This window comes from Neoarius graeffei, chromosome 6 (genome assembly GCF_027579695.1).
Source record: "Neoarius graeffei isolate fNeoGra1 chromosome 6, fNeoGra1.pri, whole genome shotgun sequence".
In the NCBI taxonomy this organism is placed as follows: domain Eukaryota; kingdom Metazoa; phylum Chordata; class Actinopteri; order Siluriformes; family Ariidae; genus Neoarius; species Neoarius graeffei.
Genome location: NC_083574.1, coordinates 78,984,934 through 79,129,112, shown reverse-complemented (window position 1 = coordinate 79,129,112; position 144,179 = coordinate 78,984,934). Strand labels below are relative to the sequence as shown.

Genomic DNA, 144,179 nt, shown 5'->3' with positions numbered 1-144,179 from the left:
ACACTCCTTTGATGTCAGTATTGCTACGCAGTGCAATTGCCAGTGGCTCAATAGTTAAAGCAAATAGTAGGGGCGACAAGGGGCAGCCTTGTCTAGTGCCACGTTGTAAATTGAAGAAAGGTGAGAGGTTATTATTGGTTCGAACAGCTGCCATAGGTAGGAAATACAATACCTTAATCCACTGTATAAATTGTGGTCCAAACCCGAAACGTTCTAAAATAAAGAAAAGATAGTCCATCTCTACTCGATCAAAGGCCTTTTCGGCGTCTAGTGATATCAAAACTTCTTTGCTTTTGGATGGTGAGGAGTTGTAAAGAATATTAAGCAATCTACGTACATTAGATGATAATTGTCTATTTTTAATGAATCCTGTCTGATCCTCTGATATCAGTGATGGAAGTATTCTTTCCAATCGCAAGGCTAACATTTTGGCAAGTATTTTATTGTCAACATTTAAAAGAGAAATTGGGCGGTAAGAGCCACATATTAAGGGATCTTTGTCCTTCTTAGGAATAAGTGATATAACAGCTTGACGCATTGTTGGGGGCAGTGACCCAGCTGTGAATGACTCTTCAAACACAGAGAGTAGAAGAGGTGCTAGCTCTTTAGAAAACTTTTTTAAAAATTCACTAGGAAATCCATCTGGCCCCGGGCATTTGCCATTTTGCATAGTTTTCACAGCAAAGCAAAATTCTTCTTCAGTGAATGGCTCATCAAGTTCAGAGGCAACTTGCTTCTGTACTGAAGGAATATCTAAATTGTGAAAAAAGGATTGAAACAGATTTTTATCCTGATGTGATTCAGAACTGTACAGCCTAGAATAGAACCTATGGAAAGTCTGGTTAATTTCAAGGTGGTTGATATGCTTATTGCCTGTCTCATCACTTATTTCAGTTATACTTTGGGCTGCAGACCTTTGGCGCAGCTGGTGTGCAAGAATTGTACCTATTTTTTCACCGTGTTCATAAATTTTATGATGTGATTTATTGAGAAGGTTGGTAATATATTTAGATGATAAAAGATTGAATTCTGTCTGTAACATGAGCCTGTGTTTATACAAGTCTGGGGATGGCGCCTGAGCAAGTAACCTATCGACATGCAAAATATCCTCAGTTAATTTCTTAAGATATGCTGTTTCACCCTTTTTCTTTTGGGCACAATAAGATATAATTTGTCCCCTTAGATATGCCTTCATAGACTCCCATATTGTTGATGATGACATACCTGGTGTTTTATTATTTTCCATAAATGATGATATTTCAGATGAGATAAAATCAACAAAGCATTGATCACTGAGCCATAAATTATTTAATCGCCATGGTCTATAAACATCTTGTGAGGTTGGTATATCCAATGTCATCAATAATGGGGCATGATCAGATATAATAATTGCTTGATATTCACACTTACTCACTATGGGGAGAAGGCGGTTGTCCATTAGGAAATAATCTATGCGGGAAAAGGTTTTATGAACATGGGAGAAAAAAGAGTAACATCTAGAGTTAGGATTCTGAAAGCGCCATACATCTGTAATCCCATAAGTCTGAAGAAATAAATCAATGGTTTGGCTTGCTCTAGTTTGAGGGACCATTCTAGTTGAGCTACGGTCTAAATGGGAGAAGGCACAGTTCAGATCACCTGCCAAAATAAGGTAGTGAGAGTTTATATCTGGCAAGCGAGAAAAAAAGGATGAAAAAAATGACTCGTCATCCCAGTTGGGGGCGTATATGTTAGCTAGGACAACTGGGGTTTCATATAATCTTCCTGTAACTATAACATACCTTCCATAGTTATCTGCCTCCACTTTTGACATTACAAATGGAACATTCTTATTTATCAAAATAGCTGTGCCTCTTGACTTGCTGTTGAAATTGGAATGATAGAGTTGACCTATCCAGGTGCCTCTTAGTTTACTATGATCACATTGACGTAAATGTGTTTCTTGGAGAAAGGCCAGTCCAGCATTAAGCTGGCTGAGATGCGACAGAACTTTCTTGCGTTTAACAGGGTGATTTAAAGATTTCACATTCCAGGAAACAAAGTTAACTGGGCATCCTGTATTACCTCTCAACAGTGTGTTAGCCATTTATCATTATATAAAAGCATATTAATGTATCCAGATATTGGTGCAAAAAAAAAAAAAAAAAAAGGTCCTCCTCCAAAAAAAAAAAAAAAGTGAGAAAAATAAGCATTAAAACCATACAAAAAAGATTATCAGGTGCGATTAAGTCCCTCCCCTTGTCACCTAGAATGAGGTGAACACTAAACCCTTTACAATGGAATCCACACATAGACTATGTGCTTGTGATGGGGGGACTCAAACTCGAGCAGGGGGCTCTGCCAATTAAGCAGTAATGAAAAGCGCTTCCAATACGTTAAGTCGACTGTCCATTGTATCAAGCCAGTCCAAACATCAGTGGTTCTATTGATTACAGTAATTCTCTCTCACTCGCGATCACTTTCAATTTCTAAATAGATTTTAGCCTACCTTTCGGACATGTCATCATGATTACAACGTTTACTCTGACGATACAGGCCTGTCTTCCACAAGTATTGTCGATTTCACATACGACATCGCTTTTCTCGGGTCCAAAAATTCTTTCTTGGTGCCTTTGAAAGTGATGCATAACTTGGCAGGGAACTTCACTCCGTAGCGGGCATCCTCGCGGCCTCTCAGCAGCTGTTTTACCTCGTTGAACGCAGATCTTGCTCGCGCGACGGCTGGAGGATAATCCGGAAAGATGGAAATAGACACTCCTCCATAGCGCAAGCCATCACCTGTTTCCTTTGCTCTGCGAAGTATGTCCACACAATCCTGATAATAATGGAGCTTTGCGATTATGGCCCGGGGCTTCTCCTGGCTTGCAGTAGGGCTATTCTCTCGCGTAGGTTTAGATTTCTTTGATGACGAAGCCCTTCCGAGTCGATGCGATCTGTCAACCAACACGTCTTTATCCAAATCGAATGCCTCCTTCAGTAGCTGTGTGACGAATGACGGGTCGCCCGTTCCAGCCTCCTCTGGGACGTTTAGTATTCGGATGTTTGATCTCCTCATTCTGCCTTCCATGTCCATGCATTTTTGTTGCAAGTCCAACACATTTGCCTGAAGTTGTTCGACTGTAGCTTGTAGAGTTGTAACATCGTCTGAGCACGTTGTCAGACTGTGCTCCATGTCAGCCATTTTGGTAGTCACCGTTTCTAGGTCGGTGCGCAGTCGAGAAACACTGTTCACGACCTCAGTCTTAACAGCCTGAATTTCACTTTTTACCGCGCTGAATTCGCCAGTAAGAATGTCCTTTAGTTCTGACCTGATTAGTGTTGAGATGTCATCTTTAAGAGAGGCAAGAACTTCGGTCTTGAGATCTTCCATGCTAGCTTGTTTGCTATTAGCCGTTTTCCGCCCAGGAGTGTAAGAATATTGTCGTAGGTTCCTCGCCATTGACATAAAATACAGATCAGCTCACTGGCCACATGTACGTGACTTCAGTCGACCAATATGAGAAGTATAAAGCGCTTCAAATACAATTTTAAACTTAGATTTTGGCAGAGCTTCCCAAAGCGTGTCTTACTCCATATCCTGCTCAACAGCGCCCCCCACGATGTTCGTCATTTTTAGAGGAGGCTGAGCCTCCCTCGTTGTCTTAGAGCAATCGCCTGTGGAGGCATTGTACCCATTTTCACCATCTTTATTTTAATGGCAATTTTGAACAACAGTTCACCTTTCAGTTTACTAAATTCAATCTTACACAAATATTGGGAAATTGCTCAAACCTTATTTTAGATTTGTAGACAAACTTTCTCATAGATGTTTCTTTTGTAATACATTTAGTGCATTTGAAAGAGTTGTATTTAGAGTATTGTCGTAACAACCGCGGAGAGTTCAAAATAGCCAAAGCTGATACAATATCAACATTGCCACATCCGTCTATCTTATAAATACGAAGACTTGGGTGGCTTAATGCAATAGCAATCAGCTGTTCTGAATCAAACATTCTGAGCATCCGTAGTTATTTGCAAGATCTGGAAACATTTAGTTTACGAATGTGCAGACAGGTTGATTCAGAACAGCTGATTTGCTATTGCATTAAGCCACCCAAGTCTTCGTATTTATAAGATAGACGGATGTGGCAATGTTGATATTGTATCAGCTTTGGCTATTTTGAACTCTCCGTGGTTGTCACTGTTTGAGATTTTCATGATGCCAAATTTAGATCGCCATTCTTTACAAGAAGGGACTTCCTTAGAAAACATGTTTGAGGAACTAAGACTGTGCTAACCAAGTGGAGTGGGCAGTAGTGTTGTCTAAACTTAACATGCATGTCAAACATTTGCTTTTGATACGAGCCATGGTTATATGGAACAACAAGAATAGAGAGATCTGCATTGGTTGACTAGGATAAGATGTTGAGCCACTATCCATACACTGCTGGATAAAGCTGATTTGGCCTAATCATTGTCCAACATCTCAACAGCTCACAACATGAGATGAAAGAATGATGCAAAGACTGCATTATTTTCTCAAATGTATTCAGTGTATTTTTTTCATTTACAAACCTGCAGGTATGTACTCAGGCTGCCAGTCAGTGTGTGGACCCCCCCCTCCCTTGAAAAATCCTAGCTGTGCCCCTGAATAGTGTACTCGAAACATCACAAGGGACAGAGCCCAATCTATTGAGATTTTAGAGGGCGAGTTATTAGAGATCCAGAATGTGGCTTATTCTACTGGGAATGATAAGCATTTTAAAAAACTGAATAAGAAGAACACTTCAGCGGAGTTGTTAGGAATCAAAGCACAGGGTGCATTGGTCCGTTCAGGGTTCCAGGGTGTGGACCAGATGGATGCACCTTCAAAGTTCTTTTTTAGCTTGAAGAAGGAAAATGGCCAGAAGAAATTAATTCAATATGTTCTGAGCCTGGAGTTCTACTGTCTGGAGATCACGAAATTCACAATAGAGCTGTTCAGTTTTATCAAGATCTATACAGGAGCAAATTAGGTGATGAACAAGCAGACACTGTGTTTTTGGATGGTTTACCTCAGGTTTCAGTAGAGTCCTTAGCTGAGTTTGACACCACTCTGACTTTGGAAGAATTGGAGTGGGCCCTTCAAGGGATAGAGTGTGGCAAGGCTCCTGGCCTGGATGGTTTTCCCGTGGACTTTTTATAAGTCTTTCTGGTCGGAGGTAGGGAAGGACCTGCTTGCGATACTCAATGCCAGTTGAACCAGAGGGTGCCTGCCAATGAGTTGTTGCAGGGCAGTCCTCACACTCCTCCCTAAAAAAGGTGATCTCACTGACATTAAGAGACCCATGTCGCTCCTGTGTAGTGATTATAAATTATCCAAGACACTGGCCAACAAGCTAAGCAAAGTAATGAATCAGGTCATTCATTCAGACCAAACCTATTGTTTTCTCAGTAGATCAATTTTTAACAATGTTTCTTTGATTTGTGATGTTTCAGATGTTTCTAGACTTCTTGGACTTGATGTGGGGTTGGTGTATCTGGATCAGGAGAGAGCTTTTGATCGGGCGGAGCATAGGTACCTCTGGGATGTTTTATACGCCTTTGGTTTCAGTGAAGGCTTCACTCAGAAGATCAGGGTTCTGTACAGTGATGTGGAGAGTATACTGAAAATTAATGGTGGTTTATGTGCTCCCTTCAAGGTTGGTAGAGGTGTGAGGCAGGGTTGGTCTTTATCTGGGATGTTATATGCGATAGCAATAGAGCCTCTCTTACATAGATTAAGAATGTCCTTGAGTGGGGTACATGTGCCAGGCTGTACATTGCCTCTGCAGTTGTCAGCTTATGCTGATGATACAGTTTTATTAATAGTAGGGAAAGAGATATAGAGGTAATTTTAAGCACACTTGGGGAATTTGGGGCTATATCTACGGCCAAAGTAAATTGGTCCAAAAATGAGGCTCTACTGCTTGGTTAGTGGTGGGAGGGAGTGCCAAGTCTTTGAGATGGACTGCTGTGGAAAAGAGATGGGTTCAAGTATTTGGGTGTTTTTCTGGGGAACAACACTGTTATGATGAAAAATTGGGAGGGGGCTGTTGAAAAGGTCAAAGAGCAACTTGAAAGATGGAAATGGCTGTTGCCAAAAATGTCATATGGGGGCATATATTAATCATTAACAACTTGGTGGCATCCTCTTTTTGGCATCGCCTAGCCTGTGTGGACCCTCCACCGGACCTTTTGAATAAAATGCGGGGAATTTTTTTGGGATAACTTATATTGGGAGGGGAGGAGGTAATCCAGCACAAGCAAGCAGCTGTCCGCTCCTGCAGCCATGAAGGCGCTGGTCACACACCTGTTTGTCACACTGGGGGTAAAAATGGCGACTGCGGAAAGTTAGAGAAGGAATGCGAGGAATGTGAGAGTGTCTCCCGGCAGTGACCTTCAGGGGGAAATGTTGCCTCAGCAACGGCCTGAATCGAGGCCGGTGCTGTCTCAGGGAGCCGAATGTCGATAAGATATAAATTGTTGTTTGGTCTTTCCAGACGCAGTCTTTGCACGTCCACACCACTCATCCATATCTGTCCATTCCGTCCATTCTATTCAAATTCAAATTGATCTCCGAAAAATGTATTCCTTGCAAAGCTGAAAGCTGCTCTGAGATAACAACCATTTTGTGGTTACAGTTCTGAATGTCCACAGTCCGAGTGCCAACAGCTTTGCCCACCACTCCAATCATATCGGGCAGCTTTGTGGGGCTTTGAACAGCTGTCACCGTTGTCTGATTTCCTTGATATACCAGGGCAATGCCTAATCCAATCAGCAAAAGTCCTGTAATCATGGTTCCGAATAGGTAGATATCTTCAATGTCCTCCACAGAAAGAATCGCCAGGCACACAACCCGCCACCGCTCCCACATGTCCATCGTGTAACCAGCCGCAAACGTTCCGGCAGGACAGACGGGTTCCCCCGAACCCAGGCTTCTCGTCGAGAAAACTGTCAATTTTGTTAGGAGACCAGTTTATCAATTCCATGCTTTTTTTTAGTTTAGAAAGTAATCAAATCAAATCAAATCAAATCAAGTTTATTTGTATAGCGCTTTTAACAATAAACATTGTCGCAAAGCAGCTTTACAGAATTTGAACGACTTAAAACATGAGCTAATTTTATCCCTAATCTATCCCCAATGAGCAAGCCTCTGGCGACGGTGGCAAGGAAAAACTCCCTCAGACGACATGAGGAAGAAACCTTGAGAGGAACCAGACTCAAAAGGGAACCCATCCTCATTTGGGCAACAACAGACAGCCTGACTATAATATTAACAGTAATGCAGGGAGAGTCTCTTCAAAAAGTACAGCAGACGAGACAAGACAGAAGCACAAGCAGGGAAAAAAAGGAGGGAGAGGGAGAGCAGAAAATGCGACCGCCTTCCGTGGAAGCACGGAGAGGAAAAAAAAAGGACATTTCTGCAGACAGTCTTCCTACATGTCAGAAAATAGATTCAAGAAGTTTGTCATATGCATAGTAAAAACACAGAGATTCAGACAATGCAATGAAATTCTTACTTTGCTGCTCTCCTTACACACAACAACAACACATATACTCAACAAACACATGACAAAAAGATGTCCAGAAAGGGAATAAAAGTAAAAAAAAGACAGTGATTTTAAAAAATGTAATTGATGTGGCAGCTACAGATAATGGATGGATGGATGATGTGGCTGGACCAAATTTTGAAAATGTGAAGGAGGTTGCTGACTCCTTGGGGTTAAGGGCTGGGTAGAAAAGACATTTACAGTAGGTAATAAAAAGTTATCTTCATTTGTGGGGATACTAATATTGATCTGTTGAACCCTAATAAGCACAGTATGACTGAGGAATTTATTAATAGCATGTACAGTATGTCTTCACCCAAAAATTACCGAACCCACCAGAATTACTGACCATAGTGCTACCTTAATAGATAATATATTTACCAGTGATATAGATCATAACATTATAAGTGGAATATTAATCAATGATATTCGTGATCATCTACCAGTTTTTACAATTTATGACTGTAATTGTAAGAGAAATGTGACAGACCATAAACTTAAGTATAGAAGAGTTAGGACAGAGGAAGCCATGTTTGCATTAAATAATGATTTATTAATGTAAGACTGGGAATCAGTTTATATAGAGAATAGCATTGATGGAGCATATGATAACTTTTTAAGTATATTCAAATTATTATATGATAAAAATTGCCCACTGAAGCAATATAGTACAAAACAAAACTATAATGACCAACCTTGGATTACTAAGGGATTACAAAATGCCTGTAAGAAGAAAAACACTCTATATAGAGAATTTATTAAATTAAGAACCAAAATGGTAGAAAATAAATATAAAAAATATAAAAAGTTAACAAGTATCATAAGGAGATGTAGGAAGGATTATTATGGTAAATGAATATACAGGTGCTGGTCATATAATTAGAATATCATGAAAAAGTTGATTTATTTCAGTAATTCCATTCAAAAAGTGAAACTTGTATATTATATTCATTCATTACACACAGACTGATATATTTCAAGTGTTTATTTCTTTTAATTTTGATGATTATAACTGACAACTAATGAAAACCCCAAATTCAGTATCTCAGAAAATTAGAATATTACTAAAGACCAATACAAAAAAAGGATTTTTAGAAATGTTGGCCAACTGAAAAGTATGAACATGAAAAGTATGAGCATGTACAGCACTCAATACTTAGCTGGGGCTCCTTTTGCCTGAATTACTGCAGCAATGCGGCGTGGCATGGAGTCAATCAGTCTGTGGCACTGCTCAGGTGTTATGAGAGCCCAGGTTGCTCTGATAGTGGCCTTCAGCTCTTCTGCATTGTTGGGTCTGGCGTATCGCATCTTCCTCTTCACAATACTCCATAGATTTTCTATGGGGTTAAGGTCAGGCAAGTTTGCTGGCCAATTAAGAACAGGGATACCATGGTCCTTAAACCAGGTACTGGTAGCTTTGGCACTGTGTGCAGGTGCCAAGTCCTGTTGGAAAATGAAATCTGCATCTTCATAAAGTTGGTCAGCAGCAGGAAGCATGAAGTGCTCTAAAATGTCCTGGTAGACGGCTGCGTTGACCTTGGACCTCAGAAAACACAGTGGACCAACACCAGCAGATGACATGGCACCCCAAACCATCACTGACTGTGGAAACTTTACACTGGACCTCAAGCAACGTGGATTCTGTGCCTCTCCTCTCTTCCTCCAGACTCTGGGACCTTGATTTCCAAAGGAAATGCAAAATTTACTTTCATCAGAGAACATAACTTTGGACCACTCAGCAGCAGTCCAGTCCTTTTTGTCTTTAGCCCAGGCGAGACGCTTCTGATGCTGTCTCTTGTTCAAGAGTGGCTTGACACAAGGAATGCGACAGCTGAAACCCATGTCTTGCATGCGTCTGTGCGTGGTGGTTCTTGAAGCACTGACTCCAGCTGCAGTCCACTCTGTGAATCTCCCGCACATTTTTGAATGGGTTTTGTTTCACAATCCTCTCCAGGGTGCGGTTATCCCTATTGCTTGTACACTTTTTTTCTACCACATCTTTTCCTTCCCTTCGCCTCTCTATTAATGTGCTTGGACACAGAGCTCTGTGAACAGCCAGCCTCTTTAGCAATGACCTTTTGTGTCTTGCCCTCCTTGTGCAAGGTGTCAATGGTCGTCTTTTGGACAACTGTCAAGTCAGCAGTCTTCCCCATGATTGTGTTGCCTACACAACTAGACTGAGAGACCATTTAAAGGCCTTTGCAGATGTTTTGAGTTAATTAGCTGATTAGAGTGTGGCACCAGGTGTCTTCAATATTGAACCTTTTCTCAATATTCTAATTTTCTGAGATACTGAATTTGGGGTTTTCATTAGTTGTCAGTTATAATCATTCATCTCATCTCATTATCTCTAGCCGCTTTGTCCTTCTACAGGGTCGCAGGCAAGCTGGAGCCTATCCCAGCTGACTACGGGCGAAAGGCGGCGTTCACCCTGGACAAGTTGCCAGGTCATCACAGGGCTGACACATAGACACAGACAACCATTCACACTCACATTCACACCTACGGTCAATTTAGAGTCACCAGTTAACCTAACCTGCATGTCTTTGGACTGTGGGGGAAACCGGAGCACCCAGAGGAAACCCACGCGGACACGGGGAGAACATGCAAACTCCACACAGAAAGGCCCTCGCCGGCCACAGGGCTCGAACCCAGAACCTTCTTGCTGTGAGGCGACAGCGCTAACCACTACACCACCGTGCCGCCCCCAGTTATAATCATCAAAATTAAAAGAAATAAACACTTGAAATATATCAGTCTGTGTGTAATGAATGAATATAATATACAAGTTTCACTTTTTGAATGGAATTACTGAAATAAATCAACTTTTTCATGATATTCTAATGATATGACCAGCACCTGTATAATAGCAAAAATAATATGAAAGGAATAGGGAGTATATTAAATAGTATTATTAAAGATGGCTCTGGACAAATACATTACCCTAAATACTTTAATGACAAAGGTATCAAAAAATATAACATGGATGTAGTTGCTAATAGTTTTAATAATTTTTTTGTTAATGTTGGACCAAGATTAGCTCAAAATATCTCTGATCTGGTAACAAATGATGATTGTATTGATAATATTATAAAGAGGAATTCTTGTTCTATGTTTCTTACACCAGTAGATGAGAGGGAAATTATTGATATAGTTAATAAATGTAGTAATAAAATATCCACAGATTGTAATGATATTGATATGAAACTAGTGAAAACTATTATTGGGGGGATTTCTAAACCATTAACATACATCTGTAACTTGTCATTTCAAACCGGTACATTTCCAGGCACCATGAAAATAGCAAAAGTAATTCCATTGTATAAATCTGGGGACAAACACAACTTCACAAATTACAGACCTGTTTCTTTACTTCCTCAATTCTCCAAAATTCTTGAAAAACTATTCAATAACAGATTAGATAAATTCATTGAAAAATACAAACTACTCAGTGATAGTCAATATGGATTTAGAGCAAATAGATCAACAGAGATGGCATTAATAGAATCGATTGAAGAAATCAGTAACTCTATAGATGATAAAAAATATGTCGCTGGGATATTTATTGATCTTCAAAAAGCTTTTGATACCATTACTCATGATATATTAATTAATAAGATGGAACAATATGGGATAAGGGGAGTTGTATTAAATTGGATAAGAAGTTATTTGAGCAACAGGACACAATTTGTGAAGTTGGGTGACTCTGTCTCAACTTGTTTGAATATTGATTGTGGTGTCCCCCAGGGGTCAGTATTGGGTCCTAAACTGTTCATTCTTTTTATAAATATGTGCACTGTATCAAAGATATTTAAGATGGTATTATTTGCAGATGATACAAATATGTTTTGTTCTGGAACAAATTTACACGAGTTAGAAAACATAATCTCTTCAGAATTGTGCAGGTTAAAAAGTTGGTTTGATCTAAATAAATTATTACTAAATCTGTCTAAAACAAAAATCACGTTATTTAATAATTATAAAATAAATAAGGCAATAAATGTTCAGGTAGATGGTGTTGATATTGAAAGAGTTTCTAATAATAAATTTCTTGGGGTAATAATAGATGATAGAATTACTTGGAAATCACATATAAAATACATACTAATGAAACTATCAAGAAGCATATCTGTGTTGAGTAAAGCTAAGCACGTCCTGGACTATAATTCACTCCGCATTCTTTACTGTTCCCTGGTTTTACCGTACTTAAATTACTACTCAGAGGTGTGGGGAAATACGTATTCATGTTCACTTCATGAAATAACTATACTTCAAAAAAGAGCTATAAGAATAATTCATAGTGCTGGTTACCAAGATCATACAAATTCACTATTCTTAAATTCAAAATGTTTAAAATTCAGGGATATTATAGAATATAAAACTGCCTTAATAACGTACAAAGTAAGGAATTATAAAGTACCAAGGAATATCCAAACAATGTTCTCAGATAGAGAGGGGGGCTATAATTTTAGGGGGAAATTGAAATTTAAAATTCGCAGTGCTAGGACAACGTTAAAAATGTTCAGTATTTCTATTTGTGGAGTAAAGCTATGGAACAGTTTGAATGTGGAGCTCATGAAATGTACAACTATAAACCAGTTCAAAAAAAGGTATAAGGAACAGATCTTTATGAGGTATAGGGAGGAGGAATTACAATAACATTCTATTGATAATATAAGTGTATATATGTGGATATGGGTACGTATGGATATATATATATATATATATATATGTATATGTATATGTGTGTGTGTGTGTGTGTGTGTGTGTATATATATATATATATATATATATATATATATATACACACACACACACACACACACACAATACTCATTATGAGATAAATATGTATATCCATACGTACCCATATCCACATATATACACTTATATTATCAATAGAATGTTATTGTAATTCCTCCTCCCTATACCTCATAAAGATCTGTTCCTTATACCTTTTTTTGAACTGGTTTATAGTTGTACATTTCATGAGCTCCACATTCAAACTGTTCCATAGCTTTACTCCACAAATAGAAATACTGAACATTTTATATATATATATATATATATATATATATATATATATATATATATATATATATATATATATATATATATATATATGCATAATTATGATATTATGGGTGTCTGTGTACATATGGATATGTGCATAGTTATAGGTATGTGTATACACTGTGTGCACAATTATTAGGCAAGTTGTATTCCTGATGATTAATTTTATCGTTGAACAAATACAGTGCTCTCAGTCAATCCAAATTGTTAATAAACCTAAAACCAGAATGATTAACAAAGGAAAGGGGAGTTTAGGCATTCTCAGGGGAATATACAAGTGTGCAGAATTATTAGGCAACATTTAGTGTGCAGAATTATTATGCAACTAAATGAAAAGCTTAAAGTTTCCCATCTCACTTGTTTATTTTAATTTTCAGTGTAACAAATAAACAACTCAGAATTAACAAATAAACACTTCTAGCATTTCAAAAATATTCAGTGACCAATATAGCCACCCTTCTTTTCAATAAGTGCCATGAGCCTTCCATCCAGTCTGTTAGTTTTTTTATTTGTTGACGATCAACTTTTTGTGCAGGAGCAACCATGGCCTCCCAAATGCTATTCAGAGTGCTGTATGTCTTCCCTCACTGTAAATCTCATGCTTAAGAAGGGGCCACAAGTACTCAATAGGGTTTAAGTCAGGTGAGGAAGGGGGCCATGTCATTACTTTGTCATCTTTAAGGCCTTTGTGGGCTCGCCAAGCAGTGGAGTACTTGGGTGCATGTGATGGTGCATTGTTCTGCATAACAATCATGGCCTTCTTGAATGATGCAGACTTCTTCCCATACCACTGCTTGAAGAATGTATCTTTTAGAAACTGGCAGTAGGTTTGGGAGTTGATGTTAAGTCCATCTTCAACCTGAAATGGTCAAACTAGCTCATCCTTAATAATAGCAGCCCATGCCATTACCCCTCCACCACCTTGCTGGTGTCTGAGTCAAAGTGCCCTGTGTCCATTAGTTATCCAGCTATGGGCCCATCCATCTGGTCTATCCAGAGTCACTCTCATTTCATCCATCCATAAAACCTTTGGAAAATCTGTCTTCAGATATTTCTTGGCCCAATCTTGACATTTCAACTTGTGAGTCTTGTTTAGTGGTGGTCGTGTTTCAGCCTTCCTTACCTTGGCCATGTCTCTGAGCACCGAACACCTTGTCCTTCTGGACACTCCAGGTCGGTTGCAGTTCTAGAATATTGTGGCACTGGAGGATAATGGGTTCCTGGTAGCTTCATGTTTAATCCTTCTCAAGTCTTTTGCGGTTAATTTGTGTCTTTTCTTCTCCACACATTTTTTGCGACCCTGTTGACTATTTGCAACAAAACGTTTGATTGTTTTGTGCTCACATTTCTATAGCTTAGCTATTTCAAGAGTGCTGCATCCCTCTGATAGGCATTTTACAATTTTTGTCTTTTCAGTGTCTGTTAAATCTCTTTTTTGGCCCATTTTGCCTGAGATAAAGAAGCTGCCTAATAATTATGCACACCTTAATATAGGGTATTAATGACTTTAGGTCACACCCTCCCTCATTACACAAATAAATACCACCTGAGAATGCTTAAATCCAATTAGCATTCAAGTGTATCTAGCTTGCGGTTGGAAAACATGCATAGAAATAATGGTAGGGTCAGAGTACTCACTTGCCTAATAATTGTGCACACAGTGTATGTATGTACTGTATATATGTATTGTATGTGTGTATATATGCATAACATAAGTATCTGTATATATGATTTGATTTGGTAGATATTATACCATGTTGGTATGTCATGGTATGTTTTCTTTTGTATATATAGTTTATTATGGCGGAAAGTGATGTTTGATTAGCGGTGGTATAGAGGGTTAGGATTTCATAAGTTATTTACTTCTTCCTAATCCTTTCCGAACATTATTATGTTACTGCCTTGTGGCTATGCTATTCTGTTTGTTTATGATGATGTTTTGATTATTGCATTTTTTATTTATTTTTATTTTTTTATATCTTCTTTACTGTTCGGAATCAATCAATCAATCAATCAATCAATCAATCAATCAATCAATCACCTCACACTCTCTGATAAAGAGAATGCACATTCACCTGTCCATATGGCATGTTCAAGAATAAACTAATGTTAATGGTGCTAAAACAGCCACCGTCTTGGTGCGGTTGGAGTGTTGGACTCGACTCGGATCAATAGTCAACTCAGATTCGACTCCAATTTTTTTTAATGAATTGGACTTGACTCGGCCTTGAACACTGGGGACTCGAGACTGGACTCGGACATGAGGTTTAGTGACTCAGCTACAACACTGGTTTATCCTAATGACTACAGTTTTTTCAACAAATAAGCAACTCCAAGATAGTCCTAATGTTTTGGTTCTTTTACATAATATTTATGTATTTATTAGGAATGTATGCTAGTTGTTTTCTTTTTTAATTGTTATTGACTTTCACACTGTGTATAGTGTTTATACCTGAAAATCATGGCCATCACATTGTTCTGTTTGTTTGAGCTGGCCTCTGTATATCAACGAAAACCTAAATCCAGACTTGGAGATAAATTTAAAAGGATAAATGAAGGAATCTCCCAGCATGGGACATCAGTACTTCTGAACGAGATCTACACAGAGCTCTATATCAGAGGGTTAGAGTGGAGATGTCAGTAATGAACATGAGGTGAGACAGATTGAGACAGCATCTAGGAGACCAGCAACAGAGGAGAAACCCATCAAATGTAATGATCTCTTTAAAGACATGTCCATCAGAAATGTGCTGACTAAAAGAGTTGCTGGAATTGGAAAAACTGTCTCTGTGCAGAAGTTCATTCTGGACTGGACTGGACTGGAGGGAAAGTGAATCAGGACGTCACCTTTATGTTTCCACTTCCCTTTAGAGAGCTGAATTTGATGAAGCAGCAAAACCTCAGTCTGATGAATCTTCATCAGTTTTCCCCCAATATTAAGGACGTAGAAGTAATAGACAGTGATGCCTACAAAATCCTGTTGATCTTTGATGGCCTGGATGAGTGTTGACTTCCTCTAAATTTCCAGAACAATGAGAGATTGTGTGATGTGACAGAGTCAGCCTCAGTGGATGTGCTGCTGACAAACCTCATCAAGGGGAATCTGCTTCCCTCTGCTCCCCTCTGGATAACCACTTGACCAGCAACAGCCAATCAGATCCCTCTTGAGATTGTAGACCAGGCAACAGAGGTACGAGGGTTTAATGATCCTCAGAAAGAGGAGTACTTCAGGAAGAGGATCAGTGATCAGAGCCTGCCAATAAAATCATCACACACATGAAGTCTTCAAGAAGCCTCTACATCGTATGCCACATCCCAGTCTTCTGCTAGATCTTGAACACTGTTCTTGAGAGAATGTTGGGTGAAGAAGAGAGTGGAGAGATCCCCAAGACTCTGACTCAAATGTTCACGTACTTCCTGATCATTCAGATCAAACACAAGGAACAAAAGTACCATGGAACATATGACCCTGATTCTCAGCAGACCAGAGAGAGTATCCCTCGGGACAAATGATTTGAGGGACAAATTACTGAACTCTAGTTATGTATACAACTGTGGTTCTGTGAACACTGCATTCAAGTGGAGGTTGTAATTTTGAACCCCTGACCAGGAAAAAAAAAAGCAGAAAATTTCTCCCTCATCTTGAAAGTCCTCTTCAGGAACTCTAAGTTCCTGCAAATTCAGCAAGTGACATCAACTCAACATGGCTGCACAGCATCAACAGTAATCAAAGTAGCACTTCTTACCTTTAAATGAGTTATGCTGTACATACACGTATTTACTTTAATCAACATGCAAACTTTTTAGCTTGTTAATTCTATAACACTGACTATACAGATCACTGTTTGATGGAGGAAAATATGCATCACAGTTAGCTGGCTAGTTTGTTGCTAATGAAAGATAAACATGGAGGAGTCCATCTGGTAAATGATTTACTTTCATACCTTTCTTAGTATGTTAATCATTTACCCATTAGTTAGTTCTTTCATATTAGTTCATCCTTCATTAAACATGAAGTCAATTATCTACCTGCAACCAATCACAAAACACTTGCCCCATGTGGTGAACTATTTAATTGCACACATCACTTTGGTCTTTGGAGTTCCTCTCCCTGGCAGTGAGGAGAATAAACCTATTACTCTGGACTCAGCTGTGTCTCTGTGAGTGCAACTTTATATTTGTCTTTGTAAGGTAATATTTCCAACACATCCATGTCTTTACCTACATTGTAGCTTGAATGCACAGAGGTCAGAAATGATGTAATTCTGAGTTCTTACTTCCCACTTCCGGGGTAAGTTGTATGCAGCATAAGTCATCCCTCCTAATCGTGTGATTATCACCTGGATAACGTACACCACAATGTTATGAAGAGCCAACACACTTTAGGATTGGCTGGAAAGGTGGTTGGAGATGACTGCCATACTCACAAATCTAGAACAGGTGATGTTAACACTGTACAACCTGGGGAAGGTGCACAGTAACAGCCAGGTAGCAGCGCAGGCTTCCTGGAGTGACATGGCCATTAGGTGGAGACGTGCCTTGGCATCTAGACTGGCCTGTCACAGTAGAGGTTATGCATCTGGTCTGCCTGTCGTCATGGCAATGATGTCCATCAACCAGCTCCACATCTTTCCTTGGTGACAGATGGACAATTGAACTGATGATGGAAAAGCCACCATCCAGTCCATGTAGTACTGTAAGGTATACAGGAAGTCTCTGCAGGTTCACCTTCATGGAATACTGTCAGGTCAATTAATTGTCAACAGCAGGCATGTGGCCCAGGTCATTCTGTTAATCATTTTAACTAAGATGCATACGGTTTCATCTGAGCCATGTCTGACAGCAGGTTGCCTAAACCCCTAGATAAAGACTTTTTCAGTTTCTTACTATGTTTATCAGTCATAATCAGTCTATTTAGATTGTGGTGCATGGGTCAAATTCAGTCACAAGCTGTTATGTGGATAGCTTAGCCCACACTGTGAGGACATGGAGGGGCTGACACACTGTCTGACGGATTACCTTAACTTCTATGCAGACGTGGTCTCCCCCGCTAAGACTGTACGGTGTTACCCTAATAACAAGCCATGGGTAACACAAGAAGTCAGAGCTGTCCTCAACAGGAAGAAGGCCGCCTCCAGGAGCAGGGACAGGGAGGCGATGAAAGCAGCACAGCAGGAGGTAAAATGCTGCGTGAGGGAAGCTAAGGACAGCTACAGGAGAAAGGTGGAGCAGAAGCTGAAGGAGAACAGCATGAGGGAGGTCTGGGAAGGTGTGAAAACCATCACAGGCCACAATACAAAGACCAGAGTCATTGAGGGGACAGTGGAGAGGGCAAATGAGTTGAATGACTTTTTCAATCAGTTCAACCAGCCCACGTCCCCCCCACCCTCTCCCTCACTGCAGCCATCTCTCCTTCTTCCCTCAACACACCTCCCCCCAGTCATCACAGCAGCCCCCTCCTCCCCCTCCTCCACCACCTCAACACAGACTCCTCTATGCATTACTGCAGACCAGGTCAGAGGTCAACTGAGGAAGCTTCACCCCAGGAAAGCAGCAGGCCCGGATAAGCTGTGTCCCCGACTACTGAAGACCTGTGCTGCTGAACTGGCGGAACCACTCCAACGCATCTTCAACCTCAACCTGCAGTTGGGAAGAGTGCCAACCCTCTGGAAGACATCATGTATCGTTCCAGTTCCCAAAAAGAATCGACCCAGTGAGCTGAACGACTTCCGACCGGTGGCACTCACTTCACATCTGATGATGATGTTGGAGCGGCTCTTCCTCAGCTTCCTCAGACCCCAGGTACAACATGCCCAGGACTGTCTGCAGTTTGTGTACCGGGCAGGTGTTGGTGTGGAAGACGCCATCCTCTACCTGCTACAACGAGCCCATTCGCATCTGGATAAGGGAAATGGCACAGTAAGGATCCTCTTCTTGGACTTCTTGAGTGCCTTCAACACCATCCAGCCCCTATTGCTTCAGGACAAACTGAACAGGATGCAAGTGGACCCCTGCCTGGTCACCTGGATCTCCAGCTACCTCACTGACAGGCTGCAGTACGTCAGGCTGAAGGACATCACGTCTGACACTGTGATTAGCAGCACCGGAGCACCCCAGGGCACGGTGCTGGCCCCTCTTCTCTTCACCCTGTACACCGCGGACTTCTGCTACAACTCGGAGCTGTGTCACATTCAGAAGTTTGCCGATGACACAGCCATCGTTGGGTGTATCAGTGATGACAGAGAGGAGGAGTATAGGAGCCTGGTGAGGGACTTTGCTGTGTGGTGCAACAGGAACCATCTGCAGCTCAACACCTCGAAGACCAAGGAGCTGGTCATTGACTTTGGGAGGTCCAGACCAAGGTCACGACCAGTTCTGATCGAGGGAGTCGAGGTGGAGGCTGTGGATTCCTACAAGTACCTCGGGCTGTGGCTGGACAGCAAGCTGGACTAGACTTGCAACACCAAACACTTATACAGGAAGGGACAGAGCAGACTATACTTCCTTAGGAGGCTGCGGTCCTTTAACATCTGCAGGAAACTCCTGTGGATGTTTTATCAGTCTGCGGTCACCAGTGTCCTGTTTTACACCGTGGTGTGCTGGGGGGGCAGCACATCCAAGAAGGACACATCCAGGCTGGACAAACTGATCAGGTGGGCCGGCTCTGTGGTCGGCATGAAGCTGGACTCTCTGGTGACAGTGGCAGAGAAGAGGTCTATGGACAAACTATTGAACATCATGGACGATGCCGGTCACCCTCTGCACACCGTTATCAGCAACCAGAGGAGCCTGTTCAGTGACAGAATGATCCTTCCCAAGTGCAGGACGAACAGACTCAAAAACTCCTTTGTCCCTCACGCCATCAGACTGTACAACTCCTCTCTGGGGGGGAGGAGGGGTAACAGGAGGACAGAGGATGGGAAGGAGCAGTAGCCTAGCCTAACAATAAGCAATACCGGACAATGTGCAATATAATGTGCAATATAAAGTGCAATATCTCTCCTGCCGCCGCCCCCCTCCTTTCCCCTTTCCCCCCTTCCCCATATGTTATTCTTTTTATATTTGTATATGTAAATAATTTATTTTAATTTATCTAGAAGTTTTCTCTGTTTATCTGTAATGATTCTGCTGGAATCTTAATTTCCCTGAGGAAACCCACCCAAAGGGATCAATAAAGTTTTATCTAATCTAATCTAAGCTTCATAAGGTGTACTTTTTTAACTTAAATTACTTAAGGATATGATGACAGAAGTAAGTTGTCATTACTCTGTAATTTAAAAACTTTTTACAAATAAGGAACATATCTATGGTTTCGAATTCACTGTTTTATTCAAGTTTGTAAATTACCCAGTAATAAACACTTACTTCTACTATTAGAACTAAGTAATTTTAAATAACCTGTAATTATGTTTAGACCATGCTTGGGAAGACCAGGTCCTGGCATGGGATGGACTTTTGAATTATGTTTAAAAGTACAGTGAATTCATAGTTATAGGTTTCTTATTTGTAAAAAGTTTGTAAATTGACCAGTAGTTACCACTTCTACAATCATATCCTTTCAATTCAATTCAATTTTACATGTATAGTGCTGGGCGGCACGGTGGTGTAGTGGTTAGCGCTGTCGCCTCACAGCAAGAAGGTCCTGGGTTCGAGCCCCGTGGCCGGCGAGGGCCTTTCTGTGTGGAGTTTGCATGTTCTCCCCGTGTCCGCGTGGGTTTCCTCCAGGTGCTCCGGTTTCCCCCACAGTCCAAAGACATGCAGGTTAGGTTAACTGGTGACTCTAAATTGACCGTAGGTGTGAATGTGAGTGTGAATGGTTGTCTGTGTCTATGTGTCAGCCCTGTGATGACCTGGCGACTTGTCCAGGGTGTACCCTGCCTTTCTCCCATAGTCAGCTGGGTTAGGCTCCAGCTTGCCTGCGACCCTGTAGAAGGATAAAGCGGCTAGAGATAATGAGATGAGATGTATAGTGCTTTTAATTTAAAATTGAAACACTGCCAACACTGTTTACAGTGCGGGTGGGAAGCTGTTGACCTTGACTTGATATTGTCGGGCGGTGGAAGGAATACTTCGAGGATCTCCTCAATCCCACCGTGACGGATCTCCTCAATCCCACCATGACCAGATGTGACGTCTTCCATTGAGGAAGCGGAGGCTGATGACTCAGAGCTGGACTCGTCCATTACACAAGCTGAAGTCACTGAGGTGGTTTGCAAGCTCCTCGGTGGCAAGGCACCGGGGGTGGATGAGATCCACCCTGAGTGTCTCAAGTCTCTGGATGTTGTGGGGCTGTCTTGGCTGACATGCCTCTGCAACATCATGTGGCGGTTGGGGACAGTGACTCTGGAGTGGCAGACCGGGGTGGTGGTCCCTCTTTTTAAAAAAGGGGACCGGAGAGTGTGCTCCAATTATAGGGGAATCACACTTCTCAGCCTTCGTGGGAAGGTTTACTCCAGGGTACTGGAGAGGAGAATTCGGCCAATAGTCAAACCTCGGATCCAGGAGGAACAATGCGGTTTTCGTCCTGGTCGTGGAACACTGGACCAGCTCTATACCCTTCATAGGGTGCTCAAGGGTTCATGGGAGTTTGCCCAACCAGTCCACAGGTGCTTTGTGGATCTGGAGAAGGCATTTGACCGTGCCCCTCGTGGTATCCTGTGGGGGGTGCTTCGGGAGTATGAGGTTCGGGGCTCTTTGCTAAGGGCTGTCCGGTCCCTGTACGAACGGAGCAGGAGTCTGGTTCGCATTGCTGGCAGTAAGTCAGACCTGTTCCCAGTGCATGTTGGATTTTGGCAGGGCTGCCCTTTGTCACCGGTTCTGTTCATAATTTTTATGGACAGAATTTCTAGGTGCAGCCAGGGGTTGGAGGGAATCCTGTTTGGGAACCACAGGATTTCATCTCTGCTTTTTACGGATGATGTTGTCCTGTTGGCTTCTTCAAACCAGGACCTTCAGCATGCACTGGGGCGGTTTGCAGTCGAGTGTGAAGCGGCTGGGATGAGAATCAACACCTCCAAATCCGAGGCCATGGTTCTCGACCAGAAAAGGGTGGCTTACCCTCTCCAGGTTGGTGGAGAATTTCTGCCTCAAGTGGATGGGTTTAAGTATCTCGGGATCTTGTTCACGAGTGAGGGAAGGATGGAGCGTGAGATCGACAGGCAGATCGGTGCAGCCTCCGCAGTGATGTGGTTGCTTTACCGGTCCGTTGTGGTGAAGAAGGAGCTGAGCCAAAAGGCAAAGCTCTCAATTTACTGGTCGATCTACATTCTGACTCTCACCTATGGTCATGAGCTTTGGGTAATGACTGAAAGAACAAGATCGCGGATACAAGCGGCTAAAATGAGTTTCCTTCACAGGGTGGCTGGGCACTCCCTTAGAGATAGGGTGAGAAGCACAGTCACTCGGGAGGAGCTCAGAGTAGCGACGCTGCTCCTCCACATTGAGAGGAATCAGCTGAGGTGGCTCAGGCATCTCTTTCGGATGCCTCCTGGATGCCTCCCTGGGGAGGTGTTCCAGGCATGTCCCCCTGGGAGGAGGCCCCGGGGAAGATCCAGGACACGCTGGAGGGACTATGTCTCTCGGCTGGCCTGGGAACGCCTTGGTGTTCTTCCCGAGGAGCTGGCCGAGGTGTCTGGGGAGAGGGAAATTTGGGCTTCCATGCTCAGACTGCTGCCTCCGCGACCCGGCCCCGGATAAGTGGAAGAAAATGAGATGAGATGAGATGAGATGAGTGCTTTTAATCATGAACATTGTCCCAAAGTAGCTTTACAGGAATATATAAATTCTGGATTTAAATTTTACATAAATGAATTATAAAATGCATTCCTAATGAGCAAGCCTGAGGCGATGGTGACAACAAAAAACTCCCTGAGAAAACATGAGGAAGAAACCTTGAGAGGAACCAGACTCAAAAGGAAACCCATCCTTATCTGGGTGATACCAGATAGTGTGATTATAAAAACTCACTTTTATAACTGTGTGCTATATGGTCAAAAAGCGCAATTGTGTAGCTAGGAAATTCATTATAGTTTTAATATGAATTCTATTTTGATGATGTTATCAACTGTTCACTGATGGATAGTGGAGTGCAAGACTGTTTGTGGTAACTGCAGTCCGAAGGTTATCATGGCAGTTGTAGCAAAACTGTTGTATCAACTGCATTACAAAGCCATCTTCATGGTTTCTAAGTGCATCTTTAGGTACTTGCCCTGTAATTACTTTACTTACTTATCCTCTTCATCCCTAGTGAGACATAAGGCCATGACTTTTTCTTTCTATCTGGGTCTATCCTGCGCCATAGTCTGTGCTGATTGCCAGGAGAGCCCCATGGACACCAGGTCATCTGACACTGTTCTCCTCCACATGATTTTAGGTCTTCCTTTTTTTCTTTTCCCATCTGGTCTCCAGTTTAGGGCAACTTTGGGTATTCTGTCGTCCATCATTCTTAGTACATGGCCAAGCCATTTCAACCTTCTGCTAGTAATTTCAGTGGATAGTCTTCTACATCCAGTTTTGCTATGTAGTTCCTCATTTGAGATCTTGTTTGGCCAGAAGATGTTGCATATTTTGCGGAGACAGTTGTTGTTGAATGTATCGATCTTCCTCATGTCAGTCTTTGTAACTCTTCAACTCTCTGAGCCATATAGAAGAACTGACTTGACATTACTGTTGTAGAGTCTGAGTTTAGTCCTAAGACTATACTGTTTAGAGTTCCAAATAGTTTGCAGTCAGCTGAAGGAACCCCTAGCTTTGTCGAGGCGAAATTTGATGTCCTTTTGTGCACCATCAGTTGTACTCATAACACTTCCCAGGTATGTGAAGACTCCTACACCCTCCAGGGCCTCTCCATCTATGCGGATGGGGGTGTGTGTCTGTTGGTGTGTTAATGTACATAACTTGTGTCTTCTTCTTGTTGATGTACAAACCAGTTTGTTTACCTTGTTCACTTAAGCGATCAGACTTTTCCTGGAGTAGGGTACGGATGGATGCAAGAACAGCCAAGTCATCAGCAAAGTCGAGGTCCTCAAGGTACGTGGTAGGAGTCCATCTGATGCCGGAAGGACAGTCTGATGTAGTTTCATGCATTACCCAGTCGATAGTGATTAGGAACAGAATTGGGGAGAGAATGCATCCCTGTCTAAAACCAGACCTAACACAAAACGGTTTAGTTAAACTATTCTCTGTGATAACACTGCATTCAAAGTGTTTGTAGAATGTTCCTATTATGGTAACTATTTTGTGTGGAATACCATATGCCCTTAGGATTTTCCACAGGCTTTCCCTATGAACACTGTCAAAGGCTTTCTGGGAGTCTATGAAGTTTATGAGCAATGGGGAGTTCCATTCAATGCACTGTTCAATTTACTTATTTATTTATTTATTTATTTAATTAAAGGATCCCCATTAGCTTGTGCCATAGCAGTTCGCTAGTCTTCCTGGGGTCCCCAATTCAAAACCTATCACATCAATTCAATGGTTAAAAAACATACAGATATACATGCATTACAAAATGCTAAGTGCAAGTTAAAAGTTCAAAAGTTCTAATATAGCAAAATGCATGACAAAAATACTTATACCAAAAAGTTCAGGAACAATTGTAGCAAACAGTTATAAAATACAGTGCTGCCACCTCAATTTTTCAAATGATGTTCCTCAGGGCAAAGATCTGGTCTGAACAGCCGCGGCCTTTATGGAAACCTGTTTGTTCTTCCCTTAACTTGGAGTCTATTGCACTGTCAATCCTTTTGAGAAGGATTCTGCAGAATACCTTACTGGGGATAGATAGTAGTGTTATTCCCCACCAGTTATCACAGCTGCTAAGAACCCCCTTCTTAGGGATCTTAAACATGAGACCTTTGCTCCAGTCCTGAGGAATGACTTCATGTTCCCAGATTTTGGCAAACAGGTCTGTGAGTAGAAGTGTAGCTGTAGCACAGTCTGCTTTCAAGTTCTGCCTGTAGGGAGTCAATACCTGGTGCTTTGCCAATTTTCATTGCCTTTATTGCTGTTTCTACTTCCGCTTGAGAGGGTGGGTTGGTATTGATGGGAATGTCATTGGAAGGTACTGGGTCAGCTGGCTCTGGTCTGTTTAATACTTCTTTGAAGTGTTGAGCCCATCTTTCTGCTTGTTCCCTTTCAGTTGTAAGCAGTTTCCCCTGTTTGTCTTTGACTGGTACAGAGCAGACACTGTTCTGGCTACTGAGCCTTTTGGTAATTCTGTATACTGTACTAAGTTCTCCTCTAGTGGCAGCCCTTTCTGCTTCATTCACTAACTCCTCTATGAAGGCTCTCTTATCACGTCAAGCACTCCGTTTAACCTCTCTGTCTTTGCTCCTGTATGTGTCCTTTGCTCATTGTGATTTTGTATTCAGCAACTTCCTTTTGGCTACTTTTCTTTCTTCAATTTTCTTCCAAGTCTCCTGTGTTAACCACTCCTTGTCTTTCTTCTTTCTATAGCCTAGGACTTTCTCAGCTGTTTCTCTGTACACCTTTGTTATGGTATTCCATGTTGTTTCCACAATGTTTTGTTGTTCTTCATCTGCTAGGTTCTCTAGGGCTTTGAAATGATTTCTTAGCTCAAGGGCAAATTCATGTCTAGTTTCTGGAGTGCATAGTTGGTAAGTGTCCAACACCTTACACTGCCGCTTGGTGGGAGTTGTTGCTCTTAACTTCAGTCTAACCTTGGTCACTATCAGACGATGGTCACTGCCGACATCTGCTTTACGGTAGACTCTGACGTCTAGTAGAGACCTCTGCCACTTCTTGTTTACTATTACATGGTCAATTTGATTAATGGTATGTCCATCTGAGGAAGTCCAGGTCAGTTTGTGAATGGCTGTTGCTTAGACAAAAGTCAATAAGTCTCTCTCCATTGTCGTTGATGTTTCCACATCCATGCTGACCCATAGCATCTTCCCTCCCACTGTTGTCACTGCCAACCTTGGCATTCAAATCTCCCATTACCAGTATCATATGTTGTGGGGTTTTACTGATTTCTCGTTGTAGTTGCTTGTACCACTCATCTTTAATGTCATCCTCTGCCTTGTTCATAGGAGCATAACATTTTAGGACAGTTAGTTTGCAGAACTTGGAGTTAAATCTGGCTCTGATTAGCCTATCGCTGATGGGTTCCCATTCAAGAACTGATTTCGTTGCCTGTTTGTTCAATATGAGGGCTACACCATTAGCATGTTGGTTGTCTTTACCAGAGTATACAATGGTTAGGCCTTCTGAGGTTACTTTATGTCCTGCGCCAGTCCATCTACAGTCACTCACACCAAGAACATCTAGGTTGTATTTCAGCATTTCCCTGCTTACTTGAGCTGTCTTTGAAATTTCGAGCATTGTTCGAACATTCCATGTACCAGTCCGGATGTTACTTTTAGGGCCTAGGAGACTGATTCGAGCTTCTGACTTCCTGTGGTAGGCTTTCATCAGGAGCTGTCATGGTGCCTGTTGCTAAGCCGGAGCTTCCTGTCAGGCCCTGGGGTCTTGTAGATAGAAAAGTCATAGTTTCAATAACAGGATTGAGTTTTTGCAGGGTGAGGTTGTTGACCTCACGCCCAACCCCCAACCTGGAGGGCCAGGTGCTGGCTTTTGTCTGACCTCTCGCCTGTAACCTGCCCGAGGTTGAACCTGCTGGTTGAACCTGCTGAGGACCTGCTGAGGACCTAAGTCTAGGCCCCCACCGGTATAGCTCACAGGTTCCTTGAGGCACTCAAGCCTCCCCACCGTGTCAAGGTAGCAGCACAGGGGAAGGCCCTGTAATTAGCGAGCTGTAATTTAAAGTGTGACTGCCAAAAGAAGAATATTGGTGCAATATCATAACCAGCCATTACTGATGATTATCAAATTAGTTTTAGATTTTAATTGCATTTTTATTTTTATATTGCATGAAAATTTTGTTGACATTATACATTTTAAAACATAGTGTTTTCTTGAAAGGGGAACCACACACAGGAACTATTACCTAATAAGACATTTCCAGGTGGTGTAAATTTATTCTCAGAATTTTTAAAGCAGGGTTTTTAAAAAAAAAAAGATATTTTTAATACTTCTTTCATTGCTGGAATATTATGCAAATTATACTTTGTGCACATGCTGATGCGAACCACAGTACATATGTCATTACTAATCAAATCAATTCTCTACTATGGGCAAATGGACATAATGGTCTAGGCAAAATTTTGCCCAATCCTTAGGAAGGTTTAATTTTTAAAAGCAAAACTAAAATTAAAAACTTTCTAAAAAACTGGGGTTTGCCATGGCGTCCTCCACAAACCACGCCAGACTCAGAGATCTTCAGCATGATTGGTGCAGCAGGCCCTCAGTAACGCAATGGAAACACGAGGAAACAGATACTGTGGATTGCTTTAAAGGAAATTATTTCAATATTTTCAAAGAAATGATTACTGAAATACCCATGAACTCCAGACATTACATCGTTAGTCAAGTCAATTTATTTGTTTAGTGCTTTTAGCAATAAACATTGTTGCAAAGCAGCTTTACAGGAAAATAAAGACTTTAAACATATGAACTGATACATTTATTTATCCCTAATGAGCAAGTCTGAGGTGACGGTGGCAAAGAAAAACTCCCTGAGAAGACATGAGGAAGAAACCTTGAGAGGAACCAGACTCAAAAGGGAACCCATCCTCATCTGGGTGATAACAGATATCATGATTATAAATAACTCGCTTCTATAACTGTGTCCTATATGGTCAAAAAGTGCAAATGTCTCATCTCATCATCTGTAGCCGCTTTATCCTGTTCTACAGGGTCGCAGGCAAGCTGGAGCCTATCCCAGCTGACTATGGGCAAAAGGCGGGGTACACCCTGGACAAGTCGCCAGGTCTTCACAGGGCTGACACATAGACACAGACAACCATTCACACTCACGGTCAATTTAGAGTCACCAGTTAACCTAACCTGCAAGTCTTTGGACTGTGGGGGAAACCAGAGCACCCAGAGGAAACCCACGCGGACACGGGGAGAACATGCAAACTCCGCACAGAAAGGCCCTTGCCGGCCACAGGGCTCGAACCCGAACCTTTTTGCTGTGAGGCGACAGCGCTAACCACTACACCACCGTGCCGCCCAAAGTGCAAATGTGTAACCAGGAAATTCATTATAGTTTTAACATGAAGTCTATTTTGTTGAAGTTATCAACTGTTCATTGATGGAGACTTGAGTGCAAAACTGTTCATGACAACTGCAGTCCTAAAGTGATCATGGCAATTGTAGTCCTCAGCCATCATAGCAAAAGTGTCCAGAGCCATCTTCTAAGTGTATCTTTTGACTGTCCATATGGAGCTGTCCTCTCCAGGAGCGATGTGATGAGATCTCCAGCCAGAAGTAGGGCATTAGGATGGATCAGGCAGGCATTAGGACAAAAAAGGATTCAAATAAAACCTAAAATATTGACTCATCTAAATGCATTCATTTATGCCAAGTCTAATTTACACTGCCGCAGCATTTGACACAGGTTCCATCCCTTCAGCAAGCATATTAATGATAATTTTGTGGAGAACAAAATGTACACTTGTATGTAGATACTAGAAACATTTACATGTACACTTTCTTTCCTATTCTAGGAAAAGATGTTATGTACAGCAATTAATAAGAAAGTGTGAGAATGTGAGAAGAAACTTTTCTAATGTTGACATCTTAACTAAAACAGATGGGTGTGACCACGCTGACTGAACATGTCTGCACTGACCAGCACAGGAATTCTTTCAAATTATCATTACCAATACAATTATTTGTATATCAACCGCTCAGTTGTATAAATGAGATAAATATAACTCACTCTGGATAAAGGCAGCTGACAAAATGCCATACTGAATATCCATCCATTATTTGTAACCGCTTATCCTGTGCAGGGTCGCAGGCAAGCTGGAGCCTATCCCAGCTGACTATGGGCGAGAGGCAGGGTACACCCTGGACAAGTCGACAGGTCATCGCAGGGCCGACACATAGAGACAAACAACCATTCACACTCACATTCACACCTACAGTCAATTTAGAGCCACCAATAAGCCTAACCTGCATGTCTTTGGACTGTGGGGGGAAACCCACACAGACATGGGGAGAACATGCAAATTCCACACAGAAAAGCCCCCGTCACCCACTGGGCTCAAACCCAGAACCTTCTTGCTGTGAGGTGACAGTGCTAACCACTACACCACCGTGCCACCCATACTGAATGTATGTTAGGTTAACCAGCCATGAATAAGCATTTGGAAACTGTCATAAAATATCCCAAACTATAGCACAAATGATAGGTTGAATTCTCAAATCTGATTGGTCAGGAGATGTGCATTATCGAATCTGATTGGTCAGGAGGTATAACAGCATGGCTTGGACAGTAGTCCCATTGGTAATGGAAATTAGGTTTATATTAATGTGATCTTTCTAATACGTTTTTGTTTCTATAGTAACAGCTCATTCACAGGGATGTGTATGGCAAATACTCCACCTAATCTAAGACTCATAATAAATGGATTAAAAGACATATTGTTCAACAAAGTAAAATCTATAATCATTGATGTGATGATGTTTTTTGTTAGGACACATTTATTCAACATTAATGGAAGAATGGAAGGAGTGTTGGTTGGAAGCACATTGTAACAGTCATGGTGCTTTGCAAAGTTTCCCAGAACAAGAAAGTCTTCAGGATAAAAGAGTTTATACTCAGGGGTTCACATAACATTTTTGGTCTGGTTCTCAAGGGAGCACCTGGAGATGCTGCTTGGTTCTCACTCTGTACACAGCGCCCTTATCCTACAAACTGTCGTCATTGAATTCTTCCTGACTGCTCTCCTCACTATCTTCTTTTCTCTCCAACATGGTAGTAAATGATGTAGGCCTGCTTCTTTCTCCCTGGTTTAGCCTGTGATTTGCTGTTTGCATCCACAAGTCAACAGCTGGCTTTGGGTCAAAAGTTTCAGTTGTCACTGTAGACAAGTGAACATGCATCACGTGCTTGTCTGAATGTGCTTGACGCTGTTCTTCATTCACTTTGTCCCGCCACCTGTCAAAAGGATGAGTGGATGTCTGACTCTGGCTACGTCTGTTAGTTTGCACTATGTTCATGTGCTCTTTGCTGTTGTCATGCTTTTCAAAAACTAGATGACTGAAATTTTTTATCTCTGTGTAAAATGCACTGCTTTTATCCGCGAGGCTGTGATTGTCACAGCATATCTTGCATCACATCTCAGTCTGGTTGTCATCTGTCTGGAGCCAGGGTATCTCCTGAAGCCACTTTTCCACATAAACACATTCTTTACTTTCAGGTTCAGTCTGGCGTTTCTTTGTAGGTGGTTGAATGCTGAAGTAATTACTTAACATAGCTTGCTTCTTGGACATTTTGATGAATGATAGCAAATCCTCAAACCAGAGAAATAGGGTAATGCAAGCTTGTTGCAACTTAAGCTAACTATCTGTTGGATTTAACGTCTTGCTAACTTGGGTGAAAAGCCAACCAGAAAGCAATTTAACAACTAATTAATGAACACACTTGTCATCATGGTGGCTATCTTACCAGATATTCATGAAGAAAAGTCCTACTCCAGTAAGTAAACGTGTCCATGTTCCAAAAAAATGTTAACAATGTTGGTACGCGAAAGTGCTTCCCTTCGTGTTTCCTGCTGCATATAGTTTATCTTTAGCACCAGTTATGTGCACCCTGTTTCTACTTTTCGGTTTCTTAGTAAAATGATAAGATGCTTTTGTGTGTGTGTGTGTGTGTGTGTGTGTGTGTGTGTGTATGAGAGAGAGAGAGAGAGAGAGAGAGAGGCTGGTAAAGGAATGACTGTTTATCAAGGCTATAACATTAGTAGAGCTTGTAGGACTTGATGGTACAATCCCTTGAATAATCAGCACTACTTCTTGCCTGTTGTCTTGAGTGGGAGAGTGGTAAACAGGGGTGATAGCGTTCCGGCGCCGCGCTGGATTTCCGGCGTACCGTGGCTGGGGAAAAAAAAAAAATCTAGTTCGCCCATTGTCCTGTGTCATTCTGAGATGCGCAGATAGACAGTAAAGGGAATTCGGAATTCCCTTTACTGTCTATCTGCGCATCTCAGAATGCCATCAGGTGGACATCCTCCTTCCTTGATGTTTCATTGATTTAGGCCCACGATACCTCTGTAGGGCTCAACGGCGACACCTGGCGTCCCAGGTGTGCCCCCCTCTTTTTTTTTTTTACCCCTCAATGGTCATCTCCCCCTCAATAGTCATCTCACAGCCCAGCTGGAGTCCTTCCTCTTGACCCACAGCCAGTTGCTGCTTCGCTCCGCAGCCTCTGAGAGTGATTTCACTGCTTGTCGGAAGGCCTGTCCTTTCACTCCCATTCTGTTCAGGAGCCTAGTTGTAGTCTTGGCAACAAACCCTCTACACCCAACTTCTACTGGGAACACCTTGGTATGCCAGTTGCGTTGTTCTGCCTGGGCTGCTATTTCAGCATACTTCAGGCTTTTCTGCTCGTATGCCTCTTCAACAGCAGCTTCCCATGGTACCGTCAGTTCCAGGATGTATAGAATTTTTTGGGAAGTTGACCACAGGATGAGGTCTGGCCTGAGAGTAGTTGTTACTATCTTTGTCGGAAAGACAAGTTTATGGTCAAGGCCGACCTGCATTTCCCAGTCATGGGCCGGGTCTAGGAGGGTTGTGTTCACTCTTGCCAGTGATTTCACCGGATGTTCGCCTGCTTTCATGAAAGGAGTGATGCTTGATATTCCAGGCATTGGAGGAGGGAGGGTATTGGTGGTGGTTCTCCTTTCTTCTCGGGTGATCGCTAGCTGCCGCAAGACCTGGTTGTGCCTCCAGGTGTAGCAACCTTGGGACAAGCTGATTTTGCAGCCGGTAAGGATGTGCCTCAATGTTGAAGGTGTTTGGCAGATAGCACATGTAGAATCTTCTCCTATCCACTGCTGTAGGTTTTTGGGAGTAGGAAGAACATCATAGGTGGCTCTGATCATGAAGCTGAGTCTGCTTCCTTCCATTTCCCAAAGATCTCTCCATGTGAACTTGTGATGTTCCAGGTTGTCCCAGCTGGTCCACTGTCCTTGTTTGGACTGTGAGACTGCCTTTGTACATCTCTCTGCCTCCTCTTGGCGCCGAACCTGCTCAACCACCAGCTTTCTTCTCTCAGTGGATGGAGCCTTGTGCCACATTGGTCGACTTGCACCAAAACCAAGCCCTGCTCTTCCCTGTTGAACATGTCCCACTATGTCTCCATGCCTGAGAGCAGATTGTGCTTGCTGTACAGCTTCTGATGAGGTCCATTTCTTCCCAGTTGCCAGTCTGGGGGCAGCTGCTTGTATTGCTGCATCATGAGACTCAGTCAAAGTCATCTCCAGTCTCACTTTAGTACACTTGTACTCTTCAGTGAGGCTGGAGACAGGCAGTTCCAGAGCTCCCCATCCACACAACCTGATACTGCTGAGACAATGCAGGAGTCCAAGCCACTTCTTAATGTAAGAACTGACTGTCCTCTCCAGTTTCTCAACCTTGGTGATAGGGACCTCGTAGACTGTAAGGGGCCACATCAGATGAGGGAGCAGTCCAAATTGCAGACACCACAGTTTCAGCTTGCCAGGAAGTGGGGTCTTGTCTATGGTGGTAAGGCCTTTGATGATTTCCTCCCTCAGCTGGTTACTCTGGTCTGAGTCTTTGAGGCTTTCATTGTACCACTGTCCCAAGCTCTTGACTGGTTGCTCTGACACCATTGGAATGGGTGTTTTGCCAATGTGGAATCTTTGGTCTACGAGTTTTCCTCTGATGATGGAAATGCTTCTGGATTTGCTGGGTTTAAACTTCATACCAGCCCATGTTATATTGTCGTGAAGCTTTTCCAGCAAACACTTGGTGCATGGGATGGTGGAGGTCAGGGTGGTCAGGTTATCCATGTAGGCATGAATAGGAGGTAATCAGTGTGTGAAATATCTTGAAAATCAGAAATGGCCAACAGGGCTCTTAACTTTTCAATGTTCATGGCCAGCATTAAAAGTTGATGGCCAGTGTGAATGTATGTATGTATGTATGTATGTATGTATGTATGTAAAAAGTATAGACATTGTCATGTTTATTTCAAATTGAACGGCAAGGTCGGCAAAACATCTGTTTTTGTGTATTTGAGTACAACAACCAATTGTATGTCTGCAGCCAAGCTGGTTTAAATGTCCTTTCCTCATATCGCTTCTTAGTAGTTTTGATTTCTTCTTCTGCTTTCTTCTGCTTCACTTTTTTCTCAGGCAAACCCAGAAACTTCCACATGATTGTCACGAAAAGGCGAAAAAGCGCACTCCTGTAGAATCTTGCGCCATAATGTCGGCAAAATGTAATGTGATAAACTGCTCATTTAAGAGATGGCAGCTGATTTGCTTTCGTTTTACAGATTTGTGACGTATCTGACAAAATAACCAATGAAAACAATCCTTGCAAAAGGTGGACGTGTCGTGTTAGGGACATGGTAATACAAGCATGAAATCGTCAAGTGTTAGGGACACAGTAATACAAGCATGAAACCGTCAAAATGTATGTTCATGGGCAGGCCAATGTTTGTGGCATGACGGACTCGCTACTTTTTATAGTTTATGGCCCGATGAAAAAGTTGATAGCGTTGGGCTACCGGGCACATGGTAATTTCGCACACTGGAGGTAATCACTGTCCATCCTGCAGACGTTCTCCTTCGACAACCCATTTGGAAGCCCGGATGATCACTTCCATCGTCATGGTGAAGGCTAGTGGGGAGATGGTACATCCTGCCATTATCCCTACTTCCAGTAATTGCCATGATGTTGTGTATTCTGGAGTTGTTATGCAGAATTGCAAATCTTGGAAGTAGTTTCTGACCAGGTTCGTGATGTTCTTTGGCATATGAAAGAAGTCGAAGGCTAACCAGATGACAGAATGAGGGACAGATCCAAAAGCATTGGCTAGGTCCAGAAATAAGATGTGCAGGTCTCTTCCTTCCCGTTTTGCAGACTGTGTCATGCTCCACCCTGGACTTCCACTCTGGAGATTACTTATCTCCCAGGTCAGCGCTAATCCGGATCTGAATTACAAATGAATTAATGAATGAATGAATGAAAGAAAAAATACTTGGCAAATTGCTGTGATATAAGCAGAATAACACACTCCAGGTCATATATATGAAAATAATGCACTCCGAGGTTGTAATAGCACTCTGATTCGTATTGTCCTGCATCACACCACCCCTGTAGTACATTATTTTCATATAACTACAAATTTGTCCTGTATTATTCCATACTTATAAGGTGACTTGCATCAGTTCTAAAAACCGACAAATCCTCAATTTCCACACCTGTGACCGCATCACAATAAATTAATTCTGTATTAATACGCCAGATTGTGATCTTTCCCCATTATGTTGCTTAGGGTATAATCACACCACAGCTCACGATGGGTTATCGATGAAAATGAGATGCTTTGGTGGTAATGCATGGTGATGTACAGGACAGGTGAGCTCTGGCATTCTTCCTCGGAGGCATGCTTGAGGTTTTTGTACGTATCGGCATCTGGCAGGAGAATGATCGCCAATAGCCTTTGTGGCAGCGGGGGCATGGCCAAGCAACAGTTTGTGAATGGAGGGTGGGGTCGGGGAAGGTAAGTGGCCAAGTCATTACACCTGCTGTCAATTAATGTGTGTGTGTGTGTTTGTTGCAGGGACGGAGCATAAAAGGAGGGAGAGATCAGAGAAGAGGCTCGTTCCTGACCACAACGCATGTGTGCGTGTAGTGTGTGTGATAGTGTGAGTGAGTAAAAGCTGAAAAGCTAAAATAAGTGAAATAAAGAGTTTGTGTGTGACCATCAACTCTTGCCTGCCGTGCTTCTGTGCTCCACCCACATCAGGAACTGCTACAGCCTTGTCCACGGCTAATGTTAACACAGCTATTTAACTTGGCCACTGTTAGTTAGCATGTAAAAACGGAGTTACGCTAACATGAATAACGTTAACTTACACTACCGTTCAAAAGTTTGGGGTCACTTTGAAATGTCCTTATTTTTGAAAGAAAAGCACTGTTCTTTTCAATGAAGATCACTTTAAACTAATCAGAAATCCACTCTATACATTGCTAATGTGGTAAATGACTATTCTAGCTGCAAATGTCTGGTTTTTGGTGCAATATCTCCATAGGTGTATAGAGGCCCATTTCCAGCAACTCTCACTCCAGTGTTCTAATGGTACAATGTGTTTGCTCATTGCCTCAGAAGGCTAATGAATGATTAGAAAACCCTTGTACAATCATGTTAGCACAGCTGAAAACAGTTGAGCTCTTTAGAGAAGCTATAAAACTGACCTTCCTTTGAGCAGATTGAGTTTCTGGAGCATCACATTTGTGGGGTCGATTAAATGCTCAAAATGGCCAGAAAAATGTCTTGACTATATTTTCTATTCATTTTACAACTTATGGTGGTAAATAAAAGTGTGGCTTTTCATGGAAAACACAAAATTGTCTGGGTGACGCCAAACTTTTGAACGGTAGTATATTTTCGTAGTACTAAAATTTTGCATTCGAGTGAATTTCTTTGTGGAGTATATTTTGATAGTATGATAGTATTTATAGTGCCATTTTTACATTTTGTTTGAAAACTTTCAGTCAAAGTTTGCAAATGAGCAAATTCCTTTGATGCATTCTGATAGGATTTTGATAGTATTTTAGAAGAAAGAAGAAAAGACAAAAGCACAACTTTATTCATCACACACTTGTGAAATTTCCTCTCTGCATTTAACCCATCTGAAGCAGTGAACACACACATGCACACACATGAGCAATGAGCACACACACATACCCAGAGCAGTGGGCAGCCATGCTAACAGCGCCCGGGGAGCAGTTGGGAGTTAGGTGCCTCGCTCAAGGCCGTCCCATATTAACCTAACTGCGTGTCTTTGGACTGTGGGGGAAACCGGAGCACCCGGAGGAAACCCACGCAGACACGGGGAGAACATGCAAACTCCACACAGAAAAGCCCTCGCCGGCTGCTGGATTCGAACCCAGAACCTTCTTGCTGTGAGGCGACAGTGATAACCACGACACCACCATGCTGCCCATTTTTAAAAAGCACCATAGTCTCATCTCATTATCTCTAGCCGCTTTATCCTGTTCTACAGGGTCGCAGGCAAGCTGGAGCCTATCCCAGCTGACTACGGGCGAAAGGCGGGGTACACCCTGGACAAGTCGCCAGGTCATCACAGGGCTGACACATAGACACAGACAACCATTCACACTCACATTCACAACTACGGTCAATTTAGAGTCACCAGTTAACCTAACCTGCATGTCTTTGACTGTGGGGGAAACCGGAGCACCCGGAGGAAACCCTCGCGGACACAGGGAGAACATGCAAACTCTACACAGAAAAGCCTCGCCAGCTGCTGGATTCGAACTCAGAACCTTCTTGCTGTGAGGCGACAGTGATAACCACGACACCACCATGCCGCCCATTTTTAAAAAGCACCATAACCATAGTGCTTTTTAAAAATTCTGTTGGAAAGTGTTTAGTGAGAGAGATGCATTTTAGTAGTACTAAGACAGTGCAGTATTTATTTATTTGGGCTTTTTTCACCTTTATTATTATTGGATAGGACAGTGTAGAGACAGGAAATGAGCGGGAGAGAGAGAGACGGGGAGGGACCGGGAAATGACCTCGGGCCGGAATCAAACCCGGGTCCCCGGATTTATAGTATGGCGCCTTATCCACCCGAGCCACGACGGCCCCGGTGCAGTATTTATTTAATTGAGTTGTTACTCATCTCATCGCATTATCTCTAGCCGCTTTATCCTTCTACAGGGTCACAGGCAAGCTGGAGCCTATCCTAGCTGACTACGGGCGAAAGGCGGGGTACACCCTGGACAAGTCACCAGGTCATCACAGGGCTGACACATAGACACAGACAACCATTCACACTTACGGTCAATTTAGAGTCTCCAGTTAACCTAACCTGCATGTCTTTGGACTGTGGGGAGCACCCGGAGGAAACCCATGTGGGCACGGGGAGAACATGCAAACTCTGCACAGAAAGGCCCTCGCCGGCCACGGGGCTCGAACCCAGACCTTCTTGCTGTGAGGCGACAGCGCTAACCACTACACCACTGTGCCGCCCAGAAGGAAAACACATTTGATGCAATCCAATAATACTTTAATTCACTGCAACTATTTTAAGAAATTATAAACATTCTTCTAAAGCATCACTTGTGTTATTTTCTGTGGGTCTACAATATTCAGGCATGAGATTTTCCAGCTCAAAATCTGATTTAAGACGTCCCTTTCATTGTTATTATATAAAAATTTAGAGTATTATTTCAGATTTTTCACTCTGAGCTCTCTCATGCCTGTTACGTGAATCCCATAACCTACAGTAATTGATAGAACAATATCAACAATTTAAAAACTCTTTTTAATTGTATAAATTTAAAATGGTTTGCAATTAATTGGGATCCACTGTTTTTATCCCCTCATCCAATTGAAAATGTCTTTCACGCACTTTTCTCCCCCATGAGAATTTTGAAAAGTTGGCAAGTACACTGTAAAGAAAAAAGTTACGCCAACTTAAAAATTCAAGGCAACTTACTGCACAGGATTTTTGAGTTGATGTGACAACTAAGATTTTTAAGTTTTGAAGAAAGTTGTGCCAACTTTTTGTTCTCAGATAACTTAGCCTTCATATTCACACAAACTTAATGTTTTCAGTTTTACATGATAAGAATTCAACTTTAAGGCCACTAATCTTTCATCCAAGTAAAAACTTCAAAATTTGAGTTCAATTTTCTTTTTATCCCACAATAAAACAAATAACAATCCAGTTCAAATAGCATGTTTATTTTAACATGATGGTAGCAAAGCTGCTATAAAACTGTAGTGGCGGTGCTTTTTTGTTAAGTCACACGTTCACTTATTTTAAGCCTGAAGCTAATTTGATAAACGAATATTCAGTATACTGAATTGTTTGCACATTCCATTTGTCAAATTAGCTTCAGGCTTAAAATAAGTGAATGTGTGACCAGTGTTGCCAGATACTGCTGACGTTTTCCAGCCCAAAATATGTTCAAAACCCGCCAAAATGCACTTAAAACCGCCCAAAATGTAAAATGTACTTGATGCCTATCTTGTAAAGTAAAAATATGCAGCTAAAGACCAGTATACTATTTGTAAATCGAACAACAATGCAAACAACTTCTAAATGGCAACATGAGACCGTCAGTGCTGGAGGTGAAAAATCTGCTGTCTGGTACTCGGCTCCGTATGGTTGAATCAGATTATAACTTTGCAATCATCTGCTGTGTTCTGAATCCTACATGCACCAGTAGGTGGCGCACACGCATAATATTATGTAGGCTATGTTAGGCTACGATGCATATCTAACATCTGCATTGCTGAGGTTATTTATTTTTTATTTGTCTTTTATTTATTTATCTTTTATTTATCCTGTTTGTTTTATTAATTTTATAGGCCTAGTTATTCTGCTTAATTTATTTTTGTCGACATCCATGTATTTTCTTCATCTGAAAAATCCTGATTTTTGTTTATTTGTTAGATTGTACCTGTTTTATATACTTCAATAAAAAAAAAAAGTTAGGCTACAATGCATGGCTGAATGTAACATGAGAAGAGAAAATGGAGAATGGATTGCATCATTCTTAGTGCGTTCCCACTCCTTTCTGTACTTTTTTTTGTATTTTGCCCACTTTGGCATCTTGACTAGCCGTCGTTCACTAATTGCACTCTGTGTCGTGTGATGCCCACGATCTCTGATTGGGTCACAGAAGTGTTTAATATGGATTGGATGTAGACTAGTGGACGTAGATAGTACATAGAATGTGCTGCATCAAAGTCCTTCTAAGGCTATATAAGTGTCTCTGGCTGCATTCTCACACAGAACGTTGGTGCGAAATATTTATAACCATCTGATAAAAACCCACCGAACTAACGTCAAACCCGCCCAATTTTTGTCATCCAGCCCAAGCCATTTTTGCCTGCAAAGTAGAATTCAAAACCGCCCAGTTGGGCGGGAAACTGGCAACACTGTGTGTGACTTAACAAAAAAGCACTGCCACTACAGTTTTATAGCAGTTTTGCTACCATCATATTAAAATAAACATGCTATTTGAACTGGATTGTTATTTGTTTTATTGTGGGATAAAAAGAAAATTGAACTCAAATTTTGAAGTTTTTACTTGGATGAAAGATTAGTGGCCTTAAAGTTGAATTCTTATTGATTGATTGATTGATTGATTGATTGATTGATTGATTGATTGATTGATTCCGGACAGTAAAGAAGATATAAAACAAACAAAAAAACAAAAAATAAAAATAAAAAATGTAATCATCAAAACATCGTCATAAACAGAATAGCGTAGCCACAAGGCAATAACATAATAATGTTCGGACAGGATTAGGAATAAGTAGTAACTTATCAAATCCTAACCCTCTATACCACCGCTAATCAAATGTCACTTTCCACCATAATAAACTATATATACAAAAGAAAGCAAAATCAACAACAACAAAAAAACCATACCAACATACCAAGACATACCAACATGGTATAATATCGCCCAAATCAAATCATATATATACAAATACCATGCACATGCTATGCATATATATACACACATACAAGACATATATACAGTACATACATATACACCTACATGTAACTATACACATCCATATGTACACAGACACCCATATCATAATTATGCATATTATGCTTATATATTATATACAGTTATGTACTATACTTACATACATATATACATCTCATCGCATTATCTCTAGCCGCTTTATCCTTCTACAGGGTCACAGGCAAGCTGGAGCCTATCCTAGCTGACTACGGGCGAAAGGCGGGGTACACCCTGGACAAGTCGCCAGGTCATCACAGGGCTGACACATAGACACAGACAACCATTCACACTCACATTCACACCTACGGTCAATTTAGAGTCACCAGTTAACCTAACCTGCATGTCTTTGGACTGTGGGGGAATCCCACAAACATGTGTTGTGAAGATCAGACTTTGATAGATCCCTGTTCTTTAAATAAAACAGGGTGCCCACTCACACCTGATTGTCATCCCACTGATTGAAAACACCTGACTCTAATTTCACCTTCAAATTAACTGCTAATCCTAGAGGTTCACATACTTTTGCCACTCACAGATATGTAATATTGGATCATTTTCCTCAATAAATAAGTGACCAAGGATAATATTTTTGTCTCATTTGTTTAACTGGGTTCTCTTGATCTACTTTTAGGACTTGTGTGAAAATATGATGATGTTTTAGGTCATATTTATGCAGAAATATAGGAAATTCTAAAGGGTTCACAAACTTTCAAGCACCACTGTATATATGGGCGGCACGGTGGTGTAGTGGTTAGCACTGTCGCCTCACAGCAAGAAGGTCCGGGTTCGAGCCCTGTGGCTGGCGAGGGCCTTTCTGTGTGGAGTTTGCATGTTCTCCCCGTGTCCGCATGGGTTTCCTCCGGGTGCTCCGGTTTCCCCCACAGTCCAAAGACATGCAGGTTAGGTTAACTGGTGACTCTAAATTGACTGTAGGTGTGAATGTGAGTGTGAGTGGTTGTCTGTGTCTATGTGTCAGCCCTGTGATGACCTGGCGACTTGTCCAGGGTGTACCCCGCCTTTCGCCCGTAGTCAGCTGGGATAGGCTCCGGCTCGCCTGCGACCCTGTAGAACAGGATAAAGCGGCTGGAGATAATGAGATGATATATATATATATATATATATATATATATATATATATATATATATATATATATAATTTTTTTTTAATTTATAGGAGAAGTTTATCAACTGGGATGAAAATCCTGTAGCTTCCACCTGTCACAAGATTTAGTTTTAGAAATTTTATCATTACCTGCTTCTCGTTTTATTTTATTATAACTGTATTTATATATATTGTGACAAATAAATAAAAAAAAATGAAGGAGGCTAAGACTACGTTCAGACTGCACCCTATGACCTGTATCCGATTTGTTATTGACAGTCTGAACGACACAATCCGATTTTTTTCACATGCGACCCAGGCCGCTTGGATATGTGGTCCTAATTCCGATGCATATCCGTTATTTTCACATGCGACTGCAGTCTGACCGGACAGGTCGCATTCATGCGACCTACACGTCATCAACAAGAGACAAACGTCACTATTCTGCGTTGGCTAATCCCGCCTCTTTGGTGGAAAACAACAACATTTGTACAGTTTTCAGAATTTAAATAGACTTTTATAGAATTGATCAAGCTAATGGTGGATTTGGTAGGGACCTGGATGTTGATCTGTTAGCCTGATTAAATAAAACAGTTTCTTTAACTGATTTATAACTTAAACCATCCTGTATTACAAGATTATAAGATTGTTCTGGAAATTTCCAGTAATTTGACACCTTCATTCTCATTAGTCTGCTGCCCACATTAATCAGATTATTGTGTGAGTTCCGCCGCCGCCAAAAAAACCACATCGCCAGGTCTCGCCTCATCTCCATGCTTTACTTGCAAACTTGAAGAGTGCGCTTTTTTTTTGTTTACGTATTACGTATATGTGCTTATTACGTGTCAATTTGTGCATGCGGGACACTTTTGGGTCATTTTCCGTTCATATTGGAGATCGCATACAAGTCTCATATAATTGGTAATGTGAACGGCCTAACAAAAAAATCGGATTTCACAACAAATCGGATATGGGTCGTTTCAGGTTGCAGTCTGAACGTAGTGTAAGTTATCTGAGACCAAAAGTATAAGTTGGCACAACTTTCTTCAAAACTTAAAAATCTTAGTTGTCACATCAACTCAAAAATCCTGTGCAGTAAGTTGCCTTGAATTTTTAAGTTGGTGTAACTTTTTTTTTTTACAGTGTATGGTCCCACAGAGAATCCTGCACTGCGATTGGTTAATAATATTCCGCTTCCTGCGTTAGGATTGGTTCAAAGTTTGGCCAGGCAAGCAATCCACCAATCACTTTTTGTCAAATGAGTAATTGTTATTTCTGACTTGCTATAACAAAGAAAAATGAAAATAAAAACAACACAATGCCAAGAAGGCGGTTATGTACAGTAAGGGTTAATGTGAGTGTGCTGCATTTGGATGGAGCACCAGGAAAACACACACACACACACACACACACACACACACACTCTGACAGAGCAGCACACACACCTATAACAATGAGGTAATTATTTAGGGAGGGACTTCCTTCAGGTATGTAAAGCATGTCCGTGCTGAAAATTTCAGCAACATTTTGTCACATTTAGCTTAAAACAGTGTTTTAAAAACGGTGTGAATTTTTCAGACTCCCCTTTTTGCACGTTTATAACAATATTTGTCATCTTAGAGATATTTTAAATAGTTATATCTAAATGATAAATGTTACAAATAAATGTTAAATGTTAAACCTAAATGTAAATATATATGTTAAATTTAAATATAAATATAAAAATTAAATCTAAATGTTAAAAGTGAATGTTAAAAGTAAATGTTAAATCTAAATGTTAAATATAAATCTAAATGTTAAATATAAATATTAAATCTAAATGTTAAATCTAAATGTTAAATCTAAATCTATATTTAAATCTCATCTCATCTCATTATCTCTAGCCGCTTTATCCTTCTACAGGGTCGCAGGCAAGCTGGAGCCTATCCCAACTGACTACGGGCGAAAGGCGGGGTACACCCTGGACAAGTCGCCAGGTCATCACAGGGCTGACACATAGACACAGACAACCATTCACACTCACATTCACACCTACGGTCAATTTAGAGTCACCAGTTAACCTAACCTGCATGTCTTTGGACTGTGGGGGAAACCGGAGCACCCGGAGGAAACCCACGCGGACACGGGGAGAACATGCAAACTCCGCACAGAAAGGCCCTCGCCGGCCCCGGGGCTCGAACCCAGGACCTTCTTGCTGTGAGGCGACAGCGCTAACCACTACACCACCGTGCCGCCCCCTATATTTAAATATTAAATCTAAATGTTAAATATAAATCTAAATGTTAAATCTAAATGGGGCGGCACGGTGGTGTAGTGGTTAGCGCTGTCGCCTCACAGCAAGAAGGTCCGGGTTTGAGCCCCGTGGCCGGCGAGGGCCTATCTGTGTAGAGTTTGCATGTTCTCCCCATGTCCGCGTGGGTTTCTTCCGGGTGCTCCGGTTTCCCCCACAGTCCAAAGACATGCAGGTTAGGTTAACTGGTGACTCTAAATTGAGCGTAGGTGTGAATGTGAGTGTGAATGGTTGTCTGTGTCTATGTGTCAGCCCTGTGATGACCTGGCGACTTGTCCAGGGTGTACCCCGCCTTTCGCCTGTAGTCAGCTGGGATAGGCTCCAGCTTGCCTGCGACCCTGTAGAACAGGATAAAGTGGCTACAGATAATGAGATGAGATTAAATCTAAATGTTAAATCTAAATCTATATCTAAATATTAAATCTAAATGTTAAATCTAAATATCAAATTTAAATGTTAAATCTAAATCTATATTTAAATATTAAATCTAAATGTTAAATCTAAATCTAAATGTTATATCTAAATCTATATTTAAATATTAAATCTAAAGGTTAAACCTAAATCTAAATGTTATATCTAAATGTTAAATCTAAATAATAAATCTAAATGTTAAATCAAAATCTATATTTAAATATTAAATCTAAAGGTTAAATCTAAATCTAAATGTTAAATCTAAATAATAAATCTAAATGTTAAATCTATATTTAAATATTAAATCTAAATGTTATATCTAAATGTTAAATAAGTTGCCTTGAATTTTTAAGTTGGTGTAACTTTTTTTTTTTTTACAGTGTATGGGCCCACAGAGAATCCTGCACTGCGATTGGTTAATAATATTCCGCTTCCTGCGTTAGGATTGGTTCAAAGTTTGGCCAGGCAAGCAATCCACCAATCACGTTTTGTCAAATGAGTAATTGTTATTTCTGACTTGCTATAACAAAGAAAAACGAAAATAAAAACAACACAATGCCAAGAAGGCGGTTATGTACAGTAAGGGTTAATGTGAGTGTGCTGCATTTGGATGGAGCACCAGGAAAACACACACACACACACACACACACTCTGACAGAGCAGCACACACACCAATAGCAATGAGGTAATTATTTAGGGAGGGACTTCCTTCAGGTCCGCTACAGCTCGGTGACACGTAACTAAAGCTAAAGGTGTTGTATAAAGCTAATAGATCTGTTTATACAGAATAGAATTCGTATTTGTAGTAAAAAAAAACAAGCCCAGGACTACTTTTGTTTATTTGCTGGAAGGAACAAAACATCTTTTGGAACCTTTTCTTCACCTCCTTCTCAGGGGGAAAGTAAACAAAACTGTATGGGAAACTTTTCCTCCATCCTGGGAATGGGTGATGTTCTAACCCCGAGGATCTGCTTCTGGCTGAGCTGCAAAGTTCTGGTTTAAAAGGCTGCTCTTGGAATGTAAAGCCCATAAGAGGGAAAGTTTTTGGTAGAAGGAAACTTTTTGTGTCTCTTGTATACTGTATGGTCAGTGTGGAGAACATGGGCAGTGGGGTTTGCTCCAGAAAGCAAAGGAAAATCTTCCAGTTTTTGCTTTTCACTACTGTAGTGTTTGTCTTTATTTATGGAGGAATGGTTTGGTATGAAATGCACCAGCAGCTGAAAAGGACAGAAGCTCTGGCTCTGAAATACCAGCAGCACCAGGAGTCTCTCTCGGCCCAGCTCCAAGGTATTCACCAGTTTTTCACAAGTTCAAGAAGAGATACTGAGGCCCCTGAAACTTGTTTCTTAGTTTGTGAATCTGTGTTGCAAGGCCAGGTGGTGTTGTCGTTCTCTGTTCTTGTTTGTGTTTCAAAATATAATAAACACAAGTGTTTTTTGTCTTCAAAACCAACATTTCATGACCACTAGAACCACTTATGGATAGGTGGTTAGTGTCTTTTCAGCAAAATAATATTTTAGAAACTGTGTTTTGTTTTTGAACAATAAGAAATAGAGGAAAAACTTCTAGATAAATTAAAATTAAGTATTTACATACGTAGGGCGGCACGGTGGTGTAGTGGTTAGCGCTGTCGCCTCACAGCAAGAAGGTCCGGGTTCGAGCCCCGTAGCCGGCGAGGGCCTTTCTGTGTGGAGTTTGCATGTTCTCCCCGTGTCCGCGTGGGTTTCCTCCGGGTGCTCCGGTTTCCCCCACAGTCCAAAGACATGCAGGTTAGGTTAACTGGTGACTCTAAATTGACCGTAGGTGTGAATGTGAGTGTGAATGGTTGTCTGTGTCTATGTGTCAGCCCTGTGATGACCTGGCGACTTGTCCAGGGTGTACCCCGCCTTTCACCCGTAGTCAGCTGGGATAGGCTCCAGCTTGCCTGCGACCCTGTAGAACAGGATAAAGCGGCTAGAGATAATGAGATGAGAAAAGGCAGCGGCAAAGAAGCAAGTATTCAGCCTTGATTTAAAAAAAAAAAAGAAAGATGCAGCAGACACAAAGTACTTTGTATTTATTAATGTGGAAAATATGCTCAGTGTAATATGTATTTATTATTTTGAAAAGCCACCACGTTTTAATTGTGCGACAGTAATGACGTAAATACCAGCACGACGGACCAGTGTCCGAAAGCGTTTTTTTTTATTGTACCCAAATGAGCTCACTATATAGTCCTCTATATAGTAATTCCCTATATGGGGAGTAGTGAACGAGTTCGGACACAGGGAACGTTGGCAGATGCTGGTCACTTTGATTTCCGCTGTACGTTTTACTTCCGTCCTACGATGTCTCGCACAGGTCTCAACGAATCTCGTTTACGGCCATCGCTTTGACATTTGGACTGATATATTACATAGCGTATTTCAAACACACATAACTTGCTATAGCAGTGACAAAACAGCGATCAAAAATGCGTTCCTATATTTAATAAAATTAAATAAATAGAATTTTGATAATAAGGCTGGAATAGTATGGAAAAAAATTCACATTATGATAATCACACCCCATATCAGGGTTTTCTGTACTGTATGTCACGGTGGTGTAGTGGTTAGCGCTGTCGCCTCACAGCAAGAAGGTCCGGGTGGGTTCGAGCCCCGTGGCCGGCGAGGGCCTTTCTGTGCGGAGTTTGCATGTTCTCCCCGTGTCCGCGTGGGTTTCCTCCGGGTGCTCCGGTTTCCCCCACAGTCCAAAGACATGCAGGTTAGGTTAACTGGTGACTCTAAGGCCCTGTCCACACGGCAACGGATTCAGGTGAATCTGATAAAATTGTTTATCTTTTCGGCCTGGCGTCCACACGGCACCGGCATTTTGGGTGCCCCAAAACGAAATCTTTTGAGAACAGGTTCCAGAGTGAAAAAATCTGGCAACGGAGCCATTGCGAAGTCGTCTGGATGAGTAGAACGGATTTGTTTACGATGACGTCACAACCACATGACTGCCAGTGCTTCACGCCGGGTAGAAGTGTAACGAACTCGATGCGAGTTGTCAACAAATCCTATAACTTGGTTCATGAAACGCACTTACAAAATATTTTCACTGTGAATATTTGTGTAATGGTGTAAAGTGAGAGAGAGAGAGAGAGAGAGAGAGAGAGAGAGAATAGCCCTTAGGGCAGAGTCTTTAGTCCAAACACTGCAGACGCAGTACCAAACCGCGCACCGCTCGTGCGCTTTCCAAAAACAAAAACAATCCCGCCAGCAAAAATAGGGAAAAAAAGGAGCGATCTCACCTCTTCAGATGTTGGTTTAAGTCCGACAATACATTCCTCAAAAAGGGCGTAGAAGAACAAAGTAATCCATCAACGTGTAGCATTCAATTTATTCCGGACCATTAAAGAATTCTGGAGGATCTCAGAATGTTGGCGTACCGGCTTCCATCTACCCCCGGTCATTCCTCTCTCTCTCTCTCTCTCTCTCTCTCTCTATCTACCCCCGTTCATTCCTCTTTCCGCGTCTCCATTCAAAAAACGAGCACGTGATTTAAAGGGACTATAGCCATAGGACAGGGAGTGAGAAGGTGTGCGCGTGTGACAGGGAAGAACCAAGGCTCATGCTCGCCCTGAATTTCTCTTAAAGTGAAGGCAGAAGAACGTTCAGCGCCTGGCCAGGCTTTCTATGTATTAATTTACATAGACGTTTTAATATGAAATATAAATAAGTGTCTTAGACAATAGATACTATTTTACGCTACTGACTAATAATCAAAACTTTATGTGGCTGATGCTACAGAAGAAGGGGTTTATGCGCATGCGTCTACTTCTATTGTTCTGGTGTCTCCGATGGGACCGTCTTACAGCGCACGTAGAGGTGTGGCATGTGTATTGCATCGTTTTCAGCAAGCGTTGCGTTGCCATATGAACTTAATATTTTACTGATCCGTTGCCCATGTGGACACGATATTTAAAAAAAAAATCTCGTTGCCGTTGTCGTGTGGATGTAGCCTAAATTGAGCGTAGGTGTGAATGTGAGTGTGAATGGTTGTCTGTGTCTATGTGTCAGCCCTGTGATGACCTGGCGACTTGTCCAGGGTGTACCCCGCCTTTCGCCCGTAGTCAGCTGGGATAGGCTACAGCTTGCCTGCGACCCTGTAGAACAGGATAAAGCGGCTACAGATAATGAGATGAGATATTGCACATTGTCCAGTATTGCTTATTGTTAGGCTAGGCTACTGCTCCTTCCCGTCCTCTGTCCTCCTGTTACCCCTCCTCTCCCCCAGAGAGGAGCTGATGGCCTTATTCAATCAATCATAACTAACCCTTTTTACTCTTGGCAGAACGACACTGTATACTTTGGTACAGAAATGTTAGCTGGAAAGTTTTTTTTTTTAAATATTGCGATACTTGAAGCACAAGACCTTCAGAAAGAAAGAAAGAAAGCACAACTTTATTCATCACACACTTGTGAAATTTCCTCTCTGCATTTAACCCATCTGAAGCAGTGAACACACACATACCCAGAGTCATGGGCAGCCATGCTAACAGTGCCCGGGGAGCAGTTGGGAGTTAGGTGCCTCGCTCAAGGGCACCTCAGCCCAAGGCCGTCCCATATTAACCTAACCTGCATGTCTTTGGACTGTGGGAGAAACCAGAGCACCCGGAGGAAACCCACGCAGACACGGGGAGAACATGCAAACTCCACACAGAAAGGCCCTCGCAGGTTGCTGGGTTCGAACCCAGAACCTTCTTGCTGTGAGGCGACAGCGCTAACCACTACACCACCGTGCCAACCCACCCAGATGTGCTGTCCATCCATCTCAGGGCATCAGAGACATACAGTATTTCACACATACTGAACATTCACACCTCGTGGTAGTTTAGCACAGTCAATTCATGAACCTGGAGGAAACTCGCATGCATACAGAACTCCATACATAGAGTATCTTGGGCTTTGAAATGAGCCAGGGACCCTGGACGTGATTGGTGACGATGATGTCCGTTCCGTTTAACCATGTAATTGTTGCAGTGACATGCAGTACAGAAAACCCTGATATGGGGTGTGATTATCATAATGTGAATTTTTTTCCATACTATTCCAGCCTTATTATCAAAATTCTATTTATTTAATTTTATTAAATATAGGAACGCATTTTTGATCGCTGTTTTGTCACTGCTATAGCAAATTATGTGTGTTTGAAATACGCTATGTAATATATCAGTCCAAATGTCAAAGCGATGGCCGTAAACGAGATTCGTTGAGACCTGTGAGAGACATCGTAGGACGGAAGTAAAACGTACAGCGGAAATCAAAGTGACCGACATCTGCCAACGTTCCCTGTGTCCGAACTCGTTCACTACTCCCTATATAGGGAATTACTATATAGAGGACTATATAGTGAGCTCATTTGGGTACAATAAAAAAAAACGCTTTCGGACACTGGTCCGTCGCGCTGGTATTTACGTCATTACTGTCGCACAATTAAAACGTGCCAGATCAGTCGGCTGGTGGCTTTTCAAAATAATAAATACATATTACACTGAGCGTATTTTCCACATTAATAAATACAAAGTACTTTGTGTCTGCTGCATCTTTCATTTTTTTTTTTTTTAAATCAAGGCTGAATACTTTCTTCTTTGCCGCTGCCTTTTCTCATCTCATTATCTCTAGCCGCTTTATCCTGTTCTACAGGGTCGCAGGCAAGCCGGAGCCTATCCCAGCTGACTACGGGCGAAAGGCGGGGTACACCCTGGACAAGTCGCCAGGTCATCACAGGGCTGACACATAGACACAGACAACCATTCACACTCACATTCACACCTATGGTCAATTTAGGCCCAATCCCAATTCTAATTTCTACCCCTCCGCCTTCCCCTCCGCCTTCCCCTTGGCCCTTCCCCTTGAAACTGAGCTACAAGGGATAGGGCTTGAAATTCAACCCTTACGTATTGGGATAGCCCTTCAACGATCGCATACGTCATCGCGTACCTCCGTCAGCGTTTACGTTAGCAAAACGCGACCAAATGCGTCATTGGCTGCGACCAGCCGCTACAGTCAGAGCCAGAACAGAAATCTCTGCTGGCAGGGTGTGATTTGTTAACTAACACCACTGAATGGGATATCTTTGGCGCTTCGTGCACCACATCCGAGAGAATGAGGTGTCAGAACACTCATGTAAACAATAAAAGCGAGAATAACAGAACAAAACGTACGCAGTCAAGCAACCGAAAACAATACTCACTCCCAAAGCTTTTTAGCAGCAGCTTGGATTTCAGAAATCGCTGCTCATTCTCAGCTCGAAAGCGAATCAAGCGGCGTGTTTCCTCTGGATAACAACTTAAAACACGTAAATAATGGAGAAAATACATTTATGACAATCTTTCGCCGCGGGAACTGCCATCTTTCTGAAATCCGCATGAAATCTCGCTGAAATCCGCATGGCATTGTGGGAAGTCACTCGAACCCCTTCGTTCGGAGTCTGCTCCAGGAAAATCTCCGTTTGGAGGGGTACAGAAGCCCTCCCCCTTCCCCTACCCCTCCGCGTTAACTGGGATTGGGATACCCCTACCCCTTCACGTGAACGCGCAAAATGGAGGGGAAGGGCTAAGGGGTTGGTCCAAGGGGTGAAATGGGATTCGGCCTTAGAGTCACCAGTTAACCTAACCTGCATGTCTTTGGACTGTGGGGGAAACCGGAGCACCCGGAGGAAACCCACGCGGACACGGGGAGAACATGCAAACTCCACACAGAAAGGCCCTTGCCGGCCACGGGGCTCGAACCCGGACCTTCTTGCTGTGAGGTGACAGCGCTAACCACTAGATCACCGTGCCGCTGCCTTTTATTAAATCAAATTTGAGGCTTTTGATTTGATTTCTTTCAGCGCGACCGCAATGCATGATGGGATGTATTGCTTTGGTTAGTGACCACTGTTGTACACTAATTTTCGTGATGCATTGTGGGATACTTTGAGTGCACTATGTAGGGTGTAAATAATCCTCGCTAAGGTTTCGGACAGCACTACAAAATGTCGTCATCACTATATAGTGCCCTGTATAGTGAGTACGGAGCGATTTCGGACACAGGGGTTGTCAAAAGACGCGCGCGCCCTCTTTCGGATGCTGATGTAATCAAGCCGGAAGTTTTGTTTGTTTTGATAGCAATCAGGAAAGTTTGAAAAAAGTCAGCAGTAATCATCATTTAAACTCGTTTTTGTGCAACATTTCGTTTGGAAAACAGTTTTCAAAATGGCGGCGCTGACACTTCACGTTTTGAAGTCTCGCACAAGTCTCGTGAAGATCGTGCGGATAAGCGACGCCTGCCGTGGACCAAACAAACTAAATTCAACACGGCTAAAAACCGAATAGGCCGATAAGTATAATATTTAATTGCAATTAGTTGCCAATATGAGTCATGATATAAGGTTACTAAAACCGAAAACGTAATTGAATAACACGTTAATTAAGAAATAAAGCAAGTTTAAAAATGACTTTGGTTCCCCTTTGTCATTAGAGGAGGATCTGTACTAGGGGAAATGCATCACAAAGCTTCTGTACTATATCAAATTATACTTAAAGATGACCTATTGTACCCCTCTTCTACAAGTTGATACAGCTCCCTGAGGTCTTAATGAAATGTTTGTGACATGCTTTGATCAAAACTCCCAAGATGCCCCTTTTCCACCAAAGCAGTTCCAGGGCTGGTTTGGGGCCAGTGCTTAGTTTGGAACCGAGTTTTCTGTTTCCACTGACAAAGAACTGGCTCTGGGGCCAGAAAAACCGGTTCCAGGCTAGCACCAACTCTCTGCTGGGCCAGAGGAAAGAACCGCTTACGTCAGCGGGGCGGGGGGGGTGTCATCCATTATTGTTGTTGTTGCTGCTGCTGCTTCTTCTGTGTTGTTTTTGCTTCGATATTCGCGCCAAGGTTTATGCAAACGTAGCGACATAACTGACATACAATACAGCGACGTAACTGACGTATACAGTCACGTAATGACGTGGCTTCCCTTAGCACCGCGAGCTATGGAAAAGCAAACTGGTTCTCAGCTGGCTCGCAAGTTGAACGAGTTGTGAACCAGCACCAGCACTGGCCCCGAACCAGCCCTGGGACTGCTTTGGTGGAAAAGGGGTAAAGGATACAGCACCACAGCTCCCTTCTCGCCCTGTCTAAACAACCTATTCAAGAGCCTATTCCTTTAAATGATAATGAGCCACTGCTCACCCCACCCCTTTATTCGGCCAGCCATACAGGTAGCACTTTCCTAATACATATTCATTTGCAAAGGCAGTTCTCAAGAGTCCGCTTGGCACACGTACTGTCCGGAGCGCGCCCGAGAGTCTATCTGATGCACTCGCCAAGGTGCGCAGGTGTGACACACTTGCATGAAATTAGTACAAAAATTAATGTAGATATAAATATCTCATGCCAAATTATTATGACGTTACAAAAAATAAAGAAAAAAATCAGAGTCCTCGTCTCTAATTTACGAGTCCAAATGCAGTTAATGCACGAGTCCAAGTCAAGTCACGAGTGCTTAAAATTAGGGCACGAGTTGGGTCCGAGTCCTGGACTCGAGTACTACAAGTCTAATATATAACGATCCTTGTGTTACTGACACTGTCCAATGGGCTTGGGGACAGTAGGGGCTCCAAGTGTGCCTCCCCGTGGCTGTTTCAGCCCTTAAATCATCTTCAGTGCTTGAAGAAGCCTGCGCAAAATAACTTCTTCAGCTTAGACTGCGCCATTGTTTGGTTCACGCAGAGATAATTACAACACCACACCAGACCGGTTAAGACGCACTGTGATTTGGTCAAAAGCTTGGTGCCCATTTGGTCATTATGTGTAGTCAATTTTTATTGGTCACAAGCACGTGCTCATTGTTTACCCTCTGGCTTCCTGCTGTCTCTTCACTGGGGTTGGAGTTTGGCAAACGGAGGGATTTCGAGAAACAATAACTTTTTATGATAATGATGACAAATACATTTGTCACTGTGATGACTGCTAGTAATTTTCTCTTCATCACTGATGGATTATGTTCGTCAATGACTAGTGTGATGAGCACCAGCGGGAACCCTGCTGCCCCCTCTCCAGACCACAGTACCCCCCCCCATGGCCCCGCTGCCTCCTCATCCCCTGGACCCTCTCAGTTGACTGCTTCCCAGGCTGCAGGCAGTCAGTCGAGAGTGTCAGTGCAGCTGGGAGGTGCTCAACATTGAGAAGGAGCAGCTCCAGTTACTCTGAGACCTGCATGACCAAAGGGAGCGGCAGCATCACAAGTGGTTGGGCCTTAAGCATGCAAAACTAGACCTGCTGGTCAGACAAGTGGATTTGCTGGAAGGCACTCATGATTATTATAACTGTTATTCACAATGCCATGTTGGCAATGTTCTCCCTTTTTTATATATATATATATATATATATATATATATATATATATATATATAAAATATAAAAATCGGTGCTACTGATGTGGAGCCTGGAGGGCCTGCTGCTAAGGGGGTCTGGGGGCATGCTTCTCCGAAAAATTTTGAAATTAGACATTTCAAATGGTGCACTCTGGTGGCATCTAGGGCTGATTTAGGCACAATTCAACATTATTAAATTTGCTGTTTTTTACCTTGTCAAGTATGCAAGGGGCAAAATTTAAAGGGCAAAATTAGATATGAAAGATAACACTGGCAGCAGTCAATTCAGAGAAATATTTAATGTTATTGCACAACAAAAAATGCATAATATTGAACATTATTATACAGACGGGCCACTTTTTCCGTGGAATAAAAACGTATTCTATTTCCTTCTAGTGGATTTATTTATTGATGGCATGCAATATTATCATACCGCTTATTCTCCATGTATTACGGCACTCTCCCCAGTGGAGAATGAGCATGCAATATTGTTCTAATATTGCACGTTGTCAAGACAACACGATGTCACACATCGGAGCTTATGCGAAGATCCAATGACACTACTTTTCTACTGCGCATGCACACAATCATTTCCTTGTCGGCTAGGAGAGAGAGAAGACAAGGCTAATTCAGTGCTAGGTTTAAGCACGAAGAGAGAAGACAAGGCTATCCAGTGCTAGGTTTAAGCACTAAGTAAATAAGCTGAAACTAAAGACGCGTTGAACGCCTGAAAGGCTACCAAAACTTCATTATATATTCTTCACACATATTTACAAGAGAAAAACATACCAACGGACATCGAAAAACTGGAAAAGAGACACGTCAGAGATGTAAAACTTCCACGCTGGCAAGTGACTGTGACCGTTTGTAAACAAACATGGCCGTGAGGTTTGCTTTGTTAAAAGCAGAAGATTTTGAGAGAATTTTGGCTGCCAGGTCGCTCCATTGTGTGTAGTTGTCGATATTGATTTTAAAAGTAACTAAGTAAATTAAATCAGGAAATTAATACTTAAGTCTGAGTGAAAAGTGCTGTGGCGAGTGTGCGTGGAAGAAGAGTCTTGGGACCGAAATCTTAGTTTCCCGGTCATTAGCCTGTGCTCCAGGTGTAGAAATTTCTCATTTATGACACTAAATGAGAGAATCACTCGCCTAATGGAGTTAAATTTGATTAAAATGTGGTGATATCGACGTGACATTACGATATCCATACCTAATTCCATAAAATCTTGAAATATATTCATAGTTTTGTGTATATTTATTTAATAATTAACTCGATGTACTTGCAATGTACAAGAAAAATAATTGAACACCAGCAGATTCAACACCAGTCAGTGCGTTTACATTCACATAGAGAAAATCGAATTTCTGCCGTAGCTCGACTGAAACCGAAGTTCTAAATGCCATGGAAACACCTTAGCTCGGCTGAAATCGAACCGAACTGGATTTCTCGTAATCGAGCTACGCGACCTAGATTATGCGATTGTAGCCGAGCTACTTAGTGCATGTAAACCCTATCGAGCTACGTAGTCGAGCTACTTACTTCAGCACTGCCCCTTCCGGAAGTGACGAGACCATAAGCGGGAAACACAACAGCCTCGGTCGGCATGACAACAGTAGTAGAAACGTGCACTTCTGGAGCAATGAGGAGATAGAGTTCATGCTCATTCAGCTTAAGGAGTTGAATATATATATATCTCGATGTTGCTGTCCTCGTTGTCGTTCTTCTTGTGAACACGGAACTGATAACTTTGTTTATACTCTTGAATAGCTCTTCATGACGACAACCGGAAGTGTACCAACACGATGGGGCGTGTAGCGCCACCTGTGTCTCGGGTGCACAATGTACCTCACACAATAGCTCGATTTCCTTGTGAGCCTGTAGGATTGGATTTCTCTGGCACCCCTACTGGGACCCTTAGCTCGATTACTGACAGTAGCTCGATTTGGATGCGCATGTAAAAGCACTGAGTGATTGAGAGTCCTTAGGAGGCGCATGTGCCTTCTGTGTATTCGTGTGTGAGGAGACGCTCTTTGTTGTGCAAGAGTGATCCAGGTCCACCATAAGTTAAGAGCAAACCAAAGTACTACTTTGGCTGCGAAGCTGTTCGGGAAAACCACAGTGGCTCTTAAGAGGCAATTAAAGACGCTCTTAGCATTAAGAGGCTTTTGGGAAACCCACCCCAGTTGTGGAGACTTGAGAGAAGTTACCCATGGGGGAGCTACATATCTTCACAGGCTTTTTTCTGTTTGCATTCACACCAATCAGTAAGAATGCTGAAGTGACCTAAGCTGGCTTGATAGCATGACATTAGCAGGAAATGCTAGTCAAGATTTTTCTTTTCACTTGGGCTCAATAAGCGAAGTATAAAAAAGTCGGAGCTAAAAAGTCAACAGTTCTCAAAACTATGAAAAAGCTCCTCTGGTCGAAAAGCACCTATTGATGTTGGTATTAGCATGAAGCTTTGAAACGTGATCTGATTCAGCAGAGTGTACCGATGGGGAGGTGAGAGAGCTGGATAGACCAAAAGACTAAAGCGCTGCTGCACTATTCTTTAGGTAGAAATAAAACAAGGGCTAATTCCCACTGGTGCCACTATCAGCAGGTAGCCCAATGGCATCGTACATCTCAAATCATTATCTCTAGCCGCTTTATCCTGTTCTACAGGGTCGCAGGCAAGCTGGAGCCTATCCCAGCTGACTATGGGCGAAAGGCGGGGTACACCCTGGACAAGTCGCCAGGTCATCACAGGGCTGACACATAGAGACACAGACAACCATTCACACTCACATTCACACCTACGGTCAATTTAGAGTCACCAGTTAACCTAACCTGCATGTCTTTGGACTGTGGGGGAAACCGGAGCACCCGGAGGAAACCCATGCGGACACGGGGAGAACATGCAAACTCCACACAGAAAGGCCCTCGCCGGCCATGAGGCTCGAACCCGGACCTTCTTGCTGTGAGGCGACAGCGCTAACCACTACACCACCGTGCCCGCCTGGCATCGTACATAATAAAGGAAACTCTTACCCAAAGTGAAGAAGGCCAACGTGTTAATGAAGAAAATTCAGTTCAGAATTTCATTACAAAATAAATCTTGGGTGCCTTTCAATGTACAGTGAAACCTCGATATTAAGACCACCATTGGGACCAGGTCGAAGTGGTCTTAATGGAACAGTCCACCGTACTTCCATAATGAAATATGTTCTTCTCTGAATTGAGACGAGCTGCTCCGTACCTCTCCGAGCTTTGCGCGACCTCCCAGTCAGTCAGACGCGCTGTTACTCCTGTTAGCAATGTAGCTAGGCTCAGCATGGCCAATGGTATTTTTTGGGGCTGTAGTTAGATGCGACCAAACTCTTCCACATTTTTCCTGTTTACATAGGTTTATATGACCAGTGATATAAAACAAGTTCAGTTACACAAATTGAAACATGGCGATTTTCTATGCTATGGAAAGTCCGCACTATAATGACAGGCGTACTAACACCTTCTGCGCGCTTCGGCAGCGCATTGATACCTTCACTCCTGTTTTCCCCCTCTCCCCCCTCTCCCCCGCCCCCCTGACTTCCGTCAATACACAGCCAATGTGACTGGAAACATCAGTGCTGTGGTCAGTAATAGTCAGAGGTTAGTCGAGGGGCAGGGGAGAGATAAAAAGAAAGCAGGAGTGAAGGTATCAATGCGCTGCCGAAGCGCGCAGAAGGTGTTAGTACGCCTGTCATTATAGTGCGGACTTTCCATAGCATAGAAAATCGCCACGTTTCAATTTGTGTAACTGAACTTTGTTTCATGTCACTGGTCATATAAACCTATGTAAACAGGAAAAACGTGGAAGAGTTTGGTCGCATCTAACTACAGCCCCAAAAAATACCATTGGCCATGCTGAGCCTAGCTACATTGCTAACAGGAGTGACAGCGCGTCTGACTGACTGGGAGGTCGCACAAAGCTCGGAGAGGTACGGATCAGCTTGTCTCAATTCAGAGAAGAACATATTTCATTATGGAAGTACGGTGGACTGTTCCTTTAATGTTGAGGTGGTCTTAATATTGAGTTGGCAAGATATACTGACAGTTGCGGAGCTGTTGCATAGCAACGTGCATGCATGATGTTCTAGTTTATTGTATTTCATTGATAAATGATTAAATCAACAAGCTAAATTTAAACAAAAGTATAGCTTGTGTGTCTAGCAAGTACAAATGTACATGTAATACAACATGTAAAAAACAATATAACTAAGTTTTCATTTAAACTTGTAATAGAATTAATCATAATTAAAACCATACCATTTTTAAATGTAAACCATACAGCAAGCTTACACAAGTCATTGAAACAAGAAATTGAAATCTCGTTCTGAATACTCTTTCGTAATTAGGCCACACCAATTTAATTAGTTGGTTCTCGGAATCGCCGCTTGAAAAAAAATGCAAAATGAAAAAAAAAAAATCGAAACCAAACTCCCGCCAACAGAAAAGGTCATGTGATGTGAGGTCACGTGACGGCAAAAACCAATCAAATCGCCCCTTTCACTTTAGATAAAGACTTGTGGAAGAAACATGCCTGTGGAGGGGAATCCTACAAAGCCTGTGTTTGTGATTGTTAGGATATTCAGCGAACAGAAGCGTAAAATCTTTGACCGGTATGTTGAAATTCTGTTTACTGGTTTGCCTGTATTGTTTGGTCTATTTCCACCGCTAATTTTACCATCAGAGCATTTTTTATTTTATTTTTATTTCGCCCGCTCGCTTCATATTTTTCCTGAAAAAATCCGAGAACCAGGGCGGCACGGTGGTGTAGTGGTTAGCACTGTCGCCTCACAGCAAGAAGGTCCGGGTTCGAGCCCCGTGGCCGGCGAGGGCCTTTCTGTGCGGAGTTTGCATGTTCTCCCCGTGTCCGCGTGGGTTTCCTCCGGGTGCTCCGGTTTCCCCCACAGTCCAAAGACATGCAGGTTAGGTTAACTGGTGACTCTAAATTGAGCGTAGGTGTGAATGTGAGTGTGAATGGTTGTCTGTGTCTATGTGTCAGCCCTGTGATGACCTGGCGACTTGTCCAGGGTGTACCCCGCCTTTCGCCCGTAGTCAGCTGGGATAGGCTCCAGCTTGCCTGCGACCCTGTAGAACAGGATAAAGCGGCTAGAGATAATGAGATGAGATGAGAAATCCAAGAACCAACTAATTAAATTGGTGTGGCCTTATGACACTTTTAACAACTTGAACTTTTTCTATTTAAATCGATCTACTAAAGCTCACTTCACACCTCGTTGCATAGATTACCTGCGTTTTGCCAATTCCAAACTTTTCTGCTAGCTGACGCTGGCTTTTACCCGCACTTTCGTTAATTAGATCAATTTTTTCTTTCAAAGACAACTCATTACGTTTTCTACTCATTGTCGTACAAGTCGATCTTAATTTTGCGGCATGACGTAAACTGGATGTCGTGAAAGCTCTTGTGCAACGTGTTTTGACACGACGGGGGGCGCCCGTATTTTCGAGGTTTAATTACATTGATTTTCGACGGGTGGGACTGAAATTAATGGTCGTAATACGCAATATTGAGGTGGTCGCATTATTGAAGGCCGCGACCAATGAAATATATAAGCAAGCAGTCGGGACCATGAAAAACTGTTCGTAATTTTGAGGTGGTTGTAACATGAGGTTTCACTGTAATATTTTAACAATTAAGATGAATATTCAAGTCGTGCAGTTGGATTTTTCCTTAAATTTTTGCATGAATGCTGTCGCAGTGCTAAACGCAGCAGTAATGGTCATCTTAAAGCTGAAATGACTTTCCTCCTCAGCACATCATTTGCTGTCACTCGATGCAACATTGGATAGGAGTTGTAGCTTTTGTACTTCCTCCATCTGCTTCTCTTTTTACTGAGCTTTCGACAGTAAGAGAGCTCGGAGTTCTTGTTAAATCTATTTGTACAGTCGATTGCATAACAGATCTTTCTCATTTTAGACCTGTTTTATGTGTGGTGTTGTGCCATTAGAGCTGTTGGTTTTTGTGTTGTACATTATTGCGCCCTCTGCTGTCAAAACTGCAAAATTACAGCTAGGAAAACAGATTATGCAGTCTGATGATAATCTCATCTCATCTCATTATCTCTAGCCGCTTTATCCTGTTCTACAGGGTCGCAGGCAAGCTGGAGCCTATCCCAGCTGACTACGGGCGAAAGGCGGGGTACACCCTGGACAAGTCGCCAGGTCATCACAGGGCTGACACATAGACACAGACAACCATTCACACTCACATTCACACCTACGGTCAATTTAGAGTCACCAGTTAACCTAACCTGCATGTCTTTGGACTGTGGGGGAAACCGGAGCACCCGGAGGAAACCCACGCGGACACGGGGAGAACATGCAAACTCCGCACAGAAAGGCCCTCGCCGGCCCCGGGGCTCGAACCCAGGACCTTCTTGCTGTGAGGCGACAGCGCTAACCACTACACCACCGTGTCGCTCCCTGATGATAATCACAATTAATTAAAAAAAAATTCATTAATTTAGAATTATTTATTGCTGCATGATATATTGTTTCATGCCTATATATATATAATATATGTGTGTGCAAAAAAACAAAAGAAGCAGTGATTTCTAAATTTACTTTGACTTGTATTTGATTACAGACAGTACAAACTTTTTTTTTTTTCCCCCCCGTTTCCAGTTGAGAGTACGGCGTGTGCATTTTGGCTGTCGCTTCTCACTGGAGCTTTTCATTTTTCATTTCTTTTCCTTTTGTTTTTCTTTTTTGTGTTTGTGTAGTTTGATGTTTTGTTTTTGTTTGAATGTTTTGTCCGCCGGTTGTGGCATAGCTCCGGACCCAGTTTTGGTGTCGGTTTCCTGCAGGCCTTGGTGCGCCGTGGGTGATTCCTGTGATCCTCACTATGGACTGCAGTGAGCTCGTTGTTCTTTTTAACATCGAGGTTGTCCAGCGCTCTGTGTGGTGGTGCTTTTGTGCTTGGCGTGGTGTTCCGAGCAATGTTGCTCAGTGGCGTCGCGGTGGCTGTACAGGTGGTTTGGGACATACCAGCGGTCTGTGTGGCGGTGCTTCTGTGTTCACTCTGTGGATCCATGGCACGGTGTTCCGAGTGATGTTGCCCGCCGGCAGCGTGGCGGCTGTGCAGGCGGTGCGGGATTTATCTTCATGCGCCGGGTGGGACTGTGGTAGCTACCATCTTTTGGTGGAACCCGCCCCCCAAATTGTAACGCGACCTTGGGTGTGAGAAAGGCGTTATAGAAGTTGAACTTTTGTTATTATTATTATGAACACAAGATATTTCATGTTTTGTTGGTCAACTTCATTTTATTTGTTCATATATATATAAATTCCTGCATTTCAGGCCTACAACACATTTCCAAAACAATTTGGGGGCAGTTTAGGTCTATTAATGAGCTAAAACAATTAATAATGTGATTTGAAACAGTTGATGTCAACAGGTGATTGTAATCATGATTTGGTACAAAATCAGTCTCCAGGAAAGGCCTTGTCTCATGCCCCTTTTCCACCAAAGCAGTTCCAGGGCTGGTTCGGGGCCAGTGCTTAGTTTGGAACCGGGTTTTCTGTTTCCACTGACAAAGAACTGGCTCTGGGGCCAGAAAAACCGGTTCCAGGCTAGCACCAACTCTCTGCTGGGCCAGAGGAAAGAACCGCTTACGTCAGCGGGGGGGCGGAGTTGTTAAGACCGACAACAATAACAAGACCACGAAAGATCGCCATTTTTAAGCGACGAGAAGCAGCAGCTGTACAAATGCGAAGTCATCCATTATTATTATTGTTGTTGTTGTTGCTGCTGCTTCTTCCGCGTTGTTTTTGCTTCGATATTCGCGCCAAGGTTTATGCAAACGTAGCGACGTAACTGACGTATACAGCGACGTAATGACGTGTCTTAGCACCGTGAGCGATGGAAAAGCAAGCTGGTTCTCAGCTGGCTCGCAAGTTGAACGAGTTGTGAACCAGCACCAGCACTGGCTCCGAACCAGCCCTGGGATTGATTTGGTGGAAAAGGGGTATTTGAGGAGCAAAGACGGGCCGAGGATTTCCAGTTTGTCAACAAATACATGAGAAAATAATTGAAATGTTTAAAAACAATGCTCATCAAAGAAGGATATGAAGAGACTTTTGATATTTCACCTTTTATGATGCATAACATCATTAAACAGTTCAAGGAATCTGGAGGAATTTCGGTGTGTAGAGGGCAAGAGCACAAGCCTAAGCTGAACACCTGTGATCTCCGATCCCTCAGATGACACTGCATCAAGAACCATCCTTCGTCTGTAGCTGATATAAACTCATGGGCTCGGGATTACTTTGACAAACCTTGCTCAAGCAATACAATACAGAGTTACAGCCACAAATGCCACTTAAGAAAAGGCTTGACTAAACAGATATGTTTTCAGCCTCAACTTAAACACTGAGACTGTGTCTGAGTCCCGAACACGACTTGGAAGTAGAGCCCTGCACTCCCGCGGGAGTCCCGTGGGACCCAACACAAAGCAGTGCGGCGCGGGACAAATTTTGAAAGCTCATTGAGGGCGCGGGCGAGAGGGGGCGTGCACAATGTGGGAGCGGGCGGGAGAGGTGATAAGCTGCAGTCCCGCTAACTAAAAACGTGTTTAAAATAAAATTTAAAGTAAAATCCACTCAAAGTAGGGGGCGGGGCACCATCACGCTGTGTCTTTAAATTATATTAATTTCTTATAGGCCTACTTGTATTTCCTAGAATGTAAATGTGAGGAGTGACATATAAGCTATGTGCAATGTACAATATTCTTAATATCCACTGTAGATTTTGGTAGGTGTGTTGGGTATCTCTGTAAAGCCTCAGCTGCGCATGCCACCTAGCAACGCGCACCCTCGCTACGTGCGCGAGGTGAAGGATCGGTCAGTGGAGAGCTCAGCTAAGCTCAGCATGTTTAATTCCCCAAGCCAATGACAAGAACTTTCGTGAGAAATAACGCGAATGTCTGCATCATGCAGGATTTGCGGGCGGGAGCGGGACAAAATATGGCAGGCGCGGGCGGGAGCGGGACTGAAAATCATAATTCTTTGCGGGAGCAGGACTGAAAATTCTGTCCCGCGCAGACCTCTACTTGGAAGTTTAATCCATAACTGTGGGGCTTTGTAAGAAAAGGCTCTGCCCCCTGATGTAGCCTTCACTATACGAGGTACCAACAGATAGCCTACACCTTTTGATCTAATTAGGTGTAATGGGTCATAAAGAACCAGAAGTTCGCTCAGGTACTGTGGCGCAAGACCATTCAGTGCTTTAAAGGTCAATAGTAGAATTTTATAATCAATACGAAATTTGAGTGGGAGCCAAGGCAGTGTGGATAAGACAGGGGTGATGTGGTCATATGTTCTAGTTCTAGTAAGGGCTCTTGCTGCAATACCGGTTAATCATTATTTACAAATCATTGTTTTGTTTTCAGTTTCAACATACCAGACTAACTTTTTCTGATTTGGGGTTGTACTGTACGTCTACAATGGTGCTTGAAAGTTTGTGAACCCTTTAGAATTTTCGATATTTCTGCATAAATATGATCTAAAACATCAGGTTTTCACACAAGTCCTAAAAGTAGATAAAGAGAACCCAGTTAAACAAATGAGACAAAAATATTATACTTGATCATTTATTTATTGAGGAAAATGATCCAGTATTACATATCTGTGAGTGGCAAAAGTATGTGAACCTTTGCTTTCAGTATCTGGTGTGACCCCGTTGTGCAAAGAAAATATCAGGACATCCGTCCATGAACTGAATCTCAAGAGAAGGTGGGTCATGCAGCAAGACAACGACCCTAAGCACACAAGTCGTTCTATCAAAGAATGGTTAAAGAAGAATAAAGTTAATGTTTTGGAATGGCCAAGTCAAAGTCCTGACCTTAATCCAATCGAAATGTTGTGGAAGGACCTGAAGCGAGCAGTTCATGTGAGGAAACCCACCAACATCCCAGAGTTGAAGCTGTTCTGTACGGAGGAATGGGCTAAAATTCCTCCAAGCCGGTGTGCAGAACTGATCAACAGTTACCGCAAACGTTTAGTTGCAGTTATTGCTGCACCAAGTGTAATAATATTTTTGTCTCGTTTGTTTAACTGGGTTCTCTTTATCTACTTTTAGGACTTGTGTGAAAATCTGATGATGTTTTAGGTCTTATTTATGCAGAAATATAGAAAATTCTAAAGGGTTCACAAACTTTCAAGCACCACTGTACTCCCACTGTGTCTGCATACTGCTGTACTATGATGTTAATCATGGCATAAGTCGAAGTAACCTAAGTTAGCGGTTCAATCTGGACTTGTCCGAAGGAAAGCCATAATTTCGTGTATACGGGTCCGTCTCAGAAATTGGTCTCATTTGGGACATTATGATAAAAAAATAAATTTTCTAATTTTCCTTTTTTTTTTTTTTTTGCATTTACCTAACACTCAATGTTTCTTTTGTCATGTTTAATAAGTATAAAGATAGTATCTTGCTTTATCTGGCCTCCACTGTGGAACATTTTTTTGATTGCAATTCAAATGCTTTTGTAAAATTGATTTCCATCTAAAATAACTCCATCATGAAGAATTAAAGCCCCTCCTTCACAGATGAGTGAAAATATTGAATAAATTTCCTCTTTTTGATTGCTTGGGTTAAAAATGCCAGGTTATGATGACTGAATTGATTATTCACTTAAATATGAATAATATGATACAGTTTGGGTATTTGATATGGCGAAATAGGACACAATGGAAAAATCAAGAACACACCGGAAAGATGAGAATAACGGCGGTGGTAAAAGAACAGCGACTGTACCGGCTGAAGGTCGCGCGGGTCTCTGCTGCGGCGCGCGAGCAACGGGACATCACTACCGCACCGGACGGAGAGCGAGGCGGGGGCGGGGGCGGGGCAAAATGACTGGCCATAGATTCTATCAAAAGTTGGATCTAAATTGACCGTGGTTGCAAAATATTGGCCAAAAATACGCAAACACTACAAAATATGAAAGTAAGATGAAAAAGAAACAAACATTCTATTGCCTTATACTGCGAGACTAAAACAAAATAAAACTGTCAAAACTCACCATTTCAGTGATAACGTCCGAACAGATCACTCGCGGAACAGAAAGAGCACAAATGGAAGCACGATCAACTTCTAACTGCTGGAGTGGAAAATTCCATTCTACACATGCAAATTGTTAATGCGTGTCCTTCCCCGCACACAAATAACACGCTACGATAAAAAATAGACCACAACTCATTTTATAGCTCAGAAATTCATACAAGACCAGCTACCATCGTAACATATTCTGTAAGAAACATATTCTATACCTAACTTTCAGCTTTCATTTTAAAAACCAAAATCACAGATTTATAACTAAATTTTTATATGGTGTAGTGATTTTAAGTTCCTACTTTTGGTGAGGTAGTGACCTCGACCCTGAGGTTTTCCGTTTAGATCAAAACACACGATCGTATTGGTTTTGGGTTTGCGGAAAATAGAGTTACAACGGTGATCAAATATTTTGCATGATGTTTTATTACGGTTATGATTATTCTGTGAGCGCACCGATCCTTAGGTGTATAAAGTTACAACTTAAAATACAATTAGTGATAACTGTAGACTTTTCAGTGGACGACAACCTTTTTAAGGGAATGCGATGTAGTCAACCATTTATCAAGTCCCAGATCAAGCCGCCATTTTTCCACAAATTTGCAGAATTTTTGCCAAATTCTGAATATTCACATCAAAGATTTAGACTACGTTCAGACTGCACCCTGAAACGACCCATATCCGATTTTTTTTGCCCATATGCGACCTGTATCTGATTTGTTATTGACAATCTGAACGACACAGATCCGATTTTTTCACATGCGACCCAGGCCGCTTGGATATGTGGTCCTAATTCCGATGCATATCCGTTATTTTCACATGCGACTGCAGTCTGACCGGACAGGTCGCATTCATGCGACCTACACGTCATCAACAAGAGACAAACGTCACTATTCTGCGTTGGCTAATCCCGCCTCTTTGGTGGAAAACACCAACATTTGTACAGTTTTCAGAATTTAAATAGACTTTTATAGAATTGATCAAGCTAATGGTGGATTTGGTAGGGACCTGGATGTTGATCTGTTAGCCTGATTAAATAAAACAGTTTCTATAACTGATTTATAACTTAAACCATCCTGTATTACAAGATTATAAGATTGTTCTGGAAATTTCCAGTAATTTGACACCTTCGGTCTCATTACTCTGCTGCCCACATTAATCAGATTATTGTGTGAGTTCCGCCGCCGCCACAAAAACCACATCGCCAGGTCTCGCCTCATCTCCATAGCAAACTGCACTGGTGTTTCTGCACCTTGAGCCGGCGCTGAGAGAAGTTGCAGAATTCAGCTGGCTATAAACAATCTAAATAAATATTTATAAAAATGTAGAAAAAGTTTATTAATATGACGAAATAAATATGTGCAAATTATTAAGCCTGAATTAAGAGTTTGGTAATACAGCAGCCGTATCCCAAATGACTGCCTACTGAAGCTCGAGTGCACTATATAGAGTTTAAAAATCCATTACTTCCTAGTAACATGTAGTGCACTTATATAGAAATTAGAGACACATTTAGGAGTCAACCCTCGTTACCAGGCTACACGTTTTCATTTCAGTTCAGAAACAAAAACACACACGAGACCTCACACTTTAACACTAACCAGATAATTAAACAAACAAACAAAAAAAAGAAATCATTAAACTTGAAGAGTGCGCTTTTTTTTTTTGTTTACGTATTACGCAGACGTGCTTATTACGTGTCAATTTGCGCATGCGGGACACTTTTGGGTCGTTTTCCGTTCATATTGGAGATCGCATACAAGTCTCATATAATTGGTAATGTGAACGGCCTAACAAAAAAATCGGATTTCACAACAAATCGGATATGGGTCGTTTCAGGTTGCAGTCTGAACGTAGTGTTAGTTTTATCTGTATTATTTCTTTCATCATTTTATTTCAAATTAAAACCAACATCATTCAAAACCGTACAGTTTATTGACTGTGAGTATATTTAGTGGGGTACCCCCACAGTACCCAGTTTCTGAGACAGACCCATATAGCAATGAATACTTGCACTATGATTACATCTGAGAACACGGTCATGAAATCAAGACGCAAAAGGTGGGTTTCACATTTCACCATGGAAAAGTACAGAATTGAGGAGAGAGATTTTTCAGAGAAATCCTCTCATTGCTGTAGCCTTTGTAGTAAGAAGCTAGCCATCCTAGCTTAATGAAATGAGCGATCTTTAAAGTTCATAATATGTTTACAGTCTCAAAAGAGCATACTGTATCGTCAGTCAGCGTTCTAGATTGGGCTCACGAATGTGCATGTTGGTTGATCTCGAGCAAATACTGCTATCATCTCATTTCAAATTAGAGGAGAAAAGTTCTGATTTTATATCATATGCTAAACTCAAGGTTGAGGAACTTGAGGTTGACAACCCCTTCCTGAGTTATGAGATTTACTCGAGCGCAGCAGAACTGTGTATTTCTGTCTTTTGCTCGCTGAATTAGCAGAAGATAAATTCGCCTCCGGTTCATTAGTGCAGCTCACACAGTTTGTGCCCTGCCTTCACTGAATAGATTTCTGACAGTTAAGAAATATATATACAGTGGGGCAAAAAAGTATTTAGTCAGTCACCAATTGTGCAAGTTCTCCCACTTAAAAAGATGAGAGAGGCCTGTAATTTTCATCATAGGTATACCTCAACTATGAGAGACAAAATGAGAAAAAAAAATCCAGAAAATCACATTGTCTGATTTTTAAAGAATTTATTTGCAAATTATGGTGGAAAATAAGTATTTGGTCAATAACAAAAGTTCATCTCAATACTTTGTTATATACCCTTTGTTGGCAATGACAGAGGTCAAACGTTTTCTGTAAGTCTTCACAAGGTTTTCACACACTGTTGCTGGTATTTTGGTCCATTCCTCCATGCAGAGCTCCTCTAGAGCAGTGATGTTTTGGGGCTGTCGCTGGGCAACACGGACTTTCAACTCCCTCCAAAGATTTTCTATGGGGTCGAGATCTGGAGACTGGCTAGGCCACTCCAGGACCTTGAAATGCTTCTTACAAAGCCACTCCTTCGTTGCCCGGGCGGTGCGTTTGGGATCATTGTCATGCTGAAAGACCCAGCCACGTTTCATCTTCAATGCCCTTGCTGATGGAAGGAGGTTTTCACTCAAAGTCTCACGATACATGGCCCCATTCATTCTTTCCTTTACACAGATCAGTCGTCCTGGTCCCTTTGCAGAAAAACAGCCCCAAAGCATGATGTTTCCACCCCCATGCTTCACAGTAGGTATGGTGTTCTTTGGATGCAACTCAGCATTCTTTCTCTTCCAAACACGACAAGTTGAGTTTTTACCAAAAAGTTCTATTTTGGTTTCATCTGACCATATGACATTCTCCCAATCCTCTTCTGGATCATCCAAATGCTCTCTAGCAAACTTCAGACGGGCCTGGACATGTACTGGCTTAAGCAGGGGGACACGTCTGGCACTGCAGGATTTGAGTCCCTGGCGGCGTAGTGTGTTACTGATGGTAGCCTTTGTTACTTTGGTCCCAGCTCTCTGCAGGTCATTCACTAGGTCCCTCCGTGTGGTTCTGGGATTTTTGCTCACCGTTCTTGTGATCATTTTGACCCCACGGGGTGAGATCTTGTGTGGAGCCCCAGATCGAGGGAGATTATCAGTGGTCTTGTATGTCTTCCATTTTCTAATAATTGCTCCCACAGTTGATTTCTTCACACCAAGCTGCTTACCTATTGCAGATTCAGTCTTCCCAGCCTGGTGCAGGTCTACAATTTTGTTTCTGGTGTCCTTTGACAGCTCTTTGGTCTTGGCCATAGTGGAGTTTGGAGTGTGACTGTTTGAGGTTGTGGACAGGTGTCTTTTATACTGATAACGAGTTCAAACAGGTGCCATTCATACAGGTAACGAGTGGAGGACAGAGGAGCCTCTTAAAGAAGAAGTTACAGGTCTGTGAGAGCCAGAAATCTTGCTTGTTTGTAGGTGACCAAATACTTATTTTACCGAGGAATTTACCAATTAATTCATTAAAAATCCTGCAATGTGATTTCCTGGATTCTTTCCCCCCATTCTGTCTCTCATAGCTGAAGTGTACCTATGATGAAAATTACAGGCCTCTCTCATCTTTTTAAGTGGGAGAACTTGCACAATTGGTGGCTGACTAAATACTTTTTTGCCCCACTGTATTTTTTTAGTTAAAAAAAGGGAAAGATACCAGAAGAATGAGAAAACTGGGAATGAGAATAACATGGTGTCCCAGCACATTCATTAGCAGCATTACCTCAGTGACTGTTTGTTTTGTCAGCTAGCACACTGTGTTCGTCTCTCACTCTCAGGGACACATCATTGTTCACAAAATCTCACTCTTTGATAACTGATATCGACAGTCTCTGTGGGTTTTGTTTAGCGCACTTGGGAACGCTCTTCAGATTTCTTTTACTTGTTTACCAGAGGAAACACATGAGAACCAGGCGTGTGTGTGTGTGTTAGAATGCTAAATAAGATGTGGCTTTGTTCTATACTCCTTCATTACTGTTCTGTTATTTTGTATGTAAAGGCAGTGTTATTTTCATCCAGTTTTTGTGGTTTCTCTGGTTTTTGTGCCGAGTTTAGGTGAGCTGGCTTTGGAGGCATGTTGTCAGTGATGCAGAAATCGATTGTCCCCCCCCCCCCCCACACACACACACACACTAGAGCAGCGGCTACAATTACCGACAGTCCATAATTATCGACACCTTTTCAGATTTACCAACAAAAAAAAGCTATTTTACAAAGACGAGTTTCAGTTACAACAGTTATTATTGGTTAATTAATCAACTGGAAGACCCGCCTTGCCCTTTGAGCTTGTCGTCTGATGACACAGCTCGTCACCCGCGATGGAATTTTTTTAGCACGATCAGCAATTTGAGGAAAACCCGGACGTTATCATCGCAGGTAAGCATGGTGGAAAGATCATGAACACGTTTTTACTTATTAAATTCACTGATATTTCATGATCTCCTTTTGGAAACCTATTTTGTTTCTTACTCCTTCATTTGACAGTCGCCATTTTGTATCTAAACACGCGTTTGAGAAGTCACATGAGGTGTTGGTAATAGTGATCACTTTCACGGGTGTCCACCATTATCGACACCCTGTGGAATTGAATGACATGTACAACTGTTATGGATAGATCTTTGGTGGTGTTTACATTAGACCGTCTCAGCGGATCATCAGATTAACGTTTTTAAAATGATTCGCATGCACACAGCAACGCCAATACACGGATACGCTCGGCTCCGCAGGCATCCTGCGCTCCAAATCACTCCGCCCTGAACAGCGAGTGCCCTCTGGAGGGTGTGCACTCCGGCCCTGCGCAGCTCACAGAGTGCGCGAGTGAAGCGCACGAGCAGTGATTCGGGACAAATAGCAGGAAGTGAAAGTCCGCGCCGTTTTTCAGCAGTCGCGTCACATGACCAACGTGGCATGACCAACGCCAGCGAATCAGGAAGGTTATCCAATGACGTGACGTTGTCCAATGACGACGTCAGCTAGAGCTCAGCACAGCGTATCCTCGTTCCTCAATGTTTACACAGCACCGGATCAGATACGTAATGGGTTGAATACGTGGGCCCTGGCGGATTCAAGTTGTTCCGCCTGTGGAGTCGTTTCCCGGCGTTTTAATGTGAACGGACAGTGCATCCGCGACGAAAACGAGACGGATACGGTCTAATGTAAACACCACCTTTGTGTAACATTGTTAAAGTAGATGAAGTCTCGTCTCGTCTTCTTCCGCTTATCCGGGACCGGGTCGCGGAGGCAGCAGTCTAAGCATGGAAGCCCAAACTTCCCTTTCCCCAGACACCTCGGCCAGCTCCTCGGGAAGAACACCGAGGCGTTCCCAGGCCAGCCGAGAGACATAGTCCCTCCAGCGTGTCCTGGGTCTTCCCCGGGGCCTCCTCCCAGGGGGACATGCCTGGAACACCTCCCCAGGGAGGCGTCCAGGAGGCATCCGAAAAAGATGCCCGAGCCACCTCAGCTGATTCCTCTCGATGTGGAGGAGCAGCGGCTCTACTCCGAGCTCCTCCCGAGTGACTGTGCTTCTCACCCTATCTCTAAGGGAGCGCCCAGCCACCCTGCGAAGGAAACTCATTTCAGCCGCTTGTATCCATGATCTTGTTCTTTCTGTCACTACCCAAAGCTCATGACCATAGGTAGATGAAGTACTTTTTTTAAAAAAAAAGTAAAAGTGCTGTGATTTATAATAATTTTTTTCTGATTCATAACAGAATGGAATGCTTAGAGAGTATTTGGAATCCGATTGCAATAAATAGAATTAGACCTGAATTAAATTCCTAGCATATAAAACATTACATGCTTGAAATATTCAGATTTTTCTATATATACAGTGTGTGTGTGTATATATATATATATCACAGGTGGCTTCTCCAGTGAGGAGAGGGAGGAAGATCCTCCTTAAAAATTCTAAGAATAAAAAGTTGAAATTGTCTTGACCAATTTAATGAATTGCTGTCCTTGAATATTACTATTTTACTGCCAAATACGACATGTACATTATATTTGTTTCTCTGGGTGAAATTACATTAGCACCCCCTATCGCTCGCTATTAGAAATTACTGCACGGAGGATCTTCCTCCCTTCGGCTCCCATTCACTCCGATTCAAACAGTCTCCGGCACTGGCGGCTCGTGGTTAACATAGACTTCAATGAGAGAGAGGAGGAAAATCCTCCTCTAAGAGGGTGGGACTAGCTAAGAGATCTGACAAGTGCTACAAAATATCAACCAATAGGCTGCAGCCCTCGTTGCGCAATGAACCAATAAGTAGAGGCCTTAGCTGCCTGGGGGGAGGGGTTATCTTATCAAACTTAACTTCTAGATCCGGTGACTCGGGCACTTCGGCAGTCAGAGTGAGAACGGCGAGGTGGAAGTGGATTGACTATGTTATAGATATTCTACGAATAAAGTAATGGAAACAGAGGACGTGGTGAATGTTTTGCTTGCAAAACCCTTCCATGGGCTGAGCTACAAACATGGCCGCCAGGTTTGCTTCATTAAATACGGAAGATTTTGAGAGAATTTTGAAAGAGAAAGATGTGTTGAACACCTGAAAGTAATGTGTACAGCAGCTATAAAAAGTGTACACACCCCTTTAAAATGATAGGTTTTTCAACTATTATCAACTCAACCCGTGCGTGTAACTATAGCCGGTCCAGCAGGTGCGGTCGCATTGGGGCCCGTGACCTTCAACCAAGCATTCCTTCCTCCCTCACTTTTACAAAAGCCAGCCGCTACTGATATATATATATATATATATATATATATCGGTCTGTCTCAGACCCCGTCCACACGTAGCCGGGTATCTGCTAAATCGAAGATATTTTTCTACGTTTTGGCCTGTCATCCACATGAAAACACATCAAAAACGAATATTTAAAAAAACTCCGGGCAAAGTGAAGATTTTTGAAAACTCCGTGTATGCCTTTTCGTGTAGGCAGAGATAACCGGAGTTTTGCGTTTTAGAACGTCACAATCTGCGCCAAAAAAATGACAACAACTCTGCCCTGATGTCAAACGTGCAACCTTTGTTTACTGCAGAAGCCAGATTAAGCATGGACTTAAGCTAGCCGCACACCACGGCGATCCACGCGGTACCGAACCGACCCATTTCAGAGCCGACTCCCGACAGGGCACGCACATATCCCCCGACTGTTGACTAGTGCAGTCGCGATTGAAGCGACATGTGACAACTTAATAGCTTTGTGATTGGCTATTGGATATAGTTACTGTTAAATCCAACACTTGAAGATGCTACAGGCTGAATTACAAATGACACAACATGGAATATGTAGCGCACTATCTAGGCTGCATGAGCTATTATTCCCAACCTTAAATAGTGCACTTATATAGGGGAGTTAAAGCGATTTGGAATTCAGCCACACAACTTGAGCAGAGTGGCTTTCCAGCCCACTGTGTCTATGGATAAAGCTTCAGTCTATGGAATTACAGTATATACCTGCATTAGGTGCTACCAACACGTATTTCTCGCGCTAGAAATTGTGTTTAATGATGTCACGTGTTATATGCGAAAGATATGATTGGCTATTGCTAGCGACTCTCGCCGATCAGTCTGGCTCCCGATTAGTTTTTCGAATCGGCTGTGAGATGAGTCGGTACCATCGAAAACTAGTCTTTACGCCTGACTCGCGACTTCAGTTGGCTCGGTACGCTGAAAATCGGTGTAGTGTGCGGCTAGCTAAAGAGTAATGGATCGGAGGAGTGCCTTGAAAGCGTTAATTATTGTGCAGGTGCTATTTACATGTTTAATTTTAGAAGCCCAACTACTGCTCCAAGAGCACAGGCGATGTGATTAGGGGGTAGGATTTGGGGAAATAGCCATCTACAGGTTTGGGATGCTTATGAATGTGATTGAAAACGCAGATGTTCGGTTATGTGTGGAAGGGATTTTTTTCGAAGACGAGGTGGTGTGGATAAAACATTTTTATAAACGGAGGGGGGAAAAATGTTCGGTTTTAAAAATACCCGGCTACGTGTGTACATGGCATCAGAAACTGGGTACTGTGGGGGTGCCCCACTAAATATACTCACAGTCAATAAATTGTACGGTTTTGAACGGTGATGTTGGTTTTAATTTGAAATAAAATTATGAAAGAAATAATACAGATAAAACTATCTTTGATGTGAATACTCTATTCAGAATTTGGCAAAAATTCTGCAAATTTGTGGAAAAATGGCGGCTTGATCTGGGACATGATAAATGGTCGACTACATCGCATTCCCTTAAAAAGGTTGTCGTCCACTGAAAAGTCTACACTTATCACTAACTGTATTTTAAGTTGTAACTTTATACACCTAAGGATTGGTGTGCTCACAGAAAATTTTCCGCATACCCCAAACCAATACAATCGCGTGTTTTGATCTAAACGGAAAGCCTCAGGGTCGAGGTCACTACCTCACCAAAAGTAGTAACTTAAAATCACTACGCCGTATAAAAATTTAGTTATAAATCTGCGATTTTGGTTTTTAAAACGAAAGCTGAAAGTTAGGTATAGAATATGTTTCTTACAGAATATGTTACGATGGTAGCTGAGCTATAAAATGAGTCGTGGTCTATTTTTTACCGTAGCGTGTTATTTGTGTGCGGGGAAGGACGCGCATTAACAATTTGCATGTTTGGAATGGAATTTTCCACTCCAGCAGTTAGAAGTTGATCGCGCTTCCATTTGCGGTCTTTCTGTTACGCGAGTGATCTGTTCGGACGTTATCACTGAAACAGTGAGTTTTGACAGTTTTTTGTTTTAGTCTTGCAGTATAAGGCAATAGAATTTCTTTTTCATCTTACTTTCATATTTCGTAGTGTTTGCGAATTTTTGGCCAATATTTTGCAATCACGGTCAATTTAGATCCAACTTTTGATAGAATCTACGGCCAGTCATTTTGCCCCGCCCCCACCTCGCGCTCCATCCGGCGCGGTAGTGATGTCCCGTTGCTCGCACGCCGCAGCAGAGACCCGCGTGACCTTCAGCCGGTACAGTCGCTGTTCTTTTACCAGCGCCGTTATTCTCATCTTTCCGGTGTGTTCTTGATTTTTCCATTGTGTCCTATTTCGCCGTATCAAATACCCAAACTGTATCATATTATTCATATTTAAGTGAATAATCAATTCAGTCATCATAACCTGGCATTTTTAACCCAAGCAATCAAAAAGAGGAAATTTATTCAATATTTTCACTCCTCTGTGAAGGAGGGGCTTTAATTCTTCATGATGGAGTTATTTTAGATGGAAATCAATTTTACAAAAGCATTTGAACTGTAGGGCGGCACGGTGGTGTAGTGGTTAGCGCTGTCGCCTCACAGCAAGAAGGTCCTGGGTTCGAGCCCCGGGGCCGGCGAGGGCCTTTCTGTGCGGAGTTTGCATGTTCTCCCCGTGTCCGCGTGGGTTTCCTCCGGGTGCTCCGGTTTCCCCCACAGTCCAAAGACATGCAGGTTAGGTTAACTGGTGACTCTAAATTGACCGTAGGTGTGAATGTGAGTGTGAATGGTTGTCTGTGTCTATGTGTCAGCCCTGTGATGACCTGGCGACTTGTCCAGGGTGTACCCCACCTTTCGCCTGTAGTCAGCTGGGATAGGCTCCAGCTTGCCTGCGACCCTGTAGAAGGATAAAGCGGCTACAGATAATGAGATGAGATTTGAACTGTAATCAAAAAAATTTCCACAGTGGAGGCCAGATAAAGCGATAGATAGATAGATATATGGGTCCGTCCCAGTTTCTGAGACGGACCCATCTATCTATCTGTCTGTCTGTCTGTCTGTCTGTCTGCAGTTTGTTGTAAATATCTACCACACATTACAATATCAGTAGACATTTTATATTTTGGTTTAAGGAATGACATGCGACCTTTTGACCTGGATTTTCATGTGGTTACAATGTCAGTTGCCTGTTGGCATTTATTGGTAAACTACAAAACTAGAAATTAATACAGACAACAACAAATGATTAACAAAATGTGATCTATAAACATACTTCGAAAATGGAACAAAAAGATTTCCTGGCACAGGTTAAACATTATCAGTTCATTTGTTTGCAAACATTAGAATTACTCCCTCATTTATGTACGTAAGCACCAACATCGATATACAGTATTTATGTAAAATATATTTTGTATTAAATAAAAGTCTATGTAAAACAAATTTTAAATAAAAACTATGTTTTATTAACTTAATACCACGTACTGATTTTTGTTGTTGTTGTTGTTGTAAATAATCACCTGGATGTCAATAATTGTGGAACGGTGTCGATAACTGTGGACAAAGGTGTTGATAATTGTGGAACGGTGTCATGTGATCTGATACGCTAAGTAATCGGGAATCAACTCCTTTTTTTTTTTTTCCAACGGAAGTTTGAATAATTATTCATGCACAATTTACGTATTGAAAGTCTTTTCTACTTTTGCAATGGCCAAAAGATCGTTAAGGTGTCAGTAATTGTAGCCGCCACTCTAGCTAACTCATTCTCATTCTTTCCATATGTCTTCCTAAGATGGTCTCCGCAATCCACCAGTATTATTACATGAAGCATAATCTGTCTGAATATCTTTCTGCTTGTTTGTTTGTTTGTCTGTGTATCTGTCTGTCTGTCTGTCTGAACAGAGTTCAATGTGCCTTAGTTTAAATATCAACTCGGGCTCTTTGGTTCTTTCACTGTGGTTCGTTTAGTTACATCAGGATTTATGTGGCCTTGGAAGTTTCATTTGGATATCTGCATGTCTGTCGATCCAGCTCTTATCAATCTGTTTTTTCTTTATTCATTAAAAGTCACTTCATGTCTTAAAGTAATGATGGATGTCGTTTCTCTTTACTTGGTTGTTCGGTTCTTGACATAATATGGATTGCTACAGTTGTGGAATAGGGCTATTTACTGTATTGTTATTATTTACGATTTACTGTTTGATCGCAAATGTATTAAGAAGGCAAGAAATTGCACTAATTAACTTTTGATGAGGCACCTGTTAATTGAAAAGCATTCCAGGTGACTTCCTCATGAAGCTGGTTAAGATAATGCCAATGGAGCACTTGCATGTGACGTCACAGCCGATCCAGATTGTGACAGACGCCATCGTGTCGGTCAAACGCCATAGTCCGCCTTCTACTTCTGGTTCTACTTCTGCTTTTACTTCTACCTTTTCTTCTGGAAAACCCTACTATATACAATTCTACTACAACGGCTGCGGCTACAAGCTCTCCCTACCTGTGCACGTTTTTTATGTTTTTTGTGTGTATTTTTGCGTGTTGTTCGTCTGTACCGGACTTCAATATCCACTACAACCGTATGGACTTACTGGACATTGGTTTCCAGCAGAAAATGACGGTTTGTAGCGATTTCCATCGCATGCACAACATTCCGGACGAGAAAAAAAAAACATTCCGGACGAGATAGCGAGACCAGCGGGGTCTCAGTGGATTGTTATCGGAAGCAAAGCGAAGGAGGCGGCGCCGGGAGCAAAAGCGAGGCTGCAGGCAGAGCCGGCCTGTTGACTAAGCTCAGAAAACAGCCACTCAAATCTCCACTGCCAAGCCTCTACCTCTCCAACGCCAGATCCATGTAAACAAGACGGATGATTTGGAATTACAGCTGGAATTACCTTATTCTATTCTATAATCGGCTGGTCAGTGCTATACTCAATACTTAAGTGACTTACCCATCCAATGAGGATTCTTGTTACAAGATGCCACATCTGAGTCGCTGACAAATCCTGAATTTCTGTAGAGATAACTGTCCAGAGATTTATAAGCATGCAGTGCTTCACCACTGAACAGCGAGGGAAAGTTAATGAAGTAATTATACACGTCCGGGTATTCCGCTGGCAGTTCAAAATCCAGTCGTGAAAACTCCGTCCGGTAAGCCATAAGGGTCACAAATCTGTAGATCGTTTATTTTAGACATATATCTAGTTATCTGTTCATTAGAAAAATGAGCCATGTAGTCCGTCGGTTGAAATTGATCCATTCCGTACACTAGTGCAGCAGTATTCAGCGGTGTTTTTGACCGACAAGATGGCGGTTGTGTACTTTCCGGTCACGTGACTGCAAGATCTCTATTGTGTGTCAAGCACCATCAAGGTAAACGCTAGATACTTTGAAGAATCTAAAATAGGAAACATTTTGTTTGAAACTTTTTTTTAACACACAATTCCATATATGTCCCTTTTGTTATTTCATAGTTTTGATGTCTTCAGTATTGTTCTTCAATGTAGAAAATAATCAAAATGCAGAAAATCGTATGAATGAGTTGGGGTGTACAAACTTTTTTGAATGGCCCTTTTTTTTTTTTTTTTAAAATTAAAAACAGAATGAAGTTCCAGAGTACACATCTTAACCAGAGGACAGTCTGTAAAAATAGTCTGTTGTACTTGCAGGTCGACTCTTCATGTTGAAATGTACCTCAGTGCAGGGTTTTTTTTTAAATTCATAAATATTTGATTTCTATCATTTGTGTCAAAAAATAAATTAAGAGTTTTTTTTTTCAAAATAATTGTATGATAAAATTGATTAATTTTCTATTTTGCTACATGCAATGAAAAATATAAGTGAAATAAATAGCGGTTTCCATTTATTTATTTATTTATTTATTTGAAGAGGAGGAAAAAACCGCAGTGTACCCTGACCTGTCAGTGCGGCTTTGTGTAACTCTAACGATAACATTAGGCTTAGGGAAAAGTGCAGTGCAATCAGATATCGCGATGATCCACACACAGCCAGATGCTGCTGTTCGACAGGCGATTATCACATTCATAGAGATTTGTAGAATTTTTATATGAAATGGCACTTCCTGGAGAAAGTTATGTGTTGATATGGGTGGAAAAAATAAGATTAATATTAACCTGTAATATAGCCTATTTCTTGTTACGGTTGTTAACGAAGGAGGTTAAAGGGTAGATTGTGACCAGGCTGCATTTTTAAGCCAAAAAAAAAATTGCCCCCAACGTCTCACAGCAACTTTACCTGAGTGTAATGTTACTGTCTGAGGAAAATCCTAAGCATTAGCCAGGCTTGTCGTACTCGAGTCTGACTTGTGCCCTAATTTTAAGGACTCGTGACTCAACTCGGACTTGAGCACTGATGACTCGGACTCGTGCATTAACTGCATTCGGATTCGTAAATTGGAGACGAGGACTCGGATTTTTTCTTTATTTTTTTGTAACATGCCATAATAATTTGGCATAAGATATATCTACATTAATTTTTGTACTAATTTCATGCAAGAGTGTCACACCTGCGTGCCTTGGTGTGTGCATCAGATAGACCAGGGGTCACCAAACTTTTTTCTCTGGGGGCCACATTGTTGTTCCTGACTGTGATGGGGGGCCGGGATCGGGTTAGCTATATAACATAGAATTGTATGACCCAGACAAATATGACCACCAGCAGGCCTCATTGTGTAGTAGAGATTACTAGCCTGGCACAGCCATCCCCACTACTACACTATATCCCCACTACTACACTATATCCCCACTACAGTATATCCCCACTACAGTATATCCCCACTACTATATCCCCACTACTATATCCCCACTACTATATCCCCACTACAGTATATCCCCACTGCAGTATATCCCCATTACAGTATATCCACTCTACTATATCCACACTACTATATCCCCACTACAGTATATCCCCCACTACTATATCCCCCACTACTATATCCCCACTACACTATATCCACACTACTATATCCCCCACTACTATATCCCCACTACAGTATATCCACACTACTATATCCCCACTACAGTATATCCCCACTACAGTATATCCCCACTACAGTATATCCCCACTACAGTATATCCCCACTACTATATCCCCACTACTATATCCCCACTACAGTATATCCCCCACTACTATATCCCCACTACAGTATATCCCCCACTACTATATCCCCACTACTATATCCCCACTACTATATCCCCACTACAGTATATCCCCCACTACTATATCCCCACTACAGTATATCCCCCACTACTATATCCCCACTACTATATCCCCACTACTATATCCCCACTACAGTATATCCCCACTACTATATCCCCACTACAGTATATCCCCGCTACTATATCCCCACTACAGTATATCCCCACTACTATATCCCCACACTACTATATCCCCACACTACTATATCCCCACTACAGTATATCCCCACTACTATATCCCCACACTACTATATCCCCACACTACTATATCCCCACACTACTATATCCCACACTACTATATCCCACACTACTATATCCCCGCTACTATATCCCCGCTACTATATCCCCACTACTATATCCCCACTACAGTATATCCCCACTACTATATCCCCACTACAGTATATCCCCGCTACTATATCCCCACTACAGTATATCCCCACTACTATATCCCCACACTACTATATCCCCACACTACTATATCCCCACTACAGTATATCCCCACTACTATATCCCCACACTACTATATCCCCACACTACTATATCCCCACACTACTATATCCCACACTACTATATCCCACACTACTATATCCCCGCTACTATATCCCCGCTACTATATCCCCGCTACTATATCCCACACTACTATATCCCCACTACTATATCCCACACTACTATATCCCCACACTACTATATCCCCACACTACTATATCCCACACTACTATATCCCACACTACTATATCCCCACACTACTATATCCCCACTACTATATCCCCACTACAGTATATCCCCGCTACTATATCCCCCACTACAGTATATCCCCCACTACTATATCTCCACTACAGTATATCCCCCACTACTATATCTCCACTACAGTATATCCCCACTACTATATCCCCACTACAGTATATCCCCACTACAGTATATCCCCACTACAGTATATCCCCACTACTATATCCCCACTACTATATCCCCACTACTATATCCCCACTACAGTATATCCACACTACTATATCCCCACTACTATATCCCCACTACAGTATATCCCCGCTACTATATCCCCCACTACAGTATATCCCCCACTACTATATCTCCACTACAGTATATCCCCCACTACTATATCTCCACTACAGTATATCCCCACTACAGTATATCCCCACTACAGTATATCCCCACTACAGTATATCCCCACTACAGTATATCCCCACTACTATATCCCCACTACTATATCCCCACTACAGTATATCCCCACTACAGTATATCCCCACTACTATATCCCCACTACTATATCCCCACTACAGTATATCCCCGCTACTATATCCCCACTACAGTATATCCCCACTACAGTATATCCCCACACTACTATATCCCCACACTCAGGGCTCGAAATTAACTTTTTTCCTTTGTGTCCCCCAGTGGTCCCGAATTCTGTGTTGTATTGTCCCGAATGGAAGCAATAGTGTCCCCATTTTTTTCCTCTCTGAAATAACCAGTGGTTAATATTATCATATGAAGTTACTATTATATTTGTAACTATGCGATTTTATGTGTCAGCCCTGTGATGACCTGGCGACTTGTCCAGGGTGTACCCCGCCTTTCGCCCGTAGTCAGCTGGGATAGGCTCCAGCTTGCCTGCGACCCTGTAGAAGGATAAAGCGGCTGGAGATAATGAGATGAGATCTAGCTCATTCAGAAAATGTTTCAACTCCCTACATCTGCAGTACACTTTAGTTGAAAATAAGACCCCTTTTATGTTCATTTCATCTACTTATACCTTGAACATCTGTTGGCACTTATAAGGCCAACTTATAATTTTCACCATTACCGTTATCCATTTTTATGAACTTTCCGTTATCCATTTTTATGAACTTTCCGTTATCCATTACCGTTATCCATTTTTATGAACTTTCCGTTATCCATTTTTATGAACTTTCCGTTATCCATTTTATGAACTTTCGCTGCCGAAACGTGGGTGCAAATGTTAGCAACATCAGCATAGTGGCAGGTCCGAGCCTAGTTGTGCTGCTGACTGACTAAACTTTCTGAACTAGAAAGACACCAAGAAAACTCACTTATTCTGTTGAACGGTATCTTCCGTCAATATCATCCACATCATTCCTGTTGTATTTTATAACGTGTCTAACAGTGTTCATTCAGTTCATTCAGTTGCTAGCGTTGCCTGCAGACCAGGCGATGACACTTTGGATCCTGAAGGTCCCGGAGACGTTATGTCTGGGCTTTCAGTTTCTTCCCCGCGGTCGGTCCGCTTCAACCACTTCAGCATTTTTGTTCTGGCAAGAGTCGGCGCAGCGTGTGCGGTAGCAATTCCATTCCAAGTCCATATAATGCGGACTCCGGCCGAAGATTCTAGAACAGAATGCGCTGCTCTGTAGCCTACGGATGCAGGTGCATCGAAAGTGTAGCTACTATGTATTTTTTGCTGTTAACGTTTTAAAATTAAAATTGACAAATTAGGTGAATGTCTACGTATGTGTTACGGCTTTGTAAATAATATTAATGTAGAACTTTTTTTCTAGATCTATTTTTTTTCCATTGTCCCGGGATTGTCCCAGATATGATAATTTTGTGTCCCGATGACATTTTTTATGGTCCCCGGGACATCGGGACACCGTTAGTTTCGAGCGCTGCCCACACTACTATATCCCCACTACAGTATATCCCCACTACTATATCCCCACTACTATATCCCCACTACTATATCCCACACTACTATATCCCCACACTACTATATCCCACACTACTATATCCCCGCTACTATATCCCCACACTACTATATCCCCACACTACTATATCCCCACACTACTATATCCCCACTACTATATCCCCACTACAGTATATCCCCGCTACTATATCCCCCACTACAGTATATCCCCCACTACTATATCTCCACTACAGTATATCCCCACTACTATATCCCCACTACACTATATCCCCACTACTATATCCCCACTACAGTATATCCCCACTACAGTATATCCCCACTACTATATCCCCACTACAGTATATCCCCACTACAGTATATCCACACTACTATATCCCCACTACTATATCCCCACTACAGTATATCCCCACTACAGTATATCCCCACTACAGTATATCCACACTACTATATCCACACTACTATATCCCCACTACAGTATATCCCCACTACAGTATATCCCCACTACTATATCCCCACTACAGTATATCCCCACTACTATATCCCCACTACTATATCCCCACTACAGTATATCCCCACTACTATATCCCCACTACAGTATATCCACACTACTATATCCCCACTACAGTATATCCACACTACTATATCCCCACTACAGTATATCCCCACTACACTATATCCCCACTACTATATCCCCACTACTATATCCACACTACAGTATATCCCCACTACTATATCCCCACTACAGTATATCCCCACTACTATATCCCCACTACAGTATATCCCCACTACTATATCCCCACTACAGTATATCCCCACTACAGTATATCCCCACTACAGTATATCCCCCACTACAGTATATCCCCCACTACTATATCCCCACTACAGTATATCCACACTACTATATCCCCACTACAGTATATCCCCACTACAGTATATCCCCACTACAGTATATCCCCACTACTATATCCACACTACAGTATATCCCCACTACAGTATATCCCCCACTACAGTATATCCCCCACTACAGTATATCCCCCACTACTATATCCCCACTACAGTATATCCCCACTACAGTATATCCACACTACACTATATCCCCACTACTATATCCCCACTACTATATCCCCACTACAGTATATCCACACTACTATATCCACACTACAGTATATCCCCACTACACTATATCCCCACTACTATATCCCCACTACAGTATATCCCCACTACTATATCCCCACTACTATATCCCCACTGCAGTATATCCCCACTACAGTATATCCCCACTACTATATCCCCACTGCAGTATATCCCCACTGCAGTATATCCCCACTACAGTATATCCCCACTACTATATCCCCACTACAGTATATCCACACTACTATATCCCCACTACAGTATATCCACACTACTATATCCCCACTACAGTATATCCCCACTACAGTATATCCCCACTACTATATCCCCACTACTATATCCCCACTACTATATCCCCACTACTATATCCACACTACAGTATATCCCCACTACAGTATATCCCCACTACTATATCCCCACTACAGTATATCCCCACTACAGTATATCCACACTACAGTATATCCCCACTACAGTATATCCCCCACTACTATATCCCCACTACAGTATATCCACACTACTATATCCCCACTACAGTATATCCACACTACTATATCCCCACTACAGTATATCCCCACTACAGTATATCCCCACTACTATATCCACACTACAGTATATCCCCACTACTATATCCCCACTACAGTATATCCCCACTACTATATCCACACTACAGTATATCCCCACTACAGTATATCCCCCACTACTATATCCCCACTACAGTATATCCACACTACTATATCCCCACTACAGTATATCCCCACTACAGTATATCCCCACTACAGTATATCCCCACTACACTATATCCCCACTACAGTATATCCCCACTACACTATATCCCCACTACTATATCCCCACTACTATATCCCCACTACTATATCCCCACTACTATATCCACACTACAGTATATCCCCACTACACTATATCCCCACTACAGTATATCCCCACTACTATATCCCCACTACTATATCCACACTACAGTATATCCCCACTACTATATCCCCACTACAGTATATCCCCACTACTATATCCCCACTACAGTATATCCCCACTACAGTATATCCCCACTACTATATCCACACTACAGTATATCCCCACTACTATATCCACACTACAGTATATCCCCACTACTATATCCACACTACAGTATATCCCCACTACTATATCCACACTACAGTATATCCCCACTACAGTATATCCCCACTACAGTATATCCCCCACTACTATATCCCCACTACAGTATATCCCCCACTACTATATATCCCCACTACTATATCAACACTTGATTCCTGGCACATATTTGTTTATCTTTACTAGTGGTTTGCAAAAGTAGTAATTGAGTCTATACACTTTGTTTTAATTTGAAATACCACAGATATTCCATTTATTTATTTTCTAATAAAAATAACATCAAAGCTGTCAAGGTAAGAAACATCTGCCTAGTTGAGGTGATTGACACTGGCAAAGGTGAGTGGAAAATTATAAATTGTAGGTAGGCCTGTTGATATTATTAATAATATTAATAGTAATTGTGTGCAGCACTTAATAAAGGTCAAATAAATAGGCCTATAAAATAAATACATTTAAAAAAACAGTGAAATTATAATAATATGAGCAATAGATCAATAGATCACAGCAGTTGTGCTGTGTCCTGCACGTCATTGCTCTCATCCATGGCTAAAACAAAAAACTCGAATTCTGACGCTTTCTCATTCAGCTGGTCATACACGTTGTCCCCCAAATCTTCGGTTCGCCTGGTCATAGTAGGTGCGGAGAGACTCACCGCGTTGAGCGCATCCTTCTTGTCGGGACACACCTCCTTGGCCACAGCAAACATGCATACTTTAACAAAGTCCCCATCAGTAAACGGCTTTCCATGGGTAGCTAGTAGGTGAGCTACCTTACAGCTAGCTCGGACAGCAGCCTGGTTGATCTGGGTTTGGCGAAGGAATACATTCTGTTGTGCAGCCAGTCCGCATTTCATCCTCCGAATCCTGTCTTCTCTTGTTTGCCCTCGCAAACTAGCATACTCTTTGTGGCGGGTTTCGTAGTGACGACGCAGATTATATTCTTTGAAAAGCGACACACTTTCTTTACATACAAGACAAACTGCATGGTCCTTGCACCGAACGAAAAAATAATCGGTGGTCCACTGTTCTTTAAAAACTCTGCACTCTCTGTCAGCTTTTCGCTTACCGCTAGCCATTTTGCTGTCCTGAACACTGACAGTTCTCTGCGCATGCGCTGCCTGTCACTGCTTGATCGCGAGCATATGACGAAAATTCAGAAAATATGAATAGTTCATTTTATAACTAAATATCAATTTTAATTGATAAAATCAACAACATACAAGATGCAGACATGTTATTATTTGCCAAAAAGCAATTTAAAAAAATAGGCCATGACCACTTTTGGGGATTGCCTCATAGGGCCGGTTCAAGTGGTGGGGGGCAGAGGGGCTGGGGGGCCGGTCAAAGGGGGGTGGTGGGCCGGAGTCGGCCCGCGGGCCGTAGTTTGATGATCCCTGAGATAGACTCTCGGGCACGCTCCGGACTCTCGTGCGCCGTAAATGACTCGTACCTGCACAGGATTAAGGTGCAGTCAGCATTCCTATATATAAACTGTGCAAACACTTACATTGCGAAGTATTGAGTTGCGTTGCTGACACGTTACCGAGCCTTATTTCCTTGTTTGGGTTCCTGATCCCTGATTTCCTGTTTCTCGTCTTTTGATTCTGCCGAGTCTATGATAGCCTGTTTGTTACTCGCTTGACCTATTGCCTGTTTCACTGTTTTCTGATTTTGCCTGCCGTTCTGGATTGTTTACCTGTCTTCACTTGTATTAATAAACAAGTGCACATTCACCTATTCATATGTCCATGTTCAGGAACAAACTAATGTTAATGGCGGTAAAACAGCCACCGTGAAATGGTGCAGTTGGAGTCTTGTTCTCAGACTCGACTCGGATCAATAGTGGACTCGACTTGCAATTTTTTTAATGACTCGGACTTGAACACTGGGGACTCGGACTGGACTCAGACTCTAGGTTTAGTGACTTGACTACAACACTGGCATTATCCTTACAGCTAAAGTATTCAGAGAGACTGAAGATGTAAAAAATTAGGAGAATATAGGCGTAATACACTACTATGAGTGTCCATTGTGACCACTGTGGGTCTCTTGTAATTTTTCGCACTGGGAAATACTGTGCTACATAAAAGTTGACTAGTGTTTGGTCCATGTATTAACGTGCCTACAGAGTTGGGTCTGAGAACTGATGATGATGATGGCGTACTTGGATATGGGAGCAGAACTTCCACGTTTGAGCATCTCAGGCTTTTTTATCTTTAATTTTTTTGGCAACTCCGACAAATAACTTTGGGTGGAACCCCTGTTCCTCTGTCTGTTAGTTCGGAGAGTGTCTGTTTTTATTTCCTTAATTGACAATTACGTGCCTGTAATATCAACTGTCATGATATTTTAATAAGGAAACATTACAATCACTTTTAGATATCGCCCAGCTCTATAGGACAGTAAACTATTGTTTGGTGTTTGATATTCTGTATTATTATACATCCAGGACCCTTTTTTTTTTTCAATGGAATAAAAACATGCGTCCTATTCCCTTCTAGCGGGTTTCATTCATTTGGTTTGATAGCATGCAATATTGTTAGCATATCGCTTATCCTACTTGTATTATGCCACTCTACCCGATGGAGAATGAGCGTTGAATACGGTTTACGATATTGCGTGGTTGTCAAGACAACATGACATCACACGTCGGAGACGTAAAACCTCCACGCTAGCAAGCGACTGTGACAATTTGTAAACAAACATGGCCACCAGGTTTGCTTTGTTAAATACGGAAGATTTTAAGAGAATTTTGAAAGAGAAAGACGCATCGAACACCCGAAAGGAATGTGTATTAACCCTCATCCTACCATGCTATTTTACACCTTAATCTTACCATGTGGGGTCTGTTTGGACCCCAATACTTTTCTTTAAAATTAAAGCTTATAAAGACAAAATCACCAGATAAGTTTTGTTCAGAACATCTTGTATTAATAACAGCAATACACTAAAGGGCCCCAAGGCATAAAGAACACACTTAACCTTCATCCTACCAGCCAATTTTACATACACAAACTACCAGGCGGGGTCCATATGGACCCCAGGAGGGAATACCTTGAAATCAATGCAGTAAGAACCAATTCAATGCAGCAAACAGACATAACTTTATTGAAGAACAAAATCCACTATGGCTGAATATCAATGATGTATTATAAATGCAATAATATTGCAATAACTAGCATACATGTAGCAAATTATAGCGCCACAAAAAAAATTGGCATTATATACATGATTTTTGCAGCTCATGCAGCTGTAAAACATTCTGGATTACAACTTAAGTCTTTTCTTACAGAATTTAAAACAAAAAAGTAATTGTAAAATAATTTCGGGCTTTTGTTTTGCAGCCTGTGCTTATTGCAGCAGTGGGGTCCACATGGACCCCAAGAAGGAATGCCTTGGTAGTTTCATTATGGAACATAAAAGAAATAAAAGAAGTTAACTTTCAGTGTGCTATTCAATTATAAAATGAAAGACAGATAAACTTTACTCTGGGGTCCGGTTGGACCCCAGTAACAAATTAATTATGGCTTCACAATGCAAAAAGCTGATCTTCCGGTGCATTAGTGTTTTAATTAAGACATAAATTCCGACAAATTCATAAAACGGTGAGGCAGTATGTCACATATTTTTAAAATGGCAAACAAACATATAGGTGCGGGGTCCAGATGGACCCCACTTGGTAGGATGAAGGTTATTATTAATAATAATAATAATAATAATAAGTGTTGCCAGGCAAAACAAACCTCGCCCGGTAGCACTTATTTTAGTATTATAACAACTGATTCAATCCCACTAGTGTGGTCTCTGTTCTTTCAAGGTCACTAATACTAATAAGAACGTTTTGTTTCCTAAGTGTAGTGTAAAGACTAAACATCTGCCAAAAAGCTAAAAAAAAAAAAAAACCTTCGAAAACTCTTCATTTGACCTTTCAGAAGGACCAAACAAAAGCTGTGATAATCAAAAGGTAAATTTTCTTAAAATAAACACCACTTACTTGATATCGAATCAGTAGCCTTGGCGAACCACGAGGTGAATTTCGTTCATCTTTTTATTTGCTGATTATCTTCCGATACTACTTTCGTGTGTGTATATATAACGAGGTTTCTCTTATTCTGTTTCTGGTTCTGATTGGTTACGAAGTTTGTCAAGAAATAGAATGGGTAATTGAACTTGATCAGGATAAGTGCTGATTGGTTACAAACACTATGTCCTAGATCACTCACTCGTTCACTACGCCCTACTCACGATATAGGGAATTGCTATATAGAGTTCTACAGTATATAGTGGGCTTATTGATTAAATGATAATTCTTTGCCCTGGCCTCTTTTTTCCCTTCTTTGCCGCGGCACTACCTTTCGTGATAATGCTTTGAGTGCACCATATAGGGTGTAATAATGCTCACTATACATTCGGACAGCGCTACAAAATGGTGACCTGACTATATAGTCCACTATGTAGTGAGTAGGGAGTGATTTGGCGGCACGGTGGTGTAGTGGTTATCACTGTTGCCTCACAGCAAGAAGGTTCCGGGTTCGAACCTCGGGGCCTTTCTGTGTGGAGTTTGCATGTTCTCCTAGTGTCTGCGTGGGTTTCCTCCGGGTGCTTCGGTTTCCCCCACAGTTCAAAGACATGCAGATTCGGTACAATGGGGCCACTGTAATTGGCACAAGCTGTAGTGGTTTCCCAGCCATAATGTATGTACAGTTGAAACCGTATATTTACATACACTTTAGGAAAAGACACAATCTTTTTTTTTTTCTCATAGTCAGACATGAAATCAGACATTGACTTTAACTTTTTCATGTCTGTCTGAATATTTAAAATTATTTCAATGTACTTAATGCCAAATTAATCAGAGAAGGAGTTTTTTATTCAATATTTTAATTGCTTTTATCAAATCAGAAGTTTACATACACTTCATCAGTACTTGGTACAATTGCCCTTAAACTGTCTGACTTGGATCAAACGTTTTGGATAACCTTCAATAAGCTTTGCACAATACTTGACAGGAATTTTGGCCCATTCCTCTTGACAGAACTGGTATAACTGGGCCATATTTTTTGGCTGCTTTGCATGCACATGTCGTTTCGGCTCTGCCCACAAATGCTCAATAGGGTTGAGGTCGGGGCTTTGTGATGGCCACTCCAAAACATTGACTTTGTTGTCATCAAGCCATTTTTTGACCAGTTTGGCGGTGTGCTTCGGGTCATTGTCCATTTGGAAGACCCATTTGCGGCCAAGCTTTAACTTCCTGGCAGATGCTTTCAGGTGTTGGTTCAGTATCTCCACATACTGTTCCTTCTTCATTACTCCATTGATTTTGTGAAGTGCACCAGTACCTCCTGCAGCAAAACAACCCCAAAACATGATGCTGCCTCCGCCATGTTTCACTGTTGGTATGGTGGTGTTAGGATTGTAAGCGTCTCCTTTTTTTCTCCAAACATATCATTGTTGATTATGGCCAAACAGCTCAATTTTAGTTTCATCCGACCACAAGACATGTCTCCAAAAATTGAGATCCTTTCCCCTGTGTTCATTTGCAAACTGTAATCTGGCCTGTTTATGTTTGTGTTGGAGTAATGGCTTTCTCCTGGCAGAGTGGCCTTTCAGCCCATGTTGGTGCAGAACTCGTTTCACCGTGGACAGTGACACACTCTTACCAGCTTCAGCCATCATCTTCACGAGGTCCTTTGCATTCATTCTTGGGTTCTTACGCACAGCACTGACCAGAACCCGCTCATCTCTGGGACTCAGAATCCGTCTCCTTCCTGTGCGGTATGATGGCTCGACATTCCCACATTGTTTATACTTTCGTATAATGGTTTGAACTGAAGACCGTGGCACCTTCAGGCTTCTTGAAATTTCCCCCAAAGATGAGCCAGACTTGTGCAAGTTAACCATTCTTAGTCTGAGATCTTGATCAATTTCTTTAGATTTACCCATGTTGTGTACAAGGAAGCACTGTGTTTGAGGTGTTCCTTAAAATACAATCACAGGTGTGTGTCTCAGGTGTGTCTCCAATTAATTCACATGTTGCCAATTAACCTATCAGAAGCTTCCAAAGACATGACATCATCATCTGGGCGTTCCTAAATTGTTTAAAGGCACACAAACTGCAGTGTATGTAAACTTCTGATTTGATAAAAGCAATTAAAATATTGAATAAAAAACTCCTTCTCTGATTAATTTGGCATTAAGTACATTGAAATAATTTTAAATATTCAGACAGACATGAAAAAGTTAAAGTGAATGTCTGATTTCATGTCTGACTATGAGAAAAAAAAAGATTGTGTCTTTTCCTAAAGTGTATGTAAATATACGGTTTCAACTTTACATACGTATATAGATCTTGCTATGGCAAAGCTAATAAATCAAATCACATTCAGGACATTGGGACACCATTTGCACCAAGAATGATTTTGACCTTTTTGGTGACCGTGACCTTGACCGGATGACCCTCAAAATGCTGTTGGAGGTTCTGTTTGAGACCAATGCCTATCTATCCTGAAAGTTTCACGAAGATTGGTCCGGTCGTTTTCCTGTAATGTTGCGAACAAGGAAACCCCACCGAAAACAATACCTCACCCCCTGGTGGACTCCGTCCTGGGTGAGGTGGTGATGATGATGATGATGATATTGGGTGGCTTTTTTTCATGGTATATCAGATATATTCCATTCAGCTCGCATGATATTGAACGAGTCAAAGACGAGTTCTGTATCATGCTAGCTGAATGGAATGTATCTGATAGACCTCCCCCCAATAAATTAATTAAAAGCCAGCCAAAATTGATTTTTTTTTCATCATTCAAACAATTCTAAGTGCAGTTTAAGCCAAAAGCCTACATTGGAATGAAGAAGAGGGTAACGCTGATTTTAACAGCCTCCTAGAGGCTGTCCACACGGCAACGGATTCAGGTGAATCTGATAAAATTGTTTATCGTTTCGGCCTGGCGTCCACACGGCACCGGCGTTTTGGGTGCCCCAAAACGAGAACGGGTTCCAGAGTGGAAAAATCTGGCAACGGCACCATTGCGAAGTCGTCTGGATGAGTAGAACGGATTTGTTTACGATGACGTCACAACCACATGACTAGAACAAGCAGCACTCTCGCTGTTTTGTATGAACCACTGCATTGCATTCACTTTTGTATACAGCTTTTCTTTTAAATAAAACAAGTAACTGAACCATTTCTTGAATTTCTTTTTTTTTATTGGATAAGACTGCTTTTCAAAATGTTCACACACAATATAAAAAGTAATATAAATTATATAAAAATGCTTTTCAAAATGTTCACACACAATAAGAAAATTAAGTTATATAAAACTATGCACACTAATAAAACTAATTTGTACACACAGAAGGCACGATTTCCTCGCGTAGTCGCAGCCATCTTCTTCTTGTTGTTGTGTGTTTGTTCCTGAGAGTGCTTCACGCCGGGTAGAAGAAGGGGTTTATGCGCATGCGTCCTACTACTTCTATTGTTCTGGTGTCTCCGATGGGACCGTCTTACAGAGCACGTAGAGGTGTGGCATGTGTATTGCATCGTTTTCAGCAAGCGTTGCGTTGCCATATGTACCTGATATTTTACTGATCCGTTGCCCATGTGGACGCGATATTTTTTTAAATAAAATCTCGTTGCCATTGTCGTGTGGATGTAGCCCTAGAGACTGGATCATAATGGGTACCTGTTACTCATGTTGATTGAAAAGAGGTGTACAAGAGCTGAGCATTTAAGCCATTATTGCTTTGCCAAATGGGGGGGGAAGTAATGGAGGAGCCTGTCGGTGGGGCAGTGGCTCATGCACTTAGTGTGTGTGTGTTTATATACTACTGAGGACCTAATGTCCTCAAAAGAATAGTAAAATCTGACAATTGTGACTTTCTGGGGATATTCGGTCCCCACAAGGAAGTTGTTGTTGTTTTAACAAGAGCAAAAAACATAAGAGCCAAAAAGTTTCCTTTTCATTACTGAGGTTAAGGTTACTGAGGTTAAGGTTGGTATTAATTAGCTGCATTAAAAATGGTCAGTGGAAGGTCCTCACAAGGATCGTGAGACAAACGTGTGTGTGTGTGTGTGTGTGTGTGTGTGTGTGTGTGGGGTGTTAAAAACAGCACAGCTCACATTACCCATTCACCCGCTTGTCCAAGACCAGACTGGAATGTCTTTAACTACTGGATCTCTCTCTCTCTCTCTCTCTCTCTCTCTCTCTCTCTCTCTCTTCTCTATTCTGTTGAGAATGTTTACAATGTGTTTCTCCATCTTTCTCTGCTTGTAGTGGTGTATGAGCATCGGTCCAGGCTGGAGAAATCCCTTCAGAAAGAGCGACAAGAGCACAAAAAGTCCAAGGAAGGTACATAAATGCATGTTATTTGCTAAATGCCACACCTGTTCTTTAAAAAAATCACAACACATCGAACTAGTGCTGTACCCAGTGTATATTCACACTCCAGCCTGTTGAACAGAATTACAGAAGGACTTCAGTTCTGCTTCCAGATGTGTCCAGAAATAACGATCCATCATCGGTTCTATTATCTCTCGACTTGAATAGAACTGAACTGAAACATGTCCACCTCCCTCCACTGCCTGCTTCGAGAGAAAACCCGAGAATAGTGATGATAATTTGACGCAACTACACAAACAACGTAGTGTGTTGAATATGGAAGGAATAAAACCTGACTGACCATGCTGTAAATAAGAAAGTGATCCACACTGCGATGCTGGATTACTGTGTGATTGATTACACAACAGCCTGGAGTGTGTGATTTTCCCCTCATTCCACAAGGATTGCAATGTTAATATGTAGTGAAAATTCATTATGTCTGATAATTATAACTATTCTTTTAAGTTCGTTTCTTAAGACACGTATTTTTAAGTATGTTACCTCGCTTGTTGACAGTTTCGGCGAACACTTCCGCCTTCTTCAAAACAGTCACCAGATGTCGAGTGGTGACGTGCCTTATCAGCTGATGTTACTCTATGGAGGCGTGAACGTCCCGCCCAATTTGACAGGTAGTCCACGATAAAGGAAAATCACAGACACAAAAAAAGGAAAGAAACAAACAGACAAGAAAAAACACAGAAAAAACAAACCGGGGCTTTGTCACATTACCATACATAAAAGGAGTTACAGAACGCATCCAACGATCCATGAGGAAATACCACATCAACACCCCGGTCAAACCATACAAGAACCTCCGACAGCTGCTAGTTCACCCCAAAGATAAAATACAACTGGACAATAAATGCAATATCATATATGAAATCCCTTGCCGTTCATGCAATAAAGTCTATATTGGTGAAACGGGCAGATGCTTCCACACTCGCAGGAAAGAACACCAAATAGAATGTGAAAAAGAAACAACAAAAAGACTCACAAGATCCGGAAAAGAAAAAGCAAGCCAAGAAAACTTAAAATCAGCCATTTCAGACCACTGCAAACGACATAATCATATAATGAATTGGGAAGAGGCCAGAGTCATTCGCGCTGAAGAGAATAGATACCAGCGTTGGATTTTGGAGGCAGTGGAGATACGTAAGCGGGCGCAGAGGACCATGAACCGGGATGAGGGAGCGTACGCTCTGTCACATACCTGGAGCGCAGTCCTGGGGCAGCGACCTGACAGCAGGAGGCGTGGACTACCTGTCAAATTGGGCGGGACGTTCACGCCTCCATAGAGTAACATCAGCTGATAAGGCACGTCACCACTCGACATCTGGTGACTGTTTTGAAGAAGGCGGAAGTGTTCGCCGAAACTGTCAACAAGCGAGGTAACATACTTAAAAATACGTGTCTTAAGAAACGAACTTAAAAGAATTGCAATGTTAAATTTTTTCTTGAATGAAAAATTGCTTTTTAACTGTTTTTGCAATTCGATTTAATGTTAAGGAACAGTAAACAGTTGTTTCCTCACGAGCCTCTTGATTCTACCTGGTGCCGAGTTATGTATAAGATCACCATGCACCGAAAATCAATTTTAGTATAAATACGCAGGTGGTGATAGAAAATCAAGTGCTCTGATTGGTTGAGAAATTCGGACTATTTCTCGATAATCGACTCGGCAAAATGGCGGCCAATCACTTCATCACTGTAAGTCAGGAAGAATTACAAATGATGAAAGAAAATGCTGTTCCTAGAAGCACTAAAGGTGCTACGAAAGTTTGGTCTAAAACTATTCAAAGGTAAGGTGGAGTTGTGATTTATTTCATCTGTTTGAAAACAAAGTATTTTATGTGACTTGGCATAGATAAGTGACACGAGTCTGTGTTATGTCTTTATTACATTTGCATTCTGCTTTTGAGGTTTGAAATGTGTTTTTTTTTTTTTTTTTTTTTTTTTTTTTTAATAATCACCTGTGTATTTTTACTAAAACAATTATCTGCCTCAGGCTCAGTGAATATCAGTGATTTATTATACAGACGGGCCACTTTTTATAGAATAAAATCATGTATTTTATTCCCTTCTAGCAGGTTTACTGATGGCATGCAATACTGTTATCATATTGCTTATCCTCGTTGTATTACATTGCTCTCCCCAATGGAGAATGAGCATGCAGTATTGTTATAATATTGCACATTGTCAAGACAACATGTCACACGTCGGAGCTCATGCAAAGATCCAATGACAAAACTTTTCTGCTGCGCATGTGCACAATCATTTCTTTGTTGGCCGGGAAAGAGAGAAGACGAGGCTAATCCAATGCTCGGTTTAAGCACTAAAGAAATAAACTGAAACTAAAGACGCGCTGAACACCCGAAAGGCTACAAAAACTTCATTATCAAGTCAAGTTTATTTGTATAGCGCTTTTAACAATAAACATTGTCGCAAAGCAGCTTTACAGAATTTGAATGACTTAAAACAGGAGCTAATTTTATTCCTAATCTGTCCCCAATGAGCGCGACGGTGGCAAGGCACTATTCAAAGGTAAGGTGGAGTTGTGATTTATTTCATCTGTTTGAAAACAAAGTATTTTATGTGACTTGGCATAGATAAGTGACACGAGTCTGTGTTATGTCTTTATTACATTTGCATTCTGCTTTTGAGGTTTGAAATGTGTTTTTTTTTTTTTTTTTTTTTTTTTTTTTTAATAATCACCTGTGTATTTTTACTAAAACAATTATCTGCCTCAGGCTCAGTGAATATCAGTGATTTATTATACAGACGGGCCACTTTTTATAGAATAAAATCATGTATTTTATTCCCTTCTAGCAGGTTTACTGATGGCATGCAATACTGTTATCATATTGCTTATCCTCGTTGTATTACATTGCTCTCCCCAATGGAGAATGAGCATGCAGTATTGTTATAATATTGCACATTGTCAAGACAACATGTCACACGTCGGAGCTCATGCAAAGATCCAATGACAAAACTTTTCTGCTGCGCATGTGCACAATCATTTCTTTGTTGGCCGGGAAAGAGAGAAGACGAGGCTAATCCAATGCTCGGTTTAAGCACTAAAGAAATAAACTGAAACTAAAGACGCGCTGAACACCCGAAAGGCTACAAAAACTTCATTATCAAGTCAAGTTTATTTGTATAGCGCTTTTAACAATAAACATTGTCGCAAAGCAGCTTTACAGAATTTGAATGACTTAAAACAGGAGCTAATTTTATTCCTAATCTGTCCCCAATGAGCGCGACGGTGGCAAGGAAAAACTCCCTCAGACGACATGAGGAAGAAACCTTGAGAGGAACCAGACTCAAAAGGGAACCCATCCTCATTTGGGCAACAACAGACAACATGGCTATAATATTAACAGTTTTAACATGAAGTCAGTTTCGTTGATGTTATAACTCTTCATTGATGGAAACTTGAGTGCAAAACTGTTCATGACAACTGCAGTCCTAAAGTTAGCAAGCCAACTGTAGTCCTCAGCCATAAAAGCATTACTGTAAGAGTCCAGAGCGTCCTCCAGGTGTGACTTTCAACTGTCCACATGGGGCCGTCCTCCACAGGAGTGATGCGATGAGACTCCAACCAGACACAGGGCACCAGGATGGATCAGGCAGGTCCGAGGAGCAGAAGAGGTCAGCGTCTCGATCCCAGGACCGACATGTAACTCAGAGGGACTTGAGGGGGGAGAGAGAGAGAGAAAACACAGGTTGTTCGGTATGCCCAATGTCACCTGAATAAGTAGGAACAGTATACATATTGCACTGAGTACAAGCAGGGATTCTGGCAACTAACTATGACAGCATAACTAAAAGGGGGGAGCCAAAAGGTAACACAGGCATGAGGGAGCCCCGGGACATAAAGCAGCCAGCCACTACACCGTCAACAAACTCAAGTGAGCAAGCGAGTGGAGGACTGACAGCATCCATACATCCCAGTTTACCAAAACACTATGTCTGAGGATCCTCCAGATCTACTCCTTTACCTCATAAACACCATTAACAAAAGGCTTGACTAAACAGATATGTTTTCAGCCTAGACTTAAACGCTGAGACTGTATCTGATTCCCGAACATTACTTGGAAGGCTGTTCCATAACTGTGGGGCTTTGTAAGAAAAGGCTCCACCCCCTGATGTAGCCTTCACTATACGAGGTACCAGCAGATAGCCTGCACCTTTTGATCTAAGTAGGCGTGGCGGGTCATAGAGGACCAGTTCACTCAGGTACTGTGGTGCGAGATCATTCAGTGCTTTTAAAGGTCAATAGTAATATTTTATAATCGATACGAAATTTGATTGGGAGCCAAGGCAGTGTGGATAAGACAGGGGTGATGTGGTCATATTTCCTAGTTCTAGTAAGGACTCCTGCTGCTGCATTTTGAACTAACTGGAGCTTGTTTATGCACTTGTTGGAACATCCAGACAGTAAGGCATTACAGTAATCCAACCTGGAGATAACGAAAGCATGAACTAGTTTTTCCGCGTCATGTAGTGACATTCAATTTCCTATCTTATCTTATTTCTGAGATGAAAGAAAGCTATCCGGGTGATGTTATCAATGTGAGTTTTGAATGAAAGACTGGGGTCAATAAATCACTCCGAGGTCTTTTACTGTTGCACGTGAAGAAACAGAAAGGCCATCCAGAGTTACTGTGTAATCAGAAAACTTACTTCTAGCTGCATGTGGTCTGAGTACAAGTACTTCAGTCTTAGGAAGTTAATAAGCATCCAGTGTCTAATGTCCTTCACACATTCCTCAATTCTATTAAGCTGGTGTCTCTCATCAGGTTTTGCAGAAACATACAACTGTGTGTCATCAGCATAACAGTGGAAACGAATACAATGTTTATGAATAATAACACCCAGAGGTAACATACAGTGGTGCTTGAAAGTTTGTGAACCCTTTAGAATTTTCTATATTTCTGCATAAATATGACCTAAAACATCAGATTTTCACACAAGTCCTAAAAGTAGATAAAGAGAACCCAGTTAAACAAACGAGACAAAAATATTATACTTGGTCATTTATTTATTGAGGAAAATAATCCAATATTACATATCTGTGAGTGGCAAAAGTATGTGAACCTTTGCTTTCAGTATCTGGTGTGACCCCCTTGTGCAGCAATAACTGCAACTAAACGTTTCCGGTAACTGTTGCTCAGTCCTGCACACCGGCTTGGAGGAATTTTAGCCCATTCCTCTGTAAAGAACAGCTTCAACTCTGGGATGTTGGTGGGTTTCCTCACATGCACTGCTCACTTCAGGTCCTTCCACAACATTTCCATTCGATTAAGGTCAGGACTTTGAATTGACCATTCCAAAACATTCTTATTTAACCATTCTTTGGTAGAACGATTTTGTGTGCTTAGGGTCGTTGTCTTGCTGCATGACCCACCTTCTCTTGAGATTCAATTCATAGACAGATGTCCTGACATTTTCCTTTTAGAATTCGCTGGTATAATTCAGAATTCAAGTCAAGTTTATTTGTATAGCGCTTTTAACAATAAACATTGTCGCAAAGCAACTTTACAGAATTTGAACAACTTAAAACATGAGCTAATTTTATCCCTAATGTATCCCCAATGAGCAAGCCTGTGGCGACGGTGGCAAGGAAAAACTCCCTCACACGACATGAGGAAGAAACCTCGAGAGGAACCAGACTCAAAAGGGAACCCATCCTCATTTGGGCAACAATAGACAACATGACTGTAACATGAACAGTTTTAACATGAAGTCAGTTTTGTTGATGTTATAACTCTTTATTGATGGAAACTTGAGTGCAAAACTGTTCCTGACAACTGCAGTCCTAAGGTTAGCTGTCCTAATGAGACAAAAATGTTATACTTGGTCATTTATTTATTGAGGAAAATGATCCAATATTACATATCTGTGAGTGGCAAAAGTATGTGAACCTCTAGAATTAGCAGTTAATTTGAAGGTGAAATTAGAGTCAGGTGTTTTCAATCAATGGGATGACAATCAGGTGTGAGTGGGCACCCTGTTTTATTTAAAGAACAGGGATCTATCAAAGTCTGATCTTCACAACACGTTTGTGGAAGTGTATCATGGCAGGAACAAAGGAGATTTCTGAGGACCTCAGAAAAAGCGTTGTTGATGCTCATCAGGCTGGAAAAGGTTACAAAACCATTTCTAAAGAGTTTGGACACCACCAATCCACAGTCAGACAGATTGTGTTCAAATGGAGGAAATTCAAGACCATTGTTACCCTCCCCAGGAGTGGTCGACCAACAAAGATCACTCCAAGAGCAAGGCGTGTAATAGTCAGCGAGGTCACAAAGGACCCCAGGGCAACTTCTCAGCAACTGAAGGCCTCTTTCACTTTGGCTAATGTTCATGAGTCCACCATCAGGAGAACACTGAACAACAATGGTGTGCATGGCAGGGTTGCAAGGAGAAAGCCCCTACTCTTCAAAAAGAACATTGCTGCTTGTCTGCAGTTTGCTAAAGATCATGTGGACAAGCCAGAAGGCTATTGGAAAAATGTTTTGTGGACGGATGAGACCAAAATAGAACTTTTTGGTTTAAATGAGAAGCATTATGTTTGAAGAAAGGAAAACACTGCGTTCCAGCATAAGAACGTTATCCCATCTGTGAAACATGGTGGTGGTAGGATCATGGTTTGGGCCTGTTTTGCTGCATCTGGGCCAGGACGGCTTGCCATCATTGATGGAACAATGAATTCTGAATTATACCAGCGAATTCTAAAGGAAAATGTCAGGACATCTGTCCATGAACTGAATCTCAAGAGAAGGTGGGTCATGCAGTGAGACAATGACCCTAAGCACACAAGTCGTTCTACCAAAGAATGGTTAAATAAGAATAAAGTTAATGTTTTGGAATGGCCAAGTCAAAGTCCTGACCTTAATCCAATCGAAATGTTGTGGAAGGACCTGAAGTGAGCAGTTCATGTGAGGAAACCCACCAACATCCCAGAGTTGAAGCTGTTCTGTATGGAGGAATGGGCTAAAACTCCTCCAAGCCGGTGTTCAGGACTGATCAACAGTTACCAGAAATGTTTAGTTGAAGTTATTGCTGCACAAGGGGGTCACACCAGATACTGAAAGCAAATGTTCACATACTTTTGCCACTCACAGATATGTAAAATTGGCTCATTTTCCTCAATAAATAAATGACCAAGTATAATATTTTTGTCTCATTTGTTTAACTGGGTTCTCTTTATCTACTTTTAGGACTTGTGTGAAAATCTGATGATGTTTTAGGTCATATTTATGCAGAAATATAGAAAATTCTAAAGGGTTCACAAACTTTCAAGCACCACTGTGTGTATATATAAAGAAAAAAAAGCAGTGGACCCAAGACAGAACCTTGTGGAACACCAAACTTTACCTCAGTATGTCTAGAAAAATCACCATTTACATCAACATACTGATAGCGATCAGTTAAATAAGACCTGAGCCAGGAGAGGGCCGTTCCCATAACTCCCACAACATTTTCTAGTCTATCCAGAAGAATGGAATGATCAATGGTATCAAATGCTGCACTAAGGTCAAGCAACACAACCAGCGGGACACAGCCATGATCAGTCGCCAACAGTAGGTCGTTTACTACTTTAACCAAAGCTGTCTCTGTGCTATGATGAGGTCTAAATCCTGACTGATGGATGTTATTCCTATGTAAATATGAGCATAACTGCTGTGCCACAGCTTTTTCAAGGATCTTGGAGATAAAGGGGAGGTTTGATATTGGCCGATAATTGGACAGCTGACAGGGATCAAGGTCAGTTTTTTTAATCAGGGGTTTGATAACTGCTAGTTTAAAGGATTTAGGTACATAGCCAATCGTAAGAGAATAATTTATTATTTTCAGAAGCGGTTCAATTACTTCAGGTATTATCTGTTTGAATAGACATGTAGGTAAGGGATCTAGTACACAAGTTGAGGCTTTTGATGCCAAGATTAATGAAAGTAATTCAGTTCCTGTAAGAGGAGTAAAACATTCTAATTGATGATCTGATACAGTTATATTGTTAACTAGAGGGTCACTTGCATTGACCTTAAATTAGTAGTTTGAATTTTTTGTTGGATATTCTCAATTTTGTCATTAAAAAAATTCATGAAGTCATTGCTTCTACATACTACAGGTGTGCATGTGTCTATAGTGGACTTATTCCTGGTTAATTTCGCTACAGTATTAAATATATATTATTTAAAAATTATATATTCTTCATGCATATTTACAAGAGAAACACATACCAGTGGACATCAAAAAAGTGGAAAAGAGACACGTCGGAGATGTAGAACTTCTGTGCTAGCGAGTGACTGTGGCAGTTTGTAAACTAACATGGCTGCCCGGTTTGGTTCGTTAAAAGCGGAAGATTTTGAGAGAATTTTGGCTGCCAGATCGCTCTGTTGTGTGTAGCTGTCGATGTTGATTTTAAAAGTAACTAAGTAAATTACACAGGGAAAATAATAATATTCGGCTTGACTGCGCTAACATTGGCCTGCGCTAACACTACACCAGCTAGAAGCTAACTGGGCTGCTGCACTAACAGCACCGAATCGCGGGTAAGCTTGTGGTGGTCTTCGCTAACGCTACTGCTACGCCACTTGGAAGGTAACTAGACTGCTGCACTAACAGCACCGAGTCGCAGGTAAGCTAGCGTCGGCCTTCGCTAATCCTACTGCTACACCGGCTGGAAGGTGACTGGACTGCTGCACTACCAGCACCAAGTTGCGGGTAAGCTAGCGTCGGCCTTCACTAACCCTACAGCTACGCCGGCTGGAAGGTAACTGGACTGTCACACCAACAGCACCCAGTCGCGGGTAAGCTAGCGTTGGTCTTTGAGAATGCTGATATGAAGAGAGTGCATGTATAATAATAATATTGGCTGGCTTTTTTTTCATGGTCTATCAGATATATTTCATTCAGCTACTCATCTTCGACTCGTTCAGTATCATGCTAGCTGAATGGAATATATCTGATAGACCACTCAAAGCCAGCCAACATTATTTAAATAATAGCCACAACTTGGTTTTAGTTATTATTCACTGATATTCACCTCACCTTTGGTGAATAATTGTTAAATATAACTTACTGCATCATGCTACAACATGGCTGAATTCTCATATCTGATTGGTCAGAAGGTAGTCTGCATTATTTTTGTGCAACAACGCAGCTTGGAAAGTAGTTCCGGCTCAAAAGCAAACGGTCAGTTTATGTTTATGCGCTTGTTATAATACGGTATTGATTTGGCTGTAAGAACTTGAAACATGATATAAGATGGAATATTAAAAAAACATTGTGTTTAACAAACTGTTCCATCATTGACATGGCTTTTTTTGTTAGTTGACGTTTTATTTAACATCGATGGAACATTTAATGTCGTTCAGTATCCCGTTAAATATTGTAATTGTTGTGGTGTAAGTGGAATAACACACTCCAGACCCTGTGGTTATACGAATATAATCAGCTTCAGGTTGGTAACGCTATTGTGGGTTATTTTCATATAACGGTGCAGTCTGGAGTGGATTATTCCTTCCTAATGCCATAGTGCGCTTGAGTTCTTGAATCAGAAAGTGCATTCGTTTTCGAAAACAGCAGCTCTGACAGTTGTTGCAGCTGTAACACAAGTTCATATTAATGCATTCGTTCTCTCTTATGTGATCATACTTACAGTAATGTTAGACACATCACATAATCGAAGCCTAATAAACCAATAAAGAAATTCTTGTTTACCAAAAGAAATATAATTGTTGTTGAGGTTTTTTAATTAGTAGATGTTCATGGAAGGAGTCTGTCTCGACTGTCCCAACACGGGAACATCTTCAGGACAGAGAAGTTCGTCAGTAACGTGACAAGCTGTGAGGTTTCTTTTGTCTTCTTACTTCACCTCAAGTGAGAGGAAAAAGTTACAGAAAGTTTAGGCACAAGTTCTGATTGAAGAATTCAGGAGTTTAATATTCCACGCTACAGTAAAAGGAAAATGGCGATCTTGTACAGAACCTGGCAGCAAGTCAGATAAAGATTAGTCCTTGTTTAATGTCTCATCTCATCTCATTATCTCTAGCCGCTTTATCCTGTTCTACAGGGTCGCAGGCAAGCTGGAGCCTATCCCAGCTGACTACGGGCGAAAGGCGGGGTACACCCTGGACAAGTCGCCAGGTCATCACAGGGCTGACACATAGACACAGACAACCATTCACACTCACATTCACACCTACGCTCAATTTAGAGTCACCAGTTAACCTAACCTGCATGTCTTTGGACTGTGGGGGAAACCGGAGCACCCGGAGGAAACCCACGCGGACACGGGGAGAACATGCAAACTCCACACAGAAAGGCCCTCGCCGGCCACGGGGCTCGAACCCGGACCTTCTTGCTGTGAGGCGACAGCGCTAACCACTACACCACCGTGCCGCCCCTTGTTTAATGTATTATTATTTTTATCATTAAATTATGTATTTATTAGAAGCTGTACTGCCTTTTCAGATTTTTCAAGTGTAGGTCATAAAAAGAATTTTCCCCGACACCCAGTAATTTTTGTTTAGTGGACCGAAAGCTACTGAATTCGAATCACAGACTTCCGATTTTATTAGGTTTTTTAAAATAGAACAATTAATGAATTTCAGGCCACATGGCCAAAAATTCTCCGCTATTTTTTCCTGCTTCACCATGACTCAATTCAAGATACTAATGTCATGCATCATGTAGTGGGCTTTCCCCGTTCACGCAAGGCATTGTGGAATACAAATTTGAAACAGGAGAGAAAAATGGATGGAGAACGTGAGTGTGCGAATGAAACGTGGAAGACCTGACTACAGTAACGGAAAGCGAGAAGAAAAGATGTTATGTTGCGAAGGAAAGGAAACGCAGGACCAAACTAATAAATATCGGCGGTCAGCGAGCACCTCGGTGTGATCAGCTGTTCGTTTAGTGACAGAATGATGGAACTGTCAGTGCACGGTCAAGGTAAACCTGCGCATGCACACATGGACTTCCTCTGTCTGCTTGACTGCGCGAAGCGAGAGATTTCATGCACATTATTTGCTTGGGAATCCCCTCAAATTAAATAACTTCCCAGCCACAGAATGGCCTGATATTTTGTGAGATATTACAGAAATAAACGTGCATCACAATGACCACATTTCAGAGGGAACTAAAATTTCACCAATTTTATGAAATCGAAAGGCCGTCTACTTTTTTTTTTAAAGATATTTTTTGGGCTTTTTTTCACCTTCATTGGATAGGACAGTGCAGAGACAGGACAGGAAATGAGCGGGAGAGAGAGACGGGGAGGGATCGGGAAATGACCTCGGGTCAGAATCGAACCCGGGTCCCCGGACCCATGGCACGGTGCCCCAGCCACCTGAGCCACGACGCCCCCGGCCATCTACTTTTTAAGCATTGTTACTTTTATGTAAAGCGTAATCACAGCAAAGCAGTATTTCTCATTCTTGTTTTATTTACTGACTTGAAAATATTTTTAACGTATTGAAAGCTAATGACAGAAATTCAGAATTAGTTAATATTGTTTCAACATATTTCTCTGTAACCTTAAAATGTTTTTTAAAGGTCTTGGTCAGCCGGTGTGACAATCTGCCCTTTTTCTTTGTTTAATTTCAGATTATCTAGTTTATAAACTGGAGGCGCAGCAGTCACTGAATAAGGAGAAGGTGAGGTATTGTGCAGTATGAGAGTCTCTGTATGCTTCTTCTTTTTCATTCTCAAAGGATGTGTACACTGGCATGCATGGCTTTGCCACGTTCTTTTCAATTGAGTGTTCTTAGCATGTTATTGGTGTTGTTCCTCCACAGCAAGATGCTAGCAGCAGGTTTAACTCTCTACACACACAGCACCAGATGCTGAAGGTCAGTAGTCTGTCTGTCTGTCTGTCTGTCTGTCTGTCTGACTGAATGATGGTGTTTGTGGCCCATCTCAAAGCAGAAGCACTGCTACCACCTTGAAGTTGATTATGTCCTATAACGGCTTATCCCCACATGTTTTATTTCTCTTATATTGCAACAATTTGCCAATAATAATTTTATATTTATTCAAGAACAACATGGCATACTTTTTTAATGTGTTTATGGTTACATTTAATGTTCATAAAACAAATTAGTTCCTGATATTGCTTACATTTATAGCAGCTACAGTAAGACAGAAAAATGCAGCGTCTTTTGTAACAGAGAAATTGGAGAGCCCTCCATCCATTCCAGGACACTTACAGTGTCTTGCAAAAGTATTCATCCCCCTCGATGTTTGTCCTGTTTTGTCGCATTACAAGCTGGAATTAAAATGGATGTTTGGGGGTTAGCACCATTTGATTTACACAATATGCCTACAACTTTAAAGTTGAAAATTGTTGTTTTATTGTGACACAAACAATAATGAACATGAAAAGACAGAAATCTGGAGTGTGCATACAGTGTAGGTACTGTATTAACCCCCCAAAAGTCAATACTTTGTAGAGCCACTTTTTGTTGCAATTACAGCTGCAAGTCTCTTAAGGTATGTCTCTATTAGCTTAGCACATCTAGCCACTGGGATTTTTGCCCATTCCTCAAGGCAAAACTGCTCCAACTCCTTCAAGTTAGATGGGTTGCGTTGGTGTACAGCAATCTTCAAGTTATGCCACAGATTCTCAATTGGATTGAGGTCTGGACTTTGACTAGGTCATTCCAAGACATTTAAATGTTTTCCATTAAACCACTCCAGTGTAGCTTTAGCAGTATGTTTAGGGTCATTGTCCTGCTAGAACATGAGCCTTCATCCCAGTCTCAAACCTCTGGCCGATTCAAACAGGTTTTCCTCCAGAATTGCCCTGTATTTAATGCCATCCATCTTTCCTTCAGTCTTGACCAGCTTTCCTGTCCCTGCAGATGAATAATATCCCCACAGCATGATGCTGCCACCACCATGCTTCACTGTAGGAATGGTGTTCTCATGGTGTTGAGTTTGCGCCACACATGGCATTTCCCATGATGGCCAAAAGATCAATTTTAGTCTCATTTGATCAGAGAATATTCTTCCATGTGTTTGGGGAGTCTGCCACATGCTGTTGGGCAAACTCCAAATGTATTTTCTTAAGCATTGACTTTTTTCTGGCCACTCTTCCATAAAGCCCCACTCTGTGGAGTGTACGGCTTAAAGTGGTCCTATGGACAGATATTCCCGTCTCCGCTTTGGATCTTTGCAGCTCCTTCAGTATTCTCTTTGGTGTCTTTGTTGCATCTCTGATTAATGCCCTTGTTCTGATAAACTGTCCTACACATCAATGCGTCCTACAAAGCCCCACTGCACATGCGCAGAGCACAAAACGTCATTTCTTGGCATTTGAACAGATTTTTGTCCTACATCAGCTGTGCTATAAACGGTGCAGATTAACGGCGTGCATTCAATCTTTACTACTTAATCTAACATAATGCTGATTTCTGACCATTGCGTGAGTCTTGCAATACATCTGAAATATCTCCCCTTCACGATCTTCCACCAAAGCGCTTCAACTTCTGACCTATCTGATCAGCTGTTGTAGTTGCTCTACACCCTGCTCGTCCTTCAAAGCCCCACTGCGCACGTGCACAACACAACAAGTTTTGTAAGATTTGGTGCAAATCCGTAAACCTGTTCAAAACAAATAGTTGGCCATCTTGAAGTGTTTCAGTAAAATGAAATCATTCAAAATGAGTTGTGGAAGTTTGTTTCCTGTGTGCTGTTGTGTCACCAGACAAGGAGAACGGTTGGATGAATAGGAGAAAGGTAAAACTCAGTTATTTAACTCGAGTGGAGGTGGAGAAAATGAGTTTAATTCCAGGAATGGTGGACTGACACTTTAAGTGGAATGTTATGCTTCTCTGGGTTGGATGTGTTAAATGAAAGTAAGCTTTAAAAAAGTTATTGACTGAATGAAAACCGTATTGATGCTCCAATATGTTGTAATGCCATTTTATGTCTTGCAATAAAAATAACATAACATTTAATTACATTACATTGTGTAAGTGAGACATTAATTGTTCAAGTTGCTGATACTTACAAACTATAAGTAAGGTGTAGATTCTGCAAGCAAACCTTACAATCAGGAATTAGGTACCCATTACACAACTGAAAGTAAGAGAAACCCATTTAACACCAGTAAACACAACTTTGCTCCAAGTAACCTTTACTAGCTGGTATGAAGTATACATTACTAGTTGGTTTTAAGCAACCTCAACATTCAAGTTACAAGTAAGGATAACAAATATTTTCAGTGGAGATGATGAGATTACTTTTAAACGTAAAGATACCTTGAAAGAGAACGAGTTATATTACTTCATTTATTTGAGGCAACGAGTTTCCACCTTTTTTTCAAGTAAGCTTAACTTATTCTTTTTTACAGTGAGTGTAGTATATTCTGGTGGGGTCATTTGAATTGTCAAAACTTCCTACATTCATATGTTAATGTAAAGGCATATTCTGATGGTCATTGAGTTGTCAGAAAGTCCTGCATTCATATATTAAAGTAAAAGAATATTCTGACGAGGTCGTTTAAACTGTCAGAACGTTCTACGTACACTCCTATTTTAATGTAGAAGCACATCAGAACACCCTACATTCATATATTGTAAAAACATATTCCGATGGTCATTTGAATAGTCAGAACGTCCTACTTGCTGTAGAAGCATATTCTGACGTGGTCATATGAGTTGTCAGAACGTCCTGCAGCGTCATTTGAATTGTAAGAACGTCCTACACTCATATTTTAATGTAGAAGCATATTCTGAAGGGGTCTTTTGAATTGTCAGAACATCCTACATTCATTTATTAATGTAGAAGCATATTCTGATGGGGTCATAGGAGTTGTGAAAACGTCCTGCGGCGTCATTTGAATTGTAATAACGTCCTACACTCATTTTAATAGAGCAAATGGTACTTGTGAATAGTGACAAAACCTATTAATTCTACATATTCTGACAGGGTCAATTGAAGAGTCAGAGCATCCTAGATTCATATGAATGTAAAAGCCTATTCTGACGGAGTCGTTTGAATTGTCAGGACGTCCTACATTCATATATGAATGTAAAAGCATATTCTGACGGAGTCGTTTGAATTGTCAGAACGTCCTACATTCATATGAATTCTGACAGGGTTGGTGGACGTTGTATCAATGTAGAAGCATGTTCTTTGCAGAGGGAAAAACCGCGAACTATGACTAAAAGTTAAAGTTGAATCACACTGTAGGATTTCCTGCAATGTAGGACTACTCGACAGACATGTCTGACATCCCCTCCTACCGTAGGACGCTTCGTGGATGTAGGACCGTTTATCAGAACACCCTCCTTGCCCGGTCTGTGAGTTTTGGTGGGCGGCCTTCTCCTGTCAGGTTTGTAGTGGTGCCATATTCCTTCCATTTTACTATAATGGATTTAATGGTGCTCCCTGGGATATTCAAAGTTTGGGATATTTTTTTTATAACCCAACCCTGATCTATACTTCTTCGTAACTTTGTCTCTGACCTGTTTGGAGTGCTCCTTGGTTTTCATGTTGTTTGCTTAGTAGTGTTGCAGAGTCACAGTCCTTCCAGAACAGGTTGATTTATACAGACATCATGTGACAGATCATGTGACACTTTGCACATAGGTGGATCTTAATCAACTAATTATGTGACTTATGAAGTGAATTGGTTGGACCAGCTCTTATTTAGGGGTTTCATAGGACAGGGGGTGAATACCTATGCACACTCCAGATTTGTTTTTTCATCTTAATTATTGTTTGTGTCACAATAAAACAACAATGTGCACCTTTAAAGTGGTAGGCATGTTGTGTAAATCAAATGGTGTTAATCCTCCAAAAATCTATTTTAATTCCAGCCTGTAATGCAGCAAAATGGGACAAACACCGGGGGGGGGGATACTTTTGCAAGACACTGTAGTTACAGCTTTACCTCTGACTGTTACAAAACACTGTCACTGGAGTCTTTTTCCAGAAGCGCTAGATTTTTCTGTCCTCACAGAAAATGTCACCATATCAACACATTTTTAAAGTCTGTTTATGTGGGGCATCCACTATACAAGTTCCTAGGTGAGTTGTTACTATTGAAACATATTAGAACCAGCGAATCGGTATCCACCTGCGATTTGGTTTGCTGTCAGAGCTACTGTTCTAGACAAGTAATCAACACTTTCTGACATCACAATCCAGAATTCGACAATATCCAAATCAAAATATCCACAACTATGTCTTTGTGTGTGCGCGCGTGTGTCCTTGTGCTTGCAGAATCAGCATGAGGAGCTGAAGAAACAGTTCTATGTGCTGCAGGAGCAGCATCATGCTCAGGGTCAGGACCACAGTAAGGTTCTGGATGAACACCAGCAGAGATATGAGCAATTACAGCAAGCTAAAGAAATTGAGGTCTCCAAACTCAAAGGTATTACTTTCATCATGCTGCTCTCACTCCATCGCTCCCCTTCTCTCTACAGAGCAGCGTTTGTACTCTCAGTTCCATGTGATTTAGTACTCATTAAGCCAGGGATCCCCAAACTCCTTGGACAGATGACCCTCAATGGAGATTATACATTTTCTGTGACCCCCAAACCTCATGGAAGTAGATGGACAGGGATATTTGTCCATTTTTATTGCTCAAGTCCGATTCTAGTACAGCAATTCAGATGGCAAAAGAGCATGTGCATTTTTAATTCAAAGGTGGTATGTTTGACTGTGGCTTCTTGTAACGTTTCAAAATAAGCTCACACAAAATGGCTTTTCATATTTAGAACGCTATTCATCGTATTAATTTGTAAAACAAAAGAGGAGATCCTAAATTTTGCTCATGACCCCATTTGTAAATCAGATGACCCCACATTTAGGAGCCCAAGCATTAGGCACTATTTGTTCCGGAGCTGCCAGCTACTGGGATGCATGATGTGTTCCACTTCTGTTGACACCCTTGTTAACTTCCTGTCTCTACTTTGCCTTGACAGGCTATTCATTACTTAATCAGCTTGAGTTAAGGTCATTAGATGAGGGAGATCACATTAAACTTCATGAGCACCCTTTACCCAAAATGCATTACTGCACTCTGATAAATTGTCTTGTCGGTGATACCAGTGTTGTAGTCGAGTCACTCAACCTCGAGTCCGAGTCCAGTCTCGAGTCCCCAGTGTTCAAGTCATTAAAAAAAATTTCGACTCGAGTCCACTATTGATCCGAGTCGAGTCCGAGAACAAGACTCCAACCGCACCATTTGACGGTGGCTGTTTCAGCGCCATTAACATTAGTTTGTTCCTGAACATGACGTATGAACAGGTGAATGTGCATTCTCTTTTTCAGGGAGTGCAAAGTATTCTGTCAGAGATGGTTGGGATACGGATACAAGTGCAGAAGGGGTGTTTATTAATACAAGTGAAGACAGGTAAACAATCCAGAACGGCAGGCAAAATCGTAAAACAGTGAAACAGGCAATAGGTCGAGCGAGGCACAAAAAGGCTATTGCAGAATCAAAGATGAGAAACAGGAACTCGGGGATCAGGAAACCAAACAAGGAAATAAGGCTCAGTAATGTGTCAGCAACGCAACTCAATACTTCGCAAAGTAAGTGTGTTTTCACAGTTTTTATATAGGTGCGCTGATTGCGCCTTAATCCTGTGCAGGTGTGAGTCGTTTACGGCGCGTGTGCTGTCTGGAGTGAGCCCGAGAGTTTATCTGATACGCGTGTCAAGGTGCGCAGGTGTGACACTCTTGCACGAAATTAGTACAAATATTAATGGCAATAGGGCGGCACGGTGGTGTAGTGGTTAGTGCTGTCGCCTCACAGCAAGAAGGTTCTGGGTTCGAGCCCCGGGGCCGGCGAGGGCCTTTCTGTGTGGAGTTTGCATGTTCTCCCCGTGTCCGCGTGGGTTTCCTCCGGGTGCTCCGGTTTCCCCCACAGTCCAAAGACATGCAGGTTAGGTTAACTGGTGACTCTAAATTGACCGTAGGTGTGAGTGTGAATGGTTGTCTGTGTCTATGTGTCAGCCCTGTGATGACCTGGCGACTTGTCCAGGGTGTACCCCGCCTTTCGCCCGTAGTCAGCTGGGATAGGCTCCAGCTTGCCTGCGACCCTGTAGAAGGATAAAGCGGCTAGAGATAATGAGATGAGATGAGATTAATGGCAATAAATATCTTATGCCAAATTATTATGGCATGTTACAAAAAATAAAGAAAAAATCTGAGTCCTCGTCTCCATTTTACGAGTCCGAACGCAGTTAATGCACAAGTCCGAGTCATCAGTGCTCAAGTCTGAGTTGAGTCACGAGTCCTTAAAATTAGGGCACGAGTCGGACTCGAGTACTACAAGCCTGGACGATACACACAGTTTTTATGCAGGTCTGTCTACTGCTGTATGTATCTATAATGGGAAGTCAATGAAAGTGTTTTAAGAAGTGTATTGGGTGGTTTTGATACGAGTTGAAATGTGTGTTCGGTAGAAAGTGTTTATAACCTGCGGGAGGAGAACAGGCAGCTGAGGAAGGCTCATCAGGAGATCCATGTGCAACTTCAGGATACAAGGGTAAGGCAGCCAGCTTACTGCTTCTTGGGGTAAATAATTTAATTTTAAGTACAAACATGTTTTAACTGCTTATTAAAACGTATAACGCGATTCAAATACAAATGCAGGCACTGGCATTAAATTTACTATTTATATTTGAATTAGGAAAAAAAATTAACCATAAGCATTAACTATAAAAGTAAACTTTTTTCAGTTTACTTGTTTTTTTTTTAAAATGTGTTATTCTCAGACTCACTGAATGTTCTCCACGTTACACCAATTTTAATGTCTAATTCCATTCCATTTACTGACAAATTGTCATCACTGCATGTTCTCAGTGTTCCTTTGTGTTGCACAGATATTGTCTTGTCTAACTGTGCTGAATGAAATCAAGTGTTATGCGAAATGGCTTGAGGCTGGTTGACTTGTGCTGATCCTCTCTTTAGCAACAGCACAAGGACTTAAAAGCAGCCCACGATCAGCTTGCATTGACCCTGGAGGACCACAAGAGTGCACTAGCAGCGGCTCAGGTGTGTGTGTGTGTGTGTGTGTGTGTGTGTGTGTGTGTGTGTGTGTGTGTGCGCATGTGTCTCCCGACTGGAACAAGACACCGTGGTGCTCTTCAAAAGGACGCTGCTATTAATCCTGCTAATGAAATACCCTGGCCCTTTTAAAAGCACAGCTTAACTGCTTTTAACTCCTTTTTCTTTGTCACTGGTGTTTTTTTCTTCTTCAGTTCATGATAGAGTTATTGACCTGTGTGGGATACAGTATCAATTTTGACAATGGCAATAATAATAGTAATAATAATAATAATAATAATAATAAAAACAACTAATCAATAACAGTAATAATCCCAACAACAGTAAGTTGCAGGAGTTGCATTAAATTGGGGATGGTTGTCACCCACCGTCTCTCCAACAACGCCATTTGGTTTGTGTTTCCCTGTCTTCTGCTTCTGAACATAACCAGCAGTGAACGCGTGAAAGCTTGAAAAGTTTATGGTTGGCTGTCGATCAAACAAGGGGATCAGGCAGGAAACAGGATGTCATGTTAGGATAAAGCACCCCAGCACTACTTCTAGTTGCTGTGGAGATGGGTAGCATGTATTTCTGTTTCAGGGAATGATTCTTCTGGACTGTCTGTGGCTCCACCCCCAGCTGTTCAGCCAATTCCAAAATAACCTTTTACGACAATTTTTTTTCTTCTATGCATATTCATTGTCTTATCATGCCAGTAACCCGCCATCACCATCACCTCATCGATAACAATAGTTCATTCTTATCATTTTGATTTTGTGTTAAAGTTTCTCAGTAATGCTACATACTGTACTGTACAGTGGTGCTTGAAAGTTTGTGAACCCTTTAGAATGTATGTTTCTGCATAAGTATGACCTAAAACATCAGATTTTCACACAAGTCCTAAAAGTAGATAAAGAGAACCCGGTTAAACAAATGAGACAAAAATATTATACTTGGTCATTTATTTATTTATTGAGGAAAATGATCCAATATTACATATCTGTGTGTGGCAAAAGTATGTGAACCTCTAGGATTAGCAGTTAATTTGAAGGTGAAATTAGTGTCAGGTGTTTTCAATCAATGGGATGACAATCAGGTGTGAGTGGGCACCCTGTTTTATTTAAAGAACAGGGATCTATCAAAGTCTGATCTTTACAACACGTTTGTGGAAGTGTATCATGGCACGAACAAAGGAGATTTCTGAGGACCTCAGGAAAAGCGTTGTGGATGCTCATCAGGCTGGAAAAGGCTACAAAACCATCTCTAAAGAGTTTGGACTCCACCCATCCACAGTCAGACAGATTGTGTACAAATGGAGGAAATTCAAGACCATTGTTACCCTCCCCAGGAGTGGTCGACCAACAAAGATCACTCCAAGAGCAAGGCGTGTAATAGTCGGCAAGGTCACAAAGGACCCCAGGGTAACTTCTAAGCAACTGAAGGCCTCTCTCACATTGGCTAATGTTAATGTTCATGAGTCCACCATCAGGAGAACACTGAACAACAATGGTGTGCATGGCAGGGTTGCAAGGAGAAAGCCACTGCTCTCCAAAAAGAACATTGCTGCTCGTCTGCAGTTTGCTAAAGATCACGTGGACAAGCCAGAAGGCTGTTGGAAAAATGTTTTGTGGACGGATGAGGTTTAAATGAGAAGCGTTATGTTTGGAGAAAGGCAAACACTGCATTCCAGCATAAGAACCTTATCCCATCTGTGAAACATGATGGTGGTAGTATCATGGTTTGGGCCTGTTTTGCTGCATCTGGGCCAGGACAGCTTGCTATCATTGATGGAACAATGAATTCTGAATTATACCAGCGAATTCTAAAGGAAAATGTCAGGACATCTGTCCTTGAACTGAATCTCAAGAGAAGGTGGGTCATGCAGCAAGACAACGACCCTAAGCACACAAGTCGTTCTACCAAAGAATGGTTAAAGAAGAATAAAGTTAACGTTTGGGAATGGCCAAGTCAAAGTCCTGACCTTAATTCAATCGAAATGTTGTGGAAGGACCCAAAGCAAGCAGTTCATGTGAGGAAACCCACCAACATCCCAGAGTTGAAGCTGTTCTGTATGGAGGAATGGGCTAAAATTCCTCCAAGCTGGTGTGCAGGACTGATCAACAGTTACCGGAAACGTTTAGTTGCAGTTATTGCTGCACAAGGGGGTCACACCAGATACTGAAAGCAAAGGTTCACATACTTTTTGACACTCAGAGATATGTAATATTGGATCATTTTTCTCAATAAATAAATGAGCAAGTATAATATTTGTGTCTCATTTGTTTAACTGGGTTCTCTTTATCTACTTTTAGGACTTGTGTGAAAATCTGATGATGTTTTAGGTTATATTTATGCAGAAATATAGCAAATTCTAAAGGGTTCACAAACTTTCAAGCACCACTGTACATATTGGGCCGTCTTCGATTTACACTGCTACAGATTGAAAAAGTATCATCTAAGAAGTCATTGTTGGTTGAATCATTTCATGTTATTTTTTTCTTCATAATCAGCCCTTCGAATTACTATCATTATGATGATGTACAAGTATAGTTAACAATAATGAATGAACCCTTTATTGTCACTAGTCACAAGTGCCAGCAAAATTGACCATCAACCCGTCCGTACATATACACATACATACAATTGAAGGGGGAGTAGACAGCACTGGCCTCGGCCAAGGCCGTTGCTGGAACAACAACTCCCCCTGAAGATCACTGCAGTGAGACGCTCTTGCATTCCTTCCCCCACTTCCCGGGGTCACCGCTTTTTACCCCCAGTGTGACAAGCGGGTGCGCGACCAGCGCCGTCATGGCTGCAGGAACCGGCTGCTTGCTTGCGCTGGGTTACCTCTACCTCCTTACCCCCTCCCCTGATCGCCCCCACCCTCACCCCTCAAGTCCCGAGTTTTCATGTTATAAAGTGTACTGTGTTATTTTGTGCTTATGTGCTGAGGTGTTTTTTTTTAGTGTTCCCACACTGTACTCCCCACAGGAGCATAGTGTGGGGGTTGCTTTTTTCTCCTCCCCTCCCCTTATGTTACTCCTGTATTTTTTCTTTTCATCCCTGTCTTCCTGTCCTGTCTACTCCCCCATCAATTGTATGCATGTGTATATGTACGGACGGGTTGATGGTCAGTTTCGCTGGCACTTGTGACTAGTGACAATAAAGGGTTCATTCATTATTGTTAACTATACTTGTATATCATCATTATGTACTTTATAGGCTCCATAATTGTAACTAGTCCAGCACACAAACATATTTTTTTGTACTGTAGTTGTATTGTGTACTTGACTCCAAAGAGCATAGGAGTGTATAAGTGAGGAACATAGCTGGAGGGGGGTTGGTGTTTAATGTAGCTCTTTGCGGTTTGTAGGTCCAGGTGGATGAGTATAAGCAACTGAAGGAGACTCTGAATAAAATGCCGAGTTTGAAGCAGCCTGAAGAGCCTCATCTTGCTGCGGCTCGAAGTAGACAAGCAGAAGAGCACCGGAATACAGAGGTAACACGTTCACACACCAGAGTACATAAGGCCAGTCTTCAACAACCAGTAACAAGCACAAATCCACCAGGAAATGTCAAGAAAATCCCAAGGTTCTACAACAAACATAAGTAACTCAACACTCTCCAACAAAGGAAGAAAAAAAATCCCAACCCTCTCCAACAAAATATGTAAATGCAACATTCTGAAACAAATATAGATTAAAAGCTGACGTTATGCAACAAACACCAGCAAAATACTACTTTCTATATTCAGTGCTCTTAAACAAAAAGTTGGTATTACTTTTTTTTGTGTGTGTGTTTTTATTTTATCGACATTCACTGGATATGAGCAATCGTGTGTTCTGATTAGCTACTGTACTACTAGGATATATACCGTAGCTCATATACCGTGAATAGAGAAAAATAAAATGGCGGTGCGCATCAAGTCAGATATATCACTTTATCAAGTATTTAAAAGAAACACAAATGGCTAAATTTGTGCGCCCCCCCCCCCCCCCACACACACACACGTATCACCTGTTCTACATGTCAGCCCAGTTGGTGGCACCAGACTGCCAAAAAAAAAAAGAAGAAAAGAAAATGGTGGGCCTTTGTTACTGACCCAGGCGAGGACGAAATAAAAACTCGACTTGAAAACAAAACCCCAAAAAATACAAAAAAAGCAATAAAATATGGAATGAAAGTATTTTATGGTAAGAACATTTTTTCCCCCCAATAATTATTATTCTAGCATTTTTCACAAATCACAACTGTCGTTTCGTCGGATTCTAACCGGAAATGATTTTGTCGGATGTTTTTTATAAAGTTTTTTTTAATTGAATTTGCAAAAAAATAAATAAACATGCTGTGTCACCTCACAGCAAGAAGGTCCGGGTTCGAGCCCCGTGGCTGACGAGGGTCTTTCTATGCGGAGTTTGCATGTTCTCCCCGTGTCCGCGTGGGTTTCCTCTGGGTGCTCCGGTTTCCCCCACAGTCCAAAGACATGCAGGTTAGGTTAACTGTCTTGTCTCCTCTCATCTTCATCCACTTTATCCGGGGCCGGGTCGCGGAGGCAGCAGTCTCAGCATGGAAGCCCAAACTTCCCTTTCCCCAGACACCTCGGCCAGCTCCTCGGGAAGAACACCGAGGCGTTCCCAGGCCAGCCGAGAGACATAGTCTCTCCAGCGTGTCCTGGGTCTTCCCCGGGGCCTCCTCCCGGGGGGGACATGCCTGGAACACTTCCCCAGGGAGGCGTCCAGGAGGCATCCGAAAGAGATGCCCGAGCCACCTCAGCTGATTCCACTCAATATGGAGGAGCAGTGGCTCTACTCCGAGCTCCTCCCGAGTGACTGTGCTTCTCACCCTATCTCTAAGGGAGCGCCCAGCCACCCTGCGAAGAAAACTCTTTTCAGCCGCTTGTATCCGCGATCTTGTTCTTTCAGTCATTACCCAAAGCTCATGACCATAGGTGAGAGTCGGAACGTAGATCGACCAGTAAATTGAGAGCTTTGCCTTTTGGCTCAGCTCCTTCTTCACCACGACGGACCGGTAAAGCGACCGCATCACTGCGGAGGCTGCACCGATCCGCCTGTTGATCTCACGCTCTATCCTTCCCTCACTCGTGAACAAGATCCCGAGATACTTAAACTTCTCCACTTGAGGCAGGACTTCTCCACCAACCTGGAGAGGGCAAGCCACCCTTTTCCGTTCAAGAACCATGGCCTCGGACTTGGAGGTGCTGATTCTCATCCCAGCCGCTTCACACTCGACTGCAAACCGCCCCAGTGCATGCTGAAGGTCCTGGCTTGAAGAAGCCAACAGGACAACATCATCCGCAAAAAGCAGAGATGAAATCCTGTGGTTCCCAAACAGGATTCCTTCCGGCCCCTGGCTGCACCTAGAAATTCTGTCCATAAAAGTTATGAACAGAACCGGTGACAAAGGGCAGCCCTGCCGGAGTCCAACATGCACTGGGAACAGGTCTGACTTACTGCCAGCAATGCGAACCAGACTCCTGCTCCGTTTGTACAGGGACCGGACAGCCCTTAGCAAAGAGCCCCGAACCCCGTACTCCCGAAGCACCCCCCACAGAATACCACAAGGGACCATGGTCGAATGCCTTCTCCAGATCCACAAAGCACATGTGGACTGGTTGGGCAAACTCCCATGAACCCTCAAGCACCCTATGAAGGGTATAGAGCTGGTCCAGTGTTCCACGACCAGGACGAAAACCGCATTGTTCCTCTTGGATCTGAGGTTCGACTATTGGCCGAATTCTCCTCTCTAGTACCCTGGAGTAAACCTTCCCTGGGAGGCTGAGAAGTGGTTAACTGGTGACTCTAAATTGACCGTAGGTGTGAATGTGAGTGTGAATGGTTGTCTTTGTCTGTATGTCAGCCCTGTGATGACCTGGCGACTTGTCCAGGGTGTTCCCCGCCTTTCGCCCGTAGTCAGCTGGGATAGGCTCCAGCTTGCCTGCGACCCTGTAGAACAGGATAAAGTGGCTACAGATAATGAGATGAGATTGTCCATGGTTAACTTGCGATTAATCATCACACTTTTTTAATTTGTTCTAAATGTACCTTAAAGGTATATTTTTCAAGTTTTTGGGGAGTGGACAAATATGGTTGCTTTATGTAAATGTGTGTGGCTAGGTTCGGAAGAATAAGGATAAAGCAAAAATGATTTTTATGGGTATTTTATTCCCCCACTGCATTTAAAAAAAAATAAAGCAAAGTTAACTTTATAATTTGGAGGGTTTAGAACAATTCACTGTGAACAAAACAATACAAATACAATATTTTCCTCTAGTTCTGTCCTTAACTTCCAGACTCAAACTATGCAATAAAATCAACTAAACTAACTTGGTGATGTGGACTCTGGATAACAGTAGTGGCTATCTTTAAATAAAGAAAATAAAACTACAAAACCTGAATAAATACATTTAAGGCACACAGCTCATAAAGATGTTTTCCAGTAAAATGCAATAACTCACTGGTACATCATACAGTAACTCAGTATAATCATGAGCACAATTTGCATTTAAACACTTTTTTTACATAACTCTCAAATTTCTCAGAATGAAACAAAAACTCTCACTCCAGTGTGCAGCCTGTGCGCTTAGACAGACAGACAGACACACACACACACACACACACACACACACACACACACACACACACACACACACACACCTGGACTTTAACATGTCTTCTTTTCTCCCCTTTGGGCCATCAAAAGCAAATAAAAATACACACATTTTTTGTAAACAGTCAGAATGCAACAATATAAAGTGATTTTGGACACAAGTTTATCATGGCTTACACCGACCAACTACTCGATACAGCCCTCACTTGTGGTACGTCACTTCCTGATTTCCCAAAGTATTGGGGAGGGGGCACAGAACCCGCATGCATTAATCGCACGACAAAAAAAATTAGTGGCGTTAAAAGGAATTTGTGTTAATGCGTTATCACATTAACTTCAACAAGACCTACTATATGTAGCCAGACACACATTGTGTGTGTGTCTCACACACACACACACACACACACACACACGAGGGTAAGTCAAAAAGTTCTAAGACAGATGTTATAATTTTAAAAGGAATTCAAAAAGAAATACAAAGAAGGAATTCTCTGATGGAAACATTGCTTGCAGAAATGTTGAGACTTAAATGGAGGATATGTAGAGAAATAGCTTTATTTTCCTAAATAAAGATTTTTTAAAATTTGTCTTAAAACTTTTTGACTTGCCCATATGTGTGTGTGTGTGTGTGTGTGTGTGTGATATATATGAGTGATTCCACGCTTATGGGTACTGAAATGGGGACATGAACTTATTTTTAAAAATTTACCTAAAACCATTTCTTTTTTTTACCATCAGGTCACAAAACATGTAATCTTTAATGAATGATATGTTAAAAGATAACTTTAATTTTCTGAGATGTAATAAAAACATATTTATATGCCAAAGTCAGAACGTAACAGGTGTTGTGGATATATATATTCTCAATTTTAACAATGTAGAATTACTTTTTGAAACATAGGAAGGTGATGTTTTAGCAAATATAATTAATAAACATGTGTAGTAGAATAAACATACACATTCTTTCAATAAGATTAACATGGTATATAGCTAGATTGTAATTAATTTGTAACACGCGAGATGGACAATCGTAACAGAAGTAATGTAACAGACATCATTTTGGAACTCATAGGCTTGACTTTGGCATATAAATATGTTTTTATTACATCTCAGAAAATTAAAGTTATCTTTTAACATAGCATTCATTAAAGATTACATGTTTTGTGACCTGATGGTAAAAAAAGAAATGGTTTTAGGTGAATAAGTTCATGTCCCCATTTCAGTACCCATAAGCGTGGAATCACTCATATATATCCCATCCATCCATCCATCCATCCATCCATCCATCCATCCATCCATCCATCCATCCATCCATCCATCCACACACTGTGTATATATGTGCGTGTGTGTGTATAATGTATGTGTGTGTACAGTCCTTTAATGTGACCTATTACCTGTACAATTCAACTGAAAAACAAACAAATCTGTTGGGGGGGGGGGAATTTAAAAAACGTACAATAAGCTGGTTGCATAAGTGTGCACACCCCTTCACCAATGGACTAACATCACGTAGTTTCACTTTGCACCGGGGGACTAGACAAGGATGCCCACTCTCTCCTTCACTATTTACCATCTTCATTGAACCTTTAGCCGCCGCCATCCGACAGAACTCCCTCATCAAGGGAGTTCAAACTCCAAATTTACATCACAAAATTAGTCTCTATGCTGATGATATCTTACTTTTCTTACAAAATCCCCCAACATCTGTACACGAAACTATTGAACTGATCAACACATTCTCCAACATTTCTGAATATTCTATCAACTGGAACAAATCTGCAATCCTCCCATTACATTCCAACAGCTGGGATGTGTCGGCCCACTCATCACCTATTCCCCTATGCACCAATTATATCACATACCTGGGGATAAGGGTTTCCCCCAAGCTGTCAGACTTGTTTGGTCTAAATTTCACCCCCCTACTCAATTCAATAACTGATGACCTCCAGCGCTGGATGAACCTTCCACTATCCATCATGGGCAGGATATCAGTTATCAAAATGACAGTTTTACCCAAAGTTAACTATTTACTTTCAATGATTCCTATTCAGCCTACCCAATCCTGGTTTAAATCACTAGACTCTACAATCATTAAATTCTACTGGAAAAACAAGACACCAAGAATTAAACTGACCACACTTCAAAAACCTAAAATACTAGGTGGTCTAGAGGCGCCACACTTCTACCATTATGCACTGGCCAACCAGCTTCAATACATTTACAAATGGATACATCCCACCTCACTTGAATTCACCTGGTTAGACCTAGAACAAACCATTTGCAAGGATATTCAGATCTCAGACTTACCTTTCTGCAGCCAGTCAGTCAAAAAGCATCCATCTTTCAAAGCTCCAACCATAGCATCAAGTCTGACAGCCTGGTGGAAGTTTTATGACCTCACTAATTCACCTCTGACACTATCAAATCACACCCCTATCTGGAATAATCCTGATTTCACCATCAATAAAAAAACACTCAACTTTCTCACATGGATAGGCAAGGGTATCACTCATCTTCATCATATCATCCAAGACAATAGACTGGTCTCTTTTCCCTATTTGGTCCAGAAGCATGGCATTGAGGGTAAACACTTCTTACAGTATCTTCAAATTAAATCAACTATTCAAGCAAAATGGAATATTCAGATACCTAATTTAGACATCCCCCCACAAATCTTGGAACTGATTAACATACCCTCCCCTCAAAAAATCCTTTCCAAAATATACAAAATTATATCACAATCCGAAAAAACTTTAAGCCTTCCATACCACAATTGGGAATCAGACCTGTCCATTACTCCTGATGCCGGCTTCTGGACCCAAATCTGCAAAAATATCTATCTAATGACTAAAAACGCCAATCTTCAACTAATACAGTACAAGGTACTCCACAGATTTCACTACACTGCACAGAAACTGGCAAGAATGGGTTTTGGCTCCGACACGTGTTCCCACTGCATGCTAAACACCCCGGACACATACATCCACGCTGTCTGGCATTGCACCCCAATCCATAGGTTCTGGATAAAAGTCACAGACTCACTCACCTCTATCCTTGGCCATCACATCCCAGCAACTCCTTCCCTCTGCATACTAGGAGATACATCTTCAACCAACCTTAACACCACAGACAATAAATTTCTTCTAGTAGCACTAACTGTCGCCAAGAAAACAATCCTCATGAACTGGAACTCAAAGAACTCAATCCACATTACCCATTGGAAAAACCTGCTAGCAGATTATATATCATTGGACAATCATACCTCTCCCAACTTAGTCCACACTCAGAATACACACTCCCCTTGGTCATCTTACCTTCTTGGTATTGCACAGCGCGCCTTATCCTCTTTTAAATGCTCTACACATTAGGAAGCACACACCATTTGTCCACCTTCAATAAGAACAACATGATAGACTAGGGCAGGGGAGGAGTGCATGTGGGAAACCTCTGCAGGTGCTTCGCTGCACTCCTTGCCTCTTTTAATGCAAATACATCTTAGAGGAGGCTTATATCTTTGATTACATAGGGTGTGGGGGGCGTGTAGGTGGAGATCTGGGCAGGTTTTCACCCTGCATGCCCTCTTCTTTTAATGCAGTACATTTTAGAGAAGGCACACATTCTTGTCATATACAGTCATATATAGGATAGGTAGGGCGTGTTGTGCGGAGGTTATGGGGGGCTGGTGTCGGTGTGTGGGGCGTCTGGGCCCGGAGCCCTGCCTCATGCAGTACCTCCCCCTCCCCTCTGTCGTCCCATCATGATTTAGCTTGGGCAGGGGCGGCTGGCACCATAGCCATGAACAGGTGCTCAGGTAGTCATCGTAATTAACTATTAAATAACTATTATTTTTAGAATTACTATCTATAAAAAATTTACTAACACAAATGATTAGCAAATAAAATAATACTCCCCCCACCCCCACCCCCACTCTCCTTCATTATGATCCAGTTTCCTTCTCCCTGGCCCGACACAGACCAGCACTGCTTATATACACACACACACACACACACACACACACACACACGTGCTCACTATCACAAACTCCGCTCCCCCCCCAACATGTACACACTGTCCCTCCACCCATAACTCAAGGCCCAAAACTCCTCCAAATCCCCCCCCACCTACCCTCCTCTATCTCACATGCACATTCATTACCCCTAACCAACCCCACCCATCCTCCCCTATACAGCAATATAGCTCTTGTTTATCTTTGTCGAATTTGTCTCCATGTGTTCTGTTACATCTCTTTAACATATTAGTAGTATTGTCCAGCCTTTGAAATTGTTGTTAATGTTACGTCAGTGCTTCTGTTGTATGTCATGTGTATGTATTGATTTGTTTCATTCTGTCCTTCTTACTTTGTATTTGTTTGTATTTGTTAGCAAATAAATTTAAAATAAAATAAAATAAACTGGCTCAAACCCCCCCCCCCCAAAAAAAGAACTGAGTAAAGAGAAACGACATCTTTCATTAGTTTAAAACATGACATGACTCATTAATCCATAAAAATCAACAAAAAAACATTGATTTTATACATGTGTCCAAAATTTTGATTGCTACTGTATGGACAGTACCCTCCATAATTATTGCCCCCTTTGTAAAGATGGGTAAAAAGTGTTAGAAAAAAAAATAAGTGTGCACACCCTTAAACTAATACTTTGTTGAAGCACCTTTTGATTTAATTACAGCATTCAATCTTTTTGGGTCGGAGTCTACCAGCCTGCCACATCTAGACTTGGCAATATTTGCCCACTTTTCCTTGCAAAAGCGTTCCAACTCTGTCAGATTGTGAGGGCATCTCTTGTGCACAGCCCTCTTCAGGTCACCCCACAGAGTTTCAATAGGATTTAGGTCTGGGCTCTGGCTGGGCCATTCCAAAACTTTTTTGGGGTCATTGTCGTGCTGAAAGATGAAATTCCTCTTCAGCTTTCTAGCAGACACCTGAAGGTTTGGGGCCAAAATTGGCTGGTATTTAGAACTGTTCATAATTCCCTCCACCTTGACTAAAGCCCCTGTTCCAGCTGAAGAAAAACAACCCCAAAACATGATGCTGCCGCCACCATGCTTCACCATGGGTATGGGGTTCTTTTGGTGATGCGCAGTGTTGTTTTTGTACCAAACATGCCTTTTGAAATTGTGGCCAAAAAGTTCAACCTTGGTTTCATCAGACCATAACACATTTTCCCACATGCTTTTGGGAGAGGTTTTTTTTTTTTTTTGCAAAATTTATCCGGGCCTGGATGTTTTTCTTTGACCCTACCTCATAGTCCAGACATATGGAGAATACGGGAGATTGTTGTCACATGTAATACACAACCAGTACTTGCCAGAAATCCCTGCAGCTCCTTCAGTGTTGCTGTCGGCCTCTCGGCAGCCTCCCTGACCAGTTTTCATCTTGTCTTTTCATCAATTTTCGAGGAACGTCCAGTTCTTGGTAATGTCACTGTTGTCCCATATTTTCTCCACTTCTTGATGACGGTCTTCACTGTGCTCCATGGTATATCTAATGCCGTGGAAATGTTTTTGTCCCCTTCTCCTGACTGATACCTTTCAACAATGAGATCCCTTTGATGCTTTGTAAGCTCTCTGGGAACCCTGGCTTTTGCTGGAGGATGCAACTGAGTAAATGTCTGGACTTTATTTGGGGTTAATCAGAGGCATTTTAATTGATGGCGGGTGTGAACCCAAAAAGACTTAGTGCTGTAATTAAATCAAAAGGTGCTTCAACAAAGTATTAGTTTAAGGGTGTGCACACTTGTGCAACCAGCTTATTGTATGTTTTGTTTTTTTCATGTTTTTCCCCTGAACAGATTTGTTTGTTTTTCAATTGAATTGTACAGGTTATAGGTCTCATTAAAGGTGGGAAAAGTTTTGAAATTATTTATCGTGGTCTTAGGTTTTTCCGATGTAAAAAAAAATATCGTTTTAATCGGGTGTGTAAACTTTTTATATCCACTGTGTGTGTGTTTTTATATATATATATATATATATATATATATATATATATATATATATATAATATTAGTGTGTGAACATATTTCACAAGTAAGCGAACGAGTGAAATATATTTTTCAACACGAGAGAATAAACTTCATATCTTCATGCCACCATGTAATAATCTTATTATATACACACATCCACAAAAAACAAACAAAAAAGTAAGTAAATCAAAAAGAATTTTAATTTTGAACCAGTTCACCATTTTGACAACGTGCGTCTTGTCAATGGGAAAACGCTGGGAGTGACCTCATCAATATTCCCATGACTGAAGATATTGGAAAATGCGTTACTCCGGTTTGGGATGTATTTTGTATGAAAAATACGGGGGTTTTTAGCACGAGAAGATAAACTTCATATCTTCAAGCCAACGTGTAATTTTCTTTTTATTATCGAGACACATTCACAAGCAAAAGCTACGCAAGTTAATCAAAACAATTCATCGATATCCTCACGGGTGAAGATATTGGAAAAGGTCACTCAATGTCCCAGATGTAGTTAGTATGAAAAATACAAGTGGCATATTTCCCAGTGAAACACTCCTGTCTTTTATTTATATATATATATATATATATATATATATATATATATATATATATATACACACACACACACACACACACACACACACACACATATACAGTGGCATGCAAAAGTTTGGGCACCCTTCCTGAAAATGTCTGTTACTGTGAATAGTTCAGTGAGCAGAAGATGAACTGATCACCAAAAGGCATAAAGGTAAAGACGACACATTTCTTTTCAGCGTTTTCTGCAAGATTTTTGTATTATTTTTGTTCTGTACAATTGGAGAGTGAAAAAAGAAAAGGAACGCCATGCAAAAGTTTGGGCACCCCAATACATTTGAGTTCTCAGGTAGCTTTTACCAAGGTTCCAGACCTTAATTAGCTTATTGAGCTGTGGCTTGTTCAAATTCTTTGTTAGGAAAGGTCAGATGATGCAGATTTCAAAGCTGTATAAATTCTCTGACTCCTCAAACTTGTCCCTAAAATCAACAGCCATGGGCTCCTCTAAGCAACTCCGTCGCATTCTGAATAATAAAATAATTGATGCTCACAAAGTAGGAGAAGGCTACGATAACGTAGCAAAGTGCTTTCAGGTAGCTGTTTCCTCAGATTGTAATGTTATTAAGAAATGGCAGTTAACAGAAACTGTGGAGATCAAGGTGAAGTCTGGAAGACGAAGAAAACTTTCTGGAAGAACTGCTCGTTGGATTGCTAGAAAGGCAAATAAAACCCTTGTTTGACTGCAAAATACCTTCAGAAAGATTTAGCAGACCCTGGAGTGGTGGTGCACTGTTCTACTATGCAGCGACACCTGAACAAATATGACCTTCGTGGGAGAGTCATCAGAAGGAAACCTTTCCTGTGTCCTCACCACAAAATTCAGCGTCTGAAGTTTGCAAATGAACATCTAAGCAAGCCTGATGCATTTTGAAAACAAGTCCTGTGGACTGATGAAATCAAAATAGAACTTTTTGGCCACAATGTGCAAAGGTATGTTTGGAGAAAAAAGGGTGGCAAATTCCAGGAAAAGAACACCTCTCCAACTCTGAAGCATGGGTGTGGATCGATCATGCTTTGGGGTTGTGTTGCAGTCAGTGGCACAGGGCACATTTCATTGGTCGAGGGAAGCATGAATTCAAATAAATACCAGCAAACTCTGGAAGCAAACATCACACCATCTGTAAAAAAGTTGAAGTTAAAAAGAGGATGGGTCCTACAATAAGACGATGATCCAAAACACACCTCAAAATCTACAATGGAATACCTCAAGAGGCACAAGCTGAAGGTTTTGCCCTGGTCCTCACAGTCCCCTGACCTAAACACCATTGAAAATCTGTGGATAGATCTCAAAAGAGCAGTGCATGCAAGACAGCCAAAGAAACTTGTAGAACTGGAAGCCTTTTGCAAGGACGAATGTGTGAAAATCCCCTAGGTAAGAACTGAAAGATTATTAGCTGGCTACAAAAAGTGTTTACAAGCTGTGATACTTGCCAAAGGGGGTGTTACTAAGTACTGACCATGTCAGGTGCCCAAACTTTTGCTTCAGGTCCTTTACATTTTTTGGTATTTTATGCCTGTAAATGATGGAAATAAAAATGTAATCTTGTGGAAAATATTAAAGAAATGTGCCATCTTTACCCTTATGCCTTTTGGTGATCAGTTCATCTTCTGCTCACTTAACTATTCACAGTAACAGACATTTTCAGTAAGGGTGCCCAAACTTTTGCATGCCACTGTATGTATGTGTGTGTAATATTATATATGAATGTGTGTGTGTATGTATGTAAATTTTCCATATCTGGCCATAATCATATTTACATTCATACTTGCTTTACATTCAGAATTGGTGTCTCTGTCCATAAATGCTCTGCGTATTTCGAAATGTTCCATTTTCCTTATCATGGGCGAGCAGGGGCACAAACGAGATGAGAGAAGGGTGGAAGGAACACATGAAGAAAAGAGAAGCCATCAAGGCATTGATCGGCTTCAAACAACAGAACAGCGTGATCAGCTTCACCCTGAAGAAACAGAAGAGCAAGAACCAGAACAAAACCTGCCTGATGAAAATGCATTAGAGAGGGAGAGTCACGTTGCACAGCCGGTCAGCTAATTTTAGTTTCTGTCTCGTTATCTGTCCATTTGTTATTTCCACTTCCACCTGCCATCAGGACAAGTCCTGAGCAGGGAATTGGCTTTCAGGACTCTCTCTTTCCATTAGGGTTCTTTAATCACTTTTTGCAATAATGTTACTGTCTCTAAAATATAAACTCATCGTCTGGCCAGTGGGACAATGGGGTGGACATGAATATTGTAATGACGATCATGTCTCTGTGTGTTTCCAGGTGAGTGCTACTCAGGGAAATCACATCAAATCTGCCTACGAGCAACAGCAGGAACAGCAGCGGCGTTTAGCTGCTCAGCTGGAGGAAGAACAGCGGCAGCTGCTTCAGAGACAGGAAGAACTGCAGAGAGAGAGGGAGGAAAGAGAACGAGTGGAGAGAGAGAGGGAGGAAAGAGAACGAGTGGAGAGAGAGAGGGAGGAGAAAGAACGGCTGGAAAGGGAAAGGAAGGAGAGAGAACGGCTGGAGAGGGAGGCGAGAGAACGGATGGAACATGCGAAGGAGGAGAGAAGGCAGAGAGAACAACATGAACAACAGCTCCGGGAGGAGCAACTCAGGTTCTGCACAGTACACATCCATACTAGGGATACACCGATACAAAAACTTACTCAAGAATAAGAATAACATTCGATAGTATGTGATGCCACCATGATGCGATGTGAAGTAAACATCAGGGTTATTGTTGGACAAATGAATCGATGGCGTAAAGTGACAGTGATTTGGATATACTTGATTAATAATGGCAATCAAAGCAGACTGATTGCCAAAACTGTTCTTTGTGAAAATATCAAGAGGAGTGATCACAGCATCTTATAACACAAGTAACTTATATCTTTAGTAAGTGTATCTTTAATAGAGAGTGCTAAAACATTTGACCGAAGGGCACAGAGCAGTAGCAGCGAGCATAGCAATACAAATTAATGCAAGTTGCTGTGAATTGTGACTTGTGTGCACACATGGCTATTTGTGAGCACGGAGCAGTGAAGCAAGCATATGGCAGGGTTCCCACGGCTCATGGAATTTTTGGAATATCATGGATTTTTAAAAAGTCTATTCCAGACGTGGAAAGTCAGAGGATTTGAAGTCATGGAATATCAGGGAATTTTGTTTGTAGCGTGTTTAAATTTTCGTGAACATTTTGGCAAAATGGCAGTATTTTCAATGCAGTATTTCATTAGGTTTAAGCAGTGAAAATTAATTTTTGTCCCGGAAACATCTGTGAATTAGTAAATAAAGCTTGCAAATTGATGGGTTTAAAATACCGTGGCTGGTTTTTGTCTCCTCAGCATAAAGGCTGCCTATTTTTCTATTAATTTTACGTCATGGAAATTCAGCTTTTTAGTCAGGGAACTTGACATTTGACTTAGAGTGGGAACCCTGACACAGAGAAACTGTCACACATGAGTGAGAGCACGTCATTTCTGTGAGCACTGAGCACTAAGACAAGCATGGGATAAGACAGCGTGTCTCAACCACTGGGCCGCGGCCCAGAAGCGCTATCTAGTGGGCCGTGAATTTTTTTCAAGTTTGAAGCCAAATACTAAATAGTTCAGGATGTCATAGTGTCCCAAATCCAGTAGATGGTTTGCAGTACACCTTTCAAGTGGAATAAATACATTTCTGGGTAAATTAAGAAAAACAAGCCTTTATTTTTGTCACATTACTCCTTTGCGTTTAACCTGCGCGTGCGTGCGCACACAATATGTTTGTGGGTAAATTGTCTGTGATGCCTGCATGATTTACCTGGAAGAGAAGAGCAGGGCGGCTTGAGAATCGAGCGGCTGTGGTTCGTTTACATCCGATACTAAAATTGTAGTGTCCTCGCAACCATCGCAAAGCTGAGTACAAAAAGCCCAGAAATGCCTCCTTACCTGCGCATAAATGATACAGGATTTATCTTGTAGTGTTTTGATCCCCAGAGCTAAATAAATCTCTAATGATCATATTATTTTTGTCTTGTTCAGGAAAAAATCCCATTATGTAAATTTGGAGCCTGGCATTGGCCACCATGCTGAAGGTAAGTGATTGTTAAAAGCGATGCTTATATTATTGTACACGGTGAATGCACATTTCTCTTACTGAAACAGACTAAGCAATTGTTTAGTTCTTTCATATTAAAAGGTTTATATAACATCTAACATCCCGCAAAGTTCAAGTGTGTGTGTGGGGGGTCTCAGATAACAATATACGCTGCAAACATCAAACTAAACTCACTGATGATATTTGAGGACTGTTTGGGGAGTGACCTCTCATCTCATTATCTCTAGCCGCTTTATCCTTCTACAGGGTCACAGGCAAGCTGGAGACTATCCCAGCTGACTACGGGCGAAAGGCGGGGTACACCCTGGACAAGTCGCCAGGTCATCACAGGGCTGACACATAGACACAGACAACCATTCACACTCACATTCACACCTACGGTCAATTTAGAGTCACCAGTTAACCTAACCTGCATGTCTTTGGACTGTGGGGGAAACCGGAGCACCCGGAGGAAACCCACGCGGACACGGGGAGAACATGCAAACTCCGCACAGAAAGGCCCTCGCCGGCCACGGGGCTCGAACCCAGACCTTCTTGCTGTGACGCGACAGTGCTAACCACTACACCACCGTGCCGCCCGGGGAGTGACCTAATATTCTAATTTGCATGTTTAATGGGAGGCATCTCTTTGAGCCTGCTAAAGCCTCTCAAATGACTAACCTTAATGCAGGGACAATCCAAACTGTTTAACTCCACAGCTACAAACCTACCTACTTATAGAATGATCACAGCAGGCTATGTTTCCTAGCAGGGTTGTTATGGTGTCGCAATATATCGGTCATTGACCTTACTGTTGACCTGTGCAAAATACAGATTAAATTGCTTCTCTTATGTCTCTTACACTCTACCCATTCATTTCATCCTTACTCCAGTGGTTCTAATTCTTTGTGTCCAGCTGTGAGTCACAAAAAATGTAGGACATATTTTTCACCCCCCCTTGATTTGGACTCCCATTAAATTGTATTACAGCAACCACCTTTTGTCTGTGCAGGGGATATGACTGCACTGAAAGCCCTTTAGCTGTGTAGTTCGCTACTGTTGTGAACACATTATGTTGCTACCTTTGCTGCTGCAACTTTATCTGTTTTTGGCTAAGAGGCATTTTCTTTGGCTAAGAACAATATTTATTTATTTGATTTTTCAGTGCACCACCTTTCCTCACAGTCACAATATCTTTCTTCTTAAACTACAGCATAGTACATACTCACAAAGTAAAAGATTTAATGGAAAAGATATTCTTGAAAAGAAAAAGGGGTTGATGTGTTTTTGTTTCCTTTTTTTTGTTATATAGTACATGGTCTCAGATACAGTTTTCAGCATTTCTTAGTAGCACCCATTCCTCAAACGTAGACATGGAATGAATATTAATAAATATAAATTAAAATAAGTTACGAGTATTCTCAGAATTCTTGGGAGGTTAAGTGTTTTCTGTAGTCTGCAGACAATCAACTCTCAGGCAGAAATGCACAGATCACTGAGTACTGGAACTGAAAAATTTACGGGTTCCCCAGAAAATCTGAAGTAGCTGGCTAAAAACAAGTAGCAGGCGCCTCTGGAACAGCAAAGGTGCGCTAATATTTTGGGGGGATTGGTGTTCATGCTCCCCAGAAAATGTAGAAATTTACATGCCTTCTGGTGCATTCTCAGCTAATAAATTACTAACCATTTCCCTGTAAAATACTTGCAAAATACCGTATTTTCTGGACTATAGAGCGCACCTGTATATAAGCCGCATCCGCTCTATTTTTTAAAAAAAATTAAAAAAAAAGATATACAAGCCGCACCGGGCTATAAGCCGCAGATATCTATGTTGAAAAATTAGATATTTACTGCATGTACAGAACGATTTTGTACTGTAAATGTACATGTATGTACCTGAACAGATTCTTTCCGAACAGTGCCTTTTAACACGGCAGCAACTTTGCTGATTAAAACGGAACAGAACCAAGAGAAAATAACCGGTATTTATTTACCTTCATTTCTCCTGTGTTTGAAACCACAAGTCACTTTAATCATCTTCGCTGGATTTGAAAATAATTACCAGTTAGTAATTTGTCGTGCGTGTTCTATCTGCTGAAGATCTGCTAATTCTTCTTTGCATTGATTTTTCGTCTATCTTATTTTTGATTCTACTTCCGGTTAGAGCGCCCCTAGCGGTGGAAGAAAAATCCACAGAATAGCCGCACCTTTGTATAAGCCGCATGGTTCAAAACCTAGGAAAAAAGTAGCGGCTTATAGTCCAGAAAATACGGTATGTATGAAATTTCCCTCCAGATGTGTGTGTGCGCTTGGCTTTCTCAGTTGTCCTCTGTAGTATGCTGCCTAGCTCTGTAACATAACTACATGGTGTAACATAACTATATACACTACGGTATGGTCACATGGTCCAGCTCAGCCAATCAGAGCGCAAGAATCAATCAACAAATATAGCGTTGCTTCCAGTCATGCTTGACCCAAATTGAAGACAATTTTGTGGTGAAATACTTGGATTTGCAAATTATGGGCAGCAGAGACGATATAAATCGCTTGAAAGTTGAAAGACAATATTTTTTTTTTCTTTCTGGGATCGAGTAGATGTCTGTAGGCGGAGAAAACCGCCGGTCGCCGGTGCTTGTGGACATCTCTGTGCTTTTTATTAAGACTGACTGTAAAAGTACGTCTACAATATCTTGAATGGCTGCCAGTGTGATGAGAATGATCTTTTCTTTCTTTTTAAAGAGAATCATGTCCACAATGAAGAAGTGCAAGGGCCACAGGAAGATGAGCATGTGCATGATGAAGAGGTAGGGCTATCTATCACACACCTAAACTATTAATACAAATGAATGTCTGTGCACATAACTGTAAATTGCTTTAAAGCAGAATGCATAAACGGGTCTAGTGTAGTCTGTTCTCATGCACGTGATGGCTGTGATTTCCAACTGCACTTAGCAAAACATTGAGGAAGACATAGATCCAGCAGATGATCCCAACAATCAAGGAGAGGATGAGTTTGAGGAAGCTGAGCAGCAGGTCCATGAGGAAGAGGAGGAAGAAGAGCCAGTACCTCCTGGACATGCTGATACACATTTAATTAAACAGAATCAGCAGCAAGGTCCTGCTGATGAACACCTGGTGGTGAGTCCAATGGGGGGGGGGATTCATTTTTTTTGAGCCAGCATGTTCTTTCTAACAATCACACCTGCCCACCAACTGGGTTGAAACTGTTTTCATTTGAACCTCTACCAAATGCTAATTTGCGTTTAGTCGTGGGTTAGTATTAGGTGAGTCGGTTGGTTAGCCTGTTTACTGGGGTGAGTGAACTGAAGTTTACAGATGACCCCATTTTAAGCTACTAAATTACTATATTTGTTCTCAGTTTGTGGAGAAAATTGTTGGTTTATTGTTCTATTTCAATGGAATTATTAGATTAAAACAATACTTAAATATATCTTAAGTATTGTTTAGTAAATTTATCTTTTTAAAACCATTTGGAAATGTAAACAAGCTCAGATTTAGTGTGTTGTCTTACTGATTCTGACTTAATTTGAATGTTTAAGACCTCATGTTTTAAAGTGAGTGTAGTGTGTCCCTGATGTGGGTGGAATACTGAAGTATGGCAAGGTGAACACACACTTTGTTTTGCGTTTTCTTGACTTTTGCTTTTCAACACTTTTTGTTGTTTCACAGTCTCACTCATATGCACACAACACACAGACGTGCTTTGGTCGGGAGAGGTCCTCTCTCTTCGCTCTCTCCCTCCTTTTCTACCTTCCATCCTCACTGCAAAACACACAGACACAACATTAATCGACAACAGGTGTATTGACTTTGCCCTGGCCCCACCCTCCATTCACAAACCGACACTTGGCCATGCCCCCGCTGCCACATACCCCCATCGCCCGAGTCAGGCCGGGGAGCCAACTGGCCTGCAGCCGACCCCCCCCACAACGGGACAGGAAGTCCGCCACCACCATCTGTGCCCCCAGCCTGTGGACCACCTTGAATTTAAATGGCTGGAGGGTGAAATACCAACAGGTGATCTGCGCATTGGCATCCTTCATGCGGTGGAGCCTCTGGAGGGGCACATGGTCCAAACAGAGAGTGACGGGGCACCCCAGCAGGTAGCCCCAGAGGGTGAGGACCGCCCACTTTGATGGCCAGGCACTCCTTCTCAATGGTGCTGTACTTTCACGCATCGAGAGCTTACGACTGATGTACAGCATTGGATGTCCCTAATCGATTTAATGGCCCGACAAGATCCACGCCAATTCTTTTGAAGGGGGTCTCAATTAGAGGGAGAGGGCACAAAGGCACTTTTGGGGTGGCTGCTGGATTTATTAGCATTTGCGACACGCTGCACACCACCAATGGACATCCCCATGAATCCCTGGCCAATAGAACCGGGCCATTATTTGGGCTAGTGTCTTATCCTGACCTAAATGTCCGACCATCGGATTAAAGTGAGCCATGTGGAACACGAGTTCCGTAAGGCTCTTTGGAATTAATAACTGGATTATCTGTTTGCCAGTTTGAGTGCCCTGCATCACTTGATACAGCCTATCCTTAATATTTGAGAAGTACAGGAAGGAGGGTGTCACATTTGGCTGGAGGGGTTGACCATTGATTACTCTCATTTGGTCAAATGCATGACGCAGAGTCCTCATCTCACATCTGCTCTAATGGGAAATTCTTGAGGGAATCCCTGAGACAGGGAGGAGGGGCAAGTTGCTCCCCCCTCCTCGTATCGCCCTGACGTGGTGCTGACGTAGATGGCTCCGAGACAGTTTCCCCAGTCAATGCTACACTGGGATCCCTCTGTGATGTGTTACTGCAGGACCTGCCTACAACTACATGTTCTATTAAACCTCTAAACCCCGGCCAATCAGTTCCCAGAATCAGTGGGTGGGTGAGACGTGGGTTAACTGTCCCCTTTACACTTTGAGTTTCTCCCTGAAATAGAATGTGGATGGACACTAGTGGATATTCGTGAACATCCCCGTGCACAAACAAAACCTTCACCATTTGTGCTCTCCCCAGTGCCTCACCTTACACCAGGCTTTGGTGGATTGAGGTCGGATTACAGCCACAATCCACCAACGTGTGATGCGTATCCCCTTGAATACTCACGGGCCGGAGCATACCGGATACCAGATGGAAGGCGGTCTCTGGCGTGTTGGGGATCCAGACCACAGCTCCCACCTCCATTGCAGAGCACAGGCCCTGGAGCTGCCCAGGTTCCCTGCAGCACTAGCATACTGGCCTAAGCTTTACCTCTGCACTGGTGATATGGGAGTCACTCGCCTGGGAGTGGGGGGAGAAGGCACAGACACAGAAGGGGAAGAAGGGAGGGGGACACCATGGGTGTGGTTGCTGGGGGGAGGAAAGAGAGAGAGAAAAAGAAGAGGCAGAATGTCTGCCTGCTGCAGGAACCGCCGCCAAATGATCCTCCGCCAACTCTATGGCTTGATCCAGCAATGCTGGATGGTGGCGCTGGACCCACTCCGCTGTTCCTTCCAGAAGCCACGCAATGAACTGCTCCCATGTCACCAGGTTGATGATCGATTCCCTCGGCGTTGCGGTCCTCAGCCACCGCCGGCAGGCATCCTGGAGCTGTTGGCCAAATGCGAACGGCCAACCGGCTTCCTCTAATGTCAACATGTGGGAGCACTGGCAGTGTTGTTCTGGGGAATGGCTGGCACGCTGCAGGATGGCTCGCTTCAAGTTGGCGTAGACAAGCCAACTGTTGGTAGGGAGCTGTTGTGCGGCGAGCTGCCCCTCTCCAGTTAGCAGTGGTAGAAGACACACTGCACACTGCTCGATCGGCCACCCCCACACTTCGGCCGCTTGCTCAAAGATCACGATGAAAGCTTCTGGATTGGCCCCATCTTGGTGAGCATGATGTGGGGTGGGTCCGCAGTGGTGGGTGAGCATGATGTGAGCAGGTGCCAGAACGCCTGGCAATCTTCCTGCTGGGCCAGCAGCAAGGCATTGTTCCTGTTCCTTTCGGAGGGTGATCAGCGCTTGGTGCTGGCTCTGTTGGGCTGCAGCGAAGGCATGGATAAGGTCGTTGAGCGGGGAGGACTCCATGGGTGGTCCGCTTCAGTATCCTGGCTTTCGGCACCACTGTAGTTTGTCCCTGACGTGGGTGGAATACAGAAGCATGGCAGGTGGGAAATGAGGTGAACACAGATTTATTTTGCGTTTTCTTGACTTTTGCTTTTCAGCACTTTTTATTGTTTCACGGTCTCACTCTGAGACACACGCATACAGATGTGCTCTGGTCAGGAGAGATCCTCTCTCTTCGCTCTCTCTCCTTTCTTTTCTACCTTCCAGCCTCACTGCAAAACACACACAGACACATTAATCAACAACAGGTGTACTGACTTTGCCCTGGCCCCACCTTCCATTCACAAACCTACACTTGGCTATGCCCCTGCTGCCACAGTGAGGTATTTTGTTATGCTTCCACGCCAGTGACAGTGTCTGTGTGTATGCGATATCTCAAGAACGCCTTAGGGGAATTTCTTCAAATTTGGTAGAAACGTTCAGCTGGATTCAAAGATGAACTGATTTTAGATTTTGGTGGTCCAAGGTCATTGTGACATGGACTTGTAAACACGATATATCATGAACACCTAGAGGAAAATTGAAATTGGTTTGTAGAGGCATACAACTGCAGTAAATCTAGTTACATATAGTTATCTATAAATGGGGATGAGTTAATATTTGCAGGGTGAACAAAAAAGACTAAACTGTGTTGTGTGTTTGTGTAGATGGCAGGAAACCCAGACCAGCAGGAAGACAATATGGAGGAGCAGTATCAGGAAGAGGGAGATGATGAGGTGTCTCACTCAACTCACTTGCTCAACTCACTCACCTGCTCACTCAAATCGCTCACCTTATAAGTGACCTATTTTTGCATTTGTGTCTTTCCTCTCAGGCTCAGGAAGATTTAGCTGTGGAGCAGAAACAGGAAGAGAGAGGAGGAGAGGAGGCAGATCCTTACAATGAAGAGAATGGAGAACACGTGCGTTCTTTCATCCTTTTATTCATATACTTTGATTCACGTATATATATATATATATATATATATATATATATATATATATATATATATATATGTGTGTGTGTATACAGTGGTATGCAAAAGTTTGGGCACCCCTGGTCAAAATTGCTGTTACTGCATAAAGTTAAAGATGACTCATTCACTTAATATTTTAAGCAAAAACAATTTTTTATTTTCATCTTTTACATTTTCTAAATGACAAAAAAGGAAAAGGGCCTGAAGCAAAAGTTTGGGCACCCTGCATGTTTAGTACCTAGTAACACCCCCTTTGGCAAGTATCACAGCTTGTAAACACTTTTTGTAGCCAGCTAAAAATCTTTCAGTTCTTACCTGGGGGATTTTCGCACATTCGTCCTTGCAAAAGGCTTCCAGTTCTACAAGTTTCTTGGGGTGTCTTGCATGCACTGCTCTTTTGAGAGCTATCCACAGATATTCAATGATGTTTAGGTCAGGGGACTGTGAGGGTCAGGGCAAAACCTTCAGCTTGTGCCTCTTGAGGTATTCCATTGTAGATTTTGAGGTGTGTTTTGGATCATCGTCTTATTGTAGGACCCATCCTCTTTTTAACTTCAACTTTTTTACAGATGGTGTGATGTTTGCTTCCAGAATTTGCTGGTATTTATTCGAATCCATGCTTCCCTCGACCAATGAAATGTGTCCTGTGCCACTGGCTGCAACACAACCCCAAAGCATGATCGATCCACACCCATGGTTCAGAGTTGGAGAGGTGTTCTTTTCCTGGAATTTACCACCCTTTTTTCTCCAAACATACCTTTGCACATTGTGGCCAAAAAGTTCTATTTTGATTTCATCAATCCACAGGACTTGTTTCCAAAATGCATCAGGCTTATTTAGATGTTTATTTGCAAACTTCAGACGCTGAATTTTGTGGCTAGGACGCAGGAAAGGTTTTCTTCTGATGACTCTTCCATGAAGGTCATATTTGTTCAGGTGTCGCTGCATAGTAGAACAGTGCACCACCACTCCAGGGTCTGCTAAATCTTTCTGAAGGTCTTTTGCAGTCAAACAGGGGTTTTTATTTGCCTTTCTAGCAATCCAACGAGTAGTTCTTTCAGAAAGTTTTCTTCATCTTCCAGACCTCACCTTGATCTCGACTGTTTCTGTTAACTGCCATTTCTTAATAACATTACAGTCTGAGGAAACAGCTACCTGAAAACACTTTGCTACGTTCTTGTAGCCTTCTCCTGCTTTGTGAGCATCAATTATTTTATTATTCAGAATGCGACGGAGTTGCTTAGAGGAGCCCATGGATGTTGATTTTAGGGACAAGTTTGAGGCGTCAGAGAATTTTGAAATCTGCATCATCTGACCTTTCCTAACGAAGAATTTGAACAAGCCACAGCTCAATAAGCTAATTAAGGTCTGGAACCTTGGTAAAAGTTACCCGAGAACCCAAATGTATTGGGGTGCCCAAACTTTCGGATGGTGTCCCTTTTCTTTTTTTCACTGTCCAATTGTACAAAACAAAAATAATACACAAATCTTGCAGAAAACACTGAAAAGAAATGTGTCGTCTTTACCTTTATGCCTTTTGGTGATCAGTTCATCTTCTGCTCACTTAACTATTCACAACTATTCACAGTAACAGACATTTTCAGTAAGGGTGCCCAAACTTTTGCATGCCAGTGTGTGTGTGTGTGTGTGTGTGTGTGTGTGTGTGTATATGTATATATATATATATATATATATATATATATATATATATATATATATATATAGGCCCATTCTATAATTGCGGGTGCATTTCAATTGTTGACTGTTAGTCGTCATCAACTCTGTTATTGTTAAACTGGGCAATCTATTAACAGAGTTGATGATGAGTTGACATTTTCCACCATTTTGTGTCTTAACTTCACATGCTAACCTCAAACTAGCTGCCACATGGCATGTATAAAAACAGAATTTTATGGATTTTAATCACATTATTGTTTTAAAAAATGAGTGAGAGATTCACTCCAGTATCACAAACAGATTTGACAAATAATTAATCTACTGTTGGTGTATCAACATTTTGTTCAAATTAATGAGAGAGAAGAAACATAACGTACCTCACTGCCTTTTTGAAGTTTCTCGCTAGAGGAAGTGACCTCTCTCAGTGCAGGTGTCATGGGTATTTTTCTTTGTGGATTTTATGTGGTTTTATAATGGAGTTAACAGAGTTGACAAGACCATTAGGACGGGTTTAAAAAAAATTATTACTGAAATTTCACATAATACAGAAAATAGACTTTCTTTAGCAATTGATTTTATAACAGTTAATAGAATAAGCCCCAAAAAACAGACTGTTGGACTGAATCATTTTGTTTATTCATTTTGAATGTATGAATCAGCAGTCGAAGACAGCCAGTAACGTGGGGGCTGGGAGTCATTTTAATTAATGTTTTATGGGTGAATTGTGTCTAAAATGTACATCAAGCATTGCTATTGGTGAAAGCTTGTCATAATTTGCATTATTCAAAACTGATTCAATAAAAATTTATTTTGTGGAAAATAACAAAAGATTTATCTCAGGGACGTGAAATGTACCCCAAGTAAAAAAATAAAATAAAATACACACACACACGCACGCACACTAGTGCATCTCAAACAATTAGAATATCGTGAAATTTCAATATTTTCCTTGGGTTATTTAAGAAAGTAAACATTTTATATACTCTAGACTCTTTTAGATGTAAACTAAAATGTTTCAAGAATTTTTCTATTTTAATGTTGATAATTATGGCCTACAGTGCAAAAAAAAAAAATCTCAAAATATTAGAGCATTTCATTTTGCATTTGAGTAAAGCACTGTAAATGCTGTGTATCTCTCAGTCTAGTCCAGTACATGCAACCACAATCATGGGGAAAACTACTGACTTGACAGTTGTCCAGAAGATGACCATAGACACCCTCCACAAGGAGGTTAAACCACAGAAGGTCATTGCTGAAAAGGTTGGCTGGAAAAGGTGCACAAGCAACAGGGATGATTGCAGGCTTGAGGATTGTCAAGAAAAGTCAATTCAATAACCTGGGAGAGCTTCACAAGGAGTGGACTAAGACTGATGTTAGTGCATCAAGAGCCACCATGCACAAACGTCTTCAGGAAAGGGGCTACAACTATCGCATTCCTAATATCAAGCCACTCCTGAACCAGAGACAACATCAGAAGCGTCTTACTTGGGCTAAGGAGAGAAAGAACCAGACTGTTGCTCAGTGGTCCAAAATCCTCTTTTCAGATGAAAGTAAATTTTGCATTTCATTTGGAAATCAAGGTCCGAGAGTCTGGAGGAAGAGTAGAGAGGCACAGAATCCAAAGTGTTTGAAGTCCAGTGTGAAGTTTCTGCAGTCTGTGATGACTTGGGGTGTCATGTCATCTGCTGGTGTTGGTCCACTGTGTTTTATTAAGTCCAAAGTCAATGCAGCTGTCTATCAAGAGATTTTAGAGCACTTCATGCTTCCATCTGCTGACAAGCTTTATGGAGATGCTAACTTATTTTTCCAGCAGGACTCTGCACCTGCCCACAGTGCCAAAACTACTACCAAATGGTTTTCTGACCATGATATTACTGTGCTTGACTGGCCAGCCAACTTGCTTGGCCTGAACCCCATAGAGAATCTATGGGGTATTGTCAAGAGGAAGATGAGAAACACCCAACCCAAAAATACAGACAAGCTGAAGGCCGCTATCAAAGCAACCTGGGCTTCAATAACACCTCAGCAGTGCCACAGGCTGATCGCCTCCATGCCATGCTACACTGATGCAGTAGTTTGTGGTAAAGGAGTCCCAACCAAGTATTGAGTGTAGAAATGAACATGCTTTTTGGAAGTTGGACATTTTCTGTATTGTAAGTCCTTTTTTTGGTTGAGCTTAGGAAATATTCTAACATTACCCAGAACAGAACATCTCTCTAAAATAGATGAAAGGGAAAAAATAAATGTATCAGGGAGGCTGGGAAGAGACCTACAGCAATATTAAAAGAGCTGAAGAAATATTTGCCAAGTACTGGCTACTCCCTGCATGTGACAGCAATGTCTCATTAGGGTAGGGGTAGGATTGTTAGACAAAAGCCCTTTCTCACAAAAAAAAAAAATCCAAGTCAACTTAACTCACCATAAATCATGTGGTAAACTGCATTATGGTCTGATGAGACTAAGGTATAAATCTAGAAGACGTTTTGCACAAAATCAGGATGGCTTATTACCCAGAAAACACCATACAGTGAAGCATGGTGGTGGCAGCATCACATTATGCAACTGCTTCTCTTCAGCTGGTACTGGGGGGGGGTCTAGTCAAGATGGAGGGAATCCTGGATGGTTCCAAATACCTCTCTATTTGGGCAGAAAACTGCAGGCATCTATTAGACAGCTGAAGATGAAGAAAAATGTCACCTTCCAGCATGAAAATGACCCAAAACACAAATCCAGGTCAACAAAAGAATGGCTTCAGATGATGTTTTGGAATGGCCCAGTCATAGCCCAGATCTAAATTCTATCAAAAACATGGAATAGCTTGTAGAGGGCTGTACACAGGAGATTTCCTCGCAATTTGATCCACAAGGAGCATTTTCGCAGGGAAGAGTGGAATAAAATTACCAGATTGAGGTGCATTAAGATGGTAGACTTTTACCAAAAAATACTGAGTGCTGTATTAGTTGCTTGTGTACACTTTCCCCTAAAATGTTTCTATTTGTTTTTCAATTTAATTCTGCTGGTTGCTACTGTATATCACATTAAATATGTAAATGATCTAACATAGTTTATCTTGATTTCATTTTTTACATCACATAACCCTGCAATTTTAACAGGCGTGCTTTTATATCCACTGCACTTGTATGACGCTCGACTCAGAAATAGCCCCCAAGCATAACTACGTCATCACTTGTTTACCGCAATGCATTGTGGGGGATAGCCGGGGTTGGTAGTTGAGCGATATGACGGATGTCAGATTAATTTTACGTGAGAGCAATGTGAGAGGAACAATTTTGCTGTGCTCTGTCGTGGAAGACAATAAAATTGGTGATCTAAAGAGGTGGATAACATGTCGAGGGTTTACAGCAGGAAAATCGGAATCCAAATCAGGCTTGGTGAGAAGGTAAAAGTCTAAACCGAGTCTACAACATCATCAAATCCTGGAATGTCTCATTTCTGAGGACATATATTGGATCACGAAGCAATCTTAGACTTAAGTTTAACTTTGTTTCTTTTAATCTTTATTCCTTACCATTTTCTAAGAAGCTTTGCTCTCATGAAATCTTAGCCTTATACTTAGGCCCACTTTACACGGGGACGGTATAAAACAAAAACGCAAAAGTCCGTTTTCGTTCTCACTTTTTTCCGCGTCTACACGACCGTTTTCAAGGAGGAAATCTGCGTCTATACGGTGACGCATAAATGTCTCCGCTATGTCTGCACGCATGCGCAACGTCTTCCGTCTTGTCTGATCTGCACATCTGCGCCGCTGTTCTGTCAAGTTATCCTACCAAGCCTACTACGCATGCGCGAAATCCAGGAGGGTAGGAAAATTCAACAGTAGTTTTGTCCCACCGATCAGCTGGGCTGATAGAAAATCGGTGAGAATTTCACGCATTTGCCGATTTTTATGTTTTGTGCGTATTGGCCGAGTCAAATAATTTGTAATGACTTGTTTTGAATAATAAAACGGTCTGTATGAGAACTTGCTAGGATAACTTTACAGAACACCGGTCCGGCTGAGGTACTGTAGTGCTCGAGGGAGGAGCAGGAGCAAACCGAAACTCTTTTAATCTGCCTTTATTAAGTAACACTCACTCTTATTTCGGTGAAGAAGAGAAAAGGCAGTGTCCATCTCAGCAAAATAAACCCGTTCGGCTGCTAGTTTTGTTTTCAGTCTCGGGTTTATGGTTTCACGAGCGGCTTGAATAGGCGGCGTGTGCGCGCGTGCGTGTAACTTGGCGACACCAAACTGAGGAGCTCCAGCTGGGCGGGTGAGCAGGAAAACACATCTACTGCATTAAAACACAGAGCAGCTTGAAGGTCCGTTGGATCGATGTAATCAGACATGCTCTTACTTTTTTACTTACTTTCTTACTTCCCGGGCTGGCATGTGCAGTATATGACACATGTATGACGTAAACGCGTACCCGACGTGAGCAGATCCGAGCGGAGTTTCGCGTATTGGGTAGTTTAGACGGATATGCAACGGGGGCCGTTTTTAAACTTATCCACTTTGGAAGGCGTTTTCAATTTTATCCGTTTTTCAGCCTCGGAAACGCCGTCCTCGTGTAAACGAAAGGCACTTCTGATAAAATATTTAGTCGTTTTTACCCGACAGCGTCCTCGTGTAAACGGGCCCTTAATCTTGATCCAGCACAATGAAAGTTACAGATGCAGTAAGGGAAACTATTATGAAAAATCAACTGTTGACTTAAGTCTAAGATTGCGGCGTGATCCCGGGCCCAGATGAACAGCATCAAAACATTTTATAAATGAGTGATTTAGTTAAATAAAACTTATCAGGAAACGTTACAAAAAAATAAAACCTTGGAAACCCACTGATCTGCTGTGTCATGTTCAGTATAAATGCATTTTCTTCAATAAATGCTGTTAGTGAGGTACACTGAACATTATACATACCCAAAAGAGAACTCTTCATGGTTTGGGAGTTTTACTGGTCTGACAGGCTCATTCGGCTGTGGAGTGCTTCGGTACATTGAGAGGCAAAGGCAGAAGAACTTTTATTTATTTATTATTTTAACAGACTTTTGGAATATCACTAGTTTCAGATGAACAGTGTCGATTGTTATAATCTTCTGTCACCGAAGGCCATTCCGCAGACCATGGAAATACTGCTGGGTCACAGTTTAAGTATGTCTTTTTTCCACCAGAGAAATGTGAGCCACAAACATTTGTCCATTTCAATTCAGTTCAAAGGTTTTCATTGCGGATTAAACTTATCCATTTTTTTCTTCTCCTCTTCTTGACTGGCAGCTGGTAAAAGCTCAAATTAGGTGTTCTCTTTGTTGTGGAGACACAGTAAGGCACACAGCAATTCACTTTAGGCATGGTTAAAACTGCTGAGACAGAACAATGCAGTGTTTAACAAAGGCGAAAGTAAACAATACAGCGGAGCTGACCCCGGGTATCGCCCGTAATACATTGCGGTAAACAAGCAATGACGTAGTTATGGATTAGGGTCATTGCTCTGCATACTGCAACACATCCAAATGTTTTTGTGCTTGTGCTTATAGATTTGTGTGTCTGTGTTTGTGTAGGATGATGCTAGAGAGCAGGAGGATGCGGGGCCTGAGGATAAACAGCCTGCCAAAGAACCTAATGAGGAGGAGAACTACGAAGAGGAAGAGGAGGAGCCAGAAGAAGAGGCCAATCACAGGGCAGAGATGTGAGCCTTTTCTTTGTGTCCTTTCGTAGGGGTAAACTGTATGAAGCAGGGATTCCACTGGGAAGATCATTTCCTTTTGTGGTAAGACACCCTCGAGCTGGACATCCAAATCTACTGATCTGGTTAAATAGAATTCTGTTCACTGTGCCTTTATTGTGCTAATTTTGTAAATGGAGCACTGTTTAATATGAAACCTGATCATTCTGCGTTTCAACAGAAATGATTTTAGAACAACGCTGTAGACGGAATGTTTACGATCAGAGTGCCATTTTTAAAGCTTAAAATATTTAATGCAACTCCTCTTCTGTCTTTTTAACGGCTTGTTATATAGTTGGATGTTTTTGAAAATGGACCGCGATCTATAAGAAAATGGTTAGTGTCACTACATGAATGTTTTTTGTTGGCAGATGGATGTTGCAAATGATCACATTTTTATTTTATCTTTATAAATAAAATGTTGATTTATTTTTATTTTTTTTTATTTTTTTTGAGTGAGTACATACAAAGAAAAAAATTTAGCTACTACAAACTAACGTAGAGCAACTTGGATCTGAGAGATTTGAAATTTGGCATTTGTGTCACATTTGAACATTTATTTTTGTTGGCTTTTCTTATTATATCATCATGTATGTTGGATTTGATTCATTCTGAACCTTTACTACAGTGCAATTAGCACAGTTCGGAACAAGCCTTCAAAAGTCTTTGAGAGAAATGAAGTGGCTAAACTTCACGCTGTGTTAATTTTGCAGTTTAAACACTCAGGCCCTGATTTACTAACATCCCAAATAACGTACTGATTTTAGTGTATTCTGTTCAGAAGGTGCGTTTGAATGCAGCTCTGTTTAAATGCAGTTGCTGTCAGAGGTGTGAATGAGTGGTGAAAATGTGATATGAAACCAACTTTACTGCAGTAATTTTTAGTCAGCGATCATTTTTATCTTCTTGTTGTACTGAAGCATAACGTTTCTCATTATTAACATCATTTAACGAGCCCTCTAGTAACTGGTGTGGGAATGGCAGAAATGGATCTTTGCTCAAATATAATGTTTGGTTGTATTAATCTGTGTATGTTCTGTGAACCACTTACAGGGTTGCTAAATACAGTCGTGGCCAAAAGTTTAAGACTGACACACATTTTGGTTTTCACAAAGTTTGCTGCATCAGTGTTTTTTAGATCTTTTTGTCAGATGTTTCTATGGTATACTGAAGTACAATTATAAGCATTTCACAAGTTTCAAAGGCTTTTATTGACAAATACATCAGCTTTATGCAAAGAGTCAATATTTACAGTGTTGACCGTTCTTTTTCAAGACTCCTGCAATTCACCCAGACATGCTGGATATCAGCTTCTGGACCAAATCCTGACTGATGACGACCCATTCTTATGTAATCAGTGCTTGGAGTTTATCACAATTTTTGGGGTTTTGTTTGTCTACCCGCTTTTTGAGGATTGGCCACAGGTTCTTGATGGGATTAAGATCTGGGGAGTTTCCTGGCCATAGACCCAAAATTTCAATGTTTTGTTCCCCGAGCCACTTGGTTATCACTTTTGCCTTGTGACGTGGTGCTCCATCATGCTGGAAAAAGCACTGTTCATCACCAAATTATTCCTGGAGTGCTGGGAGAAGTTGCTTTTGGAGGATATTTTGATACCATTCTTTATTCATGGCAGTGTTCTTGGGCAAAATTGTGAGTGAGCCCACTCCCTTGGACGAGACCCAACCCCACACATGAATAGTCTCAGGATGCTTTACTGTTGGCATGACACAGGACTCATGGTAGTGCTCACCTTTTCTTCTCCGGACAATCATTTTTCCAGATCTCCCAAACAGTCTGAAGGGGGCTTCACCAGAGAAAATAACTTTACCCCAGTCCTCTGCAGTCTGCAAAAAGTCCTGCAAAAAGTTATTTTCTCTGATGAAGCCCTCTTCAGACTGTTTGGGACATCTGGAAAAATGATTGGCTCACTCACAATTTTGCCAAAGAACACTGCCATGAATAAAGAATGGTATCAAAACATCCTCCAAGAGCAACTTCTCCCAGCGCTCCAGGAGCAATTTGGTGATGAACAGTGCTTTTTCCAGCAAGATGGAGCACCATGTCACAAGGCAA

At 41.8% G+C, this 144,179-nt stretch overlaps 1 protein-coding gene across 2 annotated transcripts; it reads left to right on the top strand.

Moving 5' to 3' along the window:
* The first annotated feature begins 43,700 nt into the window (after positions 1-43,700).
* Positions 43,701-143,266, top strand: golim4a (golgi integral membrane protein 4a). Of its 2 annotated transcripts, XM_060924060.1 has the most exons (16): positions 43,701-44,362; positions 91,215-91,289; positions 102,936-102,985; positions 103,127-103,180; positions 107,562-107,712; positions 109,751-109,833; positions 110,259-110,342; positions 113,707-113,832; positions 125,394-125,582; positions 125,824-126,158; positions 127,566-127,618; positions 130,360-130,424; positions 130,573-130,758; positions 134,397-134,465; positions 134,564-134,650; positions 141,940-143,266. In XM_060924060.1, the coding sequence occupies exons 1-16, from the start codon at positions 44,158-44,160 to the stop codon at positions 142,069-142,071; spliced, it is 1,944 nt and encodes a 647-aa protein (XP_060780043.1). In that variant the 5' UTR covers positions 43,701-44,157; the 3' UTR covers positions 142,072-143,266. The 2 variants fall into 2 exon arrangements, with proteins under 2 accessions (XP_060780043.1, XP_060780045.1); XM_060924062.1 differs by lacking the exon at positions 125,394-125,582 and having other exon boundaries at positions 43,704-44,362.
* The last annotated feature ends 913 nt before the right edge of the window (positions 143,267-144,179 follow it).

Bases quoted from the DNA above. Each gene is read 5' to 3' on its own strand.
- golim4a (XM_060924060.1), top strand. From the start codon at position 44,158: ATGGTCAGTGTGGAGAACATGGGCAGTGGGGTTTGCTCCAGAAAGCAA. The intron at 125,583-125,823 runs GTCAGCTAATTT...GTGTGTTTCCAG, and splicing joins AGAGTCACGTTGCACAGCCG to GTGAGTGCTACTCAGGGAAA. The intron at 134,651-141,939 runs GTGCGTTCTTTC...GTGTTTGTGTAG, and splicing joins ATGAAGAGAATGGAGAACAC to GATGATGCTAGAGAGCAGGA.